A 144,179-nucleotide genomic window follows, 5' to 3' on the forward strand; every position below is an offset into this window, starting at 1 on the left:
CTAATTTTTAGTCATTTTCGGTTCCGATCCGGTTCCGGTTCCGGTTCAGTTCTCGCAATTCTGAACCGTTGCTCAGCCCTAGTTAGCAAGCCAATGTAAGGAGTGGTCTCATATGAAATAAGAATCAAATCGCCAATAACAATTCTATTTCTGCCTATAGAATTCATAGGTCAGTTGCAAACTTAGCATGGAATTTTAGGACTGAATTAGTATGTTATTAAGTTAAATGAAACCAATAACTTCTTTAAATAGTTTTTTTTATCTAAATCAGAATTCTTCATTTATGAAGATATTGCTTGTACATAATGCATAATTACATGTACACATAACCATGTTCCTCTATAACTATCTACTTGATAACACCATGTTAATCAGTTGGGACCCCAACAGCTCAAGTACATAACTTTTCTTAAAGATTCCTCAGATTCTTCTATGCCTCTGGTTGTAGCCATGGCTGCTGGAGAATACAGCTTCTTAGTTTGAGAGATTGATCTGATATTGGCCTTGGCGTGGTGGTGGATGGTCCTGATGGTGTAGTTCCACCGTGCAAACCCTTGATCTTTAAGTGCCTCCACCAGTCCCACGGTTCCAGCCACCATCCAAGCTCTGCTTGTTGAACTCATGTTATCTTGAAACTTGTGTTTAAAGTGGGTTTGATAATTTGATTAAAAAGTGTTGTGAGTGATTGATGAATAATAAAGAAGACTGGAGAGGGTATAAATAGATGAAATCTAAGACTAAGGGATGTGGGGCTCTAGTGGGGGCTTCAGCAGAGCCAAGAACCAATAATATTATGACGTGTGCCAGAGAGAGAAACTCAACTGGATTAGGGGGGTGTTGGCGTCCCCGCTAGCGCCCCTGGCCCCTGGTGTGGGTAGCGCCCCTCTAACGCCCCGCTAGCGCCCCACATCCTCTCTCTCTTCTCCCGCTACCATGCTCGCGGGTGGTGTTGGAGCCCCCTCTAGCACCCCCTCTAGCGCCCCCTTGGTGTGGTACTAGCGCCTGGGGGCACGAGCGGAGGGACTCTAGCGCCCGCTTTGAAGCCCCCACACCCCTCAGTCTAACCAAACATTTGGAAAGAACGACACCAGGTTTAAGGAAACAAAACAGTGGGAAAGTGCCGATGGTTTTGAGGTAGTTAACTTCTCGATAATGCCCTTGGACTTCAATAACAACCTGACAAATGAAAAAGCAATATGATAAATAATTAAATAAAATTTTTTGACTGTATAACATGTATCGGCGGTATAAATTAAAGAGAACGAAATTATTTATGAAGGGAAAATATCCAATACAATAATGCCTTAACGTATAATACGTACGTGAATCTATTTTTTCACGAATCGATTCATAAAATCACATTCAAACATCTCGGAATCGTCAACACATGTCCAATCAATAATTGGTTCACCGAAAAAACAGTTTTGGGTGGTTAATCGATCAATTTTTCACTTTTTTCATAAAGACCGTTTTTGAGCGTTTAAGTGTTTGTGAGCGTTTTAGGTTTCTGCCTTTGTTTTTTGCCTTTGAGCATCTCGCGTACTTACCATACGTTAAGGCATTAGCATACAATAACTGCAATCTATTTATGAATCCTCTAATATTGCGATAAAAGGGGCTACAAAAGGCTACAAGGAATTTATCAATCTATCGTTTAATTTTTGATAATTCTATTTATGTTTTTATTAATTTTAAATTAAATAGTTAACAATCAATAAAGCCAAATTGATAAAAGGGCATCTACTTTACTCCTATGAATGAATAAATAAGATTCTCTCTTCAAAATAGTCCCTCTTATTTACTTTACCCCTATGGGCCGGCCCTGATACAGTTTCATATGATGTTTGCTAAGGAACATGTTGAAGAAAATCTTGTTAGTTTTCTTAATCATACTCTTCATAGTGTTGTTGTCGAGTGTTATTGTTGAAGTTCTAACGAATTCATCTCTGATGGGTGACATAGTAGAATACTTTATAAACTTCGTTACCATTATTTGAAGTTTTGTACATTGTTATTATTTTTTTTTAACTAAGGCATAAATAGATTAAATAGTCAGTAAGAAGCTCAGAATTACTACAATAACAAGTCATAGGATCTATAACCAAACAAAGAGAGGAATACAACATGAAAATAATATACAACAGTCCGACAACCAGTAATCAACATCCGAAGATCTTGAGAAGAAAATAATAGTCACGTGATCTAGCTAAAAAAGATTTGATTTTATCTATGATAAATCCACAAGAGTAGCTGAATTTTGACGTCTTCTACAATTTTTAATATAAGGATAGTGGCCTTTTAAATACAACCACGTTGCAAGCAATTCGTAGAAAAATTGCAAATCATAATATGTTCTTGTTTTTTAGGGACCGACAATTAGGTAGACTTGGATATATGAGATTGAATATGAGAAAACTCACGACCGCTCCACCATGATACCCACTCCCAAACTTCTTTAGCATACGAACACAAAAGAAAAATGGTTGATCTAAAGTCTCTTTCTCTAGCTTATAGAAGTGATACGAGGTGCTATGGTAGATGTCTCTAAGAAAGACAAATAACCTAGAGGGGTACCTAGTTAAACCAAGAGTGGTTTTTGCCAAAATTCTGACATGCAAACCCTCTATAAGTTTGAGTTCGTTGTTCAAAAAGATAAGCAAACAAAAAAAATCTTTTGAAGGAAATTTTGCAATCCAATACCTTTTCAGGTTAAGAGTATTCTCAGCTCATTCTATATATTTTTTCCTGTAATTTAGCTAAAAAATATCATTTCATAAATTTATCTATAATTTTTCAAAAATTTTCCACATTTTATTCTCTATTCATATCCATAAATTAATTTTTTATTATTTTTTTCTCTTTTGTTTTATTATATAGTAAATGATGATTGGGAGATAGGTGATATATTATATGGTATGGATAAAACGTGAGTCTCTATATTTAGGTTTTTTACTTTAGTTGTCATATAACCCTTCCATATAATAGGGAATGGATTGGACATATGATTTTGATGGGTTTCTTAAAATTTATCATAAATTATATGGTTTTGACAACTTTAAAGAATAGATTAAGAATGTTTTAAGAAAATAGTGTGGCCTTATATGGTGCATATATATTTTTTTATCATAGAGGTCAAGGTTTCAATCCTATAAAATGCATGTGCATTTGATTTATATGAATTTTATAAATATGTTAGTTCGTACCATTTCAAAATTGAATTTTATTTACAAAGAAATTATAAAGATACCAACCTTTACTAATCAACTTTCATTCTTAACATCCCATATATCCTTAATATTTAAATTAGTGACTTTAAAAATAATATTTGTAAATTTTTTAAATTATTTTATCAATATTGACATTTAATATTAAAATATTATAAAGTTTTGAAATAAGATATGTTCCCCCAACGTTTTGGGCCAGAACATAGCCCCACGACTCTCCAGTACGCTTGGTCTGAAACACGCCAAAAAAATGATATTTATTGAAAGATGGAACTTTTGATCTTGATCTTCTTTAGTATTATCGCTTCACTTTGTATATCAAGGAGACAAAAATGTCGTTGCTTCACTTGTTTTGTACATCAAAAAGAGAAAAATACTGAATTATCCAACTAAATAAGTAAAAAGAACCAAAATTTCCTGTTATGAACATTATGGGTCTAAGCCCCTCTCTCATTTATAACACCACAATGATCCAATCAAGTAGCCTATTAGTCAAAGCGCAACAGAGTTATGTCTTATGTGTTGTGTCTAATTTTCAATTGGATATATAATAGAAATATGTGTTGATTAGTTAGATTCCTAATCCATATTGTATTTCATATCAGATCATTTAATTTTCTCATGGAACTAAAGATCAATCAAATCATAAATAATAATCATTTCAATTTCAGAGCTGTTAAAAATTCTTTTCAACTTAGCATAGAACTTTAGGACTGATATTAGATTTAATATGTTTTAAGTGCATGTTAAAAGACATCTACAACTCTATAGATAATAGTGTCTTCATATAAATCTGAATTCTCTTCATTTATGCATAATCACATGTACACATAACCATGTTTCCTCTATATCTATATACCTAATAACACCATATTGATCAGTTGGGACCCCAACAGCTCAAGTACATAACTTTTCTTAAAGACTCCTCAGATTCCTCTATGCTTCTGCTTGTAGCCATGGCTGCTGGAGAAGACAGCTTCTTAGTTTGAGAGATTGACCGGAGATTGGCCTTGGCGTGGTGGTGGATGGTCCTGATGGTGTAGTTCCACCGTGCAAAGCCTTGGTCTTTAAGTGCTTCCACTAGTCCCAAGGTTCCAGCCACCATCCAAGCTCTGCTTGTTGAACTCATGCTATCTTAAAACTTGTAATATAATATAAGTGGGTTTGATTTTATTCAAAAGTGTTGTGAGTCGTGAGTGATTGATGAATGATAAGAAGACTGGAAGGGGTATAAATAGATGCAAGAAAGTAATTGTAGATAGTAACACCAGGTTTTTTGGGAACTAAACTGTGGGAAAGTGCCGATGGTTTTGAGGTAGTTAAATTCTCATTAATGCCCCTGGACATCATGACAAGAATATCACCATATGACAAAAAGAAATGGGAGTAAATTGCATTAAAATAGGCTTTTGTTTCTTAAAGTTAAACTTATAGACCTCGGGCGTGTTCCGCTATAGCCGTGCAACGTATGCATTTATTTTATCGTGTGTCCAAGATGTACGTAAAGAAAATTCGGTTGGCATTGGTTCGAGATAAAACATAACCCCAATAAATATGTTAGAGATAATACATAACCTAAGTTTGACCCATTAAGAGATAAGATATGACCCCGGTTCATCCCATTAGAGATATAACCTAAATGTCCGTCTCTTTAAAGATACAAAATGATATGAAAAGGTAGGGGCCTAAACCAGACATAGACAAAATCAAGGTGCTAAAAATATAACGCATATATAATTAACAGCAGGGACCAAAATAGGTATAACTCAAACAACATGGACTAAAATTGGATAAGTATAAACTTTACTATAGATTGCTGCAGTACCCCTTAGGTTTCCTTTAATATAAACATGCGATGAATTCTGATAATTCCATCATAGATTCGAACATGTAAACGTGAATATAAAGGCGTATCATGCTGGTAGCTAGTTATCCCTTCTACGTATAACCTTAAGTGATCCTAAGCTACTTCTTCTAAAAAAACACATGATCAAAAGTCAAATCTATGAATTTTTTTGTTAAGGCACATGATAAAACCATGAAAACTTTGGGACTTTAAAGTGAAAAGTTAACAAAGTTTAGCAAAAAAAATGTCATGGCTCAAAATTGAAACAATTTAAAAGTTTGGAGGAGATAAGTTGAAACAATCTAAAACTAAAAGACTAAAGTTGCAAAGATTAAAAAATCATGATTCAAGATTGAAACAGTTTGAAACTTGAGGGGCTAAATCAAAACAATCTAAAACCTAAGGACTAAAGTTGAAAATTTTCAAGATTAACTGTAGCTGCTACAGTGTTATGACATTTTCCTTTAATATATAGTTAATTGGAAATCATTTATGAATCTCGTTTGGTGTGTATTGTTTGCTCGTACTCCCGGAGTCATCTGTCAAAAAGTAAATTACAGATTTTTAATTTACATTTAGTTTCATGTTTCTTTTAAAAAGTTAATCACTTATGGTTTGAAAGCCATACACTCTATTCATACGGGTGTCTGTCCTCTCTCATAGGGGTTGATCATCTGGAGATCAAAATCTAATCGAGTTGAATACTATGATTTGTAGCTGTAAAAAAACAAGAACAAGTGTGTAGTGAAGAAATTAGAAGAGAGAAATGCTCTCAGCTCAACAAAGAGTCATCATCATCCTCATCAATGTCCCTTCGTGTATCATTTGTATAAAGGCACAAAGAGTATATTGCTAGGTTGTGTGAGTGTGAATGTCTTATCGTTTCATAGGGCCTCCTATTTATAGTCGGATGTGTATGACGGAGGTCAGCCATCAAGTCTCTTCTGCAGACATCATATTGGAGACTGTGGATGCCGTTGTGCAATCCCATCTTTTGGTGCTATTGTCTCCTTTGCGGGTCTGCATTGGTTTTGCGCATACTAGTTGTACAATTGGCTTTTCCCCGTTGGGCGTTGCACCTTTTTCTGCACAGTTATAGCGTTCGTAGTAGTCTTGACTTGTACCAAATGTTGCGATGCTTGGATGTATCCGCTTAATGCGCATTCGGAATGGGTGTTCCCTTTCGGCGTTTTCTCTATCTGTTGTTTGATTCGGATTTGTGTCCGATCCGGATTCAAGACCGTATCTCTTCATTGTTCTTTCTAAAATTATGTGCATGCTTTTCAATACTTCGTCTAACGTGGGTGGACATTAACTTTATACGTTAATTTTTTTAATTAACCAAACTACCCGTTTTGATATTGAAATTATTAACATCATTGTTGTAACATTCTAATCAAATCTTACATTGATCTTGAACAAAAGATATTCTTGTTTCATAATAGCCAAATCCACTTGAACTTAACAAAAAGATATTCTTGTTTTTTAAGGAACGTCGTATCTCCTAAATCATAAACGCAAAATTCACACAAACTACATGAAGCATGCATCCGAGTGTCCATATTATCTGATCAATTAATTTGAAAAGATATACCACTTAGGGGGAGGGGGTGGTTCCATTTCCATCACCCACCACACCCAATGGTGGTGTGCCACTTCATCCCACCACATTCCATCACTAGAGATGGAATTTAGTGGTGATGGTAATAGTGTGATGGGTTTTGGTATACACACACTCTCTCTCTTACACACACACATATATATATAGGTTTTTGTGTTAGTGTGATGAGTTTTAATTCATGGCAACGGTCATATATATCTCGAACTCCACCACGTGATGGCCATCACGCAAAACCCCCATCACGCGTGATGGGGGGCACCAACGGCGGTGTTCGTGAAGGCATCACGCGTGATGGTTTCCCATCACGCACCGCCCAAGTCCCCTTATCCAGAATTCCAGATAAAGTTCATATAAATTGATTAATCATGTTGGGTTAGGTATGAAAAGGATTTATTAACCACATTAATGAGTAAATTAAGTCTACGCTGTTTCATTTTTCATTTCAACCTTTGGGGACAAAGAAGATCAAGGATGTATTCTGCCCAAATAAAACTACAATAACTTTAGGTAGAGGTGAAAGAAAATCGAATTAACCGAACCGAAACCGAATTAACTGAAAAACCACATCCAAAAAAATTGAACCGACTCATTAACCGACGGTTAATTTTTTGAATTTTCGGTTTCGATTCGATTATCCATTTTATAAAAACCGAACCTAACCGATTGATGGTGACAAAGTTTATCAAGATGATAAGGAATGGACTAAACTTTAAAATAAATAAGATGGTGAATGAAGATTGAGACTAAACTTATAATGTTTTTTAATTAAGAACTTTGTTGAATTTTAAAATCTATTTAGCAACTTTGTATTCGTATATTTTCATGTAACACGTGTCTATTTTAGTTTTTTTGAATTAAATATATATAATACTCTAATACTTTTTTATACAAGCTTAAAATATGTATTTTCATTATTTATTTAATTTTTTTTCAATGTCTACACGTAATTGAGAAAACCCCCGAAAATAACCTAACCGAAACCGAAAATAACCAGAAAACCAAAAACCTAACGGTTTGTATATTCAAATAACCGATTACTTCGGTTTTAGTTTGGGTTTCGCCTAATAACCGAACCGTGTTCAACCCTAACTTTTGGTGGTCATATTTTGCATAAATGCATTTTTTCTAGATGACTTCGAGCACGTTTATAAGGTCTAGGATAATAATGTATTCGATCCTATGATGATAATGATTTTCTATAGTTGTCGTTAATCGACGCCCAGTCGAAATACTTGTTTTGCATAAAATATAAAATATTAACATTTTTCTTTTGTCAAATATGGAGGAGAACAAAAACAAATATAAGTATACTCAAGTACTGGTTAGAAGTACGTCCATTTTATAAATAAATGGTATTCGTACATTTGTTGGGAGAAATTAAAGTACGTTGTTTCGAAGAGAAACATATATACAATTTGTAACTCTCTTCTTTCAAGTCACTTAATAATATTAATTCCCAACCCATATACCAAACCAATTAAACTACTCTTCATCTCAGTTCTGACCCCAGCAGTTTAAGTACATGACTTGAAGAGGTAGGTCCCAGCAGAGCCCAGTTGGACCCGCAAGACTCACATTGAAGAGAGACGTCTGCGCAGAAACCAACTGGATCCGCAGGACCCACCATGCTCAGAGACGTGACGTCCTTACGCGCAGTACGCAAGCTGTTCCCGCAGGAAATGCCTCCCAATGGTGAAGTACTCCGCCTGTTCCCGCAGCTGCGGATACAAGCCATCAGGGAAGGCCACCCGCGCAGCAAGGCTACACGCACAAGGCACTTAGCTCTCAATAATTCAGTTGTCACCTGAAGGAATGAGCAAAGCCGGGAGCAATCCCGCACAAAGGCGGGAGGGGGAATACTCCCGCCCAAATAAGTCAGTCCGTACGATACGGGAAGATCTTCTGTACTGTACCTGACGAGGTATGGGCAAAAGATCTGACCAAAGATACGACAGCTTATTGACAACAGTATGGCGAGCAGCATGCTCTTGTACTGTATGTCACTATTAGCCGCTGCCTACTCACCAACTCCTGTCATACCACGTGCATAGCCGGCAGTTGGTGGAAAAGGAATAGTACACAGCAGGCCTGGTCACTGTCAGCCGCTGCCTACCCACCAACTACCAGCATGGCACGTGCGTAGGCCACAGTTGGTAGAACAGGAATACTATTCAGCCGGCTACACCTTCTTGGAAACCTACCTTCGGCTATAAATACCCCAAATGGTATGATCATCTTATCATATACTATCTCGTATTACATATTATACCTGATATCTGCTCTAGCAATCTCTTAATATACATTTATATTCAAGAGCAATCTAGTCTGATTCTCACGCCGGAGGGTGGTCACAAGGAGGAACCCCCCCTTCTCAGTGACGAGCTCACGGTGTCTGTTTTGCAGGTTATCAGAAGAACCATCTTTGCCGGGTCTAACCCCTCGTGGGAAACATCTATTTAACCCCCAGGTTATCCGTAATCTGCCCGGGGTTCGGTTAGTGTTTCTTCATTGGCGCCATCCGTGCATAAAAGCTAGAACTTCATTTCTTTTCAGTTTTTTCAAACTTCTGGAAAGATGGTTAAAGAAACTCCGGTAACCACAACCCCACCTACTGGGAGGGATACCGGCGACTACACAGTTTTTACGAACACTACCCCGGTTACCCAAGCCGGGGCAAGTGCAGTAAATTTTACGAACACTACCCCAGTTACCCAAGCTGGGGCAAGTGCAGTAAACAACCATCCCCTGGGATTCAATAATACCCAGGCGGAAAGACAACAGACGAGACTCCCCCGCCAAACGCTTGAACAAGTTAAAGCGTGGGCGGAGGCACGTCAGAAGGAATTCCAAGCTGAGTTGGACGAACGCTTGCGTTCCGTCCAACAGGCTGACGAATTCGGATACTGGGACAATGATTCGGAGGAATCCGATAGTGACGCAAACCCTCGTCATAGGGCGAAAGGGAAGCGTAAGGAAACGGACTCCCAACCGAGAAGGCATTTTGAAGAAGCCTTCAAACCAAAAAATACAGGTGGAAATCCACGTGACTTCTCGAAAACATTTACACCAACTGCTGCAAAGGCGGGAACGTCCAAATTTGCAAGGGATATTGCGGAAGCAATCGTCCCGAAAAGTGCCAAACAGATGTCCAACATCGGCACTTACGATGGTATATCTGATCCAGACGATCATTTGAACAGGTTCATAGCGGGGGCAACCGTCAGTAGCTGGACGGAACCTACGTGGTGTTACATGTTACAAATGACGCTTGTTGGGGCAGCTAGAGCGTGGTTCGATCGTCTACCGGTCCACCACATCTACGATTGGGAAGACTTCCAGCAGAAGTTTAGCCAACACTTCAGCCAACAAAGAAAGTATACCGAAGAGCAATGGACAATCCTCAAATGCATTCGAGAGGAAGATGAATCTTTGCTAGACTTCATCACTCGCTTCAACTCAAAGAAGCTAAGTTTGGGTAATATTAGCGAAGATCTTGTTCGCGCTGCTTTCATCCAGGGCGCGAACGACCCAGAGCTCATCCGCACCTTAACGGGTAAAGATGGCATGCCATCCACATGGGATGCCATCATGACAGCAGCTAAACGCTTTGCGGAAACGGAGAAGCAACTGGGTAGAGATCTCCCCCAGAGCACAAACCTCTACACCCAGAAAACAAGAGAAGACAACGTCCTTACCGCCCGATTAAACAAAAAGCGGAAGCTAGGCATTTGGCAGTCAAGGGTAAACTTTGACACCTCATCCGGCTTGCAACATCGGTTAGGCGGAAGGGATAACGTACGGTCGAACCAGAACTCCAGATGGACGCCACTCACCAAAAGCGTCACCGAGATATTCGCCACTGAGGAGCTCCCATGGCCAAAGGCTCCAATAATCCGACATCGTCACAATGCTGATCGGAGCAAATACTTTGACTTTCACAGGACAAAAGGCCACAACACTGAAGAATGCACAGACGTTAAGGACATGGTCGAAGCATTTGTCAGAGATGGGACGCTCGCGCACCTCGTGGCGCAATGAACGCTGAGCAGGCTGATGCGTGTAGAACCCCAGTTGGGGAAAACACGAATAAAATTACAGCTTCAATGTTGGAGACTACATACTGCGTAAACAACGAGATCCCGAACCAGGTGCATATCGGCTCGATGGCACTCCCATCCCAACAACATGGAAGGGAGCTCAATTACACAGTTTGCATGTAGATCAATTCCAAATTTGTAAAGAAAAGGCCCAGAGCCACTTCTAATGGAAATGATTCTCCTTAGAACATCGACGCTGATGATTTTACATTTATACTTTTATGAACTTCCAACACTGATGCCGGTTTTCACCGCATACATAAGTGTGAAAGTCGTTGCGTGGGGAAGGCGGCAAAACCCGCATAAACCCAAAAAATGGCAAACATGCACACAGGTCAGTTAAAGGTAAAGTTCAGTCATCCCACTAAATGAAAGTGCCGGTCTATCCGCATGAATCATGATAGAGGAAACTGAACACTAACCTATTAACAACCGCGCGTCGAACGGTTAATTCATTCAACACTAACCTATTAACAACCGCACGTCGAACGGCTAAATCTATCCTAGCAGTGGGAAGGGATCTTCAGGATCAAGCTTCAGGGCCACTTCCACTTGGACCAGCACCATCAGTAGAATGTGGCGGTTCAAGGAAAGCTTTAAGGATAGCTAGCCCATCATCAGCAGCAGCAACTTGGTTCACCTTCTCCACCACCGGATGCGGGAAGGCGGCATACTGATTCACTGCTTGGTCGTATACAGCTTCAGTATCCACATCAAATAAAGGGAAGTTGGAAGGCGGGATGCCTTTCTCAACGAACCCTAGACCAAGCAGGAAGCCGGCCTTTTCCCCATCCTCATGAGAAGCGTTGAGGGCTGCGCTCATAGCATCGTCATACGACGTATCCGCGAAGACCCGATGCACAACCTACAAGAAAAAATACAAGTATCAAAACCTTTTCTATTTACAAAGAAAAGCGTGAAGACATTATGAAGCTAAACATACCTGAGACAACGCTTCTCGAATAAGCCATTCCTTGGCAACCAGAGCCTCCTGGAGGGCAGCTTGAGCTTCGTTACGGGCGCGTTCGGCTTCACTTTTGTTAAGGTTGGCAAGCAACACTTCTTTAGCCGCAGCCTCTTCGACGCCCTTTAGCTTCCGCTCAGTGTGGTCAAGCACCCCCCTCTGGTCCAAGATCTCTTGGAGCTTTTTGGCGTCTTCCATCGCCAAGGCATCATGAGCCTGCTGGAGAGCCTCTAATTTGGCTTTAAGCTCCTCATTCTCCACGCGTAGAGGCTCAGCAACAGCTTCAGCCTTGGTGGCCCTCTCGGTTGCGTTCCTTGCAGTTTCCTTAGCCAGCCGAAGCTGTTCGTTAACAGGTTGGGCAGCCTTGGAACGGGCCTCGAGCCGGGCCTGAACTTCAACCTCGAGGGCCTTGAAGGCCTTCTCCTTTTCCGCAGCCACTGCGGTAAGCCTTACGTTCTCCTCCCGGACAGCCCGCGCCCGAGCTACTTCTTGAAGGCGAGCTGCTTTTAACTTGTCGTTTTCACGACAAAGCAGCTCGACGCGCGGCTACATCCGGGCCAGGAGAACCCGAAGCTCATTGGTTAGCCTACCTTCCTGGTAGCTAGCCATGGCTTCCCCCAACGCACCACTGGGAGCTGCGTGACGAGCCCACTCCACGCACTCCACAGGTGTGCGAAGGGTTGTTCCTCGGCGGATGTTCCATCGTGGAACATACACTTCATTGGAATCCGACACTGCAAAAAACAAAAAGCAGTTAGGAAAAGATGATAAAAATATAAAAAGGCCAAAAGAACCCTACGCATCTGTAGGGTCAACAACAGGCCGATAGCCGCCAAACCCATCACCTGAACCCAAGGGAAATCCATCCAAGAGGTCAGGCAGATGGGAAGGAGGCAGAGGTTGCCGATAAGCCCCAAGCATACCTGAAGGATCGGTTGTGGCTGCCGACGTCGGAGGCATGGAGGCCGCCGCGGTAGAAACCAACGGAGGTGAACTCACCGGAGGTGAACTCACAACCGTGGTCGCCGCTGCGGAATGCGCAGAAAAAGTAACCGCCGGCTCAGTGAAAGATGCGGTAAATATGGCACTGACAGCCGGCGGTGATGTCATCACAGCTGGAACAGTTGGCTCAACGGAGTGAGCAACTGAACCAGCGGAAGCAGGCGCAGGCGCAGCCGCCTGGGTCGTCGCCTCAGGTAGGCTGACCAAGCCTACCGTCATGGGTCCGGAGGTACTCCTCCCCGCTCCACCCTGGAATGCGTCAACATCCACGCCTGCACAAAGAAGATAAAGGGTTAATGATGGAAAACTATGAAGTTAAAAATAAAGGAAGTTTGTACTTACGGGTTTTCTTGAGCCTAAAAGTGCGGACAGGCGGGGACGAACCCGATGGAGCCGGCCTCTTTGCGCCGCTCACCGTCGTCATCCGGGGCTCTCCGGAGGTGACAGTCGCAGCCTCCGGAGCAGTGGTCCTATCACCACCCGGGTTCCCCGCCACCTCCTCGCTCTCGGCCTCCGAATCAGACCGAGGCACCGGATCGGCAGTGGAGGCCACCTTCTCCTTTCCCTTCCCGCCGGCAGCTTTCTTCTTCCGCACCAACGGAGGACCATCTGCGGATTCCTCATCAGAACATAAGATTAGAGGAATTCCAGCAGAGGTTTCAGCATTGAGGGGTCGAGGGTTGAATAACGCCTTACCTGGCCGCCTGGCGCTCAGGATCTCGTGGCCTGACGGGTAGACCTCCACGAACCGATCCGCCGTCTGTTCAAGGATGGGCAACTCGTTCTCGTCTAGAGCGCGAGTACCCATCCGAGCGGGACTGTCAGCCTCCCGCGGATACAGGAGCGACTGCAAGTCGTTCCCCTCTGAAATAAACAGGAAAGAAGTTAGAAGAGATTCTAAATCAACAAAAAGAAACAGAGCATACCGTAAGGAACAGAGTTCAAACCGTATTCGAGGACGATCGGGATCTTTCGCGCATCCGCATCCTTTCACACCCGGCTCATCCCGAGCATCACCATCCCGGACTCCGCAAACCGGTAAACCGGATATTGGACTCGGGATATCTTCGAGAACCATTCCGCCTCCTGGTAATTGGAGGCGTGAAGGCTTGGGAGAGCTTGCCTATTCTTAAATTTCATGGCAAGGGGGATGGCGCGAGCGGAGATGTAGAAGAACTCCCGCTTCCACGAACAAAGACTGCGCTCGGTTGCGCAAATCTTCAAACCCTTGATTCGGGTTATCAGCGTATACCACCCCTGGATGCACCTCCAAGAGTAGAAGGTCATCAGGCGGTCGATGAAGGGCTCAATGCCCAGAATCCGGCACACCCACTCGAAGTGGCGAATCTTCGCGATCGCCATCGGGTGCACCTCGGTCAGGTGTACACCGTGCCTCTCTAGGACACGGTACACAAACTTTGTCAAAGGGAACCTAAGATTCCCATAGACAAAGAATGCAGCATATACCCCGATCTTGCCTCTGGGGGCATCATACACCGTCTGATGGGGTTCAGGAAACTCAGGCTCGAGAGACTCGAGCATGAACTTCCTGACGATGTACTGACATAGATCGACAGGCAGAGCACACTGGCACTCGCCAGCAGTACTCTTGTCATCAGCGTACACCCCAGCCTCCTGGGCTGTAGCTTCGAGATCGTGAGAAGACATCTTGCAGATGAAAGAAGAAAACGATTTCAAGAGAATGCTCGACTGAAAAGGTGAGTATTCGCCGGAAATCGTTTTGAAGATGAAGAGAAAAGTGAAAGTGTGGATTACAAAGAACCCTCTCCCCCTTTATATACTAATCGCAATTAATGCGATGAATTTAATGCGGAAGAGAGAGAAATCGAAGGTGCAATGAAACTATGACACGTGGCAAAAAGCAAGCTGGCAACAGCTGTTGAAAGGACGCGTACCATTAATTTCGCGGCCACGCGCCCGAAAAATCGCGCCCACGCGCCTGAAAAAGCGTCTGGAATGACCATGTACTGTCACGTCACCATAACTTCCTGCACGTCCTGACACAGTCAGAAGAAACCGTCGCACGACGTTTCAGATGTTTGGACTGTTCTTATCCTTTCACCAACTCTTCGAATTTCAAAATTCAAAAAAGATTCAAAAGTAAGCGGGAGAATACCCCTTACCTTGGCAACCAAGTAACTGTAAGACAGGTGCGGGTACAGTGTTAAGGCAAAACCCTTCACATACTTAGCACCTGCAGGGAATTGAAGCCAAGAATACCTCGGCAACCAAGTAACTATAAGACGGGTGCGGGTACAGTGTTAAGGCAAAACCCTTCACATACCTAGCACCCGCAGGGAATTGACGCCAGGAATACCTTGGCAACCAAGTAACTATAAGACGGGTGCGGGTACAGTGTCAAGGCAAAACCCTTCACATACTTAGCACCCGCAGGGAATTGACGCCAGGAATACCTTGGAAGTAAAGTAACCGTAAGACGAGTGCGGGTACAGTGTTAAGGCAAAACCCTTCACATACCTAGCGCTCCGCAGGGAATTGAAATCAAGAAGGATCTTCTGGGCAATGCTTGCGGAAACGGGAATAACATCCCCGCATAGCGGGAACGTCGAGAACTACATTGTTTGAAGCTCCAAGATGGAATTGGTGGTTTAAACATAATTGATCACTATGTTCAAAACTACCAAAACCTCATGGAGAATCCACACAAGTGGGACTCAACGCTCCTGACTTGCGAGGAGGTTACAGACCTACCCGCATCATACCCAAAGATCAAGCAGGAAAGTCGGGAATTTCTGCAAGTGACAAGGACTTCCGCGGGAAGAATCCCCATGGAAAACCTAAAATCTAAACCCTTTTCAAAACCCTTTGCTTAAGTCCAAAAGTTCACCTCACTTTATTAAACATTCATGAGAAGAACATTGGACTGGGGGGGGCTTGAAGAGGTAGGTCCCAGCAGAGCCCAGTTGGACCCGCAAGACTCACCTTGAAGAGAGACGTCTGCGCAGAAACCAACTGGATCCGCAGGACCCACCATGCTCAGAGACGTGACGTCCTTACGCGCAGTACGCAAGCTGTTCCCGCAGGAAATGCCTCCCAATGGTGAAGTACTCCGCCTGTTCCCGCAGCTGCGGATACAAGCCATCAGGGAAGGCCACCCGCGCAGCAAGGCTACACGCACAAGGCACTTAGCTCTCAATAATTCAGTTATCACCTGAAGGAATGAGCAAAGCCGGGAGCAATCCCGCACAAAGGCGGGAGGGGGAATACTCCCGCCCAAATAAGCCAGTCCGTACGATACGGGAAGATCTTCTGTACTGTACCTGACGAGGTATGGGCAAAAGATCTGACCAAAGATACGACAGCTTATTGACAACAGTATGGCGAGCAGCATGCTCTTGTACTGTATGTCACTATTAGCCGCTGCCTACTCACCAACTTCTGTCATACCACGTGCATAGCCGGCAGTTGGTGGAAAAGGAATAGTACACAGCAGGCCTGGTCACTGTCAGCCGCTGCCTACCCACCAACTACCAGCATGGCACGTGCGTAGGCCACAGTTGGTAGAACAGGAATACTATTTAGCCGGCTTCACCTTCTTGGAAACCTACTTTCGGCTATAAATACCCCAAATGGTATGATCATCTTATCATCTTATCATATACTATCTCGTATTACATATTATACCTGATATCTGCTCTAGCAATCTCTTAATATACATTTATATTCAAGAGCAATCTAGTTTGATTCTCACGCCGGAGGGTGGTCACAAGGAGGAACCCCCCCCCCCTTCTCAGTGACGAGCTCACGGTGTCTGTTTTGCAGGTTATCAGAAGAACCATCTTTGCCGGGTCTAACCCCTCGTGGGAAACATCTATTTAACCCCCAGGTTATCCGTAATCTGCCCGGGGTTCGGTTAGTGTTTCTTCATGACTTGTCGAAGAGAATCATCTGACTGTACATGTGTAGTTGTACTCTTCCTGTCTCCAACTCCTTCATTGTTTTCGAATCGTAGAACACTAGCTAATGGACGGAGATCAACGCCATGTCGAATGGAGTTAATGAGTGATCTAAGTTTGTAACCTTGATCTGTATGTCCACTAATAACGGCTAAACCAGCAGGCATCCATACACGGCCTAGAGAAGTCATGATGTAACGATTGATTTGGTGTTGGTAATGGTTTGTGTTATGGAGATTTGTAGTGTTAAGATGCAATGAAGAGAAGAGTGAATGTGTGGATTTTTTATATGAAGTTAAGGTGGTGTATGAGGATTAATTTATTATTGAGATGCAACATGAGTCATTGTTGATATCCAATAGATAGCTAACAGGTGTCTTGTCATGAGAATGAGCTTCAATATATGAGGAACACGTAGCATACATTAAAATATATACACGAACATCGATGTATTTCAATTTTTTATATATCGAGGGATGGGATGCAATGTACAGGCATTGCAAGAAATGACCCATCAAGGCAGGTCATGTGGGTTCACGTGGACCGGTTTCATATATTCGCTTGTGAGGTACCTTTAGCGTTTAGACCAATGAGTGTGGTTGTGTGCTTAGATCATGACTCATGAGTGTGGTGATATATGGATTCATTGAGTGTTAAAACTAGTACATGTCACGTTATTAACCACACTATTTTTACAAAATAATAAAACTAGTGAAATGAAAATTGTTAAATCATTATTTTTTGAAGCCAATAAACGTGATAAGAATATTTAATACAGATGTTAAATATGAATTATACATTCTAGATAATCAACAATGAATATCCAAAAGTTTGTATATATATAATATAGAGAAGAATTGATGGAAAAAAGATGTTTGGTACATGGTTCGACCATGGATCGGTCGCTCAAGCAAGTCAAGTACTGCCTTTAAAAGAAGTGTACTATAGGCATAGATTGACACATCATATGTTCATGTATGAACAGTGCAGGTTTAAATTAATATAGTTGGATGAATTAACCATGTCATATATGAGCCTTAAGAGCGAAAATTTTATGTTTTAAATCGATCAACAAAGTTAACTAGAAAAAAAGGAAAAAGAATATATAATACATCAACAAAAGGTAATATAAGAACTGAATATGAAATAAAAAAAAAATACTCCTTTAGCCCACAAGGAGTTAAGGAGTGGTCTCATATGAAAGACGAATCACATCGCCAACACTAATTCTATTTCTGCCTATAAAATCCATAGGTTAGTTGCAACTTAGCATGAAAGTTTAAAAACTGACTTAATATATCAGGTTAAATGAAATCAACAATTTCTATATAGACATTAGGAACTCTTCATTTATGAAGATATTACTTGTACATCATGCATAATTACATGCGCATATAACCATGTTCTTCTGTATCTATCTACCTAAATAACAATCCCTTGATCAGTTGGGACCCCAACAACTCAAGTACATGACTTTTCTTAAAGATTCCTCTGATTCTTCTATGCTTCTGCTTGAAGCCATGGCTGCCTGAGAAGACAACTTCTTAGTTTGGGAGATTGATCTGATATTGGCCTTGGCGTGGTGGTGGATGGTTCTGATGGTGTAGTTCCACCGTGCAAACCCTTGATCTTTAAGTGCCTCCACCAGTCCCAAGGTTCCAGCCACCATCCAAGCTCTGCTTGTTGAACTCATGTTATCTTCAAACTTTTAATATAAGTGGGTTTGATAATTTGATTCAAAAGTGTTGTGTGTGAATGATGAATAATAAAGAAGACTGGAGAGGGTATAACTAGATGGAATATAACCAAACAACATTAGGAAAGAACAACACCAGGTTTAAGGAAACAAAACAGTGGGAAAGTGCCTATGGTTTTGAGGTAGTTGAATTCTCAATTATGCCCCTGGACATCATGACAAGAATATCACTATATGACAAAAATAAATGGAGTAAATTGTAGTATTAAAATAGGCCTTTGTTTCTCAAAATTAAATTAGAAATTATTTATGAATCTCGTTTGGTGTGTCTATTGCAGGGTGTTTGGGATTCCTTTTCTAAGGCCGACTTTATAATTTTTGGAAAAAGAAAAGATTTTATTAGGTGTTTGGTATTGAAAAATTGAATGATGTAAGTTAGATTTTTAGTAATGAAAATTGTAAAAGTTTCAAAAGTCACAACATGATTTTTCTAACTTTTGCCAACAGTAAATAATAAGTTTTTAGTAATGATAATTGTAAAAGTTTCAAAAGTCACAACATGATGACCTTTCCAACTTTCGCCCGGAAGTAAAAGGAGCTTCAAAAAAAAGAATCCCAAACACCCGCTGCTTACTACCGTGAGTCATTTGTCAAAAGTAAATTACAAATTTATATTTCCGGTTTGTTTCCTTCTTCTAAAGTTAGGACTCGGAGGTTCTTTTGTTAAGCGCAAATTTCATGTACGTTACTAGTTGATGAAACACGAGGTTAAATCGGGTTTGAGCAAGTACTTTCACATGGGTTGATCACCTTGAGAATTTAATCAAGTTGAATGTTGGGACTTGTAGCTACAGAAAACAAAAACGAGTGTGTAGTGAAGAAATTAGAAGAACGAGATGCTCGTACCTCAGCAAAGAGTCATCATCGCCTTCATCAATGTGTCTTACCGTTTGATAGGGTCTCCTATTTATAGTTGGATGTGTACGATGACGGAGGTCAGCCATCGGGCCATGTGTTAAGCTACCTTGGATTGTCTCTTATGCGGACATAGTATTGGAGACGTGTATGCTGTTGCGCGGATCCCCTTTCTGGTATTACTTTCTCCCCAGCTCTACATTGGTAGTTCTGCGCATACCAGTGGTACAATTGGCCTTGCCCCCGTTGGCACCTTTTTTTGTACAGTTTTAGCGTTCGCAGTGGTCCTGACTTGTACATTATGTCGCAATACTCTGGACATATCCGCTTTAGGGGTGTGCATTAGAAAGGGATGTTAGCATTAGAGAGGGGTGTTCCGTTTTGGTGTGTATGATTTCTCCATCTCAGATCCAGGTCTAATTCGGATTCAATACTATATCCCTTCACTATTCTTTCTAAAATTACTTGCACGTTTGTCTTCTTTCTAAAATTATATGTATGCTTTTCAATACTTTGTCTTACGTGGGTGGTAGTTAGCTTTGTAAGTTAAAAATAAATTATTTTAATTAATAAATTCTTTAATTAGCCAGATTTGCCAAATCTCACATTGGTCTCGAACTAGCCAAATCTCACATAGGTCTCAATTCTCGAGTTAGATATATTCTTGTTTCATAATTTCATTAAGAATGTTATGTCTCTTAAATCACAAACGCAAAGTTCACGTCTTTCGGCTTCAACTCAAGTGTTGAATTCCAACACTCCCTCTAGACCAAACTTGTTCCTTTAAGGTCTTTCACAACCCGCAACACCCGTATCTCTTTGAACTTGATTCTTGGACTTATCACACGCCTTCACACGAAGTTGTGTCTTGGTTCGTTACTCCTTAATCTACACAAGATCTATGACATCATTCAACTCACCTCCAAACACAAGTTGCATGCCTTATTGTAACAACGTGAAAATTTCTAGTTCAAATTATCAACTTTTCAAAGTCTAAGGACTAAAATTGCCAAATTCCAAAGTTAAGGGTCTAAATTGCAAATTCTGATTTTTCTAACCTATAGCGGTACGCAACAGGTCAGAAGAAAACACCCATCGCGGTATGCGATGGGGTGTCAGACAATGTGGGACACGTGTGCCACGTGGCACACGGTGGCAACGCCTGCCGCCACGTGTCGCCATTTGGAGCGGTGCATGCCACTTGTCAACACGTGGCAGGTCTAGTGTGTGACTGGCCAGGCCTACGTCGCGGTACGCGACGGGCCAGCCAAAGGACCCATCGCGGTACGCGATGGGATCCAAAACTTTGCCTATAAATAGCGACCATGGGCATCAGAACCAAAACAGCTCCAACATCTCACTACTCTCTCTCTCTAGCCATACCTCGATAAACGTGCCATATTTCATCGTAAAGCGTGTCCTGAACCTTCATTTGTGTACCGACGTTTCCTTGAAGTTTATACCACCTTTCACCCACACTCAATCAAGAAGGTGTTGTGATAATGGCGAGGAGTCTCGAAAGTCGTATCCTCAACTATTGAAGATTTGGCGTTTCTTGATTTACGTGTCGAGAAAAGTGAAGCGACGTCGGAGTGCTGCTCGAGTCCCTAGGATTTCTATACGCCATTAAGGTTAGGCGTAATGATGAATTCAATATAATTCAATATTATATTAAAGGCTTAAGCCTTATGTCGAGGATATACTCGATACCTCGATAAAAGAAAAGAAAAGAAAAGAAAACATAACAAAGAAACGAATGAAAGTATGATTATGAATATGAATACATATATAATGAATAAAGAGTATTCTTAAATAATAATAAAAGAAAAGGATTACGTTTCTTGGAGAAGAAAAAACGTCGGGTTTTAATATAAACTAAAAGTTTATAATTTACTTTTAAACTAAAGGTTTTCAAGTAAATAAGAATTGAACTAAAGGTTCAATTGAGGATTGAGATATAAGACTAAAGGTCTTAAGCCGGATCGTGTATCCGACTAACAAATATTTATACTCGTACTATAGGTGCGAGATAAAGAAAGGGAAAGACCCTTGGACGGTGAGTGAAGCCGATCCTAAAGAGACAAGGTGAATACACCCCCAAACTTTTACTTATTTTAAAATGAGTCAAACTTGTTATATGAAATTGTTTACAAGGAACTATGTGTTCCTAAAACCGTTATAAATAAATGGTATAAACCTAGCCCTCAGGCTGTGGTATACGTATGTCTGGATCCTTACATAGGTGGTACTATGCGATGTATGGGCATGATCGCACCACCCTTGGTCGTAGGACACTCTTCTGCAGGGAGTACGACTGTTGTGTATATTTACGGGTACTTAACTAAGTCGAACGCTGCGGTGTTTGCTGAGGTGACCTAACGTAGAGGCTCATATTTATAATGTGTTATTTGACTTTGTTATTCCTAAGCCACGTTGGGCCGAGGCAGGCGTAGTCTCGAGGGGTAATAAAGTAAAAGAAATATTTTTCCGTCAGCGTGTTCACCAGCATTCGTTGTTGACGTATTTTCTTACATTTTGCAGGTGAACAAAGTTAGAGCTTGGAATGACGAAGTACTAATATCCGATGGCTCGGATTTATTTTGTGTAAGTTTAATATGGTAGTTTGTAAACATAAACAAGTAATCTTTTGTTAACAACTCTAAATGGGTATTTTATAATTCCCATCTTTGAATATATATATAAATTACACTTTCGATCCTTAAAGTTTTTATAAGTCTTCCGCTAATTAACGCAACTCTGAATTATTTACAAACACGATACCAACTTATGGGTCGCACTCCTAGGCCCTAGATGGGGGTGTGACACTTTTCTTTGGTGGTCTCCTACGAACCCACTATTCGTACAAACCGAAACCAAAACCATCGAGCACGCCGTCTTCTATTTTTTTACAGCACCAAAACCATAACTACGACGCCATTTTTAGCCACTTGTTCTAGCTCCGTAACTCATCCCTCGTTCTTGTTAACAACCTAAACCGCTACAATTTGTACGCTACGATTTGGTCCCGAAATCGGACGCCGAAAATCTGATGTTGTTGTCTCGTTTAGACAGCCTGATAATGCTACCGCTCGGAATGTTGGGTAATCGATCCAACTCACTAAACTACCCCGACACATGGAGGTTTTATCATCTCTACACACAGAGATTTAACCATACCGACACACGATTATGGTACAACATCACTGCTCAACACACGGAGATTTAACCATCCCGACACACGGTGATAACACATCATCATTGCCCCGACACACGGAGATATGACCACCCGACAAACGGTGATGACACACCATCAGTGAAACCTTCAACTAAAAGAACACCAAAACTAAGTTGACACACAACTTCATCGCACTCCGTTATATCGGCGGACCGAACCACCTTGTAACAACTTCACCATCACCTTTGAGCCATGACTTAGTGAGACTATACATTCACAACATCTTTGCCTTATCCATGCAAAACTTCAACTATGCAAGTTGGCTGCTACGTGTCCACCGTTCGTCAGCCACAAGGCTGCTTAGCTCCTATGATTGACTTCAGCCTACCCTTCGATTGGACCCTTGCCATGATCAAATCTAGACACTTTCAAATTTCGATCGGGAACTTATCGCGGTCGAAACATGGACACCCACATCGTTCGACCAGAAACTCACCGCAATCGGAACATGGACACACCTTCGTTCAATCGGTTTCTCTGTTTTAAACGAACTAAAACTGTCGGCCCTCGCTTCCTTCGGTTGCGATCAAATCAGTCACCAACAAATACGACAACCACATGTCAATTCATTTTTTTTTGTTTGACCGCCAAACGAATTCTTTAGCTTCCTGCTCATTCGTTTCCTCCGCGACATACCCGTTGGTTTTCTACCAAAACTCAAACTCTTCGATACAATATTCTTCCTTAGCGAAAAAGAGACCAACAAAATAAAACACAACCAAACTGGTTGTTCTTCGAGAACCCCCTGTCGTCTCCGAAATCAACAAAAAAAAAACATCTCTAAACTTATTACCGGTCATCACTGACATCAAACGGTGCTTACTCTTGAGATTGCCTCTGTACGCCACCATCTAATTTAAACTTGATTCTAGTGATTTATCACCACACATGTATTATAATAACCAAACTTTTGTATTAGATAACAAATGAATAAATATATATATGTATAATATATAAGATAATAATAATAATAATAATAATAATAATTTACGTTTAGCATAATATACTTGAAAATCTTGGTTAAATAAATAAATAAAATTAGAGTGTTTTATTTGAAAAACATCAAAATAAATTAGAAAAAAAGATATGATAAAGGACTAAAGTTGTCATTTTCTCAAACCCAATTGGCTCAAACCCAATTTGAAACCAGTAAGCTTAGTATTCTTCTCCGCCAAAAACGAAGCTTCGATCTCGATCTTATTCTTAACACTCATAATCTGAAGCTCAAATTTTAAATAAACCGAAATTTAGGGTTTAGAACTCGTTTAAATACTACAACAAATCCCTTCATCCAGAAACCTAAATAACCCTTCATATCACCATCGATCACCCTGTCGCTCCTCGTTTCTTTTCCGAATTAAACCACCACCACCGCTAACGGTTGCTGCCGGAGACGACTATTACCAGCCAGACGCGTTCTTGAGTTACGCCACTTGCCGACGAACCGTCATGTACCGTGTGCCACCGACCGCCACAAGTCAGACGCCACCAGCGTCTTCGCTAGATCGCACCTAGTTTCGGTGACATACGTCGTGCATCGCCCCTCGTTTCAGTTTTCCGTAAGCATCGACCGTTCGAGTTCGAGTTTCACCTTCTATTTGTTCTGTTCGAAGAACCGTCTCGTTTCCGTGCGTTGCCAACTTTGTTCTTAAATAGAGGTAATAGTCGGCTCCCTCTCATCTAGTTCGCATGCCCCATTAATTTGTTTGAGTACGGCGTCTATGATCGTTGATTTGTTTCGGCGATGGACACTTTTAAATATAAACTGTATCTGAAAATTTTAATATGACTCATGCATGCATGATATAAGAGAAATGAAATCAAGAGCCTTTGTGTGATTCGTTTTGTTATGTTGGTTGTTGAAAGACTACCTGCAACTATATTTATTTGATTGGCAAAAGTTAGCGGAGGCTCATAATAATTAGTATGAATGGCTCCTACAGCCACCACGTATAACCTTTAAATCAATTTAGAAAACTTAGATATTTTTAATAATAAATTAAAAATGTTAAAATCTTGATGATTAAAAGTAAATAAACACATAAATAGATAATAATTCTAAGTTCAGGTTAGTTTATTCCGCGTACTTCCTTTATAATTATAAGTAGAGGTTTTAAATTAAAATTATATAACTAGTTATATTATGGAGGCGTAAACGTGTTCGAGTAATTACTAAAACGAACATACCACAATACATTATTTCTGTATAAATCATGAATTTTGAAAAGTGTTCGTCCCGGAAAAATCAACGAATCCGCCAAATTAGTTATAATAAAACATCTAATTCAAATTATAATCAACCATAGGTCATCGTAAGACGTGCTCACACTTAGATTCTATTGCCCGTGCTTTGCTTGTTGACTAAGGTACGGATTCTGTTTTTCTTCACTCATAGTATTGGTTCTAGTCCATTTTATATTCGATGTCCGTCACTTCGTAGTGCGGATTTTTGTTATCTAGTTCGGTTTATTCGTATGATATGTTATGTTAATTTTATAGCATGCAATAGGTTATATATATTTTGAATTCATTATTGCATGTTCCTGTTTAAATATCTTTTAGTTATACGACTTTAGTTCAGTACTCTGTTACCCGAGCATTTCTGACTTGTCGTTGGGGCGTCAACGACATGGCACTTATCGTGACAGTGCGTAATCAAAGTTCACGGCGTCTCTGAAAGTACTCATGTAGTACCTTGGCCACTTAGAGGCGAATAGATCGATCTTAGCTCCGACTCCTGACTCCTGACTTCTGTTTGAGATGGAACAATGTGTGCACGCCACCCACACCGTCTCCTTGGTACATGGACTAGCTAGCTGTGTACCCCTCTGTTTAGGCTCTGGGTGCTTCCGTATTACACGACCTATTTATTTTAACATCATCGTCGTGTATATTAGTAATTATATTTTGTTTCGCTATATTTCTGGTCCGTTTTGATATGTGTATATGCATTTGGTTAAATTTGAGTATATTCAGATTACGTCCCGATCGTGTATCGGATTATGTTTCGCATCTAATTATAGTTCGGTCTAAAACGTGGTTTTATATCCGCAATAGTTTCAGTTTTATTTCAGTATGTGTTTTGTCTTATGTATGCCTTTACCTGTACTATTGTTCTCTCCGTTACTGGGCAATTTTTGGCTCAGCCGTATTTTCTTGTTTGTGTCTGTCTTATTTGCTAACAGGTAATTCGGGAAATCGGGAAGATCAGTGATGAGAGTAAAATGAAGCTCAAGAATAAGGACTTGATTTAATTTTCTTTTATTTAAGCATTTAATAAATTTGACTTAGAATTTCTTTCAGTGTTTTTAACTCTTTTGGTTGCCATGGGATTCTTTTCATTTCATTTAAATGGTTTTTGTTTGGTCTATGATATCTGTAATAGTGACACGTCAGCCTGCTCCGGGTTGGGGTGTTACATGTATGCTACAAGTAGCAACACGTACACTTTTCATGTGGCCAATTAAAACACGTGCACTTTTCATGTGACCAATTAAAGGTCTTCAAACATGAAATTCTCTCACAGCCTACACACTAATCTCCAATGGAAACAAATTCCATCGACCCTTCTCTCCGATAATTAACAACTCCCTTTGTCGTCATCAATGAAACCCTTTATTTACCACCGTTGCAACCCCTTGAGGGGCTGCTCCCTCTTCTCGGAAAACGACTCTTAAAATCACCAAGCTCTTATACCACTTGTTAAACTTTTAGCGGGTGAATTAAGAACACGAACACAAGATTTGATCAACACACGATCGACTCTTTTATTAAGAAAATAATAAACAAGAAAAACTTAATAATTCTGATACAGTGTATGGCTTATATAGAACCCATACATGACTAATCCTATACTAACTTAAATACGCAATTTGAATCCAAAACAAATATGATTAAATAAAATAAGACTAACTTATCTTATAATAATAAACTAATGATTATATTAAATATTCTCCAATATTCTAGGAGCTTTCAATCCAGTTTGGTATTGGACACGTGTAACATCAAATATATGTTGTTTCATTTTTCCTTTCAATCTTTGGGAGACAAAGAAGATTTAAGGATGTAGGATGTATATATTTTGTCCAATTTTAACTACAATAACTCTAGGTGGCCATATTTTGCATAACACAACATGTTTCTTTTGTCAAATATGGAGGAGAACAAAAACAAATATAAGTATACTCAAGTACTGGTTAGAAGTACGTCCATTTTATAAATAAATGGTATTCATACATTTGTTGGGAGAAATTAAAGTACGTTGTTTCGAAGAGAAACATATATACAATTTGTAACTCTCTTCTTTCAAGTCACTTAATAATATTAATTCCCAACCCATATACCAAACCAATTAAACTACTCTTCATCTCAGTTCTGACCCCAGCAGTTTAAGTACATGACTTGTCGAAGAGAATCATCTGACTGTACATGTGTAGTTGTACTCTTCCTGTCTCCAACTCCTTCATTGTTTTCGAATCGTAGAACACTAGCTAATGGACGGAGATCAACGCCATGTCGAATGGAGTTAATGAGTGATCTAAGTTTGTAACCTTGATCTGTATGTCCACTAATAACGGCTAAACCAGCAGGCATCCATACACGGCCTAGAGAAGTCATGATGTAACGATTGATTTGGTGTTGGTAATGGTTTGTGTTATGGAGATTTGTAGTGTTAAGATGCAATGAAGAGAAGAGTGAATGTGTGGATTTTTTTATAGGAAGTTAAGGTGGTGTATGAGGATTAATTTATTATTGAGATGCAACATGAGTCATTGTTGATAACCAATAGTAGCTAACAGGTGTCTTGTCATGAGAATGAGCTTCAATATATGTGAAACACGTAGCATACATTAAAATATATACACGAACATCGATGTATTTCATTTTTTTATGAGGGATGAAATGTACATAGGCATTGCACTAAATGACCCATCAAGACTGGACAGGTGGGTTCACGTGGACCGGTTTCGTCTATTCTCTTGTCGAGTAAGTATAAAAGCATCTTCATGTACAATTTTTCGGTATCAATTCGGTTTATTACATCTAAAAAACTAAACCTAAAAAATAATTTTGTCATAATTAAAAGAAATAGACAAACAAAATATAATTAAGAAAACCTAATACAACAATCGATACGAAAAAACCTGCTTTGAAAAAGAATAAAAGACTGTTATAAAGAGACTTGAACTTGAATTGATTAGTATGTCAAGAATTATTAAGCATTCCATCAAATCAACTCAATAATTTGTGTAAATTTTAAAAGTAAATATATAAATGGTATAAGTCATAACCCTAAAAAACGTTTGTGTCACAAAAGTTCTCAATTATACTAATTTATTATAATTTTATTTTTTATTATTTTTAAGTAGCTATTGTTTGGGTGTTGTAATTAGTACAGTATGTGTTACTTAATTTGTTGAAGCATTTTGGGCGCGCACTAGGCCTACTTAAAACTATGTCGGAAAAATATCATGAACGACTAATTGCTTAACATCTTATTCAGTTTCCTCATGTTATTAATTTGTTAGTGTATTGTTTTGAATGTCATGAACGCTTTGTCCACTTTTTGCGGCTGTTGAACTTTATTAGGATAAATACCGTAAAAATTGAACACTTTAGTTTGCATTTCTCGATATTTGATCTAAGTTGATCGTGTGAGCGATACGGTTCTTCATACATAATTAATGTCGTGAAATTTCTTTGAGATCCATCTCCGCAATGCCTACTTGTTCGCGCATTACCATTGACCAGATCTTCTAAGATGTCGATATAAGTGTGAGCCAATGTCTCTTCTTCCAGTGGGAAATCGTTAATGCTTATGAGTATGGTCTCACGGTCGAGGAACCATATGATGAGTGGGTGAGATGGAGTGGAGATGTAGAGAAAGGGTACATGAGAGAAAAAGTAATAATAATACGAAGTGGAATATGTGTCTTTAATAAGAGGAGGTAGATGAATATATGAAGAAAAAGAATATGAACATGAGAAAAGAAATTGAGTGTATAGCACCCTCATTTCCAAACTTTTGGATTTAAGAAACTTTTAATTATTTGTTTTTGGGTGATTGGAAATCGTCATCGTACTCGGTATATCCCACCAATAGCAAAGTTATGGTAGGGTCTGAGGAGGGTAAGATGTAGACAACCTTACCTCTACCCCATAGGGATAGAGAGGCTGCTTCCGATGAGACCCCCGGCTCGATAGTAGTTTTGCATCAAGCCTTGGACATAAGACACATAGCACTCAATCATCGGGACACCGGCCGATCGGTGCATGTACCCTTGTCTTTCGGCTATCAAAGCCACCACATGATGCCTGATTAACCTTCCGCCATTTTTAACGATATATTCACGAGATTAGCAAAATAACGTCAAAATTAGTGCAATTTCACTTTTGCCCACCCGAGAGTTCACACGTATATATATTATATGCGCGCACCGCAAGCAGGACGTAATGATTGGAAATGATACTGCATATATAAACAATATAGCTAGATAAAATCACATATTTGAGTGTTCTCCTGATAACGATTAGTATATATATGTTTTGTGCATAAAATTTTCGCAGTATAAAAGGTAGTCCTTATTTTGAAGCCAATAAACTTAAGAATATTTAATTCAAACGCTATATATGAATATTCATATAATAGATTCTAGATCATCAACAATAAACATCCAGAAGTTTGTATATAATAAAGAGAAGAATTAATGGAAAAAAAGATAGTCGGTACATGGTTCGACCATGAATCGGTTGCAGTAAGTCAAGTCTAATCGGCTCAAGCAAGTCAGTTTGCCTTTAAAAGAAGTGTACCAACTAGACTATGCTTGATGCATGATATATACGTTCATGTATGAACCGTGCAAGTTTTAACATAAGATTGAATGCATATTATCATATTATGAATCGAACCATGTGATGCATGCAGTGGCGGACCCAGGATTTTTTATCAATGGGGTCCCAATTTTTTCGGTTTACAAAATTTTTCGGGTCGGTCGTTATTCGGGTCGGGTCGAGGCGAGGAACATAATAAAACACGGAACTATGGTGTCATTGGAAACGAGTAAGTAGAAAGAATCTAAATTACAAACTAGATGAAACATACACTTTTAATTCATACCCGAAAAACATGAACGTAATCTATATATATGGTCTTACATAATTGACCAAAATATGAAAAAATAACTCTAACACAAATAAATGATTAATTATAATATACATACACAAGGTAAATAATAAAAGAATATGCAAAATCCATGTTAACATTATATATGTTGCATGGTGATAATGACTATATGAGAGAAACTAACAAAAAGCATAAATACCCTAACTGAATAACTAAGACTAGGATATTAAAAAAACAACAAAAGAGGAGTATGATGGGGCTTGAACCTACAACCTCTCACAAGTAAAACAAGGGACTTTCCACTGTACCAGTTCAATGTTAATAGTATGGGTTCCAAGTATTAATTTTTATGGGGTCCTTACAAAATTTAATATACCGTCTCTAAGTAATTTTTAAAAAACATCGGTGTCCCGGGACCCCGATCGGACCTATGTGGGTCCGCCCCTGGATGCATGAGCTTAAGAGTTTAACTTTATTTATTATTATGAAAGGTTACACAAATCACAATACACATCACACATAACTAATTAATTAATTAGGACCCCAACAACTTAAGTACATAACTTTTCTCAATGATTCCTCCGACTGCTTTGCTTCATCTATGCTTCTAGTTGAACCCATAGTTGACAACTTCTTAGTTTGTGAGATTGGCCTTGGCGTGGTGGTGGATGGTTCTGATGGTGTAGTTCCACCGTGCAAAGCCTTGGTCTTTGAGTGCCTCAACCAGTCCAACTGTTCCAGCAACCATCCATGCTTTGGTTCTTGAACTCATCTTTTGTAGATTATGAAATGTGTATAATTATGTGTTGATGATATGAATATATGGTTTGGAGCTTAAATAGGAAGATTGAAACAGGAGGAAGCTAGCCAACGGTTTTGGAGCATGTTGGGTGGCTTGATAATGCTAGATTAAACAACGGTTTCTTTCCATAAACGTTGGGCTCACTTCTGTTATTTTTTATCCTATGATAATGCCTGCCGCCTTTTTAAACAAACCTTTCTTTTTCTTTTAAATTTATTATTATTTTTTGGATTTTGCAAAAGAAATATAGATAAAGTGGATCTCCTTATTTTTAGAGTAAACAAAGATAAGGTGAAAGTTCAGTTTTGTTACCATGTTTGATTGAAAAAGGGTTAGGCTAAAATACAATGTTTTAAAAACCGGTATTTTCTTTGTCTGAGATTTGACTAAAAAATGGTATAACCGGTTGAACCGTGTTGTACCGGAAGGTTCGACCGGGTTATATAATTTATCATATAATTTCATATAAATGCAATTTTAACTAAAAAAAGCAAAAATAACATGTTTCCAATAATAAAATATCATTCAAAAGTTAATCTAAATTAAAAAAAAAATACAAAAGCACATGATTTTCAACCAAAGTTCTTTTAAAATAAAGGTGCGCAATAGATTTATTTCATCGAAGTGTTGTATGTATCGAGTTCACGATCGCTTAAAAGAATAAGAAGAAGTTTTAGTTACTTCTAATCATAATATACAAAAATCACATGAAATAAGTAACATATACAGAAAAAAAATGGGCCTTAAACATAAAAAATCTGGTGGCTTTTAAACAGGAATAAACCGGTTTATGAATACCGGCCGGTTTGATGTTCCATAAAACCGCTCATATATACCTAGTACAAAATACTGGGTTGCTCACCGAAATCCGTTTCAATCGGCCGGTTTAAATCGGGTTTTAAAACACTGCTAAAACGTGCCTTCTTTTTTTTTACTTGTGATGCCTTTTTAAAAAAATTTAGTTTCAATAAAAATTTTATTTGACGTATTACTCTCTCTAACATTTTTTTATTTTATAGCACAAAATTTGTTCAGTTTATTACGTAAATAAACTATTTATTAATTTTTATTTGTTAACAAACATTACAAAATTTGTTTTAAAAAATACAAACTATCTCCAAAACTATTAAAAAAAACTTTCTATAAAAATTGAAAGAATTATAGAAATGAGTATTCTTAAATAATAAAAATTGTTTGTTTTAATTGAGAATTTTTTTTCTTATATTAAAAAAACACAAAATCATTTTAAAAAACATTATAAAATAGTAAAAAAAAATCTAATAAATGTAGCTTGAAGACAATAAGAATAAATGATAACAAACTGATAAAAAAAATAAAAAAAGTTTGAATTGTATAAATATGAAACTTGAGGAAGGAAGTATATATGTTTAGTAAAATATGTTAGAGGTGGATAAGTTTATCAGACCATTGAAAAATTATAATTTTGGTCTTTATAATTCATTTGATAAAGAGGGCATCTTAATGGGTAATACTAGAGGTGGCAATGGGAGTGGGTTGGGTTGGATTTGGGTGATAGGTCAGGATGGATATTTAAAATAGAGGGTTAGAATGGATATGGGTCAAGATAGGTAAAACTAACCCATCTTGATCCAAATGAAGGTTGACATACAAATGATTTTAAAAACCCCTCAAAAAAATATTCAAAAAACTATTAAAAAATAATAACTCAAAATATAAATAAAAAACGCAAAATGTAAAATAACTAAAATGTTTCCCCCATCATCCTCGTTCATTAAAAAAAAATGTTTCGTACTGGTTCAGGTTCAAGTTTTTCGGGGTTTTTTTTGGTTCGGTTTTGTTTTTTTCATTTCGGTCGGTTTCGGTATCTGTTCGGTTTCAATGATTTCGGTTTCGATTTCTCAGTTTTTTCGGTTTCAGTGTTGTTTTCTTTTAGTCAGTTTTTTCGGTTTCATTTCGTTTTTCTTGTTTCGTTTCGATTCATTTGTTTTATTTTGGTCGGCTACGTTTCAGTTTTTTTGTTTCGTTTTGGTAAGCTTTTTGATTGCATTTCGCTTTTTTTGTTTCGTTTTGGTCAGTTTTTCTATTTCGGTTCAGTTTCGTTTCAGTTTTTTTGTTTCGTTTGGTCGGTTCGGTGTTTTTGATTCGTTTTGGTCCAGTTTTTAAACTGCATTTAGTTTTTTTAAGTTTCCTTGTGGTCAGTTTTTCAGTTTCAATTCGGTTTTTGGGTTTCATTTCGGTCATTTTTCTATTTCGTTTCTGTTTTTTTGTTTCGCTTTGGTCGGTTCATTATTTTTGTTTTGTTTTGGTCAGCTTTTCAGTTGCATTTCGCTTTTTTTGTTTCGTTTTGGTCATTTTTCTATTTCGCTTATGTTTTGTTTTGTTTTTTTTGTTTTGTTTTGTTTCGGTCAATTCGGTGTTTTTGTTTTGTATTGATTTAAGCTTTTCAGTTGCATTTCGTTTTTTTTTTGTTTCGTTTTGGTCAGCTTTTCGGTTTCATATCGGTTTTTTTGTTTCGTTTTGGTCGTTTATCTATTTCAATTCAGTTTCGTTTCGGTTTTTTGTTTCCTTTTGGTCGGTTCGGTGTTTTTGTTTTGTTTTGGTCCGCTTTTCAGTTGCATTTCACTTTTTTTTTGTTTCGTTTTGGTCAACTTTTCGGTTTCATATCGGTTTTTTTGTTTCGTTTTGGTCGTTTTTCTATTTCGATTCAGTTTTGTTTCGGTTTGGTCGATTCGGTGTTTTTGTTTAGTTTTGGTTAGCTTTTCGGTTGCATTTCGTTTTTTTTGTTTCGTATTGGTCAGTTTTTCGGTTTCAATCCCGTTTTTTTTGTTTCGTTTTGGTCGTTTTTCTATTTTGGTTCAGTTTCGTTTTAGTCGGTTCGGGGTTTTTGTTTCTTTTTTATCGTTTTTTGGGTTTCGGATGAGTTTTATTTCGCACGTGATAGTTTGAGTATTTTGAAATAGATAAATTTTGGATAACTTGGATATTTTGTTTTGACCCATTTTAACCTATAAATGAAACTCACTTGTATATTTCCAACCCATCCTGACTCACTTGAAGAATTTTTATGATCCATCATAACCCATTTTACTTTTAAAGTTTATCCATCTTAACCCAAAACAATCCATTTGGACTGGGTTTGCCACCCTTACGTAATACATTATATTTTATTACTCAAGGTAAATGGTTCAACTTATGTGATGTGTATTTTTGATAGTGCAGAATATGGATGTAGTTAAAAAAACGGAAAAACTAAACTTAAAAATCTATGTTTAATAACCCAATCTACTTCGGAAGTAATCAACAAAACCCCTATATCTAGGTTTGACTCCTTGAAACATGTTTATTATTTGAGCTCAAATTATGTTCGAACTCATTTAAGCTATTAAGGGTGTGTTTGGGATTCCTTATTTAAGTGAAAAATGATTTTTTGTTAAAAGACTTTATTATGAATTTTTTAAAAGAAGTTTTAAAAAAGATGTTTGGATTAGCTTATGTGTTGGAGAAAACCAAAATGACTAACAAAGACACTCTTTTTTTAAAAGAAGTGTACTGGGTTTTGAGGGTTAGAAGGGTGTAATAGGTAAATCAAACCCATTAAGTTAATAAGTTTGAGATTCCTAACTTTTCAAAACCCTTTTATTTTGTCTTGCCCATAAGTTAAAACCCATAAGGTCTTATGGTTTGTCAAACACTTTATACACCTTATTAATTTTTCAAAAAGTTTATAAGTTTTTAGTTGATGAAAATAAGGAATCAAAAACACCCCCTAACTAATCCAGATCATGTAGAAAATGAGTGAAGTCTTTTTTAACCCAAAGATAACAAACCAAATAGTGAAAGCCCACACTAGATAACACCAAGGGCCATTGTTGACAATCCATTCTTTAAAAACCATTGGCCTTCCATGTCCCAAGCATCTTGTTTTAGGTAAAGTAGGTACATCCGTACAATACACAAGACCAGATGAAATGAACCACCATTAGACGTGTGCAGTGGTGAACTTTTGGGGCGAATTCCAGCGATTTGGGACGCGCACACCGCCCTCACGCGAATTGTGGGGCGATAAGAGAGGGGGGTAATTCTCGCCTGTGTTGGGTGTGTGTATATTATTATTATATGTGTGTGTGTGTGATATATATATATATATATACTAGCTTTTATCCCCCGTATTATGAATGTTGTTTTATATAATTTGTTTCTAATATTTATTTATTTTTTGAATTTTTATCTTTTTATATTGTATGAAAGTTAATAATATACTTATGGTTTGATGATAAATTGTTTCACAAATAAACGTGATGTTATAACCCGGTTTAAAAGCTATATGGTTTTGATGAGACCCAAGACCCGTTTATTTTTTTTTACTATGAAATTGGTTTTTTAATTATAAATAATATTTATGAAAATTAATAATATACTTATGGTTTAATCAAATTGGTTTTTTAATTTAAATAATGTATATATCTTTTTTAAAATAAATAAGATATTATTTTTTATTATATTCTATTTAATAGGATTTTTACCTAAATAATTTGGTGAGAATAATTTTTAATTTAATTAGATTTTATAACCAGTTTAAGGAATATCTGGGTTTGGTAAGACCCATACCCATGAATTCGGGTCAAATGCATGAGAAACCTCCATTTAAAAATCAAGCAAATCTGGTGACTCCAAAATAAGGGGGAACGACCACATCGCGACACGTAGGATTTTTATGTCTTCGTTTATATTATATATATATATGGGGCTACAACACCATTAAACCTCAAAAACAAAAACTTACTATTTGCTGACTGGGAGTCACATGGCCCAAATCGCCCCATTTTGTAGCCCCTCCACTACACAAAGCCTTAGGGTGGAGGGTCGTTCCGTTATGAGGCCGTGAAGGCCAAGATCACCATGAAACATCGTCCTAGGATTTCGTCATGGTATAACTTGTGAAGGTGGTCACTGTGTGCGGTGCCGGCCCAACCATTTAGGTGGCCTAAAATGAAGTAAAAATTAGAAGCCTTTTGCATTATTTTATTTGATTAACAAAACTTGATCCGTTAGCTATACATCACAATCCAAACATTAAAATTTTTTACGCTCAACTACAAAATAAAAGTAATTTGCTGATAAAAGAATTCAGCTTAAGTTCTTTTCAATAACTTGTTAGATACAAAAGTATCTTACCTAGCACACAGTTATGTAGGGAAAAAGAAAGAAATGCAGATTGCATGAATGCAAAACTTAAACAAAAGAAAAAAATTGCATGAGTATGGCATGGGGAAAAAAAAGAGAACTATCCCAAAAAACAATTTAATAGTTAAGACATTCCTAGAATAGTATTGGAAGTAAGAATTGAAAATTAAAGAATTAGATACGTGTTTGAACCAAAAATAAATTAGACATTCCTATATGGGCTTTACGTGCAAAAAAAAAAAACAAAACACACGAAGCTCCTAGGATTTGACCTTGTCCATTCACAATTGCAGCTCACTGCTCTACCACTCCACAACGGCAAAGAGATATGTCTCAAATACTAAACTTAAAATAATATACATTATATTTATAATTTTGTTTTCTTATTTTCTATATACGAGACCTCAAAATTTCGGGGCTAAATCCCTAGATTTACCCGCTTATCTTGTAGGGCGGGCCCTGACTGTGTGATGGCTAATGTTACCGTTGGATATTTTAATTAAAAAAAACATTTTCAAACAATATAAATATACCCGACCTTTAAACATTTTTCACACACAACTCTTCTCATACATTACAAAACTCTTTAAAAATAGTAAGGTTAAAGCAAAAAATGGTTGGTTACAAACAGAGGTGGCAAATGGGTTGGGTTGGGTCGAACAAGTCATGGGTTAAATGAGTCATGAGTCAAAACGAGTATGAGTCAAAATGAGTTTGGGTCGAAATGAGTCAATTAAAAAAATGGTTGTTTTGGTTTGGGTCAAAATAGGTTAGGGTCAAACCGGGTTTTGAGTTTTGGTTTGTTTTTTTTTTTGTTTTTTTTTGTGAACGAGAATAATGACGGAAACATTATAGTTTTTTTAGATTTTTCGTTTTTTACTTATATTTTAAGTTATGATTTTTTTAATTATTTTTTTAAAATTTTTTTAGGGGTTTTCTATTAAGATCTAAAACCCTCAAAAAAATATTCAAAAATAATAATAAAAAAAATATAACTCAAAATATAAATCATAAACAAAAAAGTAAAAACACTAAAATGTTTCATACGTTGTCTTCGTTCCATAAAAAAAGAAGCATCTAGAATCGAATCGAAACCGAAAGAATCGACGAAAATGAAACAAAGAAACAAAAAGCCAAAACCGGACCATATCAATCGAAATCGAAAAAATCAATCAAACAAAACTAAAAGAATTCAAACCGAACAAAAACAAAACTGAAAAAACGAGTCCGGAATCGACCAGAAAGAAACAAAGAAACCAAAACCCAACACGTCACGGGTGAAAACTCGTGTTGACTTGAAACCTGAACCGAACCCGTTCCGATCTGAAACCGTTTCGTGCCGAAACCTGTCTTGAACGAAAACGTGTTCCGATCCGAAACCTGTCACATTTCCTTATGACACTAACCCACATCGACTCATTTCTTTGAACTTGTCGACCTATTTTGACCCGAAAATAAAAGGATGGAATTTCAAATGACTCATTTTAACAATTTATTTAAAATCTTTTACCCAAACCAACTCATTTAACTTTTAAAACAATTTGATTGACTCATTTGAAAGAGTTTGGATCAAGATTGTCACCCCTAGTTCCAAAGAAAAAACCGTACAGGGCTAAAGGTTTGCGCTAACTACTAAGGCAAATCGAATATATTTCTTTTACAACATCAGTCGTTAGTAACCCAACCATTTTCATCCCAATCGCATCCAAACAAATATCCACAATGCTACAACTAACCCAACATGTCAACCTAAGTCGCAACTGGTCACTTCACTTTATTGGGCGAACAACTGATTGACTGTTTCGCAATCCAACCCCCTATTTTCGTTACTCAACAGGTTAGTTACCTCTCGACTCCAAAGAAGAATAAGAACAAGCAAAGCCAACAAGACACTTGTAGAAAACGACCTAAAAACCCTCAAATGGGTGAGTGGGGTGGGGGTGGGGGTGGGGGTGGGGGGGGGGGTTAAAGTTGGGCGAAGGATGAGGAGGTAACCTTATGTAAGGTATTCTGGCATATCTTCGAAGACTATAGGGTTGGAAATCAAAAAAGTAAAAAAATGTTTTGTTATTAGATTTTCGAAGATTTTGGAAAGCTCCTCGGTGGATCCGAACGAAACATGAATCAAGTCATTTCGAAGTTGACGGATTTGAATAAAAATTGAGCAAGTTCAACGCATGATATATTCAAAACGTGTTTTTTTTCTTATAATACCTGTTTATATATTTTTTTATTAAAATGTAAATAAGTGATTATTTGATTTAAATTGTATAGACTCGTAATTGGCCAAGTAGATCAGGTGAGGCTGCTATCATTAATGGTGCGTCAAAAGATTACACAAAAACATATGCGAAGAAAACTTTCCCCCACTTGGCGGCATGAGGGATTGTAATATCTCATTCCATATGGGTGCCAATCCCATTGATGGATCTTCAAGGCCCAATGGATAGCCCTGAAAAAAAACGAACGAAAACGTTTGAGTTGAGTAATTATACAACCTCAAAGAATGGGTTATCAAGCAGCATTCCTGAAATCAATTAAAATGCTGATCTAAACGGCGTCGCATCGACAATGCTGTATAATATGTCGTATCCGACCCTCGTTATTTATAAGATTGATAAGTCATACTATTTTTCTTAACCTCCAATAAATAATAGGTTATGACTTCAAGGATCCACAATTCCTAACATGTTCCGCCAAGTCATACCCGAAACCAACCCGTTTCATGTTTAATGATAAAAAATAAGATCCAAACCTTACATGTTTTCAAACACCAGTTCCTTTAATCGATTTTTATAATCCAGGTTCACGAGTTTTATGATTCTAACCCGTAATCTTCACTTTAAATACTCGTCTTCGTCAGAGAGTCAGAATACTCAAAAATGACACGCTAAGTAGTCAGTCTAGATGGAAAATACTCGAAGTATTACTCGTCGAGTACTTGATCGCCTACCCCAAAATAAAACTTTCAACAAAATTAAAACTAAAACTAAAACTCAAACTAAATTAATCCTTTCAAAATCCCAAAAAACACAGCCACCAAAAACTCACCCATTTCCAATGGAACCCCTCACCGGAGTCTCGCCGGAAAACCACATCTCACCGGAATCAATTACAATCACAACGCCATTATCAAACCACAACAACAACGAAGAATATATACCCACCAATTCAAATTCAACTTCATCCGCTGATTTAATCGCATCAAGCCAAGACCTCTTAACCGAAATCTTTCTCTTGTTACCGGTAATCTCATTACTCCGATTCACATCCGCATCGAAACAATGGTATTCATTAATCAAAAGCCCCAATTTCACCTTCCTTAGAAACCCATATTTAGACCCACCTTCAGGCCTGTTTTTCGAAGGCTGGGATGCTCGATCCAGATACAATTACGTCCCCTTACAAACCCGTAACCCGGTTAATATCATTAACCCCCCGTTTACTTCCCTCGGGTTTGACTCGGGTTGTATCAAGATTTTACAATCGTGTAATGGGTTGTTGTTATGTGGGAATGATTTCCAGAAGTATTATGTTTATAACCCGACAACGAATAGGTTCATAACGCTTCCGAAGCATTGTAATTACAATCCGGATACTAGCTGTTACATGACGTTAGCGTTTGATCCTGCGAACGCGTGTGGGTATAAGGTTGTGTGTAATTATATGTATAAGGTTATGAAGATCGAAATTTATTCGTCGGTGGTTGGGAAATGGAAGGTTTTGGATGAGTGTGTTGATGATTTGGTGGATGTGTTTGATCGGGGCGTGTATGGGCATAATGCGATTCATTGGATGAGTTTTCCGAACCGGCTGGTGTACTTGAAGCTGGATGAAGAGGTGGTGCGTTATATTGATATTGATACGCCTGATACGACGGTGTATGGGACGATTCTTGATGAGTTTTTAGCTGAGTCGTGTGATGGGATGCTGCTTGTTGTTCGGTGTTGTAGGTTGAGGAGACTGAATGTTTACGAGATTAAGAAGGATTATTCGGAGTGGTGTATTAAGTACCATGTGGATCTTGAACAGGTTATAAGGGTTTATCCGAATATGGTGACTCGGCTCGGGCTGCATTTTATTGTGCAGTCGCTTGTGATTGGGGAATGGGAACGGGAAGAGGATTCGTTTGTGGTGCTTGAGCTTCCCGGGAAACTTATACAGTATAATTTTATGGTGAATACTATCTTTCAGTTATGTGATTTTAGTAAAAAGAGTCATCATCAAGGCGGGTTCTTTCCGAAGACGATTTTCCAGTTGTCTGATTTTACGCCTGAGAATCGTCGGTTTATTAATGGAAGCTGTTTTCATTTCATTCCGTCACTGGCTGCGGTTTGAGTTGTTGTATATACGAGTCATATGACAATATGGTAGATGATGCTGGTATGTATATATGGTATCAAAGATTTATGTTTTGTTAGGTTATTGGGCCTATTTATGTGATCTATTTAACAGAAAGATTAGTTAGTGGTTAGGACATAGGACCACAACAACTAATGTACAAGACTTTCATTAAAAAGATATTTAGGTTGCTTTACTTTCTCTTCTATGTCATGGTTTGTAGTCATGAACTAAATGACATATGTTTGCGACTTGCATAGTTACTTACGGGAGGGTGTTGACTCGCATTTGGGTCTCGTTATTTATGATATTGCTAGTTGCGCTAAGTTTTTTAATCTACGTTGGTTGATTCTCACAGATGTCATCAAACATTTGGACTTTGAGACAGGTATTGTTTTTTAGACGACGGCCGTAACATCTTTCTTTATAGGTGTGATCATCTACTTTGGTAGTTAAAGGCATTGTGCATAAGGGTCAGGATCAACTGTCTCGTTACTCAATACGGTGGTTACTAGGTGCTGTCTCAATAAGGCGCAGGTGTTACTAGGCTTTGTAACAACCATGCCTATCTTGATAAGCAGTTTTTGAACCAATATACTCAAATTGTTTACAAAACACAAGACAATTGTTATCGCCGTTACCCGAGTTAGGATTTTAACGTGTATTAACACGCAATGAGGATTTGGGGTTTTGAAGGAGTATATAATATTGCTATTGATTTAGTTAGGTGGTTTAATCATTTGAGTTTTTTAGGTTGTAAAATGTAGACATCTTGATAAGTGGTCATTTGTATTGTGTTGTATGAATATTGTACATGACTGATAAAATACTACACACATAGTTTGGGCCTCATCTAAGTCGACTTTGGACCTAATAAAGTCTCAAAACTCAGTCGTTAACCGGGCCTAGTTGTAACCAGATGTTGTTGATGGAATAGTAGGAGTGATGTGTTTTATTTGAGGCCACTACATGTAGAGGTGTACAAAGCCGGTTTTTCTCACACCGAACCGATTTATAAATACCGGTTTGGTCAAAGCCTGGTCGAAATCGGTTTGACCCAAACCGGTTCGTTTTAGAAATCCGTTTAGGAGCAAGAGACGTCGACCTGGTTCAGGTCGGTCGGTTCGGTTTAGAACCGGCTTTAACCGGTTTAAAACAAGGTTTACTGATCTGGGTTTTAAAACCGGTTTGTTTGTTTAAAAGAGTAACCGGTTCCAAAACCGGCAGTTTGAGTCGGTTCATGAACTGGTTTGGATGAAACCGGTTTTTTTTACACCTGTAACTACATGCCTCCTGCTTACACTCTTTCTTTCGACTTTTAGCTCTTTCAAAATTTTTGTACTAAATATTGTTACATCACCTCTAATTATTTTTTTTCTGCTCTTAGCCCTAATATGTTGTTACATCACCCATTATGAGTTAATTAAAACACATTCTCTATGTGGTAGTGACATAAGAGTACTAAATGCAAGCCCTAGGTATCTAATGGGCTCGTCACCCATGGGCTAACGACAATAAACCTAATATCCAATAGTTTATGTACATTTTACTTAAACCATAACGCATAACTTAATTAACAATCTATACATGTATCATGCATGATTTGAACCCTTCACCTCATAAATACAGTAGATGTATCTTACCATCAGGATGCCCCTTTACTTATTTTAATTTATATAAACGATTATACTAACACAATATTCATTTTTTAAGTTATAAGAATTTATAAAAAGGGTTTAATTATTAAAAGTTAAAAGTAAGGATAAAAAGGCAGTGATAATGTGAAATCATAAATATTCGTAATAATGTTTGTAGAATTAATGAGAAAATAAGGGTTTTTAACGCATTTAGTTGCTGACTAGACGTGTTTGTGAATGGTTTTAGATAATACCAACGAAGAAGGAAAATCAAAGACACATTTAATTTTTATGTGCTTATAAGTACATTTGAAAAAAGATTGGTTATTGGTAGAAGTAGAAGCAGTAATTATATTGTGTGGTGAGAAATAAAATCGAATACATGGAGACCACCATTTCGGGTCGACTCCGTCCGTCACCTAATCGGACTCTTCTTCATTCCAAATCATCAGGTATTATCATTATTATTGTTCATAGATTTAATTGCGTTTCCAGTTGATTATTATTATTATTATTAATTATTAATTCATCGATCAAGTTACCTCCGATCTAATTGTAATTAGATTTTGCAATTAGAATAATTAGGCTTTTGTTGTTTAAAATGTTAATCTATTGATGGAATCGACTAGTTAGGGTTTGTAGGCTTGTAATTAGTCAAAGTAAACACACGGTACTGATGGATTTAATCATAGAATGTGACATAGTTAGGATTGGAATAAATAGCTAGCGAAATCGTATCGGTTGCTGTAAGAATACTTGTAAATTGGGAAATTTGTAGCATTTGAAAGAAAAAAGATGCACCGGTTAGTCGGTTACCTGTGTGACTGTGTGTCTAATTATTTAGGCAATTGTAACCATGTCAGAATTATTCACCGGTATTCGCTAATATCGGAACATGTTTTCCTCTAGCTGATTTACATTTGGGTCCTAAATCTAAAATTCCTATTGCATCATTATCTGTAAATATCCTAATTGTTACTTTGATCGAAATAGAAAAGAAAAGACAGTTTTGAGGAAAGAAAATTAGTATTGACTTTTGTTCCACACGATTAGGGATGCAAACGAGCCGAGCCCGAGCTCGATCAGGCTCGAGCTCGTGATCGAGCTCGCTTAACTTACACAGAGCTCGAGCTCGGCTCGTGAGTAGAAGTAGATTTTCAAGCTCGAGCTCGGCTCGTTTATTATTTATCAATTATTTTTTATTTAATTATAATTATTTATATATTTTTTTTTCTATTATAATTTTATGTATACAGTAATATATATTATTTAGTTATTTATATTTATGTTTTCATAACATTATACATATTAATTAATAATTGTTAAATATATATTTTAAAAAATTATATAAATGACAGGCTCGTTTAGGCTCGCGAGCCGGCTCGAGCTCGATAAGTGAAGCTCGGGCTCGTTTATCTAACAAGCTTACTTTTAAGCTCAAGCTCGGGCTCGATTAAGATCGGCTCGATCGAGCTTTTTAACGAGCTGATCTCGAGTAGCTCGCGAGCAGCTCGGCTCGTTTGCACCCCTGACACGATCAAGGCTATATACACTTAACTATAAATTAGACCAGTCTGTAGTTTGTATTTTGGCTTAAATGAGTGCACTGAAATATTACGGGCATCTGTATTTGTGGCTTATTCTTTTCTCCATACACATAATAAATTCTTTTCTACAACACCATAGTAACAAAGACAATGACATTAGGATGCTAACGAGCTCTATATTGTAATCTGTTGTGTGTCACGCAAGGTGGCAGCGTAAAGATTAAAGAAGCTAGATACGCTCCAGCAAACGATTTAATAAAACCCGAATGAGAGAGTTTATCATCATATATCAAAAGTTGTATTAACAACGTTACATGAGAGACTTTATTCAGTTGATTCTGGTAACCAAAGTATTAAGTTCTGTCAAAGTAACCGACACATTACTATGACATTTAATGAAATAAAAAAGTGTACCGGAATTTAGAATTTGGTTCAAATAACTAGTATTTTAGACTTAATTATTCTATATCATAAGTTGTTTTTTAAAAAAACGAATGTATTAAATCTTGTTTGATAATTTTTTTGGGTGTTATTGATCCGCTTCTTCACTCCTTTTCAGCATTCTCAGCTATAAATATACAAGTCAAACATTCGATTTAGCATCCCTCTTTAAAGAGTGTCTATTATTATCTAAAAAATATAAAATAAACCACAGAAAAATAATTTACTTCTGATGATTATTTGTTTAATTACAGGGGACAAATACTCGCTTCATAAACAAAGCACAAAATGGATCACTGTTATGACTATGGCACCCCCAAGGCTGGAAAAGGGTGGCGGGGTGATGGATAAACCGGTTATAGAAAAAACAACTCCTGGCCGAGAGTCAGAGTTCGATTTGAAGTAAGGAAGCCAGTTTACAACCTCGCAAACTTTTTATCGTGTTAGAAAACATAGTTTAATAACTTCTTTTGTTTCAGGAAATCAAGGAAAATGGCCCCACCTTATCGTGTAATGTTACACAACGACAACTTTAACAAGAGGGAGTATGTTGTGCAAGTGCTAATGAAGGTTATACCTGGAATGACTGTTGACAATGCGGTTAATATTATGCAAGAGGCACACGTCAACGATCTATCTGTGGTGATTGTTTGTGGACAGCCAGATGCAGAAGAGCATTGCACGCAGCTCAGAGGCAACGGGCTTTTGAGTTCAATCGAGCCTGATAGTGGAGGTTGTTAGCTCATCTACATGGGTCCCGAGTAAGTATGATGGGTTGTCTTTTGTAAGTACTAGGAATATGGTAATGTTTCAATAATTAAAGGTACAATATAATGAATATATGATGAATGGATGATATACGTGATTATCGAATGTTGGCAGTGCTGGTCAGCCTCCAAAAGATGTATAGTTTGATGTGTTCATGGTGTGTGTTCAGTGGACCAGTGAATATATATGCAACATTTCAACACTTCGCCTCTTTGAATGTTACTATGTATATTTTGTTGTGGTTATATAGGATTATGTAGAGTCCTGCCTACTTGAATGGTAGAATCAGAATCGGTCGGCATGTTTTTAAATAAACCAAACACACTCAACTTATGGCCGATTTAGAGGTAGACTCTTAATGGAATCATTAGAATCAAATTTTTCATGTTTATTAAAATTTGAATAATCAATAGAATAGAGCAATAAATGATCACCTTTTATGATAATTAGAAGCTGATGAAAATTTAACAAAGTAATTGAATTTATGCGTTTTTTGTTATTTAATTTTCTTTTTTATACATGTTATTAAATTAAATTAATATATGCTAATTTTAATAAACATGAAAAAGAAAATAATATATATTTAAGTAACTATAGACCCTTTACCATGTCAAATAATTCGAAACAAGATTTACAACGCAAATCAACAAAAACAAAAGTATTTTGGCAATTTCGAAACAAGAACAATCAAATGCATTTCCCATAACTATTCACGATAATTCAAAAGCATAACTTTGAGCTAAACAAACACCACTGACACATTATTAGGATATCACTAACTTATGATGTCGACATCATGATAAAGAGAATATGATCGTCGTATGACAAGACGACAACATCCATATGTATTGTATTAGGGCTAGCAAATTATACACGAGGCACGAATACACAACATGTACCTACACGACTTTAACATGTAACATGTAAGACCTTAACAGGTGTCGTGTACTAAACAGGTAAAATGCTGGTGTACCTGTTAAGTACAAGTTAAGTTTCTGGTTAGATTTTTATAATTATATATATATATATATATATATATATATATATATATATATATATATATATATATAAAATTATAAGTTATATTAAACCCTAAATTCCTAAAACATTCTCACTCTCTGTTTCTCAGCCGTCACCACTCACCACTCATGAACATTCCCTATCCGACTTTTGTTTCACTAAACAGGTTGTTAAATATATGTTTCTAAACAACTCTTATCGTGTATTATCGTGTATACCAGGTAGTAACAGATTCGTGTTTGGGATACAAGTACACGATAAGTTTTCGTGTCGTGTACATGTATACACATTTCGTGTTCATGTCTTATCGTGAACATTTCCTATACACGATATGCCAGCCTTATGTGGTATGAACAACAAAACATTTGGGTCAGGTGTATCATGTATGATATGAAAAATATGACAACTAGCAAAGTCATACTTCCCGTATGACCATTTTTACCTGATAATATGACCCATGACTCGTATAACGTGACAGACTCGTACAAAGCTTATTTAACATATACCAAGGATATCATACAACCCATATTATGCGAAAGATAAAGGGGTTTAGGCCATGTGTTGTAGTTGAATCTACCACCAAGATTCATCATATCATATTGCGTAATATGATGCCAACTGGACCTAACCCTTAACCCCTTTGTCGTTCGCGCCACTGTTAGCTTCACCCTGTTGTGGTTCGCTAGCCAATGGTGCCGCTAATTGGACCCAATGTTTTCTGACCCGGCCTGGGCGTCGATCCGGACGTCTTACCGGGTCAAAGGTCGGACCGACCCGGGAGGGCGAACCGGTGTTTGACCCGGATGACGTCATAAATAATTTATATATACATATATATATATATTTATATATAATTCATATACATATAAAAATTAAATAACAAAAAATAATAACAATAACAAACTTTAATGTTTATTTATGTTTCATACATTGTTTTTTGAGTATATATGATATATATTTGATCAATAAAGACATCAATGAAGCTTGGTTGGTTGGCTCATGAGTAATTATTAAAGCTTCTATCTAGGAAATGACCCAAGTTCGAATCCCACCATACACATTTCATTTTAGATTTAATAAAAAATGGGTTTTACCGGTCGACCAGCCGGGTCACCGGGTCCGGGCTGACCGCCACCCGCCAAACCCGGCCGGGTTTTTCGAAAACGGGTCAAATGCCTCACCCGGCCCTGTTCTGAGTCCGACCGGCCGGGCCGGGTTTCAAAACAGTGATTGGACCTAACCAAAACCCACAATTTTTCTCCCTTCACTTGTAACACCCCGGCTAAAGCGGAAACGCCTGAGTGTGACGTACAGATTGCCCAAAACACATGTGACACTATTAAGTGACAATATTATCATTAATTAATTTAAGCATCAAGTACACAAATTTGCAACAAGAAATACAAGGGAAATACAAGAACAATTAACATTTGTCCACTTATTAATATAACCTAAATTCTAGTGTCTTCGTCACGGCAGCATACTCTACATAAGGTACATGTAGCATATATATAAAATAAAGGTCAACTATATGAATAGTTGGTGAGTTCACACAAGTTTTGATATAAATACATAAAAATCTACAATTCCATGAACAAACGTAAATGAGCAAGTAAGGTCCTTTCCAGTTGGGATTGTGCACCAACGTACTCGGATAATAGTGCAAGTAAGTGTCTTTTCTGTTGGTAACAACCAACATACTCGGATCGGGGGGTCCCTATTCCACTCATAACATCGAGGTCCTGAGTGCATAGGGGGGCGTATGATCATACTTAATGAGGAAACTATGAGCACGTAATCTTTGAGCAAGTAAGCAAATAAACACACAAGTCCATGTAACGAATTGTAGTTTGTAAATAATAAGAAAACAAAATTGTAATGTTGATAGGATATATATGCTACCCCCAAAATGTGTAAAAGCGTTAAAAAGGGGGTGTGAGGAACTCACCTTGAAGTTGAAGACAAACTTTAAATAAAATCGAAAGTGTGTGATATGAAACCGAACGATCGAATCTCACGAGCTAAATTAATAAAAACACAAGAATTACTAACTAATTTTATGGAAAATAAAGGCTTGGTTTTAAGGTTCATGCATTATTATTTATAAGTATTTTGTTACACATTTTTAAGTGTATTATTATTTAAGTTAACGGGTTTTTCATTAATTTTATTATAATATTACTTATAAGTTGAATATTAGATTTAAATCATATTTACGGAATTTATCGTTGTCGGTTAGAATTTATAAAGTTACAACGTTATCATATATATATTATCTAAATAATTATTTAACAGGTTTTAACGAGTGATTTGGTTTGTAAAAGTTGATTCTTGAACGGAAATTGTTAACGGAAATCAAAACATCTTTTGTTTAACTATAAAATAATTTTATTTATTTTTGTATGATTATAAAAATATATTTAACTTATTAAAATTGATAAACAATGGTTTTTTAAAAGAAATAAAAAGGATTTGCTGTGACCCGGGTCTCCATGACCATACAAAGAATACCCAACCACTGGACCAAACTAGTTTGTTGTTCAAAGATGGAAACTGATAAATATAAACAAGTTGTTCAACTTCATCTTCTTCATCCTAACCCTAGGGTTTTCAATTCTCCAAATCCAGACCATGTTGGGTTAAAATAGATTAGGGGTTTTATTAGACAAGTCAAAACTAAGAAAATCAATATGTCAATTACCTCTACTGATGCCGGAATGAGGTTGAACGACGAGTTGGCCGGAACCGATATTATAAGAACAAATGATGGTATTCGCGAGTTTGTTTGTGTAAAAATTATGGTTGTAGCACGTTTAGGATTAGATTAGGATGCTATTTATAGTTGTAATTGATCCGTTGGTTGATTAAATCGAATTAATAAAACTTAATTATTATCCGGCGGTTTAGGGGATGGACCCGAACGTTGGGTTGTTAATACACGTAAATGGGTCTTGATTAGGTGTTAATACGATGGAGAAACAAGTTTTTAACATTAAAAGTTGATTAAAATGGCGTTTTGGATGTGTTTTAAGGTCGCTAGAATGGTTCTGCCGTCGCCGGAGTTCGGGGCTGCCGGAAAAACGTGGGTGAAGGGAGGGGGGCTGGTTTATTATTATTTTATGATATTTTAAACATAATTTACACCTTTGGCCCTCAATGTTTCATATTACTTTAAAAACAGATTATAAAGTGTATTTACAAATTGAACCTTTAACTATGAATTACAAGTAAATATGTTTTGGATTATTTTATTTATATTACACCCGGCTAATTTGCGACTCGTTTAAATATTGACATTAAATTCCGGAGTTTTGTTATTTAAACGAAACGAATAGAAAGTGCTTGAACTATAACTTAAATTATCGTGAATATTGTATAGATAATAAACAAAAGATACAAATACATCGAGACATCAAAACATGTCAATTAACGAACATAATAGAAACACATAAGATGAAACTTGAATTATATATTTATATTAATACATATATTTATAAATAAAAACCCAAAATTTAAAATGGGTCGGGTTTTCGGGTTTGAAAAGTAACGAATGTTAAAGGACTTACAACTTTTAGAAACTTCGTCCCGAAATTAAAATAAAATAAAATATAAAAGAGAAACACCAATATACGGAGTTGTTAGAAGTTTTAAAAATTTTATATATTAAAATAAAATAACACTGATGTTTGAATGACCCGAAAGAACGCCACAAATAGAAAGTATGACAAGGACACTTATATATAGGATGTACCAGCGGCGTATCCACCATGCACTTATCATATTGTATTTGTCCCGTTCCCCAAAATCATTCCAAGTTCTGAGTTATTTCACACAACCGGACTTATTATATCTTCCATGCGAGGACTTTGATAATTACGTGTTGACCTATAATTACCTCTAACGTCGGATGGTCCATATAGCTTGCCCTATTGTGTGGTTTTAAGACATGGACATTGAATAAATAAAATTATCATATAGAACGTTGAAAATCCAAACTAATGAATAAAAAGGGTTAAAACATTACAAAAGACATTGATAGACTATTCAGGACAAGGACAAAGCGAAAACACTAAGTTAAGAAAATAAAGCCATCGTGTCTAAAGCAAGTAAACGATGTTGAAAACGAAATAAACGAGGTAATGAAGTTAAAGAATAAAACATTTAGAATTATGAACATCGTAACATGTAACTGAAATAATGGGATCGAGAATAACGTGGTAAGTAAACGTGGCATTTAACCAACGAAATATGAATATGTAACTTGATAACGCATTAGGTTCGAGAATAGCTTAAATAAACGAAACTTTTAAGTATCAAAATATCATGATGTTTAACAAATGAAAATCTCCAATAAAACATAGGCGTGACCAATGGCAACGTCAAGATGAATAAACAATTATATCTTATAAACATATAAATTGATAATAACTCGAAATGAAATGGATAAACGAAATTTTAATATTAAAATATTGAAATCGATTAAGTTTGTGAAAAGAAAACTTTTCCAATAGTAACTTTGTGCTTATCAAGTATATAATTAGAACTTCAAAATTAAAATAAAGTATTTGTATTAGGTTGATGAAATCAAGAACAATATATTGGTTCAAATAAAACATTGAGATGAAATAAAGTGAACATTACAACATATAAATTAATAATTTGAAATAAAACAGATAAACAATATTCTATTATCACAATTTGGAAATCCATTAAGTTTGTGAAAGAAAAGTTCCAATAGCAACCTTAAGTTTATCAAAGTAAACAATTGAAATTTCGAAATCAGAATAAAGCATTTGTTCCAAATTGAAGAAATCAAGAACCACAAAATGGTTTAAATAAAACATCGAGTGAAAGAGAAGTACACGAATAAACAAAACAATTTGTGTATAACATAATATAAACTCAATATGTACATGGGACACAGTCCCGGTTCTAAGTAAACGAATTCATTTGGAGAGAACCGGTCACCGATAGTAAAATGTAGAAATAAAATGAAAATACGGTTTCTATTAGGTAGCTATACATACATGTTCATAGTCTATATTTCACTTAACGGTTACGTTTAAGAAAAATGGGTCATAGATCACGAGATTTGAAATAACAAACGTAAACCGATTTAATAAAGCGAATAAGAATGATGTACGAATTCACGTTACGTAAAAATACAAACGAATAGGGATCAAAGATCAATGAACAATCAAAATAAACTTCGTAACCAATATTCTAAAGAAGTGGATATAAAAAATAACTTTGGGTACGTCTGAAAAATACGTGAAGAAGAAGTTAAAGAAAAGAAAATGTAGCTTGCGACGCTTGTCTTCTCGAATGCAGGTTTGTTTGTGGCATGAAAGTTGACGTGGATGGTGCTATGATTTCTTAGCCGAAACTCATTGGCGTTTAACAAAGGGGAAAGAAGGGAATGGATATATCATATATTTTAATTTACGAAAATCGGTTGTAAATCGTGGTGTTTTCTTTATATCTCATGGTGAAATAAGATTATTTTAGTTAGGCAAAACGTCTTTAACTAGCGCTAAAACTTGAGAATTTTATGAAATCCTTAACGTAAAAATAAATGTTTTCTTTTAGCTAGCGGCCTAGGAAAAAGATTGTCAGATAACCTGATTTGTTGAATGAAATATAGCCTCAAAAGGGCTTAAGATTTGTTTGAAACAAAAAGTTTACTTTAAATACGGTTTGAAATAATAATTACATTATTATTAGAGGTGACGATAATACTAGTAATAATAATATTATTAATCATAATAATAATAAAAATATTATTGAATGAAAAAAAAATAGTTTCAAAAGGGCTTAAACTTGTTTGAAACAAATATTTTACTTTAAATATTATAATAATAGTGACGATGATACTAGTAATAATAATATTACTAATATCTATAATAATAAAAATATTAACAATAATAATAACAATTCTAATAATAACCATATAGATAATTACCGTAATAATAATGATTATGACGGTGATGGTACTAATAAAAATAAAGTAGTAATATTATATTAATATTAATAACTTTAATAATAATAATAATAATAACAATAAAGGTAATATGTTTTTTTTAAAGAAAATCCATTTGACTGAAGATTAAAATAACTAAGGATTTGGGATTAGGCGCGAGGTGTTAGTAAAAGAAATAAAATGTAGAAACGTATGCAAAAGAAAATATAGACGAGTTTGATGAGTTTTGTAAAAATCTAAGTATTGAAACCGAAAAATCGTATAAAGTCGACAAAGGATGCGGGGTTAGGATATTGCATGGTGGAAACAAGTTAGGCCTTCCAAAGTATGGCGAGTGTGCTAAGGTGACCACAATGTTAGTAGGCTTGAAGCATGTGGTTAAACAAGTGATTTGAGACAAATGGTTAGGTACAGGTCTTGCAGATGGGGGCGTTGAGTTTGGGTAGGTCTTAGCAATAAGTGGTAACAGAATCTACCACGGATTGAAGCATATAAACGTTTCGGGGAAGTAAAGTGGTGGAATTTACACATACGGTACAAAGGGTTTGTTTCAGCGTGAGGCCATTCGGTTGGGTTTAGTTTGTGTTTCCAAGAATGGTGTTGGGTTTGGATTTGAATTAACTATAGCGATGAAGGTAGGTGCGGTTAAACGTGGGGTGATCGGGATCGCGGAGGCCATTTACTTGATAACTTGGATTGTCATTTCGCCGGTTGAGTGAGACAACTAGGAGAACGAGAAGGAGTGATACGAAACATAAAGAATTTGCGTGACTTGGGAAGTAAGTATGAAAACGTTTAATAGTTACAAGTAAAGAAAAGAAATCACATGAAACAAATTTGAAATCGAAATTGGAATTCCCATGAAATGTCATGAGTTTTCACCTTTCAATAAACGAAAACCTCATAAATTTTTGAATAATCATATGGAAAAAATATTAACCTTACGATAAATAATGAAATCGAATTGAAAATCGAATGTTCATAAACCACCATGACTTTTTAAATTTTCACTTATAACACATAATAGTAAAATAACAAAGGAATCGTTTAAAATTCGGTGATTACTTTGCAAACTTTTAAAAGTTTAAGCCGTAAATGAGCGTATAAATAAAGAAAACGTGCCACAAAATTTTTTTAAAACTTAACTATTCTCGTATAAAAACGCGTAATTAAATCAAACCGAAAGCTGGGTATTCGTGTACGGACTTCCAGTTAAAACACATTGTAAAACATAGAGGAGTGCAACCATATTCTTTTCACAAAGAGAATATGGTCGCATTTGAAAACTTTAAAGTTGTGATTCATATGGCGTTGAAAGTGGTATGCTTTGGCTTAATAGAGTTCATGCTCTTTCCTAACTCTCCAGGTAAGCAACCGGGTCCCGCGTCTGATTGGGATTTATACGCATTGCTTATCCTTAGGTTTCAATAACCTTGGTGCCAAGAGTTTCGGAAAACAGGCACGTCCCCCTTACAGTTACTACATACCCGCCATAAAGAACCATCTTTAAGAAGAATAAATATCGAAACACCACAATGAAAATCAATAATTGAAAATGTTGGAAAAATCTTTGCTTTTTAGGCATAAGCCTTGGACTTGTGTGTGCTTGTGTAATTGAAGTAATTGAATAATCAACATAATAGTATTTGCGTACATGAGGCATAAACAAATCAATAATAACCAAATAGTGTGCATTGAACAATAAAATAAGGCTCACATAATTTCTAATCATGCAACCTAAACAATTAAGCAAATAAACTATAACCAACTAGAACACTACGTCTAATGTCCTATCTTATAGTCACGGATCTGATACCAATCTGTAACACCCCGGCTAAAGCGGAAACGCCTGAGTGTGACGTACAGATTGCCCAAAACACATGTAACACTATTAAGTGACAATATTATCATTAATTAATTTAAGCATCAAGTACACAAATTTGCAACAAGAAATACAAGGGAAATACAAGAACAATTAACATTTGTCCACTTATTAATATAACCTAAATTCTAGTGTCTTCGTCACGGCAGCATACTCTACATAAGGTACCTGTAGCATATATATAAAATAAAGGTCAACTATATGAATAGTTGGTGAGTTTCTCACACCCGCTTTTTAACGCTTTTACACATTTTGGGGGTAGCATATATATCCTATCAACATTACAATTTTGTTTTCTTATTATTTACAAATTACAATTCGTTGCATGGACTTGTGTGTTTATCTGCTTACTTGCTCAAAGATTACGTGCTCATGGTTTCCTCATTAAGTATGATCATACGCCCCCTATGCACTCAGGACTTCGATGTTATGAGTGGAATAGAGACCCCCGATCCGAGTATGTTGGTTGTTACCAACAGAAAAGACACTTACTTGCACTATTATCCGAGTACGTTGATGCACAATACCAACTGGGTTGGAATGTCATGCGCGCTTGGACATTATTGGTGGGCGCTCTCTCTCTCTCTCTCACTCCATCTCTCTCACACACACATGCGTACATACATACACTCACTCACACACACAGATATATATATATATATATATATATATATATATATATATATATATATAATGGGACGTCCAATGGTCTTTAAACCACAACGGAACATTATATGTTGGGGCTTTGATGCCCCCGGTGCTCACGTGCGCTGATATGGCACTGTGAAGGGGCATCGATGCCCCTCACCGTAGAGACGAAGCTTAGTGATTGAGTTAATTGGTCATTTGTGAAAACTTGAGGGCAAAATATGAATAAGTCAGCATCAGACGTGTAAGATATCCACTGGCTACAAACACAACCTCCGTCCTGCCATGGATAACAACAGATAAGCCTTCTCACTCACATTATTATTTTCAACCTCTCTCTTTTCTTCCTGTTTGTTTCCCCCAATTTCTTCTCACTCCATTCCCCAATTCGCAATGGCTCCTTATCTCTATTTCTGAACTAATAATAATAATAATATTATCAATTTCAATCAACTGCATTTATCCAAATCATGACTACTGTTGCTTCACTCTCGTTCCGTGGCGTCACTCAATCACCATCCAAAATCACTCGTCCTCTTGTTTCCGATTATTATGCAGTTAGGGTTCGTACAAACGTATCTTTTAATTCAATCACCTTCCGTACTTCAACTTCAAGTTCCAGATTCGTTGTGCAGTGTATGTCTACTGTAACAGGCCAGTGTGTTTCATAATCATTTCAATTTATTTATCTTTTTGTTTATACTATAGAAATGTAGAAGATTCAAATCCAGTACAACTTCAATTTAATTTTAGTTTATTATTATTATTATTATTATTATTATTATTATTATTATTATTATTATTATTATTATTATTATTTATTTGATATGCTATAGCAATGCATTATTGATCTAACTGTTTATAGAAATTAGGGGTTTGTACGGGTCGATTTGGTTCGGTTTTTTAGGATGCGGAAACCGTTCAGCTTTGGTGTTTCGGTTTTGGGCTAAGACCGAAATTTCGGCTTTTTCGTTTTGAAAACCGTTCAGTTTTGTGCTCAAACCGAACCAAAAACAGAAATTTCGGTTTTTTAGTTTTGAAAACCGTTCAGTTTTGTGCTCAAACCGAACCAAAAACAGAAATTTCGGTTTTTTAGTTTTGAAAACCATTCAGTTTTGTGCTCAAACCGAACCAAAAACAGAAATTTCGGTTTTTTAGTTTTGAAAACCATTCAGTTTTCTCAAACCGAATCAAAAACAGAAATTTCAGTTTTGATAGCCGTTCAGTTTTGATTTTTACGGTTCGTTTGTTATGGTTAAAACCGAACTGAAAATAGAAATTTCGGATATTTGGTTTTTGAAAACCATTGAGCTTTGTTTTTTTCTGGTTCGATTTATTCAGGTTTGGGCTAAAAGCGAACAAAAAACTGAAATTTCGGTTTTTAAGTTTTTAAAATCCGTTCTTGTTTTGTTTTCTTTTTGGTTACGGTTTAGGTTCGGTTTTGGTTTTTCTATTTTAGCTTAAAGTTTTTGGCGAACAAAAAAAATTGCCCAAAATAATGAGTATGGACCTAATATTTTTGTTAATTAATTAACTAATTCATTATTATACATTTGGACTAAAATATATGGGTTACACTATTCTCTAAATTCTTATTAATTACTTAAAAAAAATTTATAATTTCGGTTTGTTTCAGTGTATTTGGTTTTCGTTAGATGCACAACCAAAGCCGAACCGAAAGTTCAGTTTTCATGAAAACATAAACAGACCCGTCGGTTTTTGTTCAGGTTTGGTTTTTGTCGGTTTCGTGCGCACCTTTAATAGAAACAATCAGTCAATCAGTATAATTACAAAGGAAACCTAATCAAATAGTATCTTCTAACTATGATAATGATGTAGTCATATAACTATAAACCCTAACTAGTATACTCTCTAATATATTATTGACATTTGGGTTTTCTTCAGAACCACCACCAGTTTCAGAGACTAAGTTGAAATTCTTGTATGCTTACAAACGGCCGATTCCGAGCATCTACAACACGGTGCTGCAGGAACTGATAGTACAGCAACATCTAATGAGATACAAGAAGACCTACCGCTATGATGCAGTATTCGCCTTAGGCTTTGTTACTGTTTACGATCAGCTTATGGAAGGGTACCCTAGCGATGATGATCGAGAAGCCATCTTTCAAGCATATATTAAGGCACTAAATGAGGATCCACAACAGTACAGGTCTCTTTCGATTTGCAGTTGATATAAATGTTTAATGCTTTGCAATTTGAATGATTAACATGTTCTGTAAACTGCAGGGCGGATGCACAGAAGCTGGAAGCGTGGGCTCGTGCTCAGAATGCCGATTCGTTGGTTGATTTTGCATCTAAAACAGGGGAATGCGAGGAGATTTTGAAGGATATCGCAGAGAGAGCTGGGGGGAGTGGAAGTTTCAGTTACAGTAGGTTCTTTGCTGTCGGTTTGTTTCGTCTTTTAGAGCTGTCAAATGCAACCGAACCCACTATTTTGGAGAAGGTAATATACATTCTAGTTATCATAATAATATTAATCATATTCATATGTCCTGTTTTCCATTGAAAGTTGATTCCATAGGATGGTGTTAGCATCAATTAAACAACTCTTAATGTGAGAAACGTACAAATAAGTGAATAACTATAGTAATTATGCTAAAACTGTAGTAACTATTATTACGCTACAGTTTTTGAACTAGAGTAATTATTATTACGCTACTTCATTTGTTCTAGTGTAATGATTATTAATTACACAAACAAACTGAACTAGAGTAGCTCAAAACTGTAGCGTAATAATAATTTCTCTAGTTTAATTTAAGCACAACCACTCTGGTTATTTGTTTGCTTCTCACGGTAAGATCTATTTGTACCGTGGGGTCGAGATACTGTAAAATAATGTCTTAACATACGATAGGTACGCGAGACGCTCAATGGTAAATAACAAAGGCAAAAATACTATAACGCTCAGCCGAAAACCTAAAACGCTCAGCCAAAAACTAGAACGCTGAAAAATTGGTTTTCGTGAATAAAAGTAAAAAATTGATTGATTAACGATCCAAAACTGTTTATTTCGGTGAACCAATGATTAATTGGATATGTATTGATGATTTCGAGATCTTGTGATGTGATTTCATGGATCGATTTCATGAAATATAAGTATTCTTGTATTCTTGTACGTTAAGCAATTATTGTATTCTTGTACCGTGTATATATTACTCTAGCTCAAAACTGATGCTTTCAAGTTCCCTTACCGCGTGTATATATGCACAAATAAATGTTCTTGATGTGTCCGGGTTGTCTTTGACATTAGAAAGAAATGTCTATGGATGTTTGTTATGAAACAATTAAAATAAATATCATGTTTATTACTTGCTTTTGCGATTCCAGCTTTGTGCAGCACTCAACATCAACAAAAAGAGTGTCGATCGGGACCTTGACGTTTATCGCAATCTGCTTTCAAAGCTTGTTCAAGCCAAAGAACTGTTGAAAGAATATGTCGAAAGGTACTTGATAAACTTTTAAATTTTAAAAACCATGGAAGTGTTTATTTTGTTGAGTCATGTGTTTTGTTTTCTTGTTTTCAGGGAGAAAAAGAAGCGAGAAGAAAGAAGCGAACCGCAAAAGGCTAATGAAGCAGTGAAAAATTGCTTAGCGGAAAACCAATTCGTCAGCAAGTAGCTAATATTCATAAATCTTTTGAAGCTTTGTTCGGTCTAAATTGAGGCAATATATTGTACTTTTTTACTCTTATGTTTCGTTATATATTTTCTTGTGATAAAAGACGGTATGCAATCATCATACAGATTCTAACAAGTATCTAGTGTGCATCTTCATTTGTATGCCAATTATGTAATGATTGCTCATCCTCTTACTTGAATTTATTGTCTTCTTTTTGCTTACATTCTAGTGATTCCATATTTGAGGTCTTACATGCAGCATCCTTTGTGTCATTTCCATACACGCTTTTGGTAAGCTTGTTCTTACCATTAAACATATTCTGTAACAGTATGCATCTCTCGTGAAATAGCGGTTTTAGTAGTAGTTGTATTGGTGGAGATGAGCTCGCTTGACTGAAATATCACGCAATATCATAGGAGGATAGCCGTATCAATGAAAAACGGATTTCATTTCAAACGGTGTACTTTGAGCATTAGTATTTCATTCAGCTTAGTTTCATTTTGAACACTTTCAAGTCTGTTGTGAAGCTCTATTTGATTTTTGTTAAGCAGTGACGAAGCTTGGGCTTAGTCACAGTCGTAAACTTCATTGTATGTAAATATTTAGTCATTCAAAAAAAATAAAAATAATAACGTAGATGTATATCTCTAATCTCTCTAATTATTTTCATACGACATTTATTAATTAAATTATCTATAAAAAATGAATCAACAAATAAAACATATATTTTTTTCTATGAATCATGTTTATGGTAATATACGTTGTACATTACATGCATTGTATTAAAATAATTATGGGTACTGAATTTTGTAAAACATCCGCAATTGCGTGGTAGAAGTTGATGAAAATACGTGTATGCATGGTGACATCATACGTAGGAACTATGCACGCAACGTGTGTTACTATAAATTAATAAGCAATCTAGAAAGATTGCGGAAATTAAAATAGTAAGGGCCTCCCCTTACAGAACACCAATTGCGTCACTATTCCTGTAATCAACTGATATTAATATATTAATGATCATTATATATTTTATCCATCTAATGATATAGAATATGGCAATATATAAAACTATTTATTTGGGTACGGTAACCAATTTGTTTCTACTTGTAAAAACTATGAACACACAAAAGTGAATGGTTTAACACATTGAGTCAAGTTTATATCTTCAAAGATGTACAATTCTAAGTTTCTAACAAAGTCTAGTTAATTCACCTGGCTCATGTCAGTGTGAGTCTGCCTCTGCTCCTTCTCTCCAGTACTATAAGGCTTTTCATGTTTCTTAAAAGTGTCGTCACCTGTCACCTTTGCTTATGCTTAAACCATATCAATCTTTAGTCCGAATCATATCTAGAATGCATGCCATCCCCCCCCCCCCCCCCCCAATGCTTCTTGAAAAACTTCATTCTCTTTAGGTCCAAAAATTCTTGTATGTCCACATTTTATCTCAATACTCTAATTTATAACTACTAAATTAAATGAGCATATGAGAAAGCCGAAAATAGACTGAAACTCCTAATTTATAACCTATTTTTAAATAACTCTTGGTTTTGTAGTTTTTCGTTTTGGTGGGATATCATCATTAGAGACGATTCCTTGATATTCCGTCGGTGCGATGAGATTGGATTTCCTCATTTCCAATAAGATTCTCACATATTCTTTTCAGACGAATTTCTTTGTAGTCTATTACCAACGGGATTTTCGTTAATTGGTTCTATATTCTACGCATATCAAATCAACTAAAGCCTCGACATTTCACGATCAATTGTTTCATTTAAGAAATATGACAACCTCGATACATATCAAATGTACGTAGTCGTTTTTTGTTTGGGTGTGGCTTGTGGGAGAAGTTATTATCGAGCGTAGATCTTGTTAACATTTTGTTGGAATAGGTTGAAGCGTCTTGTGCTAAGTTCATACCATTAAGGGTGGTTTTATGAGTTATTTTTCCATGTTTTCATGTTCAATAATATGCACATATATTATGTAGGTAGGGTACCAAAAATACCCAAATACCCTTAAATATCACCTGTGGGTCAGAGGGAAGCCCCTAATATGCCATCCGCGAGGCATATGGATCACCCGCATAACTCACTAAAGGAGAAACAACGCTACGTCCTAGGGACCATGCGCAAAGCATCCAGGCACCCTCAAAATTCATCCGCAGGATAACATATTCACCCACTAGGATGACCGGAAGGCAATGCCACAGGATAGCTGTAATTAACTATTCGAGAAGATTTACCAATATTCTTTCTTAGAAAATACGTGACCTATCAGCCAATGAATAGAGGACAGCTGGCCAGGTTGTTATATCCGTGCACATGGGCAGATATATTTCGTCCTATTATAGAGAGACACATGTCCAGGTTGTTGTAACCATGCACATGAGACGTATAGCTCAACCTATTACATAAGGGAACGTGTCTAGATGGTTACAAGAGATCTTCTAGAACGGGACAGCTGGCTCAATCATATTCCCACACTCTTCGGCTATAAATACTTCACAATCTCCATGAGGTAACACATTCACTCTTCACCATCTACTCTAAATACTTAAGTACTTTCTCTTCATCAGAACTGTACTTATTCTCATGCCGGAGGGTGGTTACGGGAAGACTCCCCCTCTTGTGCTTCCCGTAACGAGCTCACAGTGCTTCTTTTGCAAGTTTCTGTCACTGGACTTCTGGATGTTGTGCTCATATCGTAGTCGGTTATTGTTTGTATCCTACCATGTGAACTCATTAGATTCAGAACCCGTTAAAAAGATCAGATCTGTGTTTCTTCATAAATAATTACATTCTATTTATATTTGTCCCTCAAAGAAATTGGGGCATGTGGTATACATTGTTAATGTGATTAAATATCCACGATTCACATGAAATCTTGCATTAATTATTTAGGGTCTTTAAAATGTAACTTAATTGGTTTTTAAGATTTGTTACATTTGGGAATGTTATATCCTAAAATCTCTTTGCATATTAAATGTCGTATTTGAAAAATGTGATGTAAATAATTTGCAAGATTTGTAATTAATATTTGAAAATATACGGATTTGTTAGGCTTTGTACAAACTACACATGTACATACACATACACATATACAGACATACGTATATTAAAATAATTCATAGGTATGTTTTCTGTAATCAAAATGACATGTTATGGAATTTGTGTAACAAACCAACCAAATAATACATTTTGAGGCTTGTTGGTTGCCAATTTGATACGCGGTCTTGGAATTTAAACACATGGCTTCTTACATAAAATCTTACGTTAAAGGGGAGGGGGGTGTGTCTTGAAAACTTAAATGTAATTATATAGTAAACAATCATTTTTTTTAATTTGGAGTAAACATTAGGGAAACTCGTCAGAATCATAGGTGATTAGCTCCTTAAACTCAAGTATGTTTAACTGTAAAATTCTCTTCTCATGTAAAACAAATACAACGAATTCGCACAAAACGCATTAATAATATTTGAGGCAGTGCCTTAATTATCGTTGAGCATCACTTTATCGACATACCAAAATAATATAAGATTCATCTAAGTTGTCATGTGTCTTGTCTAATATACTTCATAGTAATGTATCGTTATAATCATCTGTGTCCCATAATATACTAGTTAACAAATCATATAAAGTCTAAGATTTGTTTTTAACTAAAACAGGAATATCATGTATATGCGTACTTAAAATATTAGTATGTTTTCATGAGTGGCACCACATATTTATATATTTATAGGAAATAATACAATGTGGATTGAAAATGTGGCTGGAAACCAACCGGATTGCTACATATGGCCAATAACACGGCATGTGTACACAGTAGTTGTGTTAGTTATTCCTCATTATATATCATAACATAATTGAGAAATATTGTGTTGATAGGTAATAATTATAAGATTATGTGTTGATACAATTATACCTATTAGGTGTCTATGGGTTTGTATGAGTCAGTTTGAGCTAAATCATTATTGACTTTTGAGTTTTTGAATATTATTCAATTTCGGACTTTAGTTTGAGTTCGGTTCATTTTCGGTTTTATAGGGTTTTACCATACGAACTTGAAATTTATGGCTGAAAACAAATTAATGAATTTACACCTATTTTTTTTTGTTAGTTAATAACTTATTGATTATTTATACATTAAGATTAAAATGTTTATACCTAAATTTTGTAGGTTACAATATTTTTAAATTATTATAAATAACTTAACATTTTCGATCAATAACAAATCAAAACTCATACAATAGGTTTTTGTTCGATTATTCGGTTTTAATAGCATGTAAAATGTTCACAAAAACATAAAACCAAACCGAAAATTCGATTTCACCAAAATTTGAATGAATATCTAATCTGAATTCACCTCTCAATTAATGATAATATTCATAGATAATTTGGCAACCTATTTCGTTTCATTTTTATATTTTGTCGGGACGACCCTTTACAAAAGCCATCGTATGTTCATACTGCACCATTGTTTAAGTGACATCTGGCATGCTGATACCTGCAACATGAAATTGTTATTTTGTGTGGAAGACAACACGACGTATAAAGTGGACACATGATATTATTGTTATTAGTTATTACCAAATCTCAGTTGACTTAGGTTTCATGGCTTAGAACAAACGGTGCAATTTTTTTTATTATATTTAAATTATTGACAGACAAATACACATATTTCGTCATCCTTCAAGGTGAACCCAGAGAAGGTGGAGGCTATCCTTGACATGCCCTCACCATCCACCATGAAGGAAGTTCAAAAGTTGAATGGCAGATTGGTATCAATTAACAGGTTCCTAGCAAACCATGCAAGCAAATCTACCCCATTCGTTAACACATTGAGAAATTGCTTAAAGAAAAGCCAATTTAAGTGGACGCCTGAGGCCGAGCAAGCTTTCAGTGAGATAAAAGAATGTCTGATAAATCTGCCTGCGCTCACAGCTCCACTACCTGGCGAAACTCTAACGTTGTACCTGTCAGCAGGAGAGCGCGCCATTGGCGCAGTGTTGTTGGTGGATCGCAAGGGAATCCAAACACCAATCTATTATGTAAGTCGGGTGCTGACAGATCCTGAGACGCGCTACACCATCATAAAAAAGTTAGTTTTATCACTAACACATGCGTCGCGCAAGCTTCATAGATATTTCAATGGTCATCCCATTGAAGTCCTGACTGATTACAACATTCAGCAAGTCTTGCGACGTCCCGCGCTCTCAGGAAGGCTGACAAAATGGGCGCTGGAGTTAGGGGAGCACACGATCACCTACAAACCTCGTCCAGCAATCAAGGGACAAGTTTTAGCTGATTTCATTGCAGAAATCCCTGAAGGGAAAGTCGAAGAGGCTCAGTGCGAAGTAGACCCTCCGCAAGCCAATAATGAAGAAAATGTTTGGAGATTATTCACTGATGGAGCTTCAAACAACGAAGGGTCCGGCGCAGGCCTCAAACTGGTGGATCCAGAAAATCATGAGTATACTTACGCAATCAGGTTGGATTTCAAGAGCACCAACAATGAAGCTGAGTATGAAGCCCTGCTGGCTGGTCTGCGCATCGCGCACAAGTTCGGAGTTAAAAAGCTAGAGGCTCATGTCGATTCATACTTGGTAGCAGCACAGGTCAATGGCCTTTATGATGCCAAGGAGAACACTATGCCTCTGTATTTAGAGCAGGCGAAGAAACTCACCGAGCAATTTGACTTCTTCAGAATCATACATATTCCGCGCAGTGAAAACAAGTCTGCCGACGCGCTGAGCAAGATGGCATCAGCCAGCTTCGATCACTTTGGCAAAGATGTCAGGGTGGAAGTAATGAGCAACCCGTCGGTGGGAGCGAAGTCTGTCCTTGTAATTCATACAACACCTTCATCATGGATAACTCCATTAATGGAATTCTTGAAAGAGGGAAAGGTACCGGACGATCGCGCACAGGCGAGGAAGATAAGACACAAGTCGCAGAACTACGAACTGCTTGATGGTACGTTATATCGACGCTCTTATCTTGGACCGCTCATGAAATGCCTGGATGCCGAGGAAGCAAGCTATGTGATCAGAGAGATAGACGAAGGAATCTGTGGAATACATGCTGGGCCGCGCATAGTGGTTGCCAAGGCAATGAACGCAGGTTACTATTGGCCAGGCATGTACTTGGACGCGTTAAAAGAGATCCAAAAATGCAAAGCGTGTCAGAGCTATGCGCCAAACACCATGCGGCCAAAGAACAACTTGATTCCGGTGACCTCCGCATGGCCTTTCCACAAATGGGCAATCGATATTGTGGGTCCCTTACCACAAGCGCAAGGGCGAGTAAAGTTTTTGGTAGTGGCAGTAGACTATTTCACAAAATGGGTTGAAGCCAAGCCACTAGCAAAAATCACAGCCGAGGCAATGAAGCAATTTATTTGGAGCCACATCATATGCCGTTTTGGCCTGCCAATGGAAATTGTGAGCGACAATGGCAAACAATTCACTGACAAGAAAATATCCAGTTGGCTCAAAGAATTGCGCATCAACCAAGTCTTCACTTCAGTATACCACCCTCAAGGGAATGGCCAAGTAGAACGCGCGAACCAAAGCTTGCTGAATGGGCTGAAGAAAAGGTTGGAGGGAGAATCCCATGCATGGGTCGAGGAGTTACCTAACGTCTTGTGGGCGCACAGGACATTAAGCAAAACCAGCAATGGCGAGTCCCCGTTCAGCCTAACCTATGGAACGGAGGCTATGATTCCAGCAGAGATTGGATGCCCATCCTATAGAGTACTCATGATGAGTAAAAAAGACAACGAGCAAGAAAGGAGGTTGGATCTCAACTTACTTGAAGGGCGCAGAGAGGCGGCTATCATCAGTAAAGCCAAATACAAGAAAAAACTAGAAAAATATTACAATCAGCGCGTGAAAGAATGCCACTTCAAGAAGAATAATTTTGTCCTTCGGAACAATGAAGCTAGTCGCGCAATACCCCCGGGAAAGATGTCTCCCAACTGGGAGGGACCTTATCAAGTCTCGGAAGAATTGGGAAAAGGCGCATACGCTTTAAAAGATTTGAATGGAAAGAAGATCCCGCGCACATGGAACGCAGCACAGCTTAGAAAATGTTTCATGTAAAAGTTGTCAAGTTTGTAATAAAGGCCCTTTAAGCCATTATGAATAATGATGCGCGCTATTTTTTCTTAATGTGTGTTCTATTACCTTTTGCATACATGTTTCACACTTCCATTTATTAATTTTGAGCAATATGACAACATTGTATTGACATCAAACTAAAAATAAAACGAAGTAAAACATACATGCGCGAGCTTCAAGCTCAAACGCGTTAACGAGTTTTAACTCTAAAACGTCAGGGCCTTAGCCCAATAATATGAGCCTTAGCTTAGGGCCTTAGCCCAATAATATGAGCCTTAGCTCAAATTACTCACAACATCCATCTTACATGCTGCGCAGCTAAACCATAAAAATACCTAAGCACAGCTAAGGCAAAGCACATGCCAAAACATAGTTGTTAAGGTCTCAGTCGAGGTCGCGCATGGGATTGTAATGGATATCAGAGTAACACATACTGACACGTAAAGGCTAAAAAACTCATTCATGATTCCCTATAATAAATGCGCGATAACGTCGCGCAAAAGAGGAATAATGAAATGCCAAGGCACGTGTCAGCATATTCAGAATATTGCAAAATAACTTGAAATATGACAAGGATTAAGTAAAATAATTTCCTTACAACCTTGTTCAAGTTTCAATGTGCAAGCATATCTTATATTCAACAAGCAAACACATGCAATATAAATAGATGAATTGGGAATGCGCAAGATGCGAATAAGGGAAAAACAAAATTTCATTCAAAAACATAGAAGTTTACAAATTTACAAAATGATGAGATAAAAACTACAAAAAAAAAAAAAAAAACATGAAGGGCTTTTCAAGTCTCTATATCAACATCGGCCTCTTCATCGTCCTCATCATTACCTCCTCCCTCAGCATCTGGCGCAGCCCGCTCCTCGTCATCTCCAAACTTACCATAATCAAGCTGTTCGTCTTGAATGGAGTCGTCTTCTATCACGATAGTGTCAGGAGTAGGTCCTTTGGCCACGCCAGAGCCGCTAGCAGAGGCAGCATTGCCCGCGCCATCATCGCTGCCACAAGTCCCTTCACATTCGTCAAGTAATTTCTTTAGCGCGCCAAGATCGGGCTGGTCAGCAAGCGCGGCTATCTGCAAGTCACAAGGAAAAGTATGAGTACAAAAGATTAGGAAAATAAGTAAGGTAAACTCATTAAGGTTAAAATACCTGCTCAAGGATGGGAATCGGAGTATTCAAGTACTTCTCCCCCACCTCGGCCATGTCAGCGCAGACAACGTCGAGCTGATAAGGGTAGTCGGATGGATTCTTCTTCAGCATGCCATATTCATAGCCATCCTTAAACCCTTCAGCTCGACCCACCAAGCGCGACGCAGCATTGCAATCCATCACAAGGGTCTGAAACTCGTCTGAGTATTTCATCGCATAAGCGCAATGAGTCACACCCTATGAAACTAGCCATTGACGATCCTACGCGAGAGAAGAAACAGACGTCTCAAGAGCAGGAATCTGAGAGTTTAACAACTCAACAGTTTCCTTGGTTTGTTTTAGCTCTTCTCTGTCAGACGCTGCTGCCGCCAAGGCTTCATTCTTCTCTGCTCGCGCAGCATCGAGCTTTTCTCTCTCAGACGCTGCCGCCGCTAAGGCTTCATCCTTTTCTGCTCGCGCAGCATCGAGCTCTTTCTTCAGGCGCGCAACTTCACTCTCTAATAAAGATTTGTCAGTGTTAGCCTGCACAAGAGTTTGATCACGCGCCTCTGCCTCCAACTCCAAGTCACGCGCTCGCCGCGCGTACCTGGCCGCATCCGCTTCTGCCGCTTGCAGCTTCTCCCGCGCAGCCTGCAGCTCATGCCCGCGCTTCACAAAGGCAGCGTTGGCACTTGCTCGGTTCTCGCTAAGTTCTGCTTGGAGTTTCTTAGCTCTCTCTCGAGCGTCAGAAAGATTCCAAGCAGAAATCTTAGCCTCTTGCTTGGCCTCCACAAGGGCATCACGCACTTTTATATAATCATTACGAAGCTCTTGGGAGGCAGCAAAGAACGCAGACGCAGCAAAAAGGTGGTCGTTGAGCAAGTCCACGCGAGCGCGGTCCTCCTGAAACCACCTTTCAGCCGGAGGCACAGAGTGAGCCCAGAAGTCTTCACACACGCCCATGGATTGAAATGAGCTATCTTCAGTAATATTCCAGCTCGGGCGGTATATGTGATCGGCTTCCTGCAAACACAAAGCAGCGCAAAAGAAACGTTTTAGTTATCACAGCGGAGAAAAACAAACTTATACCTGCGGAGAGCCGGCAGAAAAGTCAGCGCCAGCCCCACGAGAAGAAGGCTGCGCCATGAAATCTCGTGGCGCTACAGGGCTTGCGCGGCCACCATCGGAATCTTCAAAATTGACCTCCTCATCATCCTCTGTAACAGGTCTTTTCTCCTGCGACTTGGAAAAATCAAAAACAGTCTCACGAGGAGGGCTGCGCGCAGGAGGAGGTGAGGGAGGTCTTGACGCCGTTAGATCAGCGCGTAAAATAGTCTCCTGCTCCCTAGTAATCCCAATGAGAGGAGATTCAGTGCTTGTTGGAGCAGGAGCAGAACTAACGGCGCCGGCGCCGGGGCCAGCAGTGCCACCAGCAGCTTGTGTGCCAGCAATAATTCCTTTGAAAAAACCAACAAGGCGAAATGATTCATGACTTGATCTAAAGGAAAAAATCAGAAAATCAAAGAGCAATAAATACCTTGGAGTAACGCCGTCCGCGAATTGAGCATCGCCATAAAGTCCATTTTCCCCCTTTTCGAGGGTAAAACAGGGGACTTCAAAGCAACCTCCGGCGCAGCCTCGGTACCATGCTGCGCCTGAGGTTGAGCCACCAAAATCGCCGGCTCTACAAACATTTGAGTGAGCAAAGCTTCATTAATAACTCTATCGGAATCACGCTCATAAAACCACAAAATATAAACAAAGTATACCTGTTGGAGAAGATGAAACAGAAGGCGCAGCGCCGCTTCCCTTGTCCGCCGCGCGAAGAGATGAGGTGGCAGCACCATACCTCGTGTGGACAGGAGGATTGCCCACACCTCGAGGCAAAGAAGACGAGGAAAACTTGGAGGTAAATCCCTTGGTTTTCTCAAGTCCCTTCGCTTGGGTAGGAGGATCCCTGGCAACAGGGGCATCATTTTTCTTCTGTTTTTTACTGGCCCCTGCGCCAGTTTTGCCTTTAGCTTTGCGCTTGAGTTGTGGCGCCTCAGCTTCTTCCTCCACCTCCTCTTCCGCAAGCTCCAACTTATAATTCTCGAGCGCATCTACAATACGTGCAACAGAAATGTTTACCAAATTTGGTATTCTAAAGGTATAAGCATAAGTACAAAGGCTTACCAGGCGCATCGCTGTCAAAGCAAAATTCTAAATCGACAGGGATGAACATATCATCGAAGCGATCGGGGAAAGCAACTTCCCCAGCGCTCAGCGCGACAGAGCCGCCCTCCATATGCTCGTCATAGGCGGCGTGGACGTATTCCTTGCTTACTGCATAAAACAAGACAAATAATATCAGCAAAACGAATTATATTCGCGCAGAAATAATGCAATGAGTTAATAACTCACCTAAGCCATCAACTTGGACGACAGGCTCAGTCGCGCTGTCGGCCCACCTCTTGCTCATACCAACCCCCATTAGCGCCTCCTCGCAAATATTCTTGGCGGGGGATGGTTTAGCAGTTAACTTGTTAACCCATGTGCCCGTTGGGTTCTTAAGAACATTCTCATCCGCGGGCGCAGAAGTGATTGCGCGCATGGTCATGCGGATGGGAATCACACCAGCCTTAATATAAAAAATTTTTTCAGACCAGTCATGAAAGCTTTTGAAGGAAACAGTGTAGCACTTAACCTTCTGACTGCGCGGTATGAATGAGAACCAAGAATCTTGGATTTTTGGCTTGTAAAAATATTGAAAGCACCGAGGGGTGGGCTCCTCGCGCTGAGCTTTGCACATGAACTCAAAATGAGTCATGCGCACTAGTCCACAAGGATGGACTTGGGATATGTGAATCCCATAAAACTGAAGAAGCGCACCCATAAACCTTGTCATCGGAAGACGAAGGTTACAGTGAGTGAAAAAGTGAAAGTATAAAGAGATATAGCCGGTGGGCGGATCTGCCGCCGTTTGCCCGGCCGCCGGAGCAGACAGCTGTACTCAGGGAGAAAACCCTGAGAGGCGATGAGATTGTCGAAATCAGACTGTTTCAATTTGCAGGGAATCTCATCCCATCTCTTCACTGTTTTGTTCTTCCCCACCTCCTCCGACGAGGCCTCGGCAGCCCGTTTACCCTTGCCGGTCTTCTTCAAAGTGGACATAACTAATGATTTTACACGGCGTTTTATGGGGGAAATTGTGGTGTCTGGGTTATCAGACATACAAGGGTGAATCAAACAGCGGTTACATTAAGCACGGAAATCTGGAAGCAAAAGACAAAGGCTCTTAATCGGAATGAAAATTGAAGGAGAAAGAGCTCTGAAATAACAATGAAGATGAAGAAAAACCACTCAAAAGGCTTGCTTTTATAGGCCCAGGAGAGAGAAAGAAACAGGTACTGATCAGAGTTACGCTCACGCGCCCCCACTCGCAGGTGCAGGCCAACATGAGCGCGACACGTGTTCCTGACACTGTATGAGGAGACATGAAAGGCCACTGTAGCACCTCGAGCACACGAAAAGTCTGACACATAACGTCTCCATCTCTGACGCATGTCAGCACCAACCAACCACGTACATGGACGATTCATTTCAACCAAAAGGATAGAATTTCGCGCAACGCACTTATGAGAAATAAAAAAGAAAAGACAAACCCTATTAAAAGAGCAAACTATTAAGTCTAATATCTATCTTACCTCGCTCGCGCGAGACAAGACACACATTAGACTGGGGGGGCTTGAAGAGGTATGCACCCGCTTTAACATCGAGCGGGGCGGGTCAACCCACAAGATATAGACAAGAGGCTTGAAATCAGGATGTCATGAAGACACAAAGCCAAAACCTATGCGCGTGGCGCATATCACATATGCTCACGCATCACATATGCTCACGCGTATCACATATGCTCACGCGTATCACATCTGCGCGTGGCGCATCTGCGTGTGGCGCGTATCACATATGCTCACGGATTATATGCTCACGCATATCACATCTGCGCGTGGCGCATCTGCGTGTGGCGCGTATCACATATGCTCACGCATTATATGCTCACGCATATCACATCTGCGCGTGGCGCATCTGCGCGTGGCGCATATCACATATGCTCACGCATATTACATATGCTTGCGCATATCACATCTGCGCATGAAACATCTGCGCGTGAGAATAAAGAGAAGACCTCGCGCATCCCCAGGATAGGCGCATATCACACATGCACTTAATCAACCACGTCCTTATCCAAATCAGGATAAGGACAACCATGATCGTGCTCATCAGACAACCTTCCAGAAGGTATCCTTTAAGGAATAAAGAATATGCTGATGTTGACAGCTGCCAATGAAGGGTGGACAACTCAGCAAAACCCATGTGCTACCACGTGATTGCACATGGGTCAGGTGAAATACCTTGGTCAGAGAATAATCAATGAAAAAGCACCAGGTGTCCTAAGGACACGTGGCACGAAGCAATAGGAGGAGGCCAAAAAGGCCCTAATTGGGTCTGAGCCCAGTCATTGGAAACCCTAACACTATAAATACCACACCACCTCCACAAGGGGAGGTAAGCAAGAAAATATATTCTAAGTCCTTACTCACTTTCGCATTCTTATTATCTTCTCCTACAATATGTTATTCTCACACCGGAGGGTTACCCCAAAGAGGATCCCTCTGTCCCTTTCTGAGGGGTAAGTTCACGGTGCTGCTCGTTTTGTAGGTGGAAGAATTCATACTCCGGGAAACCATCGGTGATATAGCACACTCATACCCGAGGAAAGTTGATCGTCTACTAGTAAGTCGATCCACGTTTCTTCATGGATCATAAATTTTTTTCGTCAATTGTTTTAAGAATGCAAGAAAAATGTTACAGGTGTACGTACGTTGTTTTTGAAAACAAAAGGTTATTATACAAAAAGATAATTTTACAACATTGAATTACAACATAATTTTCGTATGTTTTAAATGTCATTTTTTATATAGCAATGTAATCATCATTTATAGAGCAATATATTTATTAAATTTCAAAAGAAACCAATATATTAAATGTTTAATTTGTGTACTTCAAAAGTTCCACATAATAAAGTAAAATAAATTAAAATTAAACGAAATTCCTTATAAATACTATTTAGAACTATTAATGAGTAAATGACCCTCACATATTTGTTTCTTTGTCACTTTGACATCTTCGATGCTTATACTTTGTAATGTTAAATTAAAGTCGTTAGGAGACACATTTATTGAGCCCCGCCAAGTGACAAATTAACCTATGGTTTAACTATGGCCAAAATATAATAAATATAATTATTAAATTAAAACATATATTAAATAAGGATTTAAACCATCCGTAGTTGATGGCATTTTGGGGCGTTTTGAGGCCAAGATTCCAGGGAACACCGACCCCAGCGTTTGGATGGTATTTTGGAGGTCAACGGTTTGTACACAACGTGAAGCTGGCTCGAATTTTGAGGGTTTTGCGTGAGAGAAAGGTAGAGAGGGGGGGGGGGGGGAGAGAGAGTCGTTTTGGAGTCATTTTCTCACTACATTTACTTTTTGCAAAATGCTCAAAAACCGAATAAGCGCCACCAATGTTGTAAAAGGGCTAGTCGCTAGTCGGGCGATAGGTGGGAACTAGCGATTAATCGGATAAGAATTTAATCTATAATTTTCAGTTTTATATATACACGGTCACAATTTTATATGTAATTTTCTATTTTATACGTACACAAACACATTTTGTCCGGAAATTAGATGGAATATCGCCGAAAACCACTGGTTTTTGCTGGAATATCGCGGGAAACTGCCGATTTTTGCTAGAACCTCATCAGAAAAGCAGATTACGTCCGGCTAATCTTGATTTTGGCCGGATTTGATCATTGACTGATTAGCCCAAAATTAATCAATAAAGTGTGGACTAGCGATTAATTGAGGATTAATCGGCGCATAGTCAGGATTTTTGCAACACTGGACGCCACATGGTGTAAAATGCCGAGATGTGCATATTTTTAACTACGCATGGTCTTAGAGTTTTGAAAGTTGAAACTCATATGTACAAATATATATATTAATAATTAAATATAATTAACATTTTGAATATTCAAATATACGATATTTTCTATAACTGATGTTTGAATTTGAATCCGAAAATTTGAATATCTAAATAATTTTTAGGTAGCTTGGGTTTTGAATTCCGAGTTTCATGTTCAGAATGTCGGATTTGGATCTTCTTGCACACCCTATTTGTAAGTGCATATGACATTCACGACTGTAAAATCAAAAAGCATTTATTATAGATAGCATGCCATGTATATATTTTTTAGTATTTATATTTATACTTTCAAAATTTGGGATATCCGTTTCAGTATCAATATCCGAACTTTCAGATACAAATTATAATACCGAAATGAACTATCCGAATTACGGAAATCTGATTATGAAAACCCCTACTTACCGGTTGTGTGGCGCTATTACACTCTTCCCTAACACGGTAATTTGGTTTTACAAATCAAGCCATGCATAAAAGACTTAATTTGGAAGTAAATTATTAAACACCCTTCTTATTTGTTATAATACAAAACGTGCATCACAAGGACTTCTTGTACCTCTCCAAATCAAATATGGAAATACGTACTTCATGACAAATTGGTGTCGATAGAAGTTTGTTAGATAGAATAACAAGAAACAATACAAACATTTCTTCACAATTGGTAGAAGATCCAACAACCTTACCCACCATTAATTAATCTTCACTTTTTTTAAAAGTCAAACATAAAACCTCAATTTCATAAAAATAAAAAAACTATCAAAATTACATTTTTCAAGATCCTATTAACCCCTTTCTTTTCCCATTTTCATCTTTGGTGACACAAAGACACTAATAACATACATAAATTAATATGTATACACAATGTATATTATATTACCAAATCTTTTTGACTGTCAAATCCTTCTGACCCCACAACCATCTTAAGAAGTTAAGATGAACATTTCTCATCTATCTATATATATATGGGAGTAGCCATCTTCCTGATCAGATATAACTTATAACTACATCGTAGTTTCACATTTTCCTTTGGGTAACAAAGCTCAAGCTTTCATCTTTTATCTATAATCACCAAATTAGGAACAATAATGGGAAGGTCACCATGTTGTGATAAAACTGGACTCAAGAAAGGCCCCTGGACTCAAGAAGAGGATCTTAAACTCACCCAATACATTCAGATACATGGACCGGGAAATTGGCGAACCCTTCCCAAGAACGCTGGTGAGTATGTTCGCTCTTGTAACCCTATATGTAAGGTTGATTTGAGTTATTTGATTTTCTTATATTAATGTTTGCTTGTACATAATAGGGCTTCAACGATGTGGAAAGAGTTGCCGTCTTCGATGGACAAACTACTTGAGACCCGATATTAAGAGAGGAAGATTCTCTTTTGAAGAAGAAGAGACCATCATCCAACTTCATAGTGTTCTCGGAAATAAGTAAGTTAACATGTCAATGATATGTTATTTTGTTTCTTAAATTTATATGTTATAGTTAGTTAATTTATCTTATCATCGATCTTGTTAATCCAATAGGTGGTCCTCAATTGCTGCTAGGCTGCCTGGAAGAACAGATAACGAAATCAAGAATTACTGGAACACACATATCCGTAAAAGACTACTCAAGAACGGAATCGACCCTGTGACTCATCGTCCTCGATTAGATCTCATGGACCTTTCCTCTATACTCAAGTCGGCGTCGTTCAATCTCTCAAACCTTTTGAACATCCAAAGCTTAGTGAATCCACAAGTTTTAAGGCTTGCAACTCTCTTGGCATCATCATCATCATTGAATCAAGAAAACAAAGAGTTGTTTCATAATAATAATCTATATCCTATGAACCAAAACTCTAGTGACCAACTTGCAAATGCCACCTCCACTCCTTCACTTGTTCCAACTAATCAACCATGGGACCAAACTCCTAACATGCGAGAAAACAATGGTCAATGTATTTCAGATAACTTGGTCAACCTTAATGGCCAAACTAGTCAAGAAAATTTAATATCTTCTTACTTGATGGATAATTCTATTATCCTTCCAAATTATAGTGAGCAAATCACATCACAAGTCTCAGAAAACTCTAGCTTCCAGCCATCAAATAGTGAAAACAACAATTTCAACATGGATTCATATTTTCCAACACCCATCTCAAGCTCAACACCATTAGACTCATCTTCCATGTTCATCAATGGTAGTACCACAGAGGATGAGATAGAAAGTTACCGCGGCAAAAGTTTTAGTTTCGAGATCCCGGAAAGTTTCGAGCTTGATGATTTATTGATGTAAAACTAGACTTGTGAATGGAACATGTTATTGTTCATGCAGTTTTCTTGTTTATTATTTACTATAAATTAAGTTGTAATTTTATTATACACCCCTCCACAAACACGAGCAATGCAAATAGATTTAATTAATTACTTCTTTAAACAAATGTTAAAATCGTGTGTTATGGTAATTTTTAGTAGTAGGTGTAAAATAGTAATTTTACATGCACTTACTTAATGTCCATCCACGCTCAGGAGCACAAGTGTTACCTACATCAAAGTATTAGGGAGCATGAAAGTAATTTTTTTAAGTTAGGGTGTATACGTAAAATCCATACAACTCATAAGTCATTCATATAATCAACTCTTCTTGATATAATACTTGCTCCGTCTCATTATAAGTGTTCACATTTCTTTTTTTGTTTGTCCCGTTACAAATGTCCATTTTCAAAATTTATTAGCCATTTTCCAATTTCCAAGAATATTAATAGCATTAGTCAGCGCGACTTTATAGAAGGGGAGGGGTTAAATCCATAGAATTTGTTGGCATCTCTAATGTAAGTCAATAGGAAACCGTATTCGAATAAAAGGTTGAGATTTACTAGGCGGTTGAAGACGACTCCCTGCTGCGTGTGTTATTTTCTTTTCACATCATTGACTTATTTTGGTTAATTAATCTAATTTATTATATTTTAAGAATAAATTGATGTTTTCAAAACAAAACTCATTACTATAAATCTCGCATATTATAACTGTTTTGTGTCTAGAAAACAAATAATAATTGAAAAAGTGCATGTAGAAAGGTTTTTCCAAGATAAGATTTTGATATATTAAGATTATGGAAATATGTTATCTAAAGTTATTAGACTATCTACGTCCCTACAATACGTGTTGTAAAAATCTCGACTAGTCGCCGATTAATTCTTGATTAGTCGTTAGTCGTTACCCCATCGACTTGTTGCTGATTAATCCCCATTTGTCCAAAATCAGTTAAAAAATGAAAAGTTTATACATAAAATTTGGAATATATATATATATATATATATATATATATATATATATATATATATGAAAATTTACATATAAACTCCAATTTGATCAATCCCTAATAATACTGATTAACCGCTAGTTTTTAATTACCATACGTTTGGCGATTTCTACATCATTGCCTACAACTTATTCTTCTCACATGTAGAGAGCTATAAGCATGTAACATCAACTTTTAGTTAAATACATTTGCACGTCTAACTTACTTTTTATTATATATATACTATGAGACAAGAAAAACGAAAGAAAAATTAGATATTCACATGTAGCTGACATTTTAACTCAATAAAAAACCGAAATAAAAACCTTTATTTAAAGTCAAATGTTTTCTTGCATTCGGCCCAAAAGTTTTTAACCTATTCTTGAGGACATCCATGAGATCTCAACGCGGCCCTCCTCACATGCGGCTGGCACCTAGGATGGAGATAGTCTTAGAAACTTTTGTGTTAAGTTGCTCCAGTTAAATTGAAAAATGTTAGAGAAAACTGATTAAGTGTTATTATAAAAATTAAATTGTCTGGATGTCCTTGTTTTCAAGAAAATGGACGAGACGATAAGTTTTCATCCTCAACTTAATAATAATAAAACAATATATGTATGACGGCGGCTGCTGCTTTGAGTTTCGAAGGAGTAAAAAAACTAAATTCGTATGCGCATGCATGCGATGTAACATCAACTGTGTTTAATTAAGATTAATTCATTATTTTCTATCTTAATACTAATATTTTATACATATGGAGGCTGAGAGGTCTTAACTCGATCTTAAGATAAATGGATTTGTGCTATATCAGTGTTTAAAATATTTTGTTTTTGTTTTGTTTGTTTTTTTTTTAACTTTTTTAGATGCTGTATATTATAAGCAAGAGAACCAAGATGGCCTAAGAATTCAAATCGAAAACCAAACATACATGTAAACACTAAATAGAGCTTTAAAATCAAGTCTTGACAATTTGACGAAGAATAACACTACTTTGACCAATAATAGATTATATGAAAAAATTATGTTACTTACTCGTGTTATACATGGATGGAAAATAAAAAAAAACGTAATATATATATATATGTGTGTATTATATTTAAATGAGTTGTAAATATCATATTTATAAGAACAAATAATTTTACATAATTAAATTTAATTAAAACATAATAATTATTTGATTTTGGTCAAGAATAAATATCATTTTTTCTTATTTTGAAATAAGGCACTATATGAATAAGGGAGAAACTCCATGAAAGAAAAAAATAATGATTCATATACATTGCTTAGGAGGAAATGGCCATAAATCCAACGAGTGATTAATAATCTTGTTAGGCATAAAAAAGTAGCTATCATTCCTCTTTTCCGATGAATCATATAGTTCTATTATTTCATTGCCCAATAAGGTTATCAAATGAAGTGTAATTACAAATGAAACAATAGAAAAAGAAATGCGAGTTAATAGATGCTCTAGAGTTGAAAATATCATAAAATTGAAAAAAAGCGGATATAAATTGTTTGAATATCATACGATAATTTGTATATTGTGAATTATGGAAATGTTAACAGTTAAATATAATTGCGGTTTTATGTTTGAATAGATTGCATATTTATATATGTTAAGTAAAAAAACCAAGCACAATTACCACTTAACTGGAGTTGGTAAGTGTCACACCTCGACCAAAGGTCGCGGAACATGCCGGAGTGCAACGGATTGCTCAAGAACACAAGACACTATTAAAGTGACAATAATTAATCAACTCATTTAAATTCATAAAATCATAAAGAGTCACATAATTTGTTCATACAATAACCGAAATTCAGTCATAACAAATAATATATTGTTCATTTTGCTAATATCACAATAGACTTGATAACGTTTTTTTTTTCGTCAAGTCCTCGAGTCAACCAAAAGTCAAACCTGTAACATTGCATAAAATATGATTTGTCAACACAAAGGTTAGTGAGTAATTTCATAATTTGAACAATAAATATATAATAGGAAATTCCACAACTTGTATACATAACAATAAATAATAGCAACAATTTAGATAATGAAATCGTTAATAAGAATATATTAACGAAACCTTGCTATAAGGGGATGCCAAATAGACTCGGATTTATATGAAATCATTAATAATAATAATACATTAACAACACCTTACTATAAGGGGATACCAAATAGACTCGGATTTATGCGAAATCGTTAATAAAAATACATTAACGACACCTTTCTATAAGGGATACCAAACATACCCGGATTTATGAATCAACCAACCAAAAGCGGTAAAAACATTAGCAATTAAGCATGTAAGCATATAACACCAAATCGAGCATTTATTTAGGTAAAGTATACAATAAAGTTTGTGGTTTAAGACTCAAGTATAAAACATTTAATTTGAATAGGTATGCAATATCACCCCCAAAACGAAAGATGGAAAACGGGGAATGAAAAGTACTCACATTCAAGTAATAAACTTGATTGGTAAAATGACGAGTAACCGGAAGGATGAGGTTTAACGAGCAAAGCCTAGATGAAAGGAAGTCTTGTATTAGAAAGGTTGTCTAGAAAATCTTTAGATTATATAAATAATAAGAAATGCAAATAATTTAAAGTCTAAGGTTTAAAATGTAAATATTTAAGAAATATAATAATAGTCCTTTAAAAATATAAGTTTGCTCGAAACCTAGTTAAAGTATATAGCCCTTAATTTTACTCAACCTATGTTAAGTAATAAGGTGGGTAAAAATGCAATAATGCAAATCCCTTTATAATATAGATACTAAAAGGGGTGTTAACGAGTGTCCGGGTTGTTGGTTCGGGTCTTGGTAATTGGTCAAACCCAAAGTTAACTTTCCATAACAATGAATATTATGAGATAACTCAATAAAATTTAAGAAGACTTAACCAAATTTGTAGTTCTATTGATTTAGAACTAACAACGTCCGTTAAAGAGTGTCCGGTTTCGTTGGTCCAAACTTTGTTATAAGATCAAGTTGGATTCAACATTCCAAGTACTTTAAGAAAATAATCAAAATCAATTTATAAAATATTCTTAATGAAATATACAAGTCTTGATAGCTAGAAACACACTTGTGTGTCTTAAGCAAGTGAAATCGGTTTAGTTCGGTTGGGTTCGGTTTTTATCTTGAAATAAGGTCAAGAATGGTTACCGCATGCCCAAACATCAAATATCTTGTATAATAATTTATAAATGATGATACTTAATTTTTACAACAAAAAAGTTAACAATAAAGTCTTTAAACGAAGTTCGGTTTTCGCTTTGAATCTTGTTTCGGGTTAAGACCAATGTTAAATTCTACAAACCCATAAACATGGAACTCATAAAAATTGATTTTAGAAACTTATCTCTAACATAAAGCATATTTATTCAATTATTTAGCAAAACTAGTAAACAAAGTTTGGTTTACGGTTTAGAGCTATTTACGGTTAAACCGAGGCTAGTCTCTACAAACCCATAACCATAGAACTTCATAATATGATATACAAACTAAAATGAGCAGAACATGATTAGTAAGCGAAAACAAGTTATATAATTATATATATATATCAAGGACCACGTGAGTCCTCCATGAAGTCTTGCCTTACGAGGCCCGACACTCCACCGACCGAGACCGGAGAGTGACCACCAAAGGTAACAAGGGGTGTATATTATATATATGTTGTATAACAATCTTCAAGTATTAATAGGAGCTAACAAGTTGATTAAAATGAAAGACTATGGTCAGTTTGACTTTTGAAAGTCAAACTGCCAAGAACATGAAAAACAACCTTTAAAACTTGAATTTGAGAGAGAAGATGAAGTATGAGTAGGGATTAATGGAGAATAGGGTCTTGTATATATAGGATGAGATTGAAAGGGTTATGCATGAGGTCTAATGAATAAAAACTCGGATTGAATAAAAGGATGTAAAGCATAAACAAGAACAATAACATGCTGCTAACCTGCAGGTGGTCGTGCCACGTGACGGGCCTTGGCTACGCGATGGGGTGCCGAGCAGCCTCACCAACTTTTGCTTTTTGATAGTTTTGGCCCCTGGATTTGTTTTAAGCGTTTTTAAGGTATTTTAGGGACCGAAAAGAATGTTTTTGAGATCCGGCAACCATAAAACAAAAATGTAACATAAAATTCATCATTTTAATTATATCGAAGGTTTCGGTTTACAAAATGGGCCGAGTTACATGATAAACGAATACAATTAGTATCCGAAATTGACGAATGTCATAGTAAGTATCTTTAGTTTGAAACATGAGGTGTTGGTTTCAATACCTGTATCACACAATAATTTATTTATCTTTGCCATAAAAAAACGAGTCATGGGTTATAATAAGAAAATGGATAATGGGTAATGAAATCATAGGAACTAGCTGACAGGACATATACTTGACATCCTATGTAGAGGGTCTAGTTGAATGTCATTTGAACAATATGTCTTCTTTTAATAATATACTTAGATCCCAAAATAACCACATTGACCACTCAATTTCTAGCTTTATTCACTAATTTTACAAAATTCCCAAAATAGCCATTAAAAACCACGACTGTTTTTCATCAACCGCCGACGAAACTTGTTAACCTATAGAATCTCGACACGTGTCAGCTTCTTTTCTCGACGGAACTGACAAAGGATCCGACGGAATTAATAAGGTGGCGAGTCAGATTTTCCGGCTCTTACCCATCACTGAAATATGTAGGTATGAAGTTTCGTCAGCCTTTCAGTAATGGTGCGTTTTTCTAGCAAGGGTTTGGTGCGTTTTTTTGTGCGAGGGGTCCGATGGTGTGCGTATTTGACGTGAGAAGCGAATGTGGGAAAATTGATGGTGAGGTATGAGTTAGACGCAACTGCAATTATATCTTAGATTTGTCTTCAAACATTACAACCCACTTTAATAGGGATCCAATTTGACTAAATTGTACATGCTTATCCAAGAATTCGTCTCATATAGAGCATTCGGCATACATGATACTCCTTAACTACTGAATAGAAAAAAGTCCTATATATACTTCTTTTTTTCTTTTAAAACAGTTATTTACAAGTATATATAAATATAACTTTTTATGTACCACATGAATTGAATACTGTTCATTTCAGAAATAGACATTGACACCTTAGGATCACTAGATCAAAAGTTTTTGATGATTCTTCTTCTCATATGTTGTTTTTCAGTTTTTTTAGAAACTTTTTATGTTACCTACTTTAAATTTTTAGACTTTCTTGCAATATGTAGATGAAATTATATTTGATATGTGTTTTGTGTTCCTACTTATTTTGTCTTCCTATTATGTTATATGTTATTACAACACATGTTTGACGTATCACTCATAAATATATGCTTTACATCTTTCCTTGAATTAATAAAATAAATAATTTAAATTCGTTATACACCTACAATACATGTATATGCTATATAATCTACACATGTACAGATAAATGACTAAAATTTAAATGTATATGACTAGTTAGTTAGATGGTTTTATAAATATGAATATATGCATTGGATGGACCTTTTCCTTTTTGTATTTTAAACGTATACCTTTATTTTTTATTAGGTTATATTAGAAAATATATGTACATATGATTTGCATATGTGTTGGTTTTACAAATGAACGAATATTGCTTATGCTTTTTTAAAATATTAGAAAAATATGAATAGAATTTTCTTTTTGATTTGTTGGATAGAATTTCATTCATAAATCATAGTTACCAACTTCAGATATCAATTGGTGTGTCAGCACTATCATCTTCTTTAGCAATAAATCAAACCCCATTTTTTTTTCTTGGTAAGGTGTCAAGGCCTCATCACTGCTAATGGTGATTAGTTGGTAAGGCCGACTCAATCACCATGCTAGGCCTGATTTTTTTTTTAACTTTTTTATATATATTTTCTGAAAAAAAAAATGTGTTTTTCACTATTTAAATCACATTACTCAACTCATTTAAGCCTATTTTTATAAGCAAATTTTTTTTGTATAACTTAAATCATAACAAAGTAAAGTCATTTAAAAAATTAGTTATTTAAACCGAACAAAAAACCCTTTTACTAAAGGCCTAAACTTTTTTCCCCTTGACCCAAAAAAACAAACACTTAAATGATTCTTGAAGACGGTCTCGTTAGCTAGCTGCCACGAGGGCTAGTGAGCCGTGGTGAGGTTTTGCGTGGATATCTTCCCGCAGCGGCAAAGTTTTTAAGAGAAGATGAGGAACGTTGGACGACAAGGTTTGTGCGAAAACAGTATCTATACACATGCTGCGGTGAGGGTGATGTACGTAACGGTGGTGGTGAGCGGTAATTAGTATACCGCATAACCTAATAACGTGTATATCTTTGATATTTAGCAATAAAGTATATCATTGTCTTATTGTTACTATTAGAAAAATGTATTTGATATATACTTGCATTCTTTTACCATCTCCCATCGTGCAACGTACTTACATATTTAGACAATACATGCCTTGGAAACATCAAACACTGAAACAAGAATAACCCATTACAAAATTGTAGTTAATTAAAAGTGATGTCACGTCACTGTCACGTAGGTGGTAAAACATTAACTAACTAACTCATAAATCATGTGTAATGGAGAGACTTTAACTAACCAAGTTATTGTAGATGGTTTTGGTGCTCGTTCATCTAGAATGAAATGGCTTTAACGCTTTAAATAAGGTGATGTGGCGTCCTCCATCTTACCAAGACATAGTCTGATTACCTTTTACAATATTACTAGATTTCTGGAATTTAGAAACGACAAATGTTTCAAGTGTCTTGTTTCTAGACATCTATATAAACATAAAGAAGCATAGTTTAGACTGAAAACCTTAAAAGCTTCAACGTAAGCAAGATGTACGTAGTTGACTAATGAGTAATGAGTAATGAGTATGGTTGCTGAAATTGTTAAACAAACATGACGTGAGTATTGAACCACAAAATTTAAAATCCCTAGATAAGATAAGGTTGATGAAGTGATTACCAGAATTTCGATAGTGATCTTATAACTTGATCCATTTTTATTTCCATCATTTTATAATATAATTAGTTTTTTTTATCGACCAACGAATTCTTTAAATGGACTACTGGCTAAATTCATCACATCGGATACACTCACATTTCGATCCAGGGAAAACCCTCACTTAAGGCCAACACCCATGAACACTCCCCCCCCCCAAAGGTACAACAGTGCGATGAGATAAAACTTGTTTGGTTCAAGGATCCAAATAGTGAACGGCACATACTCGCCTGGTGAGATATATTATTAAATAAATATATATAAACGATTATCAGCGTTTATGTGTATGAATACATGCATGTATTTTATTATGATTAATATTATTGAAAAATATTATTATTATTACTAACCATTGTGCAGGAACATGTCGAGAACTGCTGATCGCCTATATCTAGAAGTACCGGTGATATACGAGGAAGACGAAGACCCAGAAGATGATGTGGTCCCCCACGAGGTACCCACATATCAGCCCGACTTATCGGGCTATCGTTGTGACACCTATCCCCCTAGGGAATCCCTTAGGTATGATGTAGGAGAAGGAGCCACTAGTGCCTACCGGGCCCCAGTAAGATCCCCTACACCTCCTGTACACAAGATTTCCCTACCCACTATTACACACAGGCCGCCCCACACAGACCGCTCGCATTTCTGTTCCACCTAAGCGCACCCTATCCCCACCCCGTTCGACTTATCATAGGGGAGAGACTTCACGAGTACAGTCACCGAGATACCTGTCCCTGGCTAGGGTGTACCAATCCCAATCCAGGAATCATCTCCCATGTCTGACTCTAATTGGTTATGAGTGATAACCGACCAACTATTAGGCCACGCAATATTAATAAACGATCTTATTCATTTCAGATAAGAAACCCGAGAAGATGTTTGGTACCTCCACCAAAACATGAGAGATATGATGAGATCGAACGTTGGTTGCCGGTGGCGTTTGGATCAGGTGGAATCTCATCTATGAATTGATAGGACGGTCATCGTAGCTTTAATAGTTGTTATTGCATGGTTGGTCTATCTTGTACGGATTGACCGAGACAAAGTAGTATAGTAGGTTGTAAAAAACACTACATTTTCTCTCTTATATATAAGTAAATAATATTTTTTTACATCTTTATCATTATCTTTTTTCTCTCCTTCACCCACAACCACTTTCAAATATATTAACTTTCAAATATGTTAAAAAATAAGTAGAGAATAAACAGTGGTCCTCCAAATTTACCAATCCCTTTAAATTTTCTATTTCCTCTACTCACAACCACTCACCATTCTTTAAAAGTTTTTAGAGATTTCTATTACAAAATTTTTAGATGACCTGATGTAAATGCTCTAACACCTTTACTAACCTAGCTGTCAAATCGCCATTAATTAGCGACTCTCCCTCTTTCTACAAGCCGTGAGCTAAGCATAGCACCTCATATCCATCATAATCGTACATCTTAAACGGGAACCTGATATCATCAAGATCATGACGAGTTCCATAACCGCATACACCATATTCACATATACACAATTAATATTGTCATGTGTTTTTCATCTTCTAATCACTGAATTGATCAATAGAATGTTTATGTTATCTAACTTAATAGAATGTTTATGTTATCTAACTTATTTCCATGTTGTTATGAAACACGCACACTATTCTTAATTAAGCTACTTGGGGAAATATTATAATTGAGAAACGTACGTGTCGACAAATTTAAATGAGATTCCATGAATTAATCTTTGACGAATCACAATATTTAAGTCATTGGATATTGTGAAATAATTAATAGTACTTCAGAAAATATATTATTTTCCAAATGCAGGGCTATTCGATTACATTCACACGTCTGCATTTCTATTTTCAACAGCCGATTTTACTATATATATATATATGTATCCAGCATTGCATATTTAACTAATTAATTACCATTTAATTATACTCAGAAAATCTATTATATTATATTGTGATTAATTCAGTTGTCTATGTAACAGCAAACACGGGAACACTATATTAAGGCCGTTAGTATAGTGATTAAAGTATGATGATGTTGATTAGATCTTAACTATAATCTAATGAGGAGCATAATATGTGGATTAATCTCTTGAATAATAAACAAATGGGACACAAGTGGCGTATAAAAAATTGTTCACTTCCATATATATAGTTAGTTATATACCTATTTGTTAGGTGCTAACCTCACCTAAAAACACACACGATGAAACTGATACATTTTTAATAACGTAGTGTTCTCCCCTTGAATATATATGCATGCAAATAACATTTCAGGTAAGACAAGCAAGCTAGATGTACATTGACCTTAAGAATTAGTGTCAAAAAATATTCAGCATACGTGACGATAGTCAGAACATGAACTTAAATATTTTACTGACTTTGAATTGTGTTATTTTCTAACTCGCTAACCACCTACTCCAAGAAAAGCATTACCGATATCGTTAGATCCATCTTGTTTATTAATTTATGAACTAGAAAATAACTACTTTTTTTTTACCTAAAAGGCTAACTGACATACAAATTAACTGATCTGTAGTATAGTATTGAAATTTTTGGGACAACAATCCATCTTTATATTAAAAAAATTAGTTATTACACATGGAATACAGACAAGATTGGTATACAATAAGAGCATCCACAAGACAAACCTTTATAAACATTGATCCAAGGTATTTGTGTCTTTTACACCATTTAAGAAAAGAGAACTATTTCTAAAAATAAAACTTCTTTCGTCATCTCTACCTATTTGAAAAATACCATGCATGTTTGAAACTTATAAACTAAAACACAATACAGAACTAAAACACCGTACTCAGAGCATTCACAACCCGTCCCCCATCATAATCTCTATAATTAATATTTTTTTATATCTTTGTCATTACCATTTACTCTTTCCTTTATTTACAACCAATTAAGCAAATATTAAAAAATAAATAGGGACAAACAAAGTTTCCACAAATTTACAAAAAATCACTACTTTTCTCTTTTCACCGTATAATTTACACTAATAATCACTTATAACTCCACCCTATGATTTGAGGGGATATGTTAAGAATGCTCTCATGTTTCTTATCAATTTGAAATTGACATTTGCCAACAATCAAACATAAATTGTACAATTGATTTAGGGTTAATAATATCAAACTAGCAAAGAAACGAAATACAGGATGAACTACAAAAAGATTTTATAACGAAAGTGATTGATCATAGCCGACGTGAATCACCGCGTATGTTTCAAACCATTTATTAAGCCAGCTAACAAAGTCGCTTACATAATAAACACTTTACCCGCTTCATCTTTATGAGTTGTAAGAAACAACCATAACTTTGCAAACTTTTTTCTTTTGCCAAAATAGGGTGGGAGGAAAAAGTTTTTGCCAACATGGGTGATTAGAAAAGTATTTACCAAAATAGGTATTTTCTTGTTGTTTTTCTCACCATTAATCTTATTGAATAAAAATGGTTATATTCTCGGTTTGACTCTGTATCTGCTTCAAAAGTCTTTGACTCGATTTTTCTCATCATTCTAACCATCATTCGGGTAAGTTATCTTCTGTGATTTTGTGTGTTTTTGTATATTAAAAAATCCGTCAATCAATTTCAGTGATTGAGAGAGTTTCGTGGGTCAATTTGATCCCGACCCGTTTAGGTTTTAAAAGTCAATTCTAGTGTATAATCGATTACTAATGCTTCTGACCAAAATTAGCTTCAGGCAAGAAGAGTTTTATGGTCTTGACAATTGAGTGTACTGACTAGAACCCATCTCCAGATTCGAAGTTCGGATTCTGAACAGTATTATCTCGCTTAAACATTAAATATTTCATATCTTGAGTTTATACATCCCTTTGACCTAATTCCAGTGGCTATGATTTCGTCTTCAACTCTATTTACTGTATCAAAGTTTCAGTTTTTGTTCATGTCGGATCAGTCAGCGAGTTAAAAGCTCGGGACTCGTTTATTTTTCTTATTTAATTATTTATCTCGCATATTCATTAATGTGAGTAATCACTTCCCTCTTTTACTGGTTTAAAACTCTTCGGGGACTTTATGCGTACCATATTGTATTTTCATATACATATTATTACATCAATTGCAAATCTTAAATATTGTGAGGCTGATCAATTAAATGCTTATATGCTACTTACTTACTTGCTCAATTGTTTATTTATCGCATTCGAAGAGGTCTAACTCAATATATCTCATTTAGTATGATCTTAGCCGTCTTAGTAGCCTTAGTCCGTGTTTGTGAGGTATAGTAAAACGACACCATTTATTTGTGTATATTAATTGTTGATACTCATGAAACTGATTTGCAGTTTTTCTCATATATTATATATATTATCAACTGGTGATTACTTGCTCAACTTTATGTTAACAAACATATTGTATTTTATACGCATATTGCAGGTTATTACATGAAGTGAAGTGAGGTATGAATACTTAGTTTGGACTTTAGGGTATTTAATAAAAAGACAAGTTTGGACATTTGTTTATTTTCCTTTAGGTTTTATTGTGTTTGTTGAGACGATATGTACTTGGTTAATTTAATAAAATAATATAGATATTGTCATAAATATTGCATGATAGTGTTTTGTGAGCAGTGAGCAATCAGTTCGCGCTCCGACATTTCTGTCATATATTGGGGTGTGACATTCTAGCGATGTTAGAAAGAACATCACGCGACACATTACAATACTATTGTGACGCTATAATTTATTTAAACGGAAAAGAGTATCTGCCTAAACCAACAACTCACGACATACAACCTTTGTACGAGGCACATGACGATTGCATGGGTTCTAGGGATGCTAGGAAGCATTGACTGTACACATTGGCCTTGACGGAATTTTCCAACGGCTTAGCGTGGCAAATTTATGCAAGGTGATCATCAGTACCCAATGATAGCCCTCGAAGCGGTTGTCTCGCAGGATTTACGGATATGACATGCCTTTTTTGTCCCGCCGAGTCGAACAACGATCTATTAGTTATTCAATGAGAAAATTCATGGAATGACATTTAGGAATCCGTCTGATGTGAACGGAAATCATTTTCAGTTAGGTTACTATTTTTCCGATGCTACATACCCACCTGACTGGTGTTTGCCAAAACGCTATCTTTTCCAGTTGAAGAAAAGAAAAGAAGTATACAAATGCTCGATAAGCGGCAAGAAATGACGTTGATAGCATTTGGTGTTTTGAGAGCAAAATGAGCATTAATTCGACCACCAGCCCACCATCCTAACAAATTAAGAAAGGTTATGTACGTTTTCGTCATTTTACACAACATGGTCTTAAAGGACGAGGGTAAGACGATATCACCAGAACACATACATGTTCCTTCAAACAACAATGTCGTTGATGAAGACTTTATTGCAAAGCTGGAAGCTACATAGCCGAGATACCCATTTGGATTTGCGATTTAATCTTATCTAGCATATATGAAATAGCTTATCACAACTCGGCAAGTTCAATTTACAATTTTTACTATTCAAAATTTTATTAATTTTTTCCTTTCAAGTTTATTAATTTTTTTTAAGTCTTGAATGTTTTTTTTAAACTGGTAGAATGAATTATTAATTTATATTTATGTTTTTTAATTTAAAATAATGTAATTAAATAAAAATAAATAAATTGGTTTAGGAATGGGTTGGAATGAATTTCAATTTTTAGTATTCAAAATTTTATTTATTTTTCCTTTCAAGTTTATTAATTTTTTTTTAAGTCTTGTATGTTTTTTTAAACTAGTAGAATGAATTATTAATTTATATTTATGTTTTTTAATTTAAAATAATGTAATTAAATAAAAATAAATAAATTGGTTTAGGAATGGGTTAGAATGGTTGTGGGATGATTGCAACGGTTTAGGCCATGATGGATTGGGATGATTGTGAGATGAAATATTGTGCCGCTAACGTGACTGAAATAGAGTGTATGTGAAAAAAATGTAAAATGTGATGTTAGATGAAGGATGAGAGTGGGATGGCTCCCACCACCCTCATTTTACAACATATTCATCAATCCAAACATTAATTATAAAATATTTGATTTATCATTCATATTTCATGTTCAAATCGCCGCCAACAATTCTGTACTCATCCTCATAAATAAATTACAAAGGCAACTAATTAATTAATGTATAATACTAGTTAATTATAAATTTGCTATGATGTAATCTGTGTTAAGGTCTTAAGGGAACTATTCTGTGTACAATGTTTTAGCCGATAATCTGGAAAGTAATTAATATTAATCTATATATGTAGTTATACAACTTGCATCCATATTTCAACGCATTATATCACCACATACACGCATTGCATGCAATTTGAGCACGTAATTTAAAGGTTTATGCTTGATCCTTTTTTTAATACGATTTTAGCACGTATTAATAATAATAATCATGGCTGTAATATATCCTCGTGCGATGTGGCTGTGTTAAAGCCACATATATTTTTATACAAATTAAGCATCTGTACATGAGTATTAGCAAATTTTAGTAAAAGATAGGCTAGGTGTTCGCAATTATTAATTCCATTATTCCTAAATACCAAACAATACTTACCCATGATGTAGCTCGGTTTATGTTATATATAATAACTTTTATATAAAAAAAAACTAAAAAATGAATAATTAGCATGAAATGAGCTTAGCGATTTAGCAGTTTCTAAATATTTCGATACAGTTCATGCTATTTTTTTTTGAAGTTTGACACCTTATAAATTTCGACCCATTTGATTTGTATATATAGTTATGTACGTTTTGTTTGGTTTGTATTTACCAAAAAGCTAACTTATTAACCAAAGATATTCTTGGAAGGCAAGCAACCAAATTCACAGGATCAAAATAAGATACCATTTCACCAAAACTAAAAAAAAGTAGATAGATGTTTGATATATTTAAACATTTAATACTAAAATTTCAACGACTTTGACTTGTATTGCTGTATAATATACGCTTACAATATTACAAGTGTTACCTGCTGAGTGCTGATTGCTGAACTTCTACTCCAAGGGATACAAACAACAAATAGACCAAAATTAATACTATTTGAGTATTTTCAGGCTCATTTGACACATTAACCTATTGGGTATTCCCGTTTTCTTCCTGGAGTTAGTTAACTAACTACCCCGTTTAAACTTATGTAATGTTGATTTTTCTTTTCCATAAAAAAAATATAATAATAAGAAAAAATAACACACACACACACTAAACGCCTTATTTCTTTAGTTATCATTCTTATTCTTATTAATAGCATTTATGTACATTTTTAACTATATATCCCTTTATTTGGTGGGGTGGCTAGTAGGTGTTCCTTAGGGTTTCCTTATGAGGGTTCCATGTCTGAGTCCTGATTGATGCGCACACTCTGAGATATAGGTAACATCGTATGACAAGTGTTAACTTTTTTGGGAGAGCTGCCACTGCAGCTACGACATATGACTTTCAAAAAGAAAACTATAACTGAAAAAAACACATTTATTATTTACTAATAAATAAAATCCGTGTTCATTTGAACATTACTTTTTTTTGTGTATTTATGACGTAGTATATAAATATAAGCCAGGCTTGCTATGTCAATATTTTGTACATATACCATTTACAATTTTAAAACAAAATATAACAATTACTGAAAATTAATTGCAATATGGGGAACGTACAAGCTGGACAAATATCATTGTTGTAAGAAAAATGCGGAATTTGCGTAGAAGTAGAAAGATGAGGCCCATGTTTGACATGATTCGCTTAAAATAGATTTCGCTCACGAATATATTTCCTGGGGTACAACATTGAAATCAGAGTTGTACCGTTATAGTTAACCAAAAAATAGTTGTTGAAGACATAACCAAGCTTTCGTATAATTACCTATAAAGAAAAAAATCAACTTTATCTCTGATTAATTCTAGAAAATTTCTTTGTTCATTTATTCGCATTATTATCTAGTCACGAAGATGTAAGTTCAATATACACATAACACGTATGTACGTCCGTACGTGAATAGATAGTTGTTTAATTCCATCAGCTTTGTTATCCTATATACTTTAGGTCATGTTATGCGCTGGTTTAGCTGGAAGTTGTATCCAGAAGATTCTAGTTGCTGTAAATGGTTAGAAACTAGCCAAGTGGCCATAGTCGTTATAACCATATCATAAGAAATATTAATATTTTATACTAGTTCTAAAGTAAATAATTTTCATATTGCTTACCCCGTATTTGGTCAGCCGCTAGGGATTGGTCACGTGACTCGCGTCTACATGTTATAATGGAGTCTTACTTTTCAAACACCTTAGGGATAAAGAGAAAAAAATTGCAAAGTAAACTATTAGCTACTTTTATGTAAATTGTAAAGAAAAGGTGTATGAATAAACAATTAAATCCCCGTTACACTAACACCTGATATCTCATTTCTCCAACAGCCAATACTATTTTCTTTTTAAAATTAGTTTCAATAGATGATCAAATGAAAGAGTGTACAGAGTGGTAAACTGGTAATCAAGCGAGAACAGGTTTCGAAGGGTCGGGGTTACTCATGCCAATGCCAATTGTGTTTATAATATAATACAATAACTAAAAGTTTTATCTTAGATAAGCTGAATGTCATGACTTATAATAGAAGATAAATCTTTGAAAACCACTAGCTTGGTCTAGTGGTAAAGGTGAAATGATTGTAGGCTGACTGTCTTTCCATGACGAAAAAGTGACCTTTGCAATATCCAACACTCGAATCTTTTGTTGGATATTTGTAAATGAGTATACAGGGTGTAGGTCTTTGGGTTCAAGGGGAGGATTCTTGTCGCAGCCATGGAGGACGACGAGGACACATGGGAAAAACGATAATTTTGGAATGTTAAATCAAATAATATGTCCTAAATAAATATAGAGATATACATGAAATATAATGCTTTAATACAAATTACCACCTGTATCAGGCATCAGCATAAGCAACCATAATGTTTTGTTGGGCTTTTATAATGGACCTCCATCGTCCAAAGTCTTAATAACTGATGACCCTTCTCATTCGGAGCTTCCATATTGAATTCTCACCCTCAATAAGCGTTGGTCAGGGCCGGCTCAACGTCTTCGGAGGCCTAAAACTGATTAAAGTGTTGAGGCCTTTTTATGCGTATGGCGCTAGAGAATATACAAGAATTATATAATATGGATGATATGCCGGGATAATGAATATGAAGCAATCGATCATCCATAGCTTGTGGCTCATCATTGAGTTACTAATTCTAAAAGAACTCTACTTTCAAAATCTTATAATACATAACTTTTATTTAAGATGGAGACCCTATAAATCTGGATGCCTAAAGCCATTGTCTCATTTAGCTTACCCATGAGACAGCCCTGGCGTTGGTAGCCTGTTGGTACTACACACATCTTGATCAAAGTGAGAAGAACTTATTATCTCTGTAGATTGAAGAATCAGGAATTTGGATATGAAAATATAAGAGTGATCTAGTGATGGTTAAATAAAAAAAATCTAGAGCACTAAAAGCTCTTATACCACTTATGGGATTGGGCTACGGACTTACAACACACGAAGTTTCTATTAATTATTAAGGGGTTGTTTGTTTACATCTGATTCATTCAGATTTCAGACTGTTCGGTTTTAAACAGAAAAACATCTGAATGGCTAAAATTAGGTCTGAATCATTCAGACTTATTGTTGTTGCTGAATGAGACAGATGTCTCATTCAGATATGACTCATTCAGATCTTAATAAACCAAACAGCCCCTAAGATTGATGGAATCAATGTTAGAATATCACTCATGAAATGCCCTGATGCCAAGGTGTCTCAATGGTTGAATTTACTCATAAGACATACTTCTCAAACAGAGAATTTCATTGATCATACGCTACAGTCAAACATAACACAGTTTTAGAAACAGTGACGGAGCCATGAATTTTTTCCTACAGGTTCGGGATTTTTCAATGCTTGATTTTTTTCCAGTGTCGAAGTTTTCAGGCCCAAATGGCCGAGTCGGTCGATCATTCGGTCAAACAGTGGCGGAGCTAGGAATTTTTTCCTACGGGTTCGGGATTTTTCGATGCTTGATTTTTTTTCCAGTGTTGAAGTTTTCGGGCCCAAATGAGTTAGGTCGGTCGGTCATTCGGTCAAATAAATAAAATGTAATATCATCGTCATGACAAAAATATATCGTTAACATTTAATAAAATACAAAGTCATATCAAATAAAAAGATATTACATATTATTATTGTTCTCTACGCGCTTCATGTTTTGAAGACGATATCTTCAAACGCGACTTTGAAAAAGAACTCATTTTCAATATAACAAATACAAGCATCATTCATATAATCGTCACCCAAAATGATTACGCAAATCTGTCTTCACATGCTTCATTGAAGAAAACCATTTGTCAAACGACTGATTAATGGTTATTGGTTGTTGGTGCTGGCTGAAACCTTGAAGCAAACCACCGAAGGCGATGAGGCGATGGTCGTTTGGTCAATAAAAAGAAGCTGATTGGTTGTTGAGGCGATGACTGATGCTTTAGTTTGTTATTTATTTTTTATTTATGTGTTATGTTTAAAATGTTAATTGGATTTGACTTACTGACCCATTACATTAATAATTTTGGGTTTTTTAATCATCTATATATGGGTTATTATTGGCTCATATATGATGTTTGTTACTAGTTTTTATAGTTTTTTCAAAAAAATTTATGTTTATAAAAAAATATTCATTATTAAAAAATATAACTAAATTTTTCATAATTAGTGGGTTCGAATATATATTTTTTAAACGATACCGGGGTTCACTCACCGAAAAAGAGTGAGTTCACTTGTTAATTCGACACTATAGGTTATATATAAAACCGAAAGAAGACCGGGTTCGACCGAAGCCGGTGTTGATAATGTGGCTCCGCCACTTCTTAGAAACAAACATATTTTAACATAAATATTCTTAAACGGATGCTAGTCTTAGCTTGGATATCCTGCAAATGCACTCCAAGCTAGCATAACTTACACGCACACGCGGACACATACACGTATACTAGAAGTCAACAACATTGAATGAGTTATAATTAACAAGTTATAACAATTTAATCGTAACAGTATCATAATATATCAGGTGGAATCAAACAACCTACTTAACCATAATGTTAGCATAACACCATATAGCATGAACATTCATATATTTTTGAATCATAACATACATAAGTAAACAAGGTGCACCTAACCATTCCACACATATCGTGTAAGACCTGCATAGCTTTGTCGGGCGATGACCTTCGTTATCAACATTCCACACATCACGTAGGACCAATTAACATAACATCATCATATCATCATCATCATCATCATCGTACTCAGTATATCCCACCAATAGCAAAGCTATGGTAGGGTCTGAGGAGGATAAGATGTAGACAGCCTTACCTCAACCCCATAGGGATAGAGAGGCTGCTTCCGGTGAGACCCCCGGCTCGATAGTAGTTTTGCATTAATCCTTGGACATAAGACACATAACACACAATCATCGGGACACCGGCTGATTGGTGCATGTACCGTTGTTTTTCGGCTATCAACGCCACCACATGATGCCTGATTAACCTTCCGCCACTTTTAACGTTATTTTCACGAGATTAGTGAGATAACGTCAAAATTAGTGCAATTTTACTTTTGCCCATCCAAGGGTTCACACATATATAGATTATATGTGCGCACACAGGCACATAATAGGTCTACACACCTTCCATATGCTTATGTTATCCATTACACTTACACATGTCGTTTAGGACTAGTTAATATAATACAAGCAGGTTCAACGTCCTCCTTCCCATGCTTACATTATTATATATCATACACACAATACTTTTAGTCTCAATAATTGCTATTGCTTATCTTGGTATTACTTGTAAATTAACGTTGCAGTTTCCTCTGCTAGGAGTTGGTACGTTTTTTTTATCTTTATGTTGCATTTAAATACCAACTTTTCTATTTGGTTCATAAAAAAAATTTCCACGTGCGTGGGAGTTGGCCACAATGCTAATGCATTCTTGTTATTAGTTGTTACTGATTTCATAAACGTAAATGTGCAAGTTCAGACAACCAATTGAAGCTAATCAAGCATACTTTACTAGCTAGAGAGAAGATACATGAGACTTGGCTAGGCTTCGCCTTTTTAAATGATGAGGTATAAAATAACATTGGTGACAAACAAAAAGCCATTAGAAAAGGTTAGTCGGTCAAAACGGTAAAAGTTTTAATGCACATCAAAAGGTGTATAGTTTTTAATAAGTGTCTGTTTTTTCTTTTAGCAAATATTATTAAACTATGCATAGTCATAATGCCCTAACTCGAGGCATTTCAAGCCATGTGGCTCAGTCAGTATTTCAATATTTTACAAAAAAAAATGGTGTGACCATAACTCTTCACATAACTCTGCAACAATTATTATCCAATTATTTATTTCTGATTCTTTTAATTTAAATTAAGCATTTCTATTTTCTCCTAATTTATTCTTTATATTATCACTTTATAGTTATAAATTTTATCTAGTGAGTTTGTTAGCCATGGGCCTAGGGCCGTCCAAACCGCTCGTCGCTCGAACTCGCTCGCCGCTAGCTCGAAAATTGCTCAGAAATGCTCGCTCGCTTTTTCGCTCGATTGAAAACGAGCCGCTCTGCTCGGTTCGGTTTGTAAACGAGCCAAGCAACGAGCAAGGGCCTGCTCGGTTCGGCTCGACTCGAATATTTTTAATTTATTTTATATATAATTATATATGAACAAATATATAAATATATAGACAAAACGCATAAATATAAGCTTACAATTACTTTTACCCCTTAAAATTTTGCATATAAATAATCAATTTTATAGTTTTATTTGTTCGATTTAAGTTTTTAAAATACTAAAATTTTGTTTACATGATCATTATATATCACTCTAAACTTATTTTTAATAAAAATTTACAATATATTACATGTTTGTCTAAAAACTAATAATTTATTTATAAAATATATTATTGATAACCTTCAAATTTGTTTCTTATTGAAAATTTTAAAGTGAAAAAGAAATAAATAATGCTCGAAATGGCTCGATGTTCGATCAAAAAATGCTCGATTCGATTTTGGCTCGTTTCGGTTTTCGCTCGGTTCGAATTTCAGCCGCTCGGTTCGGTTCGGTTGTAAACGAGCCAAGCAACGAGCAACCATTCGCTCGGTTCGGCTCGGCTCATGAACAGCCCTACATGGGCCACATATTTTTTTTTGAGGCTTTGAGTTGTATTTGTTAGCCCATGTTCACATGCATTAATATAGTTAGCCGAAAAGTTAGCCCCATCAATATTAAATGTAGCCCTAAACATCACCGTGTTGTATGACATGTGCCGGGGGTTGGTCTTATTTTCTATGTGCCGCACCGACACTTGTATATTTGTGTAGCGGCCAACTGAGACTTTTGTTACTTAGATCCTTCGTGTTGCGACTTGGACTTGTGTCCCTTATATCTTGTGACGCTACTCGCACTTATATCCCTTAGATCTTTCATTTTGTTGATTGGTTGTATGTACCTTTATGTCATGATTTAGTCTTGTCTTCTTTCGAGCTATATATAGTTGGGAATAAGATCTTTAGTCTCACATGCGTCTAGGGAATTTGAGGGGCCATTACCCATCACACCTCTAAAAACAAATATGGAAACACGTACTTAAAGAGAAATTATATCATTAGAAGTCTGTTAGACAAAATTACAAGACACGATACAAACTTTTCTTCAGGGTTGGTAGATCATCCAACAACATTACCCACCTTTATTTGATATTCACCCTTTCATGATCAAACATGGAAATTATCCACTTCTGTTAAACATGTATCGAATTACATTTTCCAATAACTATCTAGTAATTGCAGAAAATGGGCATTTTTTAATTAAAATAAAATAATAAAAGATAGTTACGGTTTTCATTTTGCTTTGGCTAAATTATTGGTTGTAGCTGGGACTAAGATCTTACATTTTCACTACTTCACTACCATGTCTATCATGGCGACATGATGCCATTCTTTGGGTCTCGTTCATGGCTAAGTGAAAGGATCATTTAGTTTTGATTTTTTTTGTCTCGCAATCACTAATAAATAACATAATTAAATATTAAAAAGTAATTTGCATGTGGGAAGTGTTAGTATAGTAGTATTAAAGGTAAAAGTGTATTTTTGTAAAAAGTTGATGTGACATGCTGACTAGGTCAGGATATGAAAAAAAAATGAATTATAGCATTGCGAATAATAAAACTGTATAAATATTTGGGGCTATTTATATAATTTGCTAAAAGATATAAAAAATACAACACGTTCTTCTAGCCCCTTCTTGTTCTTTGATCTTCTCCCAAAGTGTGGCCTCGCCAACAACCCTAAGGCCTCAACTCCTTTCTGACCAACCTCAATCACCTACATGATTGCCGGCAACTCCTTTTCTGATTGCCGGTCAATCGCCATGTCTGATAAAGTTAGTGTTAGAGACGAAAGTAAAAAATATAACACCTGGCTTAGATATGAGTCATATGACAAAAGCAAAATTAGACTTTACGTTAAAATAGACAAAAAAAAAGGTGAACCAATTCGGAACTAACTAAGGAAATGGGATTGAGAGAGAGGGAGAATGATGGAGGTGGGCCAATTTTGATGGATGTTGAGGATTGTTGTGACGAGCACGTCATACGTTAATGGTTTGTTGAGGAAGCTTAACCGATGGTGAAGATGATAAACTGACGACGGAGAATATGTAAGAGAGAGAATAAATTAGGGTTTGACGATAAAATAGTTTCATACATAAATGAGATGTTATAACCTATTTAAGGACTATCCAAGTTTAATGGAACCCATGACCTGCAAAAACACAGTATTAACATTCAATAAAATAAAACACACTATGTTTTTGTTAACTTCCAATCTTAGTCATTAATCTCTAGATCAGAAGAGTTACATTTCTTCCTATCATTTTTAGACACATTGTTCTTTTTAGTATAATCTCGATCACCATATATATATATATATATAGGAGATGGTTCAAGGGAGAAATGATAATATTGCAAGAAATGTAAGAAATGAATATGGACCACTAGTTTTGTTTTAGTTTTAAATGCTTAAAGCTAAATAAAGAAACTATTAATTATTTTATTTCTTTAATTAATATAACTAATAAACCATAATACTTATTTATTTAATTAATATAACTAATTAAATTATTATAATTAGAAAATATTAAGAACTCATTTATTTTTATAACTTACTTTTCATTTCTTGAATTTTTATCCTACACAAGTATAATTTATTCATACATTAAAATTTCTTTTTATCCAAAACTAATTTCTTTCAACTCAATATATTAATATCCATCAACACATACTTACATTATGATGAATAATACCAAAAAAAACAATTTTACATGTGTTTGCATTATATATCAACAAAAAACATACAACCTACACAAAATCGTATAATCTACACTTGTTCCAAGAATACGACAACATATAATCTACACACGAAAAACATTTAACCTACACACAAAATTCATCATCAACAAAATACACACGCACATGAAAACATATAACCTACACAAAAAAAATATATAACCTACACACGGAAATTTTATCTTACACAAATACAATTTATTCATACATTAATTTCTTTTAAAAACCAATTTCTTCAAATTCAACATATCAATATCCATCAACACGTAGTTACACTGTGATGAATAATACAAAAAACTATCTTACACATGGTTGCATTAAATTTCAATAAAAAAATATACAACCTACACAAAAACATATAACATACACTTGTTTTAAGAATAAGAAAACATATAGTTTACATACGAAAAACATATGACCTACACATGTGTAGGGTATGTGTATCTTTGTGTAGTTTGTATAATTGTTGATGTCGAATTACATATGTAAGTTATATGTTTTTTGTATGTTGTACATTTTTATTGCTCAAAACAAGTGTAGGTTATATATTTATTGAACTTAAATATGTTGATATATGCTAATATATTGAGTGGAAATTATTGTTTTAATAATTAAAATATAGTATTATATGAATAAATTGTATTTATGTTGAATAAAAAGAAAAATGTGCAAATAAAAATTAAAACTAAAGTAGTGTTTTTATCTTTTTAATTATAGTTAAATTAGTTAGATATATTAATTAGAGATATTTATTATGGTTATATTAGTTGTATTAATTGGAGAGAGAGAGTGCATTTATTGTTGCATTTACAACTTTTTTTATTTACTTTTAAATAATTAAAACCTAAAATAAAACTAGTGACTCATATTCATTTCTCTCATTTCTTGCAATAATTTGATTTCTTTCTTGAAATTAAACCTATATATATATATATATATATATATATATATATATATATATATAAAGAGAGAGAGAGAGATCATTTCAGAAGTGTTAATATGGTGAGAAGTGCGAGAAGAAATTTTAATCAACCAAAATTTTCTATTTAATTTTGGATTATTTAATTGTAGAAGTAATTAGTAAAAAGTTTAGGAGTTTACTTTGGTAATTAATACTAATTAATGTTAAGTTACAAATGACTATACATTTAGTTTTATTTTTTAATTTGATTTAATCTTCAAAAAATACATAAAACAAAACCACCATACTCATACTATAAAAAAATTTACATTAACCATCATAAAAACAAATACCTACACAAATCATAATATTAACCTACACATAATCAACTAGTTCATATTATCACATACACATATCACAATATTAGTATACATGCACATAACAAGTTCATGGTAACTTATACAAATCATAATATTAACCTATATATACAAATTTCGTTACTTCATGTTATAGCCTACCCATTTGTATTTACCTACGCAGGTCACAAAATTAACCTACACAAACAAAACATGTTCATGATATCACATACAATTAATAGTATTAACCTAAACTTGTAAAATATTCGCAACATAGGAAGACACCATGTTATTTATGATTGATATCATTTCAAAACTTCAAAAAAGTTAAGAACTTTTAGGAACTCATAACAACAAACATTAAAAAAAGTTTTCATATATATATATATTAACATTGTTTGAGATTAGTTCTACCATATTTAATATATAAAATTTTTATTACAAATATAAATCACAAGCTTACTTATATGTAAAATTTATTTAATAACAAATTTACATATAGGTAAAAAAAATTAGATATTGGTAAAAACTAATTTTCAAAATTGTAAGTGTAAATATAAATATAAAATACTGATAAAAAGACAGTAAAATAACGTTAACATACAAATGTTTTTATTAAAAAACATTAGTTTTTAAGAGTTATTTCTAGTTTTTTTTAAACATTTCTTTTGCACAACCCAAACCACAATACACACAATAAGCCCCTTTAGAAAGTTAATTACTTAATGTTCAATTTTGTTCTCGTTTTCAACCCAAAACTCTTATTACAATTATCGGGGATGACCCTGCCATAAAGTTGACGTTCCAGTTATATTATTAAGAAATGGGTTATGCAATGATACTAGACTCAAAGTTGGTGTTCTAGTTAATTATATTACTAATGATGTTGTTTGGTATTTGTGTTATTGAAGGCAAGATTATTTATGAACGTAATATTCGAAATAGAGTTTTTATCACAAGAATAGGATATTTCAAAGAAGAAATTTTGATTTAAATTTCAATGACGGCCGTGTCCGTTAGTCGTGGGATTCGTAATGACAATAAATAAAAAGCGAAGGTTAATTACTATTAAGGGTTGATTAATTTGTTTTTTAAGAACCAGTTTTCTCACATAGATAATTATATGTTACGTTATCAAGAGTTATAAGTAGAAACAAATATAATATTATAATTTTTGATAAACATGGTAAACTCAGTAATATAACATCAAATGTAGTGTATAAAGAAGTCTTTACTTATAGGGGTTTACTTTATTACTTATATGTGAGTATCACTGTATTGTTTCGTTTATAACTCTTGTAGTTATAATTAATGTAAATCGAGTTTAATAATAAATAATAATTTAACCGTTTATATAATTTGTTTATGTTTATGATTCACCGTGTATAACTTTTCATTGCTTAATTATCATATGTTATCTTTTATTGCAATATCTGTATTAATTGCAAAACCCATGTAGTAGATCAGGCTAGTGTGCGTGTCAAGAGACATCTCCCTTTTGCAAAATTATTTTACTTTAATTTACCACTTTCCATTTTGTTTCTAATATTAAGAAAAAGTGTACTGTTTATTTTATTTTATTTTATTTTCCGTACGTAAGCTTTCACATATTTATCTATATATACACGGGAGTAGCCATCTTCAAATCCCGTGTAGAAATAGCTACAAGTAACATACAGTAACATGTATATTATTTTCTAGTAACGAAGTTCAAGCTTTCGTCGAGCTTTTAACCAAGTCGTACGTATATGTTTCTCCATAATCACCAAAGAACAAAAATGGGAAGATCACCAAGTTGTGATAACATTACTGGACTCAAGAAAGGGGCCTGGACTCAAGAAGAGGATCTTAAACTCACCCAATACATTCAGATACATGGACCGGGAAATTGGCGAACCCTTCCCAAGAACGCTGGTGAGTATATATGTTCGCTTCCGCGACCTTTCTTAATGTAATGTATGATTGATTTGAGTTAGTTGATTTTCTTTGATTAATTAATGTTTGATTATAACTTATAGGGCTTCAACGATGTGGAAAAAGTTGCCGTCTTCGATGGATAAACTACTTGAGGCCTGATATTAAGAGAGGAAGATTCTCATTTGAAGAAGAACTGACCATCATCCAACTACATAGTGTTCTCGGAAATAAGTAAGTTAATTAGGAGGCTAATGATTTGTGTCGATCTTCATAACTATGTTTATAAACATAGTTAATAAAAGTGAAATAGCTGCAATCAATAAGGATGCACAAGTTTAAATTAAATATCCGACTAATAATTTATATTGACCTTGATAGGTGGTCACTAATTGCTGCTCAGTTGCCTGGAAGAACCGATAATGAAATCAAGAACTACTGGAACACTCATATCCAAAAAGCTCTCCTCAAGAATGGAATTGACCCTCTCACTCATCATCCTCGCCTCGATCTCTTGGACCTTTCATCCTCGTTCAATCTCTCAAACCTTTTGAGCATCCAAGCCCTAGTGAATCCACAAGTTTATGGCTTGCCACTCTGTTAGCATTGGCAACATCATCATCATCGTCATCATCATTAAATGAAGATAACAAAGAGTTGTTTTTTAATAACAACGTATATCCTATGAACCAAAATCCTAGTGAGCAAATTGCAAATGTCACTTCCACTTCGCCACTTCTTCCTATAAACCAACTATGGAATCTAGCTCCCCACACGCAAGAAAACAATGGCCAATGCTTTTCACATAGCTTGATCAACCTTAATATACAAGCAAGTCAAGAAAACATGATATCTCCTTACTTGACGGATAATTCTATTACCATTCCAGATTGCAGGCAGATTCCATCACAAGCGTTAGAATACTCAAGCTTCCAGCCATCGACCAGTGAAAACATCAATTTCAACATGGAGTTTGATGATGATATATAGATATTATTAATGCAGGCTAGACCTGTGAATGGCACATCTGGTTGTTCTTGTAGTTTTCTGGTATATATGTTATTTCCTGGAAATTTGTAATTTTATATTGCATATTTTGTAAGATTATAAATGAATATAAATACAAATACAAATACAAATACAAATCATGAACAAGTTGATAGATTTAAGTAAAATTTCTAGTTTGTATTAGTTATGTAAATTAAAGACGTGAATTTAAAATGAAGGGTTTTAAATAGTATGTGTATACGAAATGAGTGTTTTCTAAGATGTCTAAGAAGAGATGTGAGCCGTTGGATCTAATGTTTCAAGGGAGATTAAATCTAGTGGAAAAAGCATGGTGTGTTATAACTTATAAGATGTGACAATTTTTTTAATTAAAGAAGAAATTTTTGTGTTTTAAGACGCGTGGTGTATTTTAACCTCCTCGCTTCCTACAATTCTTAGAATGCATTAACTTTTTATTTTAATCTTACGACATACATACCTACACACACACACACATATATATATAACTTATAAGATGTGACAACTTTTTATTTTAACCTTACGACATACATACCTACACACACACATATATATATATATGTGTGTGTGTGGGGGGGAGAGAGAGAGACAGAGTAGATTAACCCTAATAAAAAGAATATGTACAACATTTTGTCACTTACTATCACCTCATTGCTCATCCTAACCCTCTTTAACTCGTTTAACATATTGGTGACCCGAAATCAATATCTCGCGGATTAAAGTCCGACCCACATAATTTTGTTGTTGTATCATATCTATTATCCCTATAAACGACCGTGTTCATCCCCACTGTCGCCTCTCGCTTATCCCTCCCTTCTCCGCTTTTAGGATCATTCGATCTATATTCAATCATCAAGAACCACGGTTTGTTTTCAACATGTATGTTTTGTAGCATTTTGTTCGATTCGATTAGATTATAATTTTTATAATTTTATTTCTTTAATCGGAGTACTAATCCTTGATTATCATTATTATTTTTCTTGATATCGATTCCGTTCATCGCCTAAGGTTGCATAGAGGACGCCAGTAGAAGACTTTCATCTTTGATTTTAGGTAAAATCTTATATATTCTTATTTTTTGTTTTCATTTAGAAAACTAGATTTTGATTAAGGTTTTTTTCACTCTAATTCTTGGTTAGTACTCCGTGAAATAATCAATGATCAATTTAGAAACCCTTTATGATGTTCTGCATGTATTCATAATTTAACAAAGGATATTTTCGCCCTGATCAATTTAGAAACCCTTTACAGTCAACATTGAATTTATGCTATTCATTTAGATCTTTTGAGGTCATAATATAAAGAGTGAAGTGCGGTTTTCGTCCCTGTGGTTTGTCCAAATCTGCTGTTTAAATCCAATAGTTTCAAATTTGCGATTTTCATCCCTGTGGTTTCATTTCACTTGCAATTAAACCTGAATTCATTAACACCGTTAAGTCTGATCGTTAAACCCATCAACGTGCCCCTCACATGAGGGACACTTTTGTCTTTTTTTTCCCAAATGCACCTCATCCCTCACATGAGAGGGCTTGCGAATTAGGACTGAGATTTATTTAAGGAGAAAAAGGACAAAACTGTCCCTCACGTGAGGGACACACTAATGGGTTTAACGACCAGACTTAACGAGGTTAATGAATTCGGATTTAATTGCAAGTGAAATAAAACCACAGGGATGAAAATCGCAAATTTGAAACTATTGGACTTAAATCGCATATTTGGACTAACCACAGGGACGAAAACCACAGTTTACTCTAATATAAATTTAGATGTATTGCAGTCATTATCTTTAATAGATGATCATAATATTCAACTTGCACTCTTGCAGTTTAATGTCTCATAGGTACCTTTATTTGGTTCCTGTGTTATTTGATTATTATCATCAAGTATGTAATTGTCATGTTTAGTTTAGATGATATACCAATTGATAATTAGTCTAGTAGGACTTTTTCCCAATGTTGTGTGATTCATATAGACTGCAATTTATTTAATAAGTTTCCCCATTTAATGTATTTTTTTATAATTTTTTTGCAGCTTTTGCCTATTGGTTTTTTTAGAAGAAAATACCGTAACAACATGATACCGAATGATCCAATTATCTTCATCAGTGCGATGTCAAGATAATTAAGAACGAATATAATTACTTTCTCACAAGTGGTTGGTCTAAAGTAGTAAAAGAGCATGGCTTGGGTTCTGTCTTTTTTAATCTTTATATTGAAGATGAAGTTATATATTGTTCCAGAGGATCTACTTGAAGAGATTATGATAAAGAATTTGCATGTATAATAAAGCGTTTGGTGATTTATTATGTTCATTTGCAAAATTCTTAATTCTAATTCTTCTTAAAAATCTAAATTTTATTTAGAGTCTATTTTACAGTGTATTAACAGTTTATACTCACCTTTGAACTTCTGACGGGTCTTAAAATATCAGGATTGCCAAGCCATAATCATATACTAAAAGTCGATGTTTGGGTTATGTTATTAGAAAATATTGATAAAATAAACAGGTTTTGTGATGCTTGTCCCAAGAATAGGATATTGATACCTTTAGTCAAAAAAAATTCTTTTAAATTTCAATGAAGACAGTTTCTGTTAGCCGTATGATTCACAATGTCAATAAATAAAACACAATGTTGATTTTTGATAAACACAATAGGCGCCAAAACTACATCAAATGTAGTATACAAAAAAGTATTTAAACATTTGTGACTTGTTACTTTAGTGTTTTGGATCTATAACTCTTGTATCATAATGTTTCTGTTACTAATAAATGATAATTAAATTGTCTATTGTTTTTTTGTTTATTTTATAATTTTTCGTGTATAAATTTTCATTGTTTTTATGCTATTTTTATTAGAAAACTTGTGTGGTATACACAAGTCTTAAGCTATTGTATATACGGTGGTGAACCTTGAACATATAATATGGGTGGGCTGAGAAACATGAACAATAATTTCAATGGACTGGACTTAATACATATAGTTATTGGGTGCAGTTACTGTACGCTAATACCTTAACGTACGGTATGAACGCGAGACGCTTAAAGGCAAAAACCTAAAACGCTCAGAAAACGCTCAAAAAAACTTAAACGCTCGTTAAACGCTCAAAAACCGTCTTTGTGAAAAAAGTGAAAAATTGATCGATTAACCATCAAAAACTGTTTTTTTCCGGTGAACCAATGATTGATTGGATATGTATTGACGATTCCGAGATGTTTGGATGTGATTTCTTGGATCGATTCGTGAAAAAATGGATTCGCGTACGTATTGTACGTTAAGACATTATTGTATTGGATCTTTTCCCTATAGTTATTTTTTATTTTTTCCAAAACTTACAATATTGAGCGAAAAAGTTAGGTAGGCCGCGGCCTACTCTTGCCGGTGAAAGGATCCACCCATTTGTGTATGTGTGTGTAGAAGAGATGTGATGAAACACGTTCACACATAACTAAATAATAAAATTATCCTATTATTTATCCCAAGTATTAATTTAACCGGGGAATGTTAACGTGTAAATGAAATTAACGTGCTAAACATGAGAATTAAGTAGAATATTTATATATACAAGTAGAGTAATTATGTAATTACATCATAGAGTAATTACATAATTACTCTATGATAATTACTCTATCTTAAACCAGGTTGTGATCATGTCAGGATACTTCTTTAGGCAATGGAAGATTTACAACTTGTAGTGTCTTTGTAAAATATATGCTACTTGTTCTTTTTGTATTTCTAAAGTGTATCTCCGTGTCTTTATTTTTACATAATTAAATGAAATGGTACATAATACAAATACATTTGCTTTTGCCATAAAAAAACGAGATTCTTTGTTAATCCGGACTGTTGCTGATATGTTGTAGGATCTTTTTGTGGAAACTTTTGTTTTTAATATTGCCATTGAAATTATTCTCCTGATCCTAGCTAGTAGCTAGACCGAATAGGGAGCCTGAAGTATTTTTTTCCTTCATCAGTGTATCCACGTAACTCATTGTCGCTATATTCTTGTAAAGAACAATCATCTACAGATCAACTTTTTGATAGATAATTCCATGCATGATTGAGAGCAGTGCTAGAAATTGTTAGGCGCTATTTGTTGATGGAGTGGGACTAACAATTAATCGGATTACAATGTATATGTATTTTCTCAAATATATATATATATATATATATATATATATATATATATAATGAGTATCATTACAGAACTATTAAATTATTTAAGAAATTGAAGTAACCCTTGAAAACTAACGTTTTTTATAAAAATTTTTGTATATTAATGTTATTTAAGTGTAGCTTTATCATTTTTTATATTTATATTTACGATTACAATTTTGAAAATTAGTTTTTATACATATCTATGTTTTGTTTTACACTTATGTAAATTTGTTAGTACATAAATTTTACAAATATGTAAACTTGTGATTAATATATCTAATCAACAATTTTTATATAAAATATGATAAGACTACTCTTAAATCATGTTAATATATAAAAAAAATTTAAAAATGTTTGGTTGTTTAGAGTTTCTAAGAGTTCTTAACTTTTTAGAGTTCTTAAAGGATACTATATATATATATATATATATATATATATATATATATATATATATATATATATATATATTGACCAAGTAGCGATTTATCGAATAATAGTTGGTGGGTGTAAAGACTACTGATTTAATCAGGGATTAATCGACGCCTATGCGAAATTCTTACAACCATGATCCTTGTAATTTTTAAAAAGCTTAAAATACGTTTTCCAGCTTTCCAAATACTTTTCTGAGGTACTTCCATTAATCTGCTTATTAAGCTAACATAGAACATTAATTAGTTATGCCATGGCGAGTAGCATTAAGGTAAGTTAACCTTCCAACCAAGCTTCGATATTAATTTGAATCAACCGAGCTATAACAGAGAACATTAATTAGTCCTTTCAAAATAAAAAATAAAAAAATTAGTGATTATGATGTGTTTCTTGATAATGTTAGTCCAAAATCTACCGTGCAGAAGTTGGGGTTGTATCTTGCTTATTGAATGTGTTGAGTAATTATTTTGCATATTTTTGTTGTGAAATATAGTTAATTATCTTTTTTCTTGTTTTTATTCAATTCCCAGAAAATAATGTATAAACCCTAAATTAGTCATTTAACATTTGGTTTTTCTAAATTCTTTGAATTAACTTATCATTTCTGGAGAATTTCCAGTGAAGATGAGGTCATCAACATATACCAATTCAATGCTAAGAAGATTTTTGTCTTGGTCTATAATATAGAGTATTGTGTGTTCACAAGTACATCTTTTAATCCATTTGAAAGAAAGTATCCATCAATTTTGATATGCCATGCACGTAAAACTTGTTTTATTTAAATCATAGAAAGCTTTTCTTAGCTTAGATTATAAGGGACAGTGGTGGATTTACTGATATGTCGGGGGGTAAGTACCCACTCAACTTCTGAATTGCTAAGTTATGTTATAAAATCATATTCAAATTCAACGTGCACCATTCAATTTATTTCACAAGACCGCCCTAAGTTATTCATTCTTTTCTTCAACACAGAATTACAAATTTTGTCCTTTAAGAAAAGTCAAATTACGGTTCGTGTTCTTTTTTTAGTTTTTTTGCACGCGGTGTTCTATAAACATTTTTTTCCTACATGTTATGTCCTTTACGCTAACTGGGTTATAAAAACTCAGTTAAGTACCCTCACATGAGACGCATGTGAGGGCGTATTGGTCTTTTCGTCTACACCTGCAAATTTATCACTCCCAAATCCCCTGTCATCATCTTCATTCTATTCCATGAGGTTAACTTACCATCTAGGTCTTGAAGATAGATATCATCATCCAAAGATGAGTTCAGTGATTGTGAAGTTATAACATCAATTAATAGCATAAACAAGCAAACCCATATCACTGTTCTCATCCTAATATCCAACCTCCCACTCCCCACTACCGTCGCCGTCAACCACCCATCTCCAACAACCACCACCTTCCTCCTCCACCTCCTCTCCATCTCACAAACCGCCGCCACACTTTCCGTTGAAAAAGCAAACGATCCCCATCACCCGAACCCGACCCATCCTCTTCCAAAACCCATATCCTAAAACCCAATTCATCTTAACCCACCCAAAACCATTCTCCGGCCAGTTTAACAGTTCTGGGTTCTTTAACCCAGTTCAAAACTCGTTCAATATCGCCCATCACCTGGATCTGTAGTGCCAATCTCCGGCCATTTTGTTGAAGGAAAGATAATAATAATAATAATAATAATAATAATAATAATAATAATAATAATAATTTGTAGTGCCAATCGCCGCCTTGTTGTTTAAAATATCGGAAGGAAATCTGGTATTCTACGACCTTTCAAAACGGCATCCTTCGTTGACGGAATTGGTATTTTGGTGTGTCTGTGTGTGTGAGAGCTAGAGGTTAAGATCTAAATGGTGTTCAGATCTGAACGGTGTGTTCAGGTGGTCGGAAAAAAGGAGGTGGTGATTCAGGTGGCCGGAAATCGGAGGTGATGCCTCAGGTGGCCAGACTCGGAGGTGGGGTTGGTGGTGGATTTTAGGGTTTTGCAAAAGTGGGAGGGTGGTAAACTTTTTGCAAGTGTAGACGAAAAGACCAATATGCCCTCACATGCGTCTCACGTGAGGGTATTTAACTGAGTTTTTCTAACCCAGTTAGCGTAAATGACATAACCTGTAGGAAAAAAATGTTTATAGGACACCGCGTGCAAAGAAACTAAAAAAAGGACACGAACCGTAATTTGGTTTTTTTAAAGGACAAAATTTGTAATTTTGTCTTTCTTCAAAGCCAAATTCATTATCCAAAGGTTTATTTCAATGTCAACAAAAGGTAGTTTCATTTAGGGATGAGCAAAATGGTACTGACCGGTATCAAAATCGGTACCGATTTGGTATCGTACCAAAGTTTTGAGTTTCGGTAACGGTACGGGACCGGGACCGGTATTTCCCGAATTTTTACCTACAATCCCGGTACCGTCCCGGTCCTGTACCGGTACAAAAAATTCGCTATTTTCGGGACCGGAATTTTTGGAACCGGGACATGTCGGTACCGGTACGGTCCCGATCTCATCCCTTGTTTCATTCATCACTTGGGCTTAACTCAACTTTTGCGAGAAGCAATTTTCTTGAAATGAAGATGATAAACACATATCCAAGTGCATCATCCTCTAAGATGCTAGTCTTCACCCTAATGTCAAGAAGACACTCACTCATAATTTAGTAGTATTATGTAAGAGAGTGCAAGGTGAAATAAGAATGGTTCGTAATTTGTTGTTTCTTTATATGTTTATCCTTCAAACTCTCTCAAAAACCTTTTTTTTTTTTTTTTTGTAAAATAGCAGTACTACTCATTTAATTGATCTTTCTAATGAAAGTGTTGTATATCAGAGTACGTAACAGAAATAGGATAGTGCTACGGCTATCTTTGGGATACAGATTCACCACCCAAGAGGCCAAGATAACGGTAGGGCTACGGGTCTAGTTGTTGGATACATATACACCACCAATAACCGGAACCATGGTGCCTTAGATCACCTAGTTAGCAAAGGCAGAACATTAATTCACCAAAAATGAATTAACACACTTGATACTTTTCTCTAACATAATCATTTGCCCCATTCATTCATTAGAGTTTAATTACATAGAGAACAATGAAAATAAACTACCCACGGTCCTAACCTTTAGGAAATAAAAAATGACCACCACTTGCTTATAATTAAATAAAAATGAAACAAACAAAAACTAAATTAAAATAATAAAATAAACAATTTGGAGATGAATGTGGGCAGAATGTGATGCATGGGTTTGTCCCTTAACCATTTTCATGGGTATCCAAATGGGTAGTTGAACTGACCCAGCTGACCCGCATAAGTGGATTGATCCCACCTGTAAATATAGACGTGTTTACTTCATCCCTAACTGCTAATGGCCCAACACCCATGAGGTTGCTATTAGAAAGAATTGTAAATTAAATATCTTTTTAGTCAAATACTGGAATATATTCAATTATATATCTTTAAATGCGTCAAATACTTTATTCATGTATTGCACACACATATTCATCTATTGCCTAAACAGATTCATGTCTCATGTAAGTGGTATTATGAATTGTGCATGTGAAAATTTTGTTGTGTGTAGATTCATATACGTAGTATGTATTATGGTATTCTGAATTGTGTATGTGGTATTAGAAATTTTGATTTGGGGTTGGGCAATAAAATTGAGTATGATGAATCTAATCTATTTGGATATTGTCGACAATAACTTCAACAAAATGAGATAATGAAAAACCATGAATATTGCAGTTGAAATAAAAATATATATATATAATGATTTTGAACTTCCTCTCTGATTTTGCAGGAGGTTATCTATTATCCGTTGGGTCTTGTCCTTCCTCCCTGGAGCACGTATGTCTTCTCCTAGCCAGGTCAACAGCGACCTCTCTTCCGTAGACCCCGGCTATTATCCTGGTGTGTACTTTGTTACATTGGGCTTGGGCTTGTCACTTGGGTCCATAGTCCAGTTGTGGCTTGGTGGGCTGTTGTTCCGTCATAAGAGCCCAATTCTGATGCAGGCTCTTCAGGTGGAATGTGCCATTGTGTATAGGACATTTTTTTTATATTTCTTGAGAGAAACATTTGTGATTTGAGAAGTATGAAGAAAATGTTTGATATCCCATCCATGTGTTGAGTTTTACTGAAGAAAGAATTTGTACAGGTTCATTGACAATAATGGAATTTTTATTTTTTTGTTAATTTTGAAAATATGGTCAGTTTTAACCATTTTAGTCACTAGTCAGAGTTGACTAAAATGTCAGAGGCAGTGATGAATGATACATCATACATGTGATCTTCACACTAGAATACTAGATGGAGTCATGGAGATTGGAGATGGTGGTAGAATACTACAGTACTATACTAGGTATGTTGGGCCCGTTTTAATTGATCAAAGTTATAGATATGGGCTTTCTATTTGGACGTTAAAAACTCCGGGCCTGGTGTAATTATCAATTGGTATTTTGGTTTTGGACGTTGGGATTTGGACCTATATAAATTCGGGATTATTTGTTTTACATTGGTTTAGTGGTGAAAAAATCAAAGGTGGTTAAAGCCTAAACCCTAAACCCGAAACCGATTTCGGTTACTAACCACTATCAAGAAAAAACCGATCCCAACCCGACTCTAAATGTCGGTTCCTTATCGGTTTTGAGTATTCAGCATCGGGCCGGTTTAAAACCAGTTAATCAAAACTGGTTTTTAGGTCTTCTGATATTTTGATTAAAATATCAGTTTTTTTCGGTTTTTACTGGTTGACTGGTTTCGGTTATAACCTAACCAGTTTGAAGGGTTTAGGGTATTCAAGATACGAAAACCGGTTATGAACTGAATCGGTTTTTGGTCAAACCAATGTTGATCAAAAACCGGTTCGGTTTACAGTCATATGCCGCTCCAGCCTCCTCGATCTACACAACAAACTCACCATCACAATCATTAAGGCGTTGGCGCCCTCCACATTGGCGCCCCACTTAATTCGTCCAATGTGCGAGGGCATGCGGGGGCGTTCAAGTCAACGTAGAAAGGGGGGGGGGGGGGGCTACTCCACAACGTCTGGTCTAAGTATCTTAATTTTACTCTTCTACGTGCATGTGTTTTTTCCTACCTTTATTTCCATACATGGGTTTATATGGTCTCTTATTTTATGGTAGAGTTAATGTAAAAAATCAATGGATTTGTGAGAAACATAAGAATATATCTAAGCTCTTGGATTTAGAATTTAATGGCTGAGATTAGTAGTCTTTCAAAAACTGCATAGTTTAGTATTCACATGGTATAGTTTCTATTTAGATGATGTGATTTATTTTAAATTTCATTCACACTCCAAAACAATTAATTTTTATTTCAACTCTCTTCCTTATTCTAAACAGCAATTCTATACGTTAAGGGATGCTATCAAGGTGTTAGGTAACTTCAGCCAAAATACAACCCATATCCAATCAATAATTTCACACTTCAAAATATTGATATAAAGTATAATATACTATCAAATGCTTGTAATAGTAAAAAGTTTTATATACTGGTTATAGAGAGAATAATGTTCACCCAATGACTATACGTATTACATATATTTTGTTATTATACTATTTTTTTAACAACGTTTGGATTTAGCTCCGGTAACACAGTGAGCCTCCTGAGACGGGATGTTTTAGTCCATATTGTTTTTCACGGCCCAAGTCTAAGTCTAACTCTCCCAAGTATACCACCATCAAGGAGGAAACCCACTTATGTATTTTGGATAGTTTATATCTTGTATAATATTCCATGTGGAATTAACAATAACACAAAAGATTATAAATCAACAAGAATTATTGGTCTGATAAAAAAATATATTTTTTTTATTTGTATTTTAAATCTATACGTACAAAAGCAGTATTGGTTAATTAATCCCAATTGGGTTATCATTAATTGTGATTTTGTTTATTTTTAGAAAAAGTAAAGGTATCTTTTCTTTCAGATTGGATGGATAACATTGTATACTTACACGGATAAGGTTGTTGCTTGTTTGATGTACGTTTCTAATCAAAAGAGGAAGTTACCATGCATCAAAGACAATCAAATTAATATTGGCCTAAGCATATGTAGTTTTGTTTGTGAATGTTTAATTCAATTAATTATTTTTGTTTAATGTTTAGTGGCCCCATTAGTTTTTTTTTTTTTTTTTGAAGTTAGTGTTAGGATTAAACGCACACACGAAACCGAACACACACACGAAAGCAATAAACGAACACGAGGATTTAACGTGGTTCGGTCTAAACTGACCTACGTCCACGGGTGGCAACTAGGTATATCTTTATTGAGTGACCAAATATTACAAGTACATAATGTTGTTTATATAGAGACTGAACTAGGGTTAGTAAATTATTATGCAAGAAATCTAAACCGGGCCGGGCTTGTGCCCGACCGCCCACACCCGTCTCCTCTTTTGACTTCATATAATAAACCGGGCCAACAAGGCCTCGGCGGCCTTGAATACTCTCGTCTGCACTCCTGATTGTACTTCTGTAATCTGAACATTAAACTTCTTCTAGTTGCCACCGCCTTCTCATCAATTAACCAGAAGGCCCGTTGAAGCTCCCCGGAGCTCCAACACGTCAGTCACGGCTGAAACTGCCCCTGACCCATTCTCTGTCCCTACCGGCTCCCACTGTAACGAACTACCGGATCCTGAGATAACCTGAGAACAAACACTCTCCATATTCAGCAAGTAATTCATTGGAGAGACTTTTACAGCTGTAATACTGGTTTTCTTAATCCACTGTCGACCTGGAACTGTAACTGAAACACGACCTGTGCTCCCACTGTCACGATGTCCCCCAACTGATTTAACCTTCCTAGCTCGTTCATCCTGAATCTTCACTTTGGCTCTGGGTTTGTTACTTGCAAAACGAACCTTCTTCTGCCCACGAGATTCTGTGAACCGGATTTTGTCTTTCACCAAAACTGGATCCACTTCTTTCGATGACATGCCGACCATATACAATGAACCAATTTTCTTTCCACGAGCAACAACGAGATTCCCTTTGACTACTTTCCACTGCCCATTCCCGAACTTAACATCGTGCCCTTGGTCATCCAACTGCCCAACTGAAATCAAACGTTTCTTCAAACTTGGAATAACCCTCACGTCTTTCAAAGTCCAAGAAGTACCGGCTGAAGTTATCAAATCAACGTCTCCCATACCCGTAACCTCTAAAATATCATCATTCGCTAGTCGAACCTTTCCAAAATCCCCAAATTTAAGATTCTTCATCGTTTCACTACAGTGAGTGGCATGAAACGATGCACCAGAATCCATCACCCAAGCATCAACGCTACTCTCAACACTACAAACCAAAGCCTCATCACTACTGACCCCGTCATCTGTGTCGTCTTCTGTAACGTTCACCTCTTTCTTACCATTCGGACACTGATTCCTGAAGTGTCCTTTCTCTTTACAACCCCAACATTCAATATCCTTACGAGTCTTAGACTGACTCCTCTTCCTGCTCCCACTGCCTCGCTGTTTTCCCCTACCTCTACCTTCTGTGACTAGCATATTGCCTGATGATTCACCTGAACTTCTGCGTCTTGAATCTTCTCCCAGAATCAGATCTCGAATCCCATCGAAAGTAATATTTGTAGACGAACTACAAACTACAGTCACTGTTTGCGACCAACTGTCGGGCAAAGAAGATAATAACAAGAGGCCTTGAACTTCATCATCAAACTTAATGTCAACTGACACTAAGCGGGACAAGATCGAATTAAGATTATTGATATGAGTTGTAACTGACCCACCCTCTTTCATTCTTGTTGTCACTAGCTCTCGGATAAGATAGACTTTATTCGCTGCCGAAGGCTTTTCATACATGTTGGATAACGCCTCCATCATACCACGTGCTGTGGTTTCTTTCATGATGTTAAACGCCACATCTTCCGACAACGACAGAGTAATACAAGCCCTAGCTTTCTTGTCTAACTTCTTCCAATCTGCTTCTGACAGCTTTTCTGGTTTTTCATCCTCAAGCACTACATCCAAGTCTTTCTGACAAAGTAGTGCCTCAATCTGCATCTTCCACCAACCGAACTTCTGTCCGTCAAACTTCTGTATCGAAACCTTTCCGTCTTCTGCCATAACAATGACTAAAACGAAAAACTGAATAAAAAAACAGAGACAGACACAGCAACACGAGCCTGAACTTAACGATTGTTCTACTGAACTCTGTTAAAAAAATCAACCTATTTAAACCGTAGCGGAAATACGAACTGTAAATCAGAAACTGAAATTTTAAACTGAAACAATAAAACCTGACAAACGCGGTTAGCACTGGTTCCCGGTTTCTTTAAATTTATTCTGATTTGAAACTGTTCTTCAACGAAAAATAGAATCTCGATTCAATTGTTCTTGGCTCGTACTTTGCAAATTATGATCTCGACTCAAACCCAAATATTTTCAAGCTAAACTGCTCAAGACTTGGCCCACACAAAAACATTAACTTGATCTGCCAAAATATGGGCCAATGCCACTACTCCTTTTTGACAATAAAAAAGATATTATTGGCACACTCCAAAGTCAACCTCACGTGTGCTGCTTCTTTCTTTCTTGCAACTTGATTTTTTTTGAGCAAGCCCACCAAGAACCTTATCTTTTACTAAGTGGCGTGAATCTCAAAAATAATAATGCAAACTTCTCTGGTTGAATGGCACTAGCAAAAACAAAGGGAAGAAAACTCCTATCGAACTTACGATGTTTACAGCTTTCAAACAAAACCAACAAAACAAACCGTCAACGGCTGAGATAAGAACACAAACCGAAGATCTCGTTTTTCTTCCTTGTGGCGGCGCAGAAAGCACAATCGACGGCTAGCGGTCACGCGCCGAAACCCTAGCTCCGATCTCTGGCGTGACGGCGACGAGCAGGACTGGTTCAAACGTGTTCTTCGTGTGATCCGAACCTAAGCTCTAGATACCACTTGTTAGGATTAAACGCACACACGAAACCGAACACACACACGAAAGCAATAAACGAACACGAGGATTTAACGTGGTTCGGTCTAAACTGACCTACGTCCACGGGTGGCAACTAGGTATATCTTTATTGAGTGACCAAATATTACAAGTACATAATGTTGTTTATATAGAGACTGAACTAGGGTTAGTAAATTATTATGCAAGAAATCTAAACCGGGCCGGGCTTGGGCCCGACCGCCCACACCCGTCTCCTCTTTTGACTTCATATAATAAACCGGGCCAACTAGGCCTACGAACCCAACAGTTAGTAGACTAGCTGTGCAAGTTTCTAATTTAATTATGTCATTTCTGTTGTGTGTACCACTAGGAAACCGGGCGATTGCCCGGAACTTGTGACCAAAGTAATCGGTCGCAAAGATAACGACCGACTTGCATCCGAAATCATAGTGGTGGCAAATTTTGCGACCGTTTAAAATTTAGTTGCAAAATAGTCGTTGGTATTGCGACCGTCCAAATTCAGTTGCAAAACTGTTACAAATGGCATTTTGTGACCGATTTGAAACCGAAATGTTGTTTAGTAGTGGTAGGAGTTTGGTGATGTGTAGCTTTTGTAATATATTTACTATGATAAAATTGTTAAAGATTTCACATATGTACTTGTTATATTTATTTCGCATCTGCTTGATTCGATTGTTAAGCGAGCCCCGGGTTTTAATTAACGTTTTCTATTGTTATATCTTTGTATCCCAGTCCATGTTTGCCACTGTTTTGATCATATATCTTCTGTTAAAAATGTTTGAGGGCAAAATCTAATTATCTAGACTTGGATTGATGAATTGTTGTTTGTTTGTGACTTAATCGGGTTAATAAGAATCCAATTAGATCTATTTAGCTTAACGTGCATAACAATGATGGGAAACATATCATACATTGATACATGTTTGAAGATCAATAAAATATATGGATCATAAAACACAAGGAACAAAATGGTTTTGAAACTTTATAGCATCAATCAATCAAGATAATTTGGTAATAGTTGATTACAATATGGCTATGTTTTAAACCACAATACGGGTCACGGGTTAAAAAGATTATTGAAACGGGTCCGTGAGTTTGTGTAAGCAATTAAAGAATTGGCAAAATTAGGAATTAATCCATATGATATTATATATGGAGGCCCTAGAATAGTGTCATGTGAAAAACAGAGAGTGAATTATTAGATTATTAAGATAGCATAGATATGATGGATGAGAGTGAAGTCATGTGTAGCACACACCTTCACCATTATATCACTTCCCGCCGAATTATCATCATTTTCATCATTCACATCCATCAAACTATCCTTGCGTAACCCGAATTACGAACCTCCTAATTACCAGATAACAAAATCCGTAAATCCTAGACCGCCCTCCTTCCTCAAAACCACCCTCATCACTAGAGTCATTGTCTCCAAAGGGCTAGGTGGTCGACGACCCCCGGCCCGACACCCCGCTAGGTCCAAAAGAATTTTAAAAAAAAAACATATGTCTTTTTATGAAAAACGATATGTATATTTAATGTTTAAACTCAATTACATAACAACTTGCTTGGTCTAGTGACAAAGGGTATGACTCCCAACCAAAAGGTTGTGGGTTGTAGTCTCATGAGACATGTTTAAGCCTATTTTTATACAAAAGTTTTTTACACAACTCAAATTATAACCAAAGAAACCAATTTGAAAATTCAAATTTATAAACCCATCAAAATACTGCTTTTACTTAAGACCCAAAATATTTTTCGTCTTCGACCCAATTTTTTTTTTTTCAATTCTTGGAGCCGGCCCCGACTGTCGCTGTCATTTTCCTCATATGTTTAACCATCACATCATCAATTATCGTTCCAGTCTCTTCATCGGCACCTCTGACCACGGTTCAAATACCACGTCTCACCAATCATACCTTCAATTGGCGCTCCAATCCTTCCATCTACATCTCCGGCGATTGTTTACATATGTTATAATTTTTTTATCATTTGTCACCGTATTTTCATTTTAGAACGATGACGTTTTTGCAAAATCGTTATGTTAAATCCATGTAATAAGGTTAACTAAGAAAAAGAAAAAGAATAAAATATAAAGATATGGTAGATACAAGGAAGAACTATTATTATTATTATTATTATTATTATTATTATTATTATTATTATTATCACATAAATTATAAGTTTTAATATATGAATGTTTCTTTTATGTATTTAGTGTTTTTTTTTGTTTCACATTATTAATTCAATATTGAAAAAAGTTTACAAATTCTAATGATTTGATTAATCAATGTCTTTATTAGCATGCTTATGTTATTATTGATTCACTATTGATTTTGGACGTTGTACTTTATGTTTGATGAGTTGTTGTAGCATAAGCATACCCGTCGTCGACAGCAGGTAACTTTCCAGATCATAATCTACGGCCATAAAAATCAAAACACCTCATAGACTTCTGCCATCATACCACCAACATGGTTTTTGTCCCATGCATTTCTTCCAAAATCATAACCCCATCACATAGTCTTGAATTTTGACTCCAGGGGAAGAATATTGAAAAAACACACCAAGATATGTTTTCTTTCTTTGTTGCTTACGTGTATTAAGATGATTTTATTCTTCTTTAGTTGCAAGTATATTTTTTATGTTATACATTTAACTTTTTTATTTTATAGATTAAGTTGTGTATATATCTTTTTATCTTCTTTGAACAAACTAAAAAGGGATTTAAACAATTTATTAAAAACCCAATTTAGGAAAGAGAGTTTTCGAAGTACATATGCAACACTACACTTTTATATATGTAAAGCTATATTTTTGCATGTGTTACATTTTTTTGTAATTACACGTACATATGTAACTATAATATTTCATATATGTAACCATCAAATGTTATTTATATATCATAAAATTTTAGCCTTATGACCTGAATATAACACTGATAGAAGTTTTCAAAAGTTTAAATACTTTTTCAATTTCTGTTTGCTCCACTTCAGAGAACCAAGTAAAGAGAGTTTTCGAACTACATATGCAACAATGCATTTTTATATATCTATCGCTACATTTTTACATGTTTTGCATTTTTTGTGGTTACATATACATATGTAACTATCATATCTTATAATGTATAAGTATTAAATGTTACCTATGTGTCACATATGTTTAATAATCATAGTTACATATATTTTAACTGTATTAGCTATCTTTTTTTAACTAATAGTAAATTTTGATATATGGAAAAAAAAATCATTAAAAGGGTTGTTTGAGGATGAACGAATATTGGGTTTTGTTTACTTTTGTTGATTATCATTAATATTGTTCTTAATATTATCATAAGCTAGCTGTTTTTGTGTATATGACGCGTATGTTTTAAAATGTAATTGCATTTAGATATTAAAATGAGTGTCTTAGTGTTTATGCATTATTGTAAATGATCTGTAGTGTAGTTGCTATGAGATATTTTGTTATATATGTTTGTTCCATGTTGACTGATTATGCAATGCGAAAACAAATGAACAAACATAAGCAAACATTTAATGTAAATGAACGAATTTATTTGTTTTAAAAATGCTCACGGCTAAACGAACAAACATAAATGAACAAACATAAGCAAATGTTCATGAACGTAGATGAATGAACTAAACAAGGTGTTCATGTTCGTTCATTTACTTAAATTAAAAAAAAATTTGTTCGATATGGCATTGGCTTTTGGTCAATTTGGATATAGTAGGAATTTTTTAATTCTCTTTTGGTCTATGCTTTATATTTTACATACTTTTGTTAAGGGTATTCATCAAATTTATAACGAGTCAGCTTTACAACTAGGGTAGTTTGGTCCTTTCGAGTACTTGGTCATTTTTCAAAAGTGCACATTCTTAGTTTGACTTACAATTACTCAAACTTGCAGTTTAAGTTTGAATTGTTGATATGGGTGTACCAAACACTTGTTTGTATGGTAGTGAATTAGAAGTGATTGGATTTGTTTTCACATTCAATTTTTTTCAACAGAACGAACGTACGAGTTAAAAGCATTGTAGGCCACATAGTGCAAATTGTAAGAGGGTTGAAATTTCATTCGGTTTCGTGCCAAAATGTTGTCTTGCGTTAATTTGATTTGATATTCGTTTGTTATATAAAGTTTCAAAGGTTTTGGAAGTTGACTTTTTTTTCCATTCTTTAACGGTGTAAAGAATCTAGATTTGTATTTGTAATTTCTTTAACGGTGTAAATACTAGTATTTGTTTAAAAAAATAAATAAACCGAACTTCTTTGCCCCGATAAAAAAACATATTAAATATTTGTGTTTGTTAAAAAACACTTTTATTCTAAAAAAGAAAAGTAAATAAATAATCTAATATAGGGAGGTGGGTAAACGCAAAGTACATTAATATTTGATCCCATTCGAAAACCTATTTAAGAACCCTTGTTAAACAAACTGAAGAGGTTTCATTAAAAAACAAAGTGATAAGGAACACAACCTGGATACGAATCTGCCATAATCCATAACGTTCTCATTTGAACACAGGAACAAGGATCGCCTAGTTTGTTTCTTTTCGCGAGAACGTTATGGATAATTTTCTCGAACAAGAATATACTTTACATCTCCTAACTTATGTCAATGTTTAACTTGTATGAATGCTTATTATAAATAAACTAAGTTATTGGGTAGTGATTTCACTACCATTAATATATTTGTTGCGTGGCGTAGAAAAATTCATCTCCCTTTTAATAGAATGCATCAAACCACATGGATATTTTCTTGTTAATTATTTGTGTTAAGATATTCAATTAAGGAAATTTATGTTACATGCATCAGAACTACCTTAAATCCACCTACCATCTTGTCGTGTCCATCTTATCTAATTAAAAATTGTTTAATGGACGACTAATTAAGCAAGCGGGTCAAATTGGTGCACTTGGTCCTTTAGAAATTAAGTAGAATAGCTAAACTTGTGTGTGGATGATTAGTTAAATTTATTCCATATATAAAATATGTTGTCGAATAATTTTGAATAAAGCCACAAGCAGTTAATAGGAAATAAACAATTGACTACATTCTGGTTTATTAATGGTATGAGGTGATGGTTAAGGTTTGGGATCCTATAACCTCATATTTGATACCTGACTCAAAGAGGTTTTCCCACGGTAGTGGGCTTCGTCCTTGATAATGTTCATAGTTGGGCCATGTCTAGAGGGTCAAATCAGTATGGACAGTTGATATCCTATCCTGGAAAAACTCGCTCGGGTATTGGATGTAATTAATTAAAAAAGTTGTTGAAAAAAATAGGAAATCATACAAATCTGTGAGGTGTTTTAAGTATTAGCAAATTTAAATTTTATCGTGATTATGCTTAACAAGTTTAATTCTAATCTAAATATCTATATAATTGTCTAACATAAAATCCTATGTGTCGTTCTCATTCTCAGGTTGTTCCCCTCATTCTCTAGAGCCACCAGATTGCTTGATTTATAAATGGAGGCTTCTCATGTATTTGACCCGAATTCGCGGGTATGGGTCTCACCAAACCCGGATAGTCAAACAATAACATCTCATTTATTTGTAACATCTCATTTATTTGTAAAACTATTTCATAATCAAACAATAATTTTAACGGGTCATGGGTCTCACCAAACCCGGATAACCCTTAAACGGGTTATAACATCTCATTTATTTGTAAAATAACCCTTTAATCATCAAAGAATAATTTTCGCGGGTTATGGGTCTTATCAAACTCTAATAGCCCTCAAATGGGTTATAAGATCTAATTTATTGATAAACACTTTCATCATTAAACCCTAATTTAATTTATATGCTTTACGTGTTCTCCGTTGCTGATCTATTATCTCCATCGTCGATTAACTTGTGATACTACCCAGCATTGTCAACTACATCAACGGCCATTTTTTCATTAGACAAATATTTGTGTTCATGTTTGTACATTTAAGAAAATCAACATGCTCGTGTTTCGTTAAAAATCTGAAAAACCTAAACATCTCACTGATAAAACCCACACGTTAAAAAAATATAATAACAAACTAATATATATGTATTAAATTAAAACATAACTACATTAAAAAATAAAATAAAAATCATCATAGAGCAAAACGATTAAAAACAAAACTTTAAATACACTCCCGTAACACGGGGGGATCAAACTAGTTAGTCTATAAATACCGAATTATGTTATAGTTTGTAACTAAGTTTTAATTTTGAGTTTTTTCTTAGTACGTATAATATTGGGAGTTATCCAATTTACGTGTTTTGTGTATATCAATTCTCGAACTGGAAAATACTGAATAAAAACCTAATAGGTAATTAATTGAACTAGCTAGTTGTAAACACTATTCCACATGAGTAAGATGGAACCAATGTTAAGAGTTGGAGCAAAATAAATTTTGAAGGAAAATATTCACTAAATCCTTTCACAACATCAATGGTAACTCAACAACATTTTATTTCAAAATTCACAAATTTGACCATTGATTTCACCTAACAAACTAGCCATTTTATTCAAGATATGAATCCACAGATGACCATAAAAACTCATCTGTGATGATTGTATCCTGGTAGGAAACCGGGTTGAGAAGATCCGAAGTTAAAAACAAGTTATCACTCGATGATATGATGCTATCGTTGTCCGACAGAAAAGGTTCGGTCCAGAAATTTTCGGTTGCTGTGTAATTATCTAGTTGTGGTATGCTATCACTTGAACCTATGGAATCTATGCCACTGAACAAACATGATGATAAGTTGGTGCTTGAAGAAGACAATGGTGATTCTGCCAATAATAATTCAAGATCTTGTTGAAACTCTAAATCCGAGTATTGGACATGGTTTTCTTTAGTGTTAACTTGATCAGGTTCGATAGTTTGGACGTGTTCACTTTCTAACACGTCTTGATCTTTGCTAGCTCGTTTTTTTATATGCGTGTGCCAACGATTTTTTATTTCATTGTCACTTCTCCCTGGCAAATATGCAGCCATTTCGGACCATCTGCATATTCAATAGTAAAATATAGCAAGCAATATATGTACTTCCATTCAAAGGAGTAAAAAAGTTATTATAAGTTTATAACTTACTTGTTACCAAGCTTTTTATGTAACTCAACAATTAAATCTTCTTCTTCTTTGGTAAAATTCCCGTGTTTTATGTCTGGTCGAAGATAATTTACCCATCTTAGCCTGCAACTCTTCCCACTTCTCGACAAGCCTTAAAAAGTAGAAATTAAAGAACAATAAGAAATTAACAATCCAAATCTAATGGAAAACTTAACAAAACTTTGAATTTGGTTAGCATATATATACCGGCAAACTTGGGAAGTAAACGCCAGTTCCAGTGGCCGTATCGTTGGATGTAGGCTCGCAGCTTATCGTCTTCATCTTCACTCCACGCGCCTTTCTTCAATCCATTTTTGTCAAAACTTGGCGTCTTCACCATCTTCTTGACTTCAAACTTTATGGCAATGCCAAGTAAGGAACAAGTGTGTATCTACACTCTTATATATACTAGTAAAGCATGCAAAGTAGAACGTGTTAAGTGGAATAAAATAATTTTTTGATATAAAAATATTATTATAATTGCAGTGACTGTGCAATCATAATAAAGTGGAAGTATTCGTGGCTCATTGTAGAGGAACAAAAAGCTACCCTCGCCTCTCTATTATTAATTAATAGAAGTATAATACTAGGCTAGCTAGTAGGAGCCACCGAACACGATCTATGTTTTTTTTTTCTTAATTTAACGTATCTTGGATTATTGGTGTTAAATTTCAAATGATGACAGTACATTCTTCATTCATGTATCGATATCACTCACAAGTTCACTGTCCACATTTATAGAAAAGTTGAAAGTCATATTTTAGGTACTTATATTTTTATATTTGTGCGTGTAATTACTATTGAGCAAGACTAATCATGCTAATTTTCTCTGTATCGTTTCAATTTTATCATATATCTCCAAAGGGCTTAATTTGGCCTAGTTGTATCGAAAGGCTTTATCTTTGAAATGAGTGTGGTTTCAAGTTCCGTGGTTGACAATAAATTAAAGTGTAACTTAGAAGCAGATTAGAGAGTATTTGAGTTTTGTGTGTGTCATTGGGGAACCATAAAAAGTGAGGAACCTAAGAATAATGAGTTTTACATGTAGAACACTTACAAAGAACATGCAGGCCTTTCCTATATTCACGCATTCATTCCATATGTCTCGTAAACCCATCCAGCCCATTGGGCAATGACCGACGTCATCATCATTCCACGTGTCTTGTAAGATGAATTATATGTTTACATTATCGTAAGTTACTTAACTATTCATAGTATAAACTCATACAAGGTTCGCATGCATTCTCTATATTTATATTACACATCATACATACTCATCTCGTATTCGTTAAGTCATGCACGGTGTCATATTCATTTCTATTACCATTCAATAGTACTTGCATATTCATTCCTTATAACATAGGCTAGAAGCCAAAACCGTTATCATATTTAGACCATTTCGCAAGTATGCGTACCACCCCAAAATGTATCATAAAAAGGGGTATAGAAACTCACTTGAGCTAGGCAAACAGCCTAGCTACAGGGTAGTGCGTCCTGACAAAACGCTTGGAAAACTATACAAGATTCAAACACATAACTATTAACTTTCATAGCATGCGAAAACTACAAGTAATCACTCATCTAAGTAATCGCCTAATCATGTTCTTGTATACTATAGTTATCACTTGTTCAAGTAGCCGATTCCCAAAGTCCTCGCCTTACTAAGTTATCGCATTCAATAGTTATAGTGATCGCTTCCTAAAGTTATCGCATAAGCCAAGTTATTACATATCCTAGGTGCATGTTCATTATGCTAGAACTATACTATGCAATAACTATTTTATACAAAAACGTGTGCTTCCGATGACTATAACTAGGAAATAACTGTGTTACACGATAACTAACTACTTAACAACGATAACTAAAGGCATGTGATAACAATTCTACTGCAAGTACTAAAGGCATTCGACAACTATCCTACTACGATAACTATTCAACTAGTGATAACTAGAGTATGTGATAAATTACCCAGCTGGCCAGCTGCGAGAAAACCGTAAATCCGGATCTAATGACGGCTCTAGCGTGTGATTCGTGAATTGAACCAATATATAAACTTTTTGATTCCTCATATTTTAATTATCTAACCCACGTACTTATACCTTTCATATGTTGTCTTCACCATTATAATGTTGGGCTTTTTAGGTTGGTTTAAATTGAACACTTTCCTCAAGTAGAAGATTCTTTCAAGAGCTATTTGAATTTCAAATAACTTGGTTTTATAAAATCCCCTATCTATAAAATCTTTGTAAGTTATTTAGTCTTGGAACAAAATTACTCACATGTTACAAATTGTCATTTAAATTATCTTTTGACTTACAACATTTCATTCTTGTATTTGATTTAACCATTTGTGGCAAAGTTAAGTTTTCAAGATAGGCTTTAATGAAAGACATTCCTTAAGTGGAATTATTCTTTCAAATATTATTTGGATTTCAAATTATATATATTAAATAATTTTGTTTAAATATTTTATTAACTTTTCCTAAATTTAAAAAACTACTATTTGTATTTTTATAGTGATTTCTTCCAATAACTTAAACTTGTAATTTTACCATCTTCAATCTTTGATGTAGATTCTTCATTAACACTTTGTTGATTAATCTTACAATTCTTCATTATCCTACTTTTATTTATTTTTATTATCTTCACCGACTAAACCTAATATATTTTGTTAACAACTTAATTGAATGAATCACATGTTTTATATGCCTTTTGAAGCTTGTCCTCAATAGTTTTAGAGGGGCCCACAGAAAAATAATCGAGCTAATATAAAAGTTATATTATTATTCACATGTCATGTGGCGCCCCACTAATTAAGAACATTATGTGAATTGTTCAACGAATACCTAAGGATTATAAGAATTGTTCATATTAACAACGATAAAGTTTATATAAAAATCTTCTCTATGATAAAGTTTGGAGCTATTTTAGCAGGCGTACACAAGGTTATAACTAATAATATGTATAGGTATACATGTTTGTATATACATACGTATACGTATGTACTTGATAAAAGTGATAACATGTGAATAGATTATAGTTTACATGTGAATTGTAAGTCACATTCAATCTAAACCCTTCATAAATGATTATCCAAACATAATAAACTAATCATTTGTTGATAGTTTGTAGTTAGCCGCTTTTGAAGCATAGTTGGAGGTTAGATTGTGAAATCAATGTGAGAAAAAGTGACTACATTTTAGAGTTCGGATTATCGATCGGTGAACTAATTAAATACTACTCCTACCAAATGGATAACCATTTAGACATGGTTCGCTAGTTGTGGCTGATAAACACTTAAAAAGACAACGATTTGTTTATGCTGATTAACAAACCTTAATCTGACTAATTGACACAACTGAATATGGTCGATCCAGTTAAATACCGATACAATTATAAGACTTAAACACAATCAATGGCTAACGGTAACAAATCAATGACATTAAGAACTCAATCCTAATCGTTGACGATTTTAACCAAAATTTGATGAAATAGAAAAATCCCAGATAAACAACCGTTCAAGAAATCACAGTAGACATAAAAGTTCAGTTAATCGAATGATTAATCAAAACCTAAATCCAAACATTGATAGAAATTGTAAATCAACCGGCTCTTACATGAAAACCTACATCTGAAGTGGTCACATATGATTTTAGCCTCACATCTATATCTCGGTTACCTCAGTTGTTGGTTGGAATCTCAAAAACGTTAACGATCTAATGATTGGAAGGTGTTGTGGTGTTGTTTTGGTGTGAGAATTGTTCTAAAATCATTCACAACAGCTAGGTTGTGAAAGATATATGACCTAATGTGAAAACGGGCCTTAAATAATTTTGAAAATCGAGTCATAACATTTTTTCCCGTCCATATGGCTGTAAGTATGGCCATGCCGTAACTTACGATGGCCATTAACACCTTAAGGCTTTGAAACTTTACCTTACAGCACCTTTTTACGCTCAATTAGTGCATAAGCTACATCCTTGCCGTAATCTATGACAATCCATGCACTATAATTCTATGTTTTTTTCGATTTTCTTGACATTGGTGATCCATTCTAAGCCTTCGTTTGCTTTCCTTCATCTATAGCTTGAGTCTTTATCGTCTTGAATACTTTAAATTAGCTCACTTACACTCCAAAAACCTATATGCATAAAACCCATTAAGTAATCATGTTTGATATAAATAAATAACTATATTACACAATATTAAATACTAAAAATATATATTCTTTTACACACTCATCAATGCGCAAGGGGCGCGAAAAGAAATGGACGGAGTGGGAGTATGAACAAAGATAATACAAACACTCCAACAAGAAATGAAAGAAATGCGTAGATTTATGTATGCAAATAATAACTAGAAAACTAATGTAGAAGCTTGGTTTTAAAGGATGAAGTACCAAAAAAAACTAAATTACACACATGCAGACAAGTGTACCCATCACTTATATAGTATAGCGTAAGATATCGGATGCCAATCCATGGACATAGTGGCTCTTGATAGGTGTGAAATCAAGATTTGAAATTTCAATTACTAATCCCTTGTAACAACTCGGGTTTGACATATAATATACTAATGTCCAATACCCGATCCATTTTCGTTTTCAGCTAATTTAATCAATAAAATATTCAATTATTTATATTATATATTTTCTTCTCTTTATTTACTTCTTTTAACTTATTAAATATACAAAATCAACCCTAACGTTTAGTTTTAACTCTTTATGTATCCATCTGAAACTATAGGGACCTTTTAGTAAAATTTATAATAATTTTTGTCCAACCCGTTTTATCAAACCCTTCAACCAGTACCCGTTGACTCGTATGAACCAAAGCCTAACCCATATGTTAAATTGTACCGTAATTTCGTGTTGTAAACAAAAATTGATCCTGGCAGATCACCTATACGTGTATAACGATCTCACCAACACAACCAATTTGGAAACAAAGATCAAATCGATATGAATTGCGTATTTTATTAAACCGTCATTAGGAATTATGTGTTACACCATGTAGAACGCGTAATAATCAAATTAAATCATGTTGCATTTCTCCTTAATCCCACGAACAAAACCCTAGGAGAAATTGATGTATAACAACCTGCTCATAGTGTTTCGTATTCATCCTTCCGCCGACCCTGCTTCGTCCAATTAAACCAGCTATTCTTCTTTGTTTAAGGAATCCTTATCGATGAAGCCCGAAGGGGTTTAACAACTCACACTCACACATCTTTACTTGTTTCTTGTTCTACTTTATCAGGTGAGTAATCACTCCCATATTTTACTGTTTTTAAATACTTTTAGGGACTTATGCGCACCAATTATTAGTTCACACATTTTATTATATTCTCAAATGCAAATTGTTAATATTTGTGTGGTGTAAATTGAATGACTACTTTCTATTTGTTATATGTTTATGTGTTTATTTACCGTATTCAGAGAGGTCCATCATTATATTCACAGCATGTCGTAGTGGTTGACGTCCGATCGCATGACAACGGTTTCACCAACAAGTCACTTATGGTAACGATGCCCGATTCGCATTGCAACGGTTTAGCCCATTCATCATTGTTATTTGTAATATTTACCTGCTATGATTTAATTGTTTATACTCACAGATAACAATTTTGTGGTTTTTCTTATATATTAAGTGTCAAAAACTGGTGATTTTCTCACTTAACCTCGTGTTAACAAACTCATTTTATTTTGTACGCATTTACATGTTATCAGGTTCGTTGTTTAGCAAGATGAAGATTACGTAGATATGCCTATTAGGATACAAACCTATCCAAGAATTGTTTGATATCATTTTGTAATTTCTTTATACTTGATGTACTTGTTGTAACTTGTTATTTAAAATAAATAAATTAGATATTGTCACTTTACAATTGCAAGATAGTACCTCGTGAGCTGAGATCAATCAGTTCGCGCCCCGGCATTTCCAACTTAGGTTGGGGTGTGACATCCCTTGTGACTTGAGGTTTCTTTGTTAGGTTCTTAAAATCGTACAAATCAACGACTTACGAATTATAACCCGTACAAATTTAAAGAAAAACTAATTTCTAGCTTTGTTTATTTTGACGGTTAAACCCATCAAATAGGTAGTTCACACATTTTACATGGGTAATAGGTCAGTTTTTGTCTCATCAGAGAGTTCTTGCTTGCAACTAGACAATACATATAAGGTTTATGGGGTTAGTTTTGCATTTAGCGATCATTTTAAAATCGATAGTATAATAAGAAGCCCCATTGATTCGAGTAGTCGTAGCTTTCATTTCAAGGCACGGGTTTGAAATATTTTATTTCATGGGCGGATCATTGTGTGGGCCAGCCCCAGCCCGAGCCGTGATCCAACCAGCTTTTTCACTCAGTAACGTAATTTTTTCAAGGGGGGGGGGGGGGTGTATATGTTTTGACTCCAGCTCATCCAAATTATTATTCAAGATCCTTTGGCATACCCATATTATGTGTTCAAGATTTGTCACTGTTTGAGTTGGATTCGTATTAAGATGAACTTAATTATTTTTTAGAACAACATGCATTCTCTATTTCTAAATTACATCTTTTTGGACGACCACTAAATTGTACTCTCACTGTTTAAAAGGATAAAACCAGACAAAACCAAGGCGTATATATGCATTCCCGTCACAAAGTTTAAAGTTTATGAAATTATTTTTTGCTAGAAGGAGATTTTAAAATTCTTCATTCTAATTTCAAGAGTTTGATGACGAAACATTACTTTCATTGAAAGTGATCCTAGGAGACTAATCAATAATGTGGATTAATTAGTTAAGATGTAGTCATTACGAGTTAACACACATGGCCTTTTTACAGGGTTATGATTGATTATTGGTATATTACGAATTACCAGGCTCGGTTTTGGGGCTGTGCAATCCGTGCAGTGGCACGAGGCCCAAAAGTTCAAAGGGACCCAAAGGTTTTTCTCCGGCATGCCGCCGATGGTTTAGTGTTCCGGTGAGTTTGAGTTTGTGATATGAAGAGAAAAAGAAGAAAGACGATCATGATGGTTAAAAATAAAAAGAATGGCTTTTGTATTTAATACTATGTAGGCTCAATACCACAATTTAATTGTTTATCAGATTATATTATTTCTTCATTTAACGTTTATATTTGTATATAATATATTTATTGTTTATGAAAGTGATTTTGATTTGCTTTAAAAGTTACTGTATTATATATATTATTTACTTCAGGTTATATTGTTTTTCATAATTGTGTGACAAATCTTATATTATTTTTATGCATAATCTTTTTTTATTCTCAAATATGCATTGGTTAATTAATGGAAAGACACAAGTCAGACGTTAAACTTGATGAAATATATTGAATATTAATAAACATAACTATTCAATAAGAGAAGAAAGTAGAGTCTAAATTGTTACATGGTGCCATTATTGGTAACCAGCCATACATATATCAATTATTGATGTAAAATATTTCGACTCTCCAGCTTAAAACTTATGGTTCCCAAAACGTTAGTAGTGCCTCAAAATTTGCTTAAGTAAGTTCGATTATTTTAATACACTACTTTTGATTTGTTTATATTATAACAATTGTATTTGTATTGTGTTTTTTACATATAATTGATGAGTTTATATTATAAGGAGGTTCAAATTTTATCTCGCACGAGACCTAAATTTTTTTTATCATTTTCGGGGATGGGCCTGCGGATTACTATATCATAACCCGCTATGAGTTTCATGAGGAAAGTGGTTTGTTGAAGATAATTCAGTGTCTACCCATCAAGAGGTATTACACCATGAATGTTAGTGAGAATATTAGAAGTTGACGGGACAAAACTCTGAATGTGATATCAAAATAAAACAAAAAACATATGGGAATAGTATTTCCCTCGTGTTGATAATATAAAGTGGCCCATCATATATTCTATATAATATTAAAGAAAACGTACATTAAGAGTGTTTGGTTTTGATTGGTTTACTTTATGTTTTCTGTTTTTTTTTTTTTTGTCCTTATTTATTACTTTTTTTCTCCTTTCTTTTGTTTTTTAAAATTAACTCACATGTCATTTAACCAAACACATTATATTTTTTTAGTCTTAATCTTTCGTTTAGTGGCGTAGCATGCAAGTTTGGTGAAGCAAGTTTGGACGTCATATTATTAAAAAAAATAGCAGCGAAACATTAAAAACGAAAAAACTTTACGTATGTCGCAGCGTGCGGGTTTGATCTAACGAACATGTTTCAGTACCATTTGGTACTACAGTAAGTATATAGAACCAAGACTTTATGTTTGCCGTAAGACATTGGTTTTATCTAGCTAGTTAACCTCAAACACTATTAAGTGCTCAAATGCCCTTAGTTTATAGAAATTCTGTCAGTATTATTATTATTATTATTATTATTATTATTAAAAAGATATAAAACAATTTAGATAGAAACATATTAAATAATCAAATCTATACCAATGTTTTGTGTCACATTTATCCACCAAAAAAACTTATTAGGGTAGGAGGGGTAGAAACCTTAGAATGCAGGGAAAAATTAACATACAAATTGAAATTAACGTGTTAAATACGTAATTATTCAATGATATAATTACATAATTACTCTACTTGATTCTCATAATTAGCATGTTAATTTTATTTATATTTGATCCAAACCCTAGAATGTAAAAAAAAAGAAACCGCTAAACAGGGTTATACAACAAAAAGTTTATAGCATCAAACAAAAAAATTATAATCTCATATTTATCCCTGCCAAGACATTGTAATAATCTCATATTTATCCAAAAAATATATATATAATATCAAAATCCATATTTCTAAATTTATGGCTTTTATATTCTTTTATTAAAAGAAAATATAAAGAAAATGGTATGTCTAAGACATGGTATAGTGGGTGCTTTGCTCACCTAAAAAGGTCAAAGCGCTCGGGAACACCCCCCAGACACTTTAGGTTGAAAGTTGATGTTGTGCGTTTTGTGGGAAGTGTCGGATTTTTATTTTCTTTGGTTTGGGGGGGATATAATTGGTGGGTTGGTTTAGTTGTGTTATTTTTAATAAAAAAATTTAGTAAAATAATAATAATGACAAATGAGGTCATGATTGGAAGAGGTTTCATCAACTACACTCATTTTTGTCAAAAAAAACCATATAGTGACGTGACACCACTTGACGCAAAACGTACTCATAGGAGCTACATCCACTACACACGGTCTAATAAAAGAATTAAATATAACTTGAAGATCATTGAATTTATGTAAAACCTAGATTAGTTTATTTATCACCATAATTTGAAGATCACTAGTGGAACAGGACTTCGTTATTTGAGTAACATAATATGGCTTTTATTTAATGACTACAACTAAAGAGTCTAATTTACGGTTTGTATAGAAAAAACTTAGTTTTAAGTATAAATACCTAACTAATTTCTATGACCAGAGAATCAATAAGTATAAAGAGTCCCTTTGATCACTATCATTTTTGTAAATGATGTATTCGAGGATTGCATAGTATATTATTATAAATCATTAAACACAAAAGGCAACAATACTAGGAAAAAAATTGGTGAAATATCCAACTACCTACTCCACTATTGGCTGCGTATAATAAATTTTAAAATAATATATGTAAATGGGTGAAATATCATTGTAAGACATCAAATCATTGAGAATCTATTGGAATGTTTTAAATGTCCAAAATGTTTCTTTTTCAACATTTGTATGCGAATAGTTACAAAAAAATATTCTACTTAACAATAAAAAGTAATTAAAAGAGTTCTAATCCCACATGTTTTATATTTTAATCACAGCATATGAATATTTTAACCGTAAAACAATTCCCTAGTTTATTTCTTGTACAATATGCAGCCTCGGATATATATTAGTTTTATATTATTTTTTGATAGTGCCCATGCAGCCCTATCAAAATAATTGGCAGCCAAAAACTTTAGATGATACATCATAATATGGGCATGTCCAGTTATCTGGTGAAGAACATGAACGAGGTTAGGTTTTCTGTTTTGTTTTTTTTTACGTTAATAAAAGTGGTATGTTAGTATAATTATATAAAGACAGAGACTTAAAATGTTTTAGCATCAGTAAGTAAGAATGAACAAAAGATGACTAGTGAGTACTTAAGAATTGTATTACATATTCTTTTTAAAGTTATTTTGATAGATACTTGACAACCATCTTTCTATTTTACTTAGTCGGATTTAGCATGCACATTGTAGTGATGATGAGGCGGGAATTCAATTTGGTTCGATACAGGGGTGGATCCAATGTTTGGCCAGGGGGTGAATGACCCCCTCAAATCTATAGTCTACTTTAAAAACTTCTAATATATTAGGCTCAATCAAAGACCGAAGTAACTCATCAATAATTTTTTATTGTCTCAAAACCAACCTTTTGAGCCAAACTTTCCAAACACAAGTTTAATTTTTATTTAAAATAACAATTAAGCTCAAATTGCATAATTGTCTAACCACTTCAGATCACAGGTATGTATATTGATGGTGTACGAAAATACGAAAGATGGAATGCTTTGAAATTAGTAGTTTTGAAAAAGAAACACTTGTAAGTATTACGAATGAAGCTGTAACTGACAATTTTCTAAGGATGAAATCATTTAAAGATCAACTGTAATATGTATTTTGTTCATTATGTTTAATAGAATTTGTTGCTTACATTTCTATATGTAGTTTATTTAACGTAATTCTTTTTGAAACCGACCAATTTTGGCTTGACCTGTTTTAGTATGACTTGACCCATTTTAGGTTAACCATTTTGGTACCCACTGGCTAAAATTCCAGAATTCGTCAGTGGTTCGATAAAGGTCTGGTATCTGAATATGCTATAGCAACCGAAAAAGAAAACCCAAAAAATAAAGTTGTAATATGACAAAAAATAAATAAATAAAAATAAAAAGTTAATTTCACGAAGTATGAGCTAGGGAGGTGGTTACTTGCTTCTTCCAATTTAATTCCACTTCTCCAAAAATTAAAAGTATCTAAATTTGCTTATGTTTACTCCCTATTGTAGCCAATGGTACCCTCTCAAAAATTACTTCGCTTCACTCTTTTTTCTTCTCATCCAAAACTTCAATCCAGCTTGCTCTTGTATTAATCTTCTCCTCCTAATCTACGCTTTGTTACCAATTGTTGGCTCATAATCAAAAGAACGCGACACTTTTGATCAAAACAATTGATCAACTATTTAATACAATCAAATTGAAAATAAAACCACACATAAATTATTAACAGTGCCAATCTAATAATAGTAAACTCAAAACCTACAACTATGACTCGAACTCTTATAAACTTATAAGTAGATCACTTCAAAGTTCAAACAACTTGATACTCTTAAATAACCAACTTAAACTTAAACTTTAAAACATTTATCAAGATTAACCCATCATTATATTGTTTTATTTTGATTGCGACTGCAAGTAAAGTTCTCTTCAACTTTTGCCACTTTAGAAAAAGCAGACATTATAAATAGTTTGCTTATTAGATGTGTTATACCTATCATAAAGAGTTTGCTAATATCTTATTCATTTACCATTTTTTGGCTGTGTTATAGTGCGCCATCATAACGAGTCAAATTTGTACTGAACTAAATTCACAATCAATCTTCTTTGTAAATTATTTAATGGAATAGGTAGAATGTATATTGTGCTTTAATATTCATAATAATTATTGTTTATTAGCATTATAAAGAAACTAAAGTAGAATGTAAAAGATAAAAGATGCACATGTGACAAGAATAAAGTTAAATTAAAATAATCATTAGAAATAAAATATATGCAATATTAAAATACAACTATTATCAGTAAATAACACAAATAAGATTACAACATGATTAAAACGACTTAAAATGAATATATCAAATTTGGTAATATGAGTTTTACAATCATGACATTTTGTTGGTAAGCGATAACTAGAGAGCTTGAATGCTATGACTTGTATTGATAATATTTTGTGATGATTTATATTATATTAAAACACTACTTGATAAGTTCTTTTCTTTAGACATTTGCCCCTTAGATTTGGTATTCTAATTTTTGCCACATAAATTTGTTTTTCATATTTGATAAGTTTGTTTAAATTTAACTTTATAAGTTTTGATTTTTATACTTTGATCGCTACTTTTGTCTTTCTTACTTTGCCTTTTACACTAAGGCTATTAATTTTTGTGTTTTAGACTTTGACCACAAAACTTATTTTGCATATGTAAACCTAAGCACTGAGATACCTCGGGTTACGGCCTTTTCATTTAATGACCTTGCAAATTCACTAGAAAAAGAAATGCTTATAACCAAGAAGGTGACCGTCATTAAAACTGGTTCTGCCAAACTAGTTAGGGACCGAATCGAATCGTCGGTGACTCTGTGAACCCCTTCCATTAATTTGGAACCGGTTAAAACCAAACATAATAGATCAAAAACTAGTAAATAGATGGAACCGAATTGTAACCTAACAATCTGGTTGGGGCAAAAACCAGTTTTGACTTTTGTTGACACATACTAGAACATATTTAGGAACAAACATGATTTGTAAACTTCGAATAATAAAAGCCCAAAGCTTGTCAAAAAAACCTTTGCGGGTTGGGCTTTCATAAATATATATCGGGCGTTCATGAAAAATTCTCAATAGGCCTTCTAATCAGTAATCACTTTGTCTAGTCCAACTCACCCCTAACTTTTAGTCATGCTTCCAATTTTATTACTAATACCAAAAATTCGATTTATTTTTGTAATCTTGTTATTTTTACCCATAACTTCTCGATCATAACCATGTTTTGCAGAGTCCAATCAAGTATATATTAATTGGAAAGCTTTTAAATGCGTTAAAAGGATTAAATTACAATAGAGAGGCAAGTAAGCGGGCAAGATTCAAGACAACACAATCTTGTCAATCCAACCAAACTGGGCAGACGCAATCGAAGAAGAAGCATGGTTGGGCAGACAAGATTTGAAGATGTCACGACCTTGCCTAAGGATTAGCACGGGTGGGCCAACACGATACTTGAAATTGTCACGATCGCGCTCCCAAAATCGCAAGTCCATGATGATACTAATTGCCTGATCGTTCACAATTCAGAGGAACATGGATAATGGCACGATTGTGCCTATATGTTGGCAAAACCGTGCTCGGTCCAAAATTTTGACTATAAATAAAGGGCTCGTTTTCGTAATTTTCATTTCATTCCACACCTCACTTCATATTGTATGAATCGAGTTTTAGCTATTTAAGAGCGTTTCATTGATCACCGAGTGCAAAAAGTGTAATATCTTCCTTCTACTTGGTTTAGTTTAATAAACAATGATTAAACCTAGTGTCGTGTACTTTATTGTGGTACCCCATCGTGGCTAAACTTCTTGTATCACTTTACGTTGGTCATAAAGAACTTTGATGTATATATGTTTTAATTAATAATATTATTGTGCATTTTATTACTTTTATAATTCTTAAAAAGTGACATTAATCTTATTTAAAAGGATTACTTAACTTTTATTAACTACAATATTTACAAAACGTTATTCGGAGTTTAGGCATGATAAAGTGGGATTACATTTACGGGGCTTATACGGTTTATATATAAACCCATGCATCACTTTTGATCGAAAGGGTGGAGTCTAAAAACTTGATGTTATTTAAGTTAACGCTATTTGAGGTCAAACAACTGTAACTGTCTGTAAGTTTAAAATGTTTGATTGGTAAATATAGGTATAGATTAACTCGGTTGAAAATTGTGAATGCCATTTCTTTGGGGATCTTGGAGTATATTATGTATTTACACTTGAGTCTAATCGTGTTTTAAGATGTCATTAACTCCAACTTATTGGTCTGTGACAGTGCATAGCCATCCTCCCGCGAGGCTAAATTGTGGGATCTCATTGCTCTGCCTAGGTGATGAGCGGGTGAAAATATGTGTTTATGATGTTTAATATTGCATGTTTTAATTGATTGATTGTGTCGATTGCAATTACTATGTTTAGTTATGTATGTATGTGTAGGTAACCTAGCTTAAATGAGCATCCAGTGTCGGCCCATGGACCAGCGAAATGAAGATTTGCAGGGGGTTAAAACACCACACCCAACCAACACTCATTGTCCACCACCACCACCGTTCGCCACCACTGTCTGCCACTACCACCGTCTGCCACAATCACCGTCTGCCACCACCACTGTCTACAACCATCGTTCACCGCCACCACTGTCCACCACCAACTACCACCGCTTTCTACCACCACCACCAACTACCACCATCGCCACCATCCACCGTCCGCCACCACCCACCACTACCACTATCACGTACCATTCATCACCGTCATCACCCACTACCACAGTTCGTACACCACCACCACTTTATTTTAGCAATCTACAGACGTTAAAAAAATAGTCTTCTTGCAGACTGCAGAGGTTTGGTCCATCTCTTCTTCTAATGATTTCCGCAGATGTGGTCCGCAGATTACAAACATTTTACCTCTAAAAAAATAAACAACATCTTACAATATAACGTAGAATGTGATTTCGTCTTTTGGGCCAGTGTGGTGGGGATCTACGTGGGCTTTATGTTTGCCCATTGAAGCTTTAAGGTATTGGATTAGGGGTAATGGCAATTTCATAAATATTTTTGACGTTAGGGTTTCAATATTTCAGTATTGAGATGTTATAACCCGTGTAAGGTTATCCGTGTGTGATGTGGGTTTTTAGCCCATAGATTTTTTATAATAAAACAGGTTGAGAAGCCAGGATTTCACCATGAAAGAATGAACCATGTGGTACCATTTCATAAAAAAAAAAAAAAAGGTGAGAAGCACCAAAAGACATCACATACGATTTTTTAGCAATATTTTGTACTAGTGTTTATCCCCCGTATTACGGGGGTTGTTTTATATTGTTTGTTCTAAATTGTTTCACAAATAAATGAGATATTATAACCCGGTTTAAAAGCTATATGGTTTTGATGAGACCCAAGACCCGTTTATTTTTTTTACTATAAAATTAGTTTTTTAATTATAAATAATATTTATGAAAGTTAATAATATACTTATGGTTTGATGAGACCCAAGACCCGTTTATTTTTTTTACTATCAAATTGGTTTTCTAATTTAAATAATATATATATATATTAAAATAAATAAGATATTAATTTTTATTATATCCTATTTTATAGGATTTTTACATCAATAATTTGATGAGAATAATTTTTAATTTAATGAGATGTTATAACCCGTTTAAGGAATATCTGGGTTTGGTAAGACTCATACCCATGAATTCGGGTCAAATGCATGAGAAATCTCCATTTAAAAATCAAGCAAATCTGGTGACTCCAAAAAAAGGGGAAGCGACCACATCACAACACATAGGATTTTTATGTTTTCGTTTATATATATTATAGATATAGAGTAAAGATAAGGTTGACCATGGATATTTAATTTAATGTACAGCATATTTGATATGCATACACTTATTTTGAAAAGATGCTACAAAAAGTTGCCTAAAACAAAAAATATATTCTTTACTTTTCGATTTCTCTAGTTACTTTTCCAGCTCAAAATTGAAACAGCAATATGTGCTAATATATTCGTTTGAACTGTAATTACTTTTCTCATTATTACACTTTCTTTTTAAAAAGTATATAATAATTATTCTAATAACAACCGTTTTTTTTTTGAAAGGCAAATAACAACCGTTAATATATTCTTTTTTGTTGGTACCACCGCCCTAGACGTGCCAATAAACGGGGATGGTAACGGCTAGCCAGCTCAAAAGTTAAGACAACCAAATGACACCCTGGTCCAATTCCTTTGTTGTTTCTATTTAAATCCCAAATCACACTCATTCATAACCATCATTCTATACAAATTTGAATTCAAACTTATAGGTTAAAATATTATTATTAAGATATTGTTAAGAAATGGGCAGTTTTCAGAATCAAGTGAAAGAGAGAGCTGAGGAGCTCAAGAACATCTTCAAGAAAGGTGCAAAGATTGTTGGAGATTCGTGTAAAAAAGGATGGCATAAGGTTAAGCACATTCGCAAGTGATCGGTTTTCGATTAGTTGGTTGACGTGATTGGTTATTTGATTTTGTTTAATTTGTTCGTTATGTTTTGGAAGATTTGTTTGTATGTTTGGAATTCGATTTTCGGGTTGTATGATTGATTATTAATTCGAAGATTTGGATTTGCTAAGTGTTTTATGATTTTGATCACGAGTAACCTAAATCTAAACGTTAGAAAGACATAATTAGAATGTTTTGTAATGAATAAAAATTTGTTTCTAAGTTGACGAGATATGTTACAAACATGCCATAGCGTGAAGTGAAGTAATATGCTAGTAAAATGGCTCTTTTATCGAATCAGTGTTCTAAAGATACCCGGTGACTTTGTTTAGGGAAGGTCGTTGATTTGAGTCTAGTTCATGACCAAAATATAGCGCGTGAGTCCGAGGTTTTACAATAGCAGACGGTCAGACGATGGGTTTTCATGGAATTGGTTGTGGGCCAGGTAAACAGCGTTGTCTAAGATTGCAGGCGTGGGTGACCGACCTTCTGCCGGGTGCCCGTGCTTTGTGGTCGTTCAGAAAAGAAGTAAAATGCCCCTCTATAATGAGTACCAATAAAATCATGTAGGGAGTCCATTAGTAGAAACTAGGAACCACTACACCAAAACAATTTGGGCTCAATCATAATCAATCCCACTTTAAAGCCCTAACTTGAGTTATGGGCTTGTGTTCCTATGCTGCAACAAACGTTACTATGTGACTATGTCTATACCTAAAGTGGTCACGTATCACAATTCTATAAGCATATACAAACTTTAATATTTAGCAGCATGGCGTATATAATGTATAAATAGATACCAATGTGTTAACTGTTATAAGTATCAATGGTTTGTGCTAACTTTCATTTTTTTTTTATCAACTGCGAATAAAAAAAGGATGTGTCTATGGAGACAAAACATAACGCTCTTAGAGTCTTAGTGATAACAATAGAACTCTTTTAATAAACGAAAGATAGAATGCTCTTAGACAATAACTTAGTGATAACAATAGAAATCTTTTAATAAACGTAAGATAGAATGCTCTTATAGATAATAACAATAGACCTTTTTTTATAACAAACTTGTCTCACTTTATTGATGGGTCGATTTCATTATTTAGAAAAACATAGAACCAAACCAACCATTGGCTTTGGAAACTTTCCTTTGTCGATTAACTATCGGTTAACCAAGTAACCAAACCGAATAATACTTAGTAAGTTGTTACTAATTTATTTGCGGAATTAATACGAACATAAACAAAACAAGAACTCACAGGCAACTATTATTAAGAACCTATCAAATGCTTACAATACTGAATTGAGAGAAAGATGAATTACATATGAAAAAGGAAAAGCGAACTAAAACCCTAATTGAGAAAACCCCCAAGTATATAAGCACTAATCTGTTAACAGATTCATCTTCAACAAAAACATAATTGGTCCCTGAACTTTCCACAACATAGCAAATTCCATCTAATCTTCAGCAGACTGAACTATTGATGACTTGACAATAATGACCCAAAACTTTATCTATCACTTTAACAAGACATTACTATTCCAACTCAACATATAACATAAGCGATGGTTTAAAAGCACTTAACCAAAGGTATGCTTCAATTTCGGTTGTGGCTCAAAATGGAACCGAAACGACCTATACACACCCCTAACCTTAAGTGCCCCACTCATAACACTTGAAAACCAACACAACAATCTCTCTCCTCCAACTCACAAAAGAAATCACCCTTATGGCCTTATTAGTCATGCTCTAGTAAGTGCGTACTTCATAAAGGGTCTCATGGTTAAAGATGGAGCATACAAAAAAGAATGAGATGGAAAGGTCAAAAGAGTGTGTGGTTGCTGAAGATTTATGAATACAATTTGGATCTAGATATTTTAAAGCATGTGTTTCACATGAATACTTTAAAGACAATGGTGATTTGATCATTTGAAGATGGCTGAAAAAGATGACATAACTTCTAAGGATAGGTTTAGTCTTTAGTGCGAAGAATCGTTAGACAATGGCATCCAAGATTCATCTAGCGAAATGAGAATGCAAAGTGTTGGTCCTAATTAAGATCTTTTTAACACCTTATGATTTCTCTCCGTCTATGAAAATGACGATCTTGATTTTAGGGCATGAATTGTAAGATCCGATCCGCTCTTGCTTAGCTTAAATTAGGATTACGAAACCACAATTAAACCGATCAAGTGGCCCGCAAAAGTAAACTTCATAAATTCTTCAACTAAACCAAACCACTGATTGAGATTCATAATTGTTATATTATAAGACATGGATCTAAATTCTAACCTTAACGTCGGTCAAAAATTCAATAACCTCTTACGGGTTAAAAATAATAAGATACGATAAACTAATATATATACCAAAATGACAAGTCAAAAAAGTATTTATATTCCAATAGGAATCATTTATAAAGATTATAAAGATGAGTACTTTGAAAAACCAAGAGCAAAAAATATAGTACCACACAATGACTTTGCATGGTATATAACACAAGTTTAGTGATATACAAATTACACATAAATTCTTAATTTTTTTAAAATAAGTTAAGACAAATCATAAATAAAATATAAACCCAACCTCGGTCTCACTTTGACACAAAACTCACTCATCATACGGGATAATTTCCTAGTCTTTGTCGTATATATCACTTCTATATTAAAGTAGCACTAAATTGACAATAAGTTTTTTTTAAGTATAATCTATAATATATATAAACGAAGACATAAAAATCCTACGTGTCGTGATGTGGTCGCTCCCCCTTTTTATGAAGTCACTAGATTTGCTTGATTTTTAAATGGAGGCTTCTCATGCATTTGACCCGAATTTATGGGTATGGGTCTTACCAAACCCAGATAACCCTTAAACGGGTTATAACATCTCATTAAATTAAAAATTATTCTCACCAATTTATTGATGTAAAAATCCTACAAAATAGGATATAATAAAAATTAATATCTTATTTATTTTAGAAAAGATATATATATATATATATATATATATATATTATTTATATATATATATATATTATTTATATTTAAAAACCAAAATTTGATAGTAAAAAAAATAAACGGGTCTTGGGTCTCATCAAACCATAAGTATATTATTAACTTTCATAAATATTATTTATAATTAAAAAACCAATTTTATAGTAAAAAAATAAACGGGTCTTGGGTCTCATCAAAACCATATAGCTTTTAAACCGGGTTATAATATCTCATTTATTTGTGAAACAATTTATTATCAAACCATAAGTATATTATTAACTTTCATACGATAAAAAAAATATAAATTCAAAAAATAAATAAATATTATAATAAACAATATAAAACAACCCCCGTAATATGGGGGATAAAAACTAGTTTATTCCATATTTAAAGGTTTTTTTTTATAAACATATCCTCCTTTTTCTAAACTAATCGACCTTTGAAGTTTTAAAATATGACTATCTCAGACCACTAGTTGTGTATCTTTAACGGGGAACGTCAAATCTAATGTGGCTCGTCCTAAACGCCACGCACACCATGCCAGAACGTTAAGGCCCCAGCGGTGAGAGGCTGTTGGTAGCTGGCTAACAGCGCTTTAACAAAGAAATAGCGGGTCCAAATATTTTAACAAGAAAATTATAAGAATCATGAGACTTTATTGTTAGTTAAACTATAACACATTGTTAAAAGAAAGTGTTAGATGTGTTTAGGATTCCTTATTTTTACCTCCTTAGACCACCCGTAGTGGTGCGTTTTGGGCCGCGTTTTGAAGGATAACGCGGGGGTACACCGCCCCCCCCCCTGCGTTTTGTGTTTTTTTTAAAAGCGTTGTATCTAAAACGCGAGAAAAGGCATGAATATCAAAAAATGACCGTTGGAAATGTTACCGTTTTGTACCGTCGGAATTAAAAAAAATTATTAATTAAATTTATACTATAAAAATAAACCAAACTCATATTTTTTTAACACATTCATTTATTCCTTCCACTTCTATATATTTTTTACTCAAATATTTCTATCAAAATGTTTCCAAACAACAGCTAAAATTTCTCGGTTTCGGTCAATATGCCGTCAAGGCAACCAAAATCCACAACCGAACCAATTTACCGCCCCGACGCCAACCGTACCCGTCCCGCATATGTATGACCCGCAAATGGTCGCGTACATTGCATATTTACAAAACTCTATGCCAAATGCGGTGCCCGGTTTCCAAAACCCGACGGCAACCATTTTTGCCGTTTCGGGTTCCCAACCCGTCCCGGAGACCCAACCTGAGGTCGAGTTCGTGCCGGAGACACAACCCGGCCCGGAGACCGTAGGCGGTTCGAGCCAATGCAGACGTCCGAGAAAACACGCAAAGAAGCCCGCCGGCGAACCTCGGGTTAAAAAGACGGTGATAGCGTGGAGTATCGACGAATGCGTACTATGTGCTCGTGCTTGGTGCGCGATATCGGAAAATGCCAAATGCGGTAGGTTTTTAAAATACATATATATTTTTTTAAATTTCTTATAAAAAACATTAAACTTGTAATGTTTTTATTTTTTTTAGTGAACTATCAGAAAATTGGGGTATTCTGGCACAAAATTATAGATTTGTTCCACGAGCTTGGCGGGTATTCACGTCGAGAAAAAGATTCGTTACTGTCGAAATGGGGCAACATAAACACAAAATGCTTGGCTTTTCATACGGTTTTCTCTCGGATGAATCGAAATATGAGTAGCGGTGTCTCGGACGCGGAAGTCATGGAGAACGCGTTGACAGAGTATCAACATAAGGCCGGGGGCCCTTCAACTACTTTGGCATTTGGAAAGACAACTTGAGGTTTCACCCAAAATGGGGCATGGTGTTGGATGCCGAAGTCGAAGCCGAAGGTGGTTCGCATAAAAAAAAGTCTAAAACATCGTCTTCGGTTGATCCAAACACGCCCCGTTCCGACGCTCGAAACTTCAACCTAAGCGATAACGATGCCGTGAATACTACCGAGATGCCTCGGCCAGGGGGTAGAAGAAGCAAGGCCAAGGGAAAGGGGAAAGGGGTCGCTTCGTCGTCGGCAACGGGTTCGAATCCCGAATTAGAAAGTCAATTCAAAGAAATGAACTCTCGACTCCAAGCTTTACACGACATTAGAACCCAACGACTTCAAGTAAATTTGGACGCCGTCGACCTACTTAGAAGAAATGAAATGGACAAAGACATCGAGGTTTTATCAAATGAGCTATCCGAAGACGACCCGATAGTCCAATCTCTAAATGCCACTCGACGAGCTAAAATTTTAGAAAAATATAAATAAGTTTTAGTTTTATTAGTATTATTTATGTATTTTTTTTTAATTTGACGTATTTTTTTTAATTTAGTTTTTATTTGGAAGTTTAATGTATTTTTTAATTTTATGTTAATTTATTTAAATGATTTAGTATTTAAAAAAACAAATAAAATTAATAATGTCTGGGCGCCACGTAGCGTATAATGCCTGGTAATTGAGCTTTATAACTACACATGGTCTTATGACTTATAACTTAATAAAAAATTAAAAAAGTGTGTGGGTTTGTTTGATATGTTAAAGGAAAAGTTCACAGGTCAAAAGGTTATGACTTATGAATTTTCAATAAGTCATAAGGAGGTAAAAATAAGGATTCCCAAACCCCTTAGTTAAAACTCGCTATGGACGTAACAGTGATGTGATGCTTTAACTAATGAGTTTAACCTCATCCGCAGTAAGTTTTTT

The 144,179-nt window shown here is 35.2% G+C and overlaps 6 protein-coding genes and 4 pseudogenes across 8 annotated transcripts; 5 read left to right on the forward strand and 5 right to left on the reverse strand.

The window, feature by feature from the left end:
* Positions 1-269: 269 nt before the first annotated feature.
* Positions 270-715, reverse strand: LOC143539655 (uncharacterized). Its single transcript, XM_077032912.1, has one exon. The coding sequence runs from the start codon at positions 621-623 to the stop codon at positions 372-374; it is 252 nt and encodes an 83-aa protein (XP_076889027.1). The 5' UTR covers positions 624-715; the 3' UTR covers positions 270-371.
* Positions 716-4,057: 3,342 nt separating this feature from the next.
* LOC143539665 (uncharacterized) lies at positions 4,058-4,371 on the reverse strand. Its single transcript, XM_077032918.1, has one exon. The coding sequence runs from the start codon at positions 4,351-4,353 to the stop codon at positions 4,102-4,104; it is 252 nt and encodes an 83-aa protein (XP_076889033.1). The 5' UTR covers positions 4,354-4,371; the 3' UTR covers positions 4,058-4,101.
* Positions 4,372-18,035: 13,664 nt separating this feature from the next.
* Positions 18,036-85,347, reverse strand: LOC143539716 (uncharacterized). Its single transcript, XM_077032949.1, has 2 exons — positions 85,337-85,347; positions 18,036-18,440 (listed from the first exon to the last, which is right to left on the reverse strand). The coding sequence occupies exon 2, from the start codon at positions 18,383-18,385 to the stop codon at positions 18,134-18,136; it is 252 nt and encodes an 83-aa protein (XP_076889064.1). The 5' UTR covers positions 18,386-18,440; positions 85,337-85,347; the 3' UTR covers positions 18,036-18,133.
* LOC143539675 (uncharacterized) lies at positions 30,175-30,523 on the reverse strand (annotated as a pseudogene).
* On the forward strand, positions 38,630-40,376 carry LOC143539685 (F-box protein At5g07610-like). Its single transcript, XM_077032926.1, has one exon. The coding sequence runs from the start codon at positions 38,690-38,692 to the stop codon at positions 39,965-39,967; it is 1,278 nt and encodes a 425-aa protein (XP_076889041.1). The 5' UTR covers positions 38,630-38,689; the 3' UTR covers positions 39,968-40,376.
* LOC143539687 (ATP-dependent Clp protease adapter protein CLPS1, chloroplastic-like) lies at positions 41,949-44,486 on the forward strand. Its single transcript, XM_077032927.1, has 3 exons — positions 41,949-42,059; positions 43,850-43,997; positions 44,075-44,486. The coding sequence occupies exons 1-3, from the start codon at positions 41,990-41,992 to the stop codon at positions 44,334-44,336; spliced, it is 480 nt and encodes a 159-aa protein (XP_076889042.1). The 5' UTR covers positions 41,949-41,989; the 3' UTR covers positions 44,337-44,486.
* LOC143539697 (protein THYLAKOID FORMATION1, chloroplastic-like) lies at positions 54,291-57,728 on the forward strand (annotated as a pseudogene). The gene is made up of 5 exons (XR_013136483.1): positions 54,291-54,553; positions 55,799-56,066; positions 56,144-56,360; positions 57,245-57,360; positions 57,442-57,728. The product of XR_013136483.1 is annotated as a protein THYLAKOID FORMATION1, chloroplastic-like (transcript).
* Positions 72,910-74,154, forward strand: LOC143539706 (transcription factor MYB41-like; annotated as a pseudogene). The gene is made up of 2 exons (XR_013136485.1): positions 72,910-73,042; positions 73,131-74,154. The product of XR_013136485.1 is annotated as a transcription factor MYB41-like (transcript).
* A 15,239-nt stretch (positions 85,348-100,586) lies between the features above and the next one.
* Positions 100,587-101,801, forward strand: LOC143539726 (transcription factor MYB41-like; annotated as a pseudogene).
* A 19,864-nt stretch (positions 101,802-121,665) lies between these two features.
* On the reverse strand, positions 121,666-122,821 carry LOC143539736 (transcription factor MYB72-like). Its single transcript, XM_077032967.1, has 3 exons — positions 122,624-122,821; positions 122,399-122,528; positions 121,666-122,312 (listed from the first exon to the last, which is right to left on the reverse strand). The coding sequence occupies exons 1-3, from the start codon at positions 122,754-122,756 to the stop codon at positions 121,826-121,828; spliced, it is 750 nt and encodes a 249-aa protein (XP_076889082.1). The 5' UTR covers positions 122,757-122,821; the 3' UTR covers positions 121,666-121,825.
* Positions 122,822-144,179: the final 21,358 nt, after the last annotated feature.

This window comes from Bidens hawaiensis, unplaced genomic scaffold (assembly GCF_021521415.1).
Source record: "Bidens hawaiensis isolate Kalapana, Puna unplaced genomic scaffold, B.hawaiensis_p1.1 tig00000820_1, whole genome shotgun sequence".
NCBI classification, from domain to species: Eukaryota; Viridiplantae; Streptophyta; class Magnoliopsida; order Asterales; family Asteraceae; genus Bidens; species Bidens hawaiensis.

Bases quoted from the DNA above. Each gene is read 5' to 3' on its own strand.
- LOC143539655 (XM_077032912.1), bottom strand. From the start codon at position 623: ATGAGTTCAACAAGCAGAGCTTGGATGGTGGCTGGAACCGTGGGACTG.
- LOC143539665 (XM_077032918.1), bottom strand. From the start codon at position 4,353: ATGAGTTCAACAAGCAGAGCTTGGATGGTGGCTGGAACCTTGGGACTA.
- LOC143539716 (XM_077032949.1), bottom strand. From the start codon at position 18,385: ATGAGTTCAACAAGCAGAGCTTGGATGGTGGCTGGAACCTTGGGACTG.
- LOC143539685 (XM_077032926.1), top strand. From the start codon at position 38,690: ATGGAACCCCTCACCGGAGTCTCGCCGGAAAACCACATCTCACCGGAA.
- LOC143539687 (XM_077032927.1), top strand. From the start codon at position 41,990: ATGGAGACCACCATTTCGGGTCGACTCCGTCCGTCACCTAATCGGACT. The intron at 42,060-43,849 runs GTATTATCATTA...GTTTAATTACAG, and splicing joins TCTTCATTCCAAATCATCAG to GGGACAAATACTCGCTTCAT. The intron at 43,998-44,074 runs GTAAGGAAGCCA...CTTTTGTTTCAG, and splicing joins GAGTCAGAGTTCGATTTGAA to GAAATCAAGGAAAATGGCCC.
- LOC143539736 (XM_077032967.1), bottom strand. From the start codon at position 122,756: ATGGTGAAGACGCCAAGTTTTGACAAAAATGGATTGAAGAAAGGCGCG. The intron at 122,529-122,623 runs GTATATATATGC...CTACTTTTTAAG, and splicing joins TTTACTTCCCAAGTTTGCCG to GCTTGTCGAGAAGTGGGAAG. The intron at 122,313-122,398 runs GTAAGTTATAAA...TTGAATATGCAG, and splicing joins CATAAAAAGCTTGGTAACAA to ATGGTCCGAAATGGCTGCAT.